At 38.3% G+C, this 144,179-nt stretch overlaps 1 protein-coding gene across 6 annotated transcripts; it reads left to right on the forward strand.

Annotated features, from left to right (window-relative positions):
- The first annotated feature begins 1,619 nt into the window (after nt 1-1,619).
- Nucleotides 1,620-74,300, forward strand: aebp2 (AE binding protein 2). Of its 6 annotated transcripts, none has more exons than XR_016091490.1 (9): nt 1,620-2,297; nt 29,240-29,447; nt 35,920-36,027; nt 37,530-37,716; nt 41,613-41,737; nt 53,012-53,682; nt 65,660-65,773; nt 72,254-72,283; nt 73,439-74,300. XR_016091490.1 is itself a non-coding variant. In XM_088923956.1 (9 exons), exons 1-9 carry the CDS (start codon nt 1,729-1,731, stop codon nt 73,449-73,451), a joined length of 1,422 nt encoding a protein of 473 aa, XP_088780082.1. In that variant the 5' UTR covers nt 1,620-1,728; the 3' UTR covers nt 73,452-74,300. The 6 variants fall into 6 exon arrangements, 4 of the variants coding, with proteins under 4 accessions (XP_088780082.1, XP_088780085.1, XP_088780083.1 ...); XM_088923956.1 differs by having other exon boundaries at nt 53,615-53,682; XM_088923959.1 differs by having other exon boundaries at nt 53,615-53,682; nt 73,698-74,295.
- The last annotated feature ends 69,879 nt before the right edge of the window (nt 74,301-144,179 follow it).

A 144,179-nucleotide genomic window follows, 5' to 3' on the forward strand; every position in this document is an offset into this window, starting at 1 on the left:
GGTTTGATTTTCTCGTAGCCAGTCGCAAGTCGCAAGTAGGGGCGGGCTCTTGTGCCTGTGACTGTCACCGCCAATGAGCGCTCAACCGGAAGTACAACGCAGACAATGCCCACAAACAGTGAAGAACTACGCGGCTGCAGGGAAAGAAGGAAAGCGAGTGTTTTGGACTGTGCAAATGGAGGAGAGGCTCGTCAAACTCTGGAGCCAGCACCGATGTCTGTTCGATATTTCGTGTTTGTTGTTGACGTTCGTGCGGTGCTCCTCCTCTTATTCCGGTGTGCTCCACGTTGATTGGCTGCCAAAATGAGGCGGCCCCGCGGGACTTTCGTGGCGCAGTGCGAGATTTGGAAAACCATGACGAAAAGTCGTGAGGGAATCGTGTAATTAGTCACCCCCTGCGATTCCCAGTCATATAGTTTGACACCCTCTAGGACAGCAAAGGCAGCGAGATTCAGCAACTGCAGTTGTTAAATTTGACATGCTCTCCGACTAGAAGTCGTTTCGAGTTCTGCTGTGTGACATGCACTTAGCTGCTGCCATGGAGACACTGGACATTTCTGCAAGTCCTGTGCCTCCTGCACTGAGCAGGAGGCTCTTCCTGGCCACTGTCATGCTCCCCTGTAACATTATCAGGAGGGGGCACTGAGGAGCACTTCTCATGTTTTGGTGGGGAGTGTAGGAATGCCTTGAGATTGAATGACATCCAGCCTAGAGTTAGTTCTGCTTTAAACCCTGTGTTTCTGGGTTAGCCTTAAAACCGCAGCAACCCATACCGTTAATTGAAGACTTAATAAGAAAGGTACTTTTGCTCATGCCATGAGCACTGATCCTCCTGATGCTCCGTGTTGGAAGTCACTGTGGGATACTGAAACGACTATGACTCAGAGGTAGCACACTGCACTGCTGTTCAAGTACAGTAAATAGTCTTTGCCGATTCTGAATTGATACTCAGTCATTGCTGGATGTTGCTTCTAACAGGCAAATGTTACACCACAAAATTCAACATTGTTACTGACCTTTTCAACCAAACGCGGTTAACGTCTTAAAAAAATAATATATTCTGTACTTAGGTTTGAAAAGTAGGTAGAAGACACTTAAGAAAATCAACCTGAAAAGCTGTAACATTTTTAACTGGGGAATAAGTTGTTTTGATAAATTACCGTTTGATTTTTAAAAAAAAATCAAAAGCAAAGTCTCATACAAACACAACTATCGGTGAGAAGAACGGAATCATCCAAAGAAAACATTTAATCTAGTCTCATTTGAAAACTTTAAACTTTAAAAGGCAAAAAAAAAAAGCACTGGTTCCTAAAAGCCTTAATTGGAAGATTAGTCATAGCTCTGTTAAAATGAAAGCACTGGTACAATCAAGCTCTTCTGCAATCACTAAAATAACCATATAAGTAGTGGCCTTTTATGTTTTGGAATAACCTTTCAAACGCATAACGCCCAAAAGAGTTTTAAAGAAACGAAAAGCGTGCCTACAACCTGTGCAAGGTCCAGATGTCTACGCACCCTTGGTGTAAAGCGAAGCTTGTAGTACTTTCCAGAGCACGTGTTGGCGTTTTGAATGAACGTGAACATGTGTCATGACGTCACTGACCACCTCCTCCTCCTCCAGCGTCCCTGTTTCAACCTCCTGTGGATCTACTGCACTCTCTGTTATGTGTGTGTGAATAGCAGAGACAGACGCAGGGGGGGGAAAAAAAACAGACATTTCTCGCAAAGATGGCTGCCGCTTCCACCGATAGCGCCGAGCAAGATTCCCCATCACCTAGCAACGAGAACGGGGCGCCGCCGACAGGAGAGACCGAGGACCAGATGCGAGGCCTGCCGCTGCCGGGACAAGAGCCGGGTGACGGCCAGGCGGTGAAAATGGAAGAAACGAACGGCGACCGGGACAGAGAAGACGACGACGACGAAGAAGAAGAAGAAGGAGGAGGTGTGGACGTGAAACCCTCGGCTGCAGCCAGGGCAGCCGAAGCAGCAGGGGCGCCCGGGGACGAGGAGGAAGACGAGGAGGAGGATGAGGAGATGAGCAGCGAGAGCGCCGCGGGCGAGGGGAGCCCGGCGAGCAGCAGCGACCCCGGGGACGGCGCGGAGAAGGAGCTGAAGCCCGGACAAAGGGAGGAGAGCGAGTCCGGCTCCAGCGACTGCAACAAGGGCAAAGGCGAGGATGCCCCGGAGAAAAACGGCAGCGGGGAGAGGGAACACGGCGCCGCCAAGAAGCGGAGGGCCAGCGTGGAGATGTCATCGTCGGACGGGGAGCCGCTGAGCCGCATGGACTCGGAAGACAGGTCGGTGAAACTTCACGGGGGGGGGCAATAAAAAACACCCCACAAATTCAACAGGAAAGGCGAGCCCGCTACAGTTAGGTAATCTGCCCTCCCTTCGCCGGCTCGGGGGCATCGGGGGTGGTGGTGGGGGGGGGGGCATGAAGTCTCTCCAACTTGTGGAAATTGAGTTAAAACACAAAATCACAGTCTTGGATCGGCCGCCCCTCCTTCTGCCCCCGACCGGCGCTTTAGTTGTGCGAATAAGTGCCCTTTTTTTAGTTACTGATTTATAAGCAGGAGGGTGCACGGTACCATCGCCATCTGATGGGCTTTTTGGCTCGTTCTCGTGTGTGTGTGTATGTGTGTGTTTTGTACCCGTAATAACGCCACTCGTGGGTCGCTTTTCGCCCGTTTTCTGTGCGAGTTTGTCAAGTTCATTTTTTTTTTCCTCCTCCTCCTCCTGCGGGTTGAGCAGCATCGCGCTCGGTTTCGGATGGGGGGCATTTTCGGGGCATGACTTCTTAAAACAACGGGGGGGGGGAAACGTTAAAAAACCCTCGCACAACCTCCCTGCACGTGAAAGGGAATTTAAAATTAAAATATATTCTATTTATCTCTCTGTCTTTCTCTGGAGGGGGTCAGTTTGCCCCACAATGAAAGCACACGTGTAGCTGACGTGAATTTGAATGGGGTCGGGTGCAGTATGGACGGACGGTGGTCACTGGGGCTGATGACGATGCGAGAGGCTTAAAATTGAAGGAGGAAAAAAAAACTGTCCCCCCCCCCCCCTCCCAACACCGAGTTATCAATGCTCCAGTTGATCGACCCGAGTGAACTCGGCACCCGTGGGTAAGGATGGTGAAAGACGCAGCCAGCTCGCCATCCGAGTTTCTGCCCAGTTTCAGTGGCCGCATGCTTGCTGTGTTGGAGAGGGGGGGGGGGGGTATGGGTGCCATCTCAAGTTTGCTAACGATCACCGCGCCTTACTTGTCGTGTTCGTGATCTCGACAGATATTCGCAGTGGTGTGTTGTTGTCGGTATCACCGGGGGCCTTGGTCGTTAACGTGGCACAGGAGCAGGTGAACAGGGGCTGTGGAGGATGAGCGAAGGTGCTTAGGCGACCTTGGCCTCCAGATTCGGTTCGGAAAAAAACCCGAACAGGTAGTGGTGGTGGTGGTGGTCTGGTAAAAAAAAAAAAAGTATAGTATTGCTTGTAGGGAAGAGCTCGACCAGGTTAGGCTATTTAAAAAAAAAAAGGCGAACGACACGTTTTGATTTAAAGCATCGTGGACAAAAAAAAATAAAAAAAATAAAAATGAAACGCAGTGCGATATGACCTGAAGTCCGAATTTAGGTTTGCCTTTCACCTGGAGCAAATGTAACTTTATCCAGTAAAATGTACAAGATATTTCAGTACCAAGATTATCTCGCACCGAGCTGAGGTCGTGTGGAGTTCAAAAAGCTTTAAACCCGTACCCCCCCCCCCCCCCCATGTAAGATTAGCAACGTGAATCGTTCACATTTAAAGAATATTTTGGTAGCGTTTTAATATTGTTTTACACGGTTTTTTTTTAAACGTACACGCATCGTTTCTAGTCTTTATGGGCGCATACGTACATCAAGAAAAGTCGCTAAATAATTAAATATAGAGAAGGTTCGGTTGGAGTTTTTTTTAAATTACAATAAAAAGCTTTAAAAAAATCGCTGAGCTTTTGTTGTCTGTTGGCACATACGTTCTTGCTCAGGAAAGAGAGAGGGGAGATGGGGTTTCAGTCCAGAAAATAGATTTTTTCCCCCAAATGTTGCCCATTTATTTAGTTGTAACTTACTCTCCCTAACACCATAGTTTGTATAGTAATTCTCCATTTTATGACTAGCCAAACTAATGTAATTGCTGGAACGTAGTGTGTCGCCAAAGTGGTGTAAAATACTTTATTTTACGTGGTTTAACGTCGTACTCCACTGAAATAGCACAGTCTTCGCAATTCAGACTAGTTTAATACAGCGGACTCGGCCCATTTGCTAGACCTCTCTGTGGTGTCCGTTCTTGAGGAAATTTCATCCATGAATTACGATCTCAGCAGGAATATGAACGCATATCCCTTCTTTCCACTTCTCATTTTCCAGATGTCAAAAACTTCAGTTCCCCTCATTGCAAGTAGGTTTTTTTTTCGCTGTCATTATCATAAAGAAAAAAAAACCCAACGAAATGAAGACAGTGTGAGCACGTCGTGTAAAAGGATAAGCATTTTTCTGTCTTCATTATGCGATTGGGATCATTAAAGGATTTGCATTTAAGAGCTCCTCCAAATGTCGTAGGAAATGAAAAATTAAAAAAATGCGAATTAAAAACGCATTGCAACTGTTGTTGCTCTCCTGTTGACATTGTTACAACTTTGGTCGATTTAAGAACCTGTTTTGTGTTTTGCTTAACGAGAACGTCAATTCCATTACAATTTTATTCCTTAACACCCGTTCCTATTTCCTAGCTATTTGTATGCATATTTATTTTTTTTTAAAGTGTTTTTAACCCATTAGCTAATTAGGTTACAAAATAACAAATTTGACTCATTACTTCCCCTTTTTGGTTTCCACAGTGCTTAAAAGCTCCGCAGTGTCCTTAGTCAAGTCAGTAGGCAGTAAAAAAAGTCCCCTAGTTTTTCCTTATCGATAGCGACTTAACCTACAGGTCTGGGTTGCGGTTGAAAGCAGTACTTTATAGAAAACACAGAAAAGGCGTGCTGTGCAGTTATTAGGGGGGGTGATTTGATTCAACTTTACTGGGCAAAAGGGGGAGAAAAATACGTTTTAGCGGTCCAATCGCGTTCTTTCCAGTTTCCAAATCACAGCTGTTTACGAAGTGGAATCTCTGAAGGAATTGCTGGCTGCCAAGAGTAAAAAAAAATGAAATCGGAAAGGAGAAAATGCTGTTGGAAGATTTTGTGTTGTAGGTGTGACTGGAAGCCTTCTGCCTGTTTTATCTTCATCAATCATTTCTAGGTCGATTGTGAAATGCTAAGGCAAAAATTTTGCCATCTCTGTCTTTGAAGTGAACATTCCTATAAAACATCTTCCTGTAGTCATATAACGATAGGGATAGGTGGTAGTTTAGTTAATTGAAATCTCACAGACTAGTCTCATGCCTAGATTGTTTTACAAGTGTTTGTCCTCAAGGATGTGTATTTTAAAGAATGTTTTCACTTGCAATTGACAGCTATTTGAACTTGTTTGCCTACCCCCTTGAAGCAAAATAAGTGATGCACCCTGGGATGATCTTAGATTCTAAGGTCTAATTTTAGAAAAGTTTGGTAATTGTCTTTACACCCTTTAAAATACTTACTGAAAGATAACTAAATCAAACTAATCTTTGCATATATTTCGATTGTAAGATTCTTAGATAACTCTGTTGCCGTTCCTGAAAAACACTGAAAGGCAGAAAGAGACAAAATTATACATGAAAAGATGTGTCCTAACTTAAGCATCTCATTCTTTATTTTTCCTTCTCTATGTACTTTGTTTCCAAGTTCTTACAGTGTAGAAAAGTGCAAAAATGCACAAATTAAACAGGTTAAAATTATGAGAAATTCTCAGGTTAAATTCAGTGAAATTCTCTTCACTATTTTAGATCATTTGTTTTTATTGGAAAGTACATTTAAAACTGAGACCAGGAAGCACTACTGTGCTCAAAAGGTTGGGTGTGTAAAATAACCTACCCAGCCATGCGTTTGAAGATGATGTCCCAGTTTCTTTCAAGAAATGGCTAGATGAGATCCTTTGCTACCAACATAGAAAAAAAATGGGGTGAATATCTTCCTCTAATTTGTAGCCTCTCTTGTGTTCTAAAATAAAATAAGAAATGACATTATGGAAAACTACATAGTGAAAGATATAAATAATAATAAAAGTAAGATCACAAGCATTTCTTGTTACTATATCTGTCTTTGTTTGAACATGACAGTTAATTGGTTAGTATATTTTTTTTGTTGCTGAATAAGATGAGGATATTTGCCAAAGTGGCTTGAAAAGCCAATGTACATCATCTAAAGTCTATATAAATGGAATTGAATGGCTCATAAAGGAAACTCCCCAAAGCATGATTATTCTGTTAGCCGCTAGCCCATGTGGAAATCATTTTTCTGATAATTACTCAACATCACAGAAGATCTTAACAAAGCTCTTGGTACCAGCTCAGGAGTCTTGGTAATTCATGATCTCATATTTAGCATAAAGCAGCAGTTGATGTAGGTTCTTTCTTGTAGCTTTAAATCTGTTAAAGGGTGAAAGTGTTTTTATTGTTATGAAACCTGTGGAAGTTTAAGGGTTGCATGGGAGGCTAAATGGAGTACATGGCACAGTGCAAGGCAGTTTTTGAAATGATTTGCACAGACTTCCTGTGCATTCGCACACATCCCACATACCCCAGATACTCAGAATGCAACATCTTTCATTGCATTTCATTCCAGCTGTTATTGAAGGCTCATAGCCAGTGACAAGTTGTGCTGGGTTTGACTCTCCTTATACTGTGTGGTAGGATTTTCTTCTTCTTAGATGAGCCATGTGGACTCAGTCCTAGAGATCCCTAATCGAGTTAAACTTATAAGTCGCCCTGGATCACCTGCTTTTCAGTAATTGTCAGTAATTGATCACATCAGCAATACATTTGTCCTATGAAGCAAAGCCTGGTCTTTCGGGGACCAAGGGATTGTGGTTCTTGTTCCAGATGATCTTTAAATTATTTTAACAAGCAAAATGCCTGTTTAAGTGATCACAGTAAGATTGTTCTGAATCCTTAGAGAGTGATGATTGAGAGGTTGCCTTCAACTCCTACAGAATTGGTGCTCTCCAGGACCAGAGTTAAAGACTTCAGCTCTAGTTTAATTTAAAACTTAGTTTTTATTATACTCATCAAAGTATTAACACTGTTCACTAGACACTTGAGCTGGTACATACATAAAAAAAGCTGGACAGGACCAGCTGTTCATGTAGCATGTACACTGGCTTTCATGTGTTTCCCAGTGGCAAATTGAAGGTACATGAACCAACTGTTGGATGAGAGCAGAATGAACAGATTGGAAAATTCCAAATGTAACATTGGTCCATTAAGGGGGCAAAAACTGAGCCAGGAAAGTATAGACCAGTCGCTCTTTTACTGTTGCTAGAGTTATGGAAATGATGCAGAGATTTAAAATACAGGCATACTTACAAAGTACTGGCATTTTAGGAGACCGCAATCACAGATTTAGAACAGGACGATTGTTGGACGATGTAATTGACAGCACTGACACATTGATATATTTAATTCCCAGAACACTTTTGATAAGGTCCCTTATCACTTTTTATAAAGACCATTTTGAAAGGCTAATTCTTAAATTAAAATTCTAGAAATCCAAGATAGTGTATCTACATAGATTTCAGCACTATTTAAATAACAGGAAATGGTGCATTACCTTAAGGACCATAAGCTCTAATTTGGCAGATGTATGCAGTGGTGTATTGTAGGGACATGTTTTAGGCCTCTTGTACAATCTGATCTACATCAGCTGTTTAGATTCTAATTTAATCTGATTAAGTTTGAACAAGGTTTGCAAATAAGGGAGTTACGAAAAAGTGACAAGGGAATTACAGAAAGAATTGGAAAAAGTAACAGATTAGACAGATAGGTGGCAACTTAAATTTAACATTGATAAGTGCACTGTGATCTCATGCAGGAGATAAGAAAATAAACATGATTCTGACCTGCAGGAAGCTCCGCATGAAGGGCATTTTGCTGTTTACTTGTGGTTGATGCAGTGTAGGGAGGCGATTAAAAAATAAACAAAATAGTTGGGTACACTGCAATCAGTGCGGAAGTCAAAGCAAGGAAAACTCAGCTCAAGCTTTACAAAACACTGATTGGTTTGGTGATTTTGTTTTTAGTTAAGTGAACCTAGATTTTCATCCAACCGTTTCTTAAACGTGCATAAACATAATGAACAACTCGGTTTACTATGACAAATATTAGGACAGGGGGTCACCACCATGTCATACTGCTGAATGGGAAACATTCCCCTAGGTGGAACCTATTTATACTCCTTTGGATTTTGTATACTTGGATCAGATCTCCTCTCAGTCTCTCTTGTTCGAGATTGAAGAGATTTAGGTTCCTCAGTTTAATCCTATACCACGGATTAAGGAGATACCACAGATTAGAAGTTGTACTCCTTATGACGACTTACTCTTTCCTGTCCATTAACAGTCTGTAGTGCCCTGGTTCAGTTCTGTACCCATTATTTTTATTTTTTTCCATGTCATCCTTACCTAGCCCTGTTTAGCAGCCTCAGGTTCTTGCAGTGTATTCCTTGTGCTTCTAGCACATGAGATACTTGTTTTGAGTTAGTTCTTCTTGTTTCCAGGGCTTTTCTGATCCCACCAGAATTGGTCTCTTGTGTAAATGCTCCTTGAGTCTTCTACATACACCTCCTCGGTTCATCAGGTGCAGCCTATCCTTTTTGGATCGGTTCCTCCATTTCTAGAAAGTCCTCTGGTGCCCCATAAACCTAAATCCCTCCTTTCTGCACCAGTCTTCAGGCACTTGTTAAATTTCCATATTTCCTCTTGCTTCCCTGGGCTTGCATGCGTCACTAATAGAACTGCCTGCAAAGGTTATATAGAGTGAAGCTAACAAGCCAAGCTCTGGCTAGGAGTCTGCACACTCACTCAGGGAGGTCTGGGCACCAGTACTTCTAACAGTCTAGTAATACTTCTCCTCTGTCACTGGATCCCCTCAGTCCACCCAGTATCTGCCAGGCTGTTAGTGGCAGAGTTGGTCTCTAGTAAGGCTTGGAAGCAGTTGTATACCACAAGCTCTGGAGATGCTGCTCCTGAGAGGTTTTCACACCCTTCCCTGCGGAAGGGCACAGGCAAAATCTCGGGAAAGAAGACTGTCCTGTTTGTCTTACGAGTTTGGCGCAACATTTTCTTTGCAAGTTTGCACATGTCTGTGTTGAGTAGCTCAAAGGTAGTACAGTGCATCTTTCAGAATGCGTAACACTGTTGTGCTTTCATGCAGCAACTCGGTTGCGTGGTTATTTTTTAGTTAACATTTGCCAACTTTTTAGGGGAGGGAGTATAGACAAGAACATATGCTCACAATTGGAAACTGCAAGGGGAATACATTTAGGTATTTGTTTACAGATATACAAATATAAAAAAATGTAGGTATCTGAAACAGGCTTTCCAGCCACGTGGTTGAGAACACATTCTAGGTCTCTAAGAAACGGCTGGACGAAATTCACTCAGCCTCTAAACTACTGAATGCTTGAGTGTAAAGAAGCCTCCTCTCATTATCCACCTTTCTAATGTTCATATTTTCGTAATATTTATAAAGGCCAGTTTAAAATGGTATATTCTGCACTCTCCTCGCTCCAAATTGATAGGTTTTTTAATCATTGTTTGTGGATATTGTATTGTGTTCTGTTGATAGGCGTCTTCTGATGTGCATTCAGTGATGATGGGTAATATTCCTTGTCACGGTAATGATATAATAAACTGAGTAAGCTGTGGAAGCAGAACGGTGAAGGTGGTAGAACTGTAGGAGTATGTGATTCAGCATAAAGTGATGCTTTCCATATGGTCGACCACTCTTCTCCCATCGCTGAGGCATGCGTCAGAGCTAGTAAGAAACTAGTGCAGAAAGGACACATGGGGGCAGGGAGTAGCTCAGCCCTCACAGTGTCCTCTGTGAAAACCCATCTGTACGCCCACAGAAATACTGAACTTGTGAACTACTGCAGAAGCTTAAAAATGATAGTGTTTCGTAGCTTTCCTTAGTTTGCTATGAATGTTGTGCCCTAGAGGGGGCCTGTCCTTAAGTGAAGCTCTTGGATGTGAGCCACCTCAAAGTGCGAGAGGTGTGTTTTTTGTGTGTGAGTGAGAAACAATCTAAAGGTGTACTGTAACTTTGTAAGGAGCTTCTTTATAAATTGACTAGAAGCTCATTAATATAAATGGACTGGAAAGCAAGGAAAACGGTGCTTTCTGAAAAATGCCTGGTGAGATCTGAGTTTGAGCTCATTAAAATGAGGCCAGGAAGACCACCCTATTGTATTAAAATAATTAGTGGACCACACATCCATAATTAGATTTTAATTAAAGAAATTGCTTTAGAAGAATTCACATACCCCTTACACTTTTAATATAAGCTTGCCTGAAGAATACTGATATAAGCAGGTACTTAACTGTATCTTAACCGTTTTGAGCTTTCTTTGTAAAAAAAAAAAAGGGCATTTTTTGTGTGTACATTAACCGTCGTATTTTCAAAAGAAGCAGTGTTAAAAAGTAAAAGATGAAGTAAATGTAAATTTCACCCTGAAAATGTTTCAGCTCTGGTGTCTTTCAGGTGTGTTGAAAATTATAACCATGTCTAGAAGCAATGTTCTCTCTAATTAGTGTTTTGCACTGAGCACACTGATCCTCCAGATCCCCCTCAGCACTCAAAAAAGATCTGTGCAACTTCAGGCTAACGCAATTCATGTCCATTTTGATTTACCAACATAAAATAACATTTAAGCAGAGGAAAATATGCAACAAAATGTTTAATCACGTTGCTTGCAGGCTTAAGGAATTAGGGCAGCAATTTATGGTTTTCTAAAGGTACAGTAAAACTCTAATGTACCTGGGATTAACATCAATTAGGCTTCTCAGGGATTTGAGCACTTTACCTTAGAACATATTTGTGTTTCCTGTCATTTCTGATTTTGTCTGTTTTTTTAGATCAACTTATCGTCAAGAGCTTTTCCAAATGATTGATTTTGATTTATTAAACTGAAACCATGGTGAAATTTCATGCAAGAAGCATCACACCGATGAACAAATCAGCATCTTGTTGTTGCCTGTTTCTTTCTTTTAATTTACTTTCTTATCCTTTATTTTCCACTTGTCTTTTCTTTGGTTTTTATCTAAGATTCTGCTTTATCTCTGTCTTTATTTTAATTTTTTAAGTTGATATATTTCTGTGGTTTAAGGTGTGTGGGAGAGGATCTAGAGTCAGCAATTATAGGGGATGTATAACTTGGAAACTTTTTTTTCACTTGTTTATCTTCACATATTGTTCCCCTTGTAAAACTTCAATAAAAAGGCTTGAATGGAAATTTTTGTGCGAGAAGCTTAAGTGCCACATATATTAAGAAGCCGTGCCAAAACTGTCAACCCATCACTCTACAGCATGTTGGCATCTGTTTTGCACATAGTCTTTTTCTCTCACCATCCATTTGAAATCCGGGTAGCATTTGCTTAAAATTTTATTCACAGACTATCTTGATTTGTTCTTGAACGTGTGAGCAAGTCTGTGCTTTATCTGTGCTAATGTACGACACTTGCGTATCTCATACCGTGCTTCTAGGATAAAAGCAGACCGCTCAATGAGCTCTGTTTCTCGATGCATGAGGAAGTAAAGTGTCTTGATGCTTGAGAACTTTGTAGTATTTTCAGTTTTCACTCTGGCAAGGCAGTGGCCATCAATAACCATAAGGTTGCATCTCACAGCTGGAATCGCAATAGCCAGTGTACCTCGTCTAAAGTCCTGAAAGATAGTGTCTGTATTCCTGGAATGTTTACAAAGTCTTTGAATCTGCTTTTCTTCATAGATGACCAGCTGAACAATGTGTCAGTCATCTCCAGTAATGTTTCAATTTCTTTCATCAGCCTCATTTCCAAGCATGGTCAATTCCTGGGCCTTCCCAGTGTGCAGCACATTGTTCTGCTGGGTGTGGTATAATCTGAGTATTGTCGCAAATCTGGCCAAGCATAATGGATGTGCCACTCGAGCATGACCATTTTCTGAAATTCCCGTCTGTGATCTGCCTAGATTTGCTTGCACCTGCAATATTCTGATTCAGTTGGCTGCATGTTGCCAGTTGAATAATGCCAGCAAACAGGGTCCTGTAACCAGTGTCATTATGTTAAGTTTCAACAGGAGAAAACATTCTGTACATGGCTGTCGTCACTCATCAGTATCGTGGTATGCACATCTGCATTTCGCACAATTTTCATGGGTTCTGATTAAACCACCTTGTTAACTTGTATAATCAGAAGCTTAGTGTTCACCAAATGTAAATCTGTTGCACGGATAGCATTGACAAATGTAAGTTTTATTGCAGGAACAACATTTTCATTATTTTAATTTCTTAAATTTGGCTGCTGTGCATTACTGATTTCTATTTGTTTCTGTCTATCTGCTCTAGAATCCATGAGTTAACAGTTAATGCCCATTTATTGCTTTGTTGCATATAGTCTTTAACTGCATCCATGTGGGTTTTTTTTAGTAGGTGGAGTGTGAGGTAGTCAGGTTGTCATAATGCCCACGTTTTACCAGTTGTAATATCTCCCTTAGTCACTGAGCAAAATTATCCAAGAGCCTGTTATGAGGTTAGTATAAGCAAACTTTGCTGTGGCTTATGATATCTCTGTATTATCATCAATTTCCCTACGGGATTAATAAAGTATTATCTATCTATCTATTAAAGATATTAATTCTATCAATCAAGTAAATGTTTTTGGTAGTATCACCATAAAATACACATAATGCAAAATACACATTCACATGAATGAGTATACTTGTGGGTGTGTGAATCAACCTGATTCATTTCTATGAACCACATTGTCCAATATAAATGGGGACCCAGACTCTTAGACAGTGAGCACACAGTGTACTCAAATCATGTTAGTTCCCATAAGCATAGAATATAAAGTTTAGCCACATCATAATGTCTCTTAGACAAACCTGAAGCCACCCATATCTGTCCCTTTCAGTGCCATTATCAGTTAATTCCTTGTTTTTAATGTCTAGCAAGGAGTGAGTCTTGTTACTTGTTAATTCTTTGGAAAGCCTAAATATTTGTTTCTTTGCCTACACCTTGGAGACGGACTCTATGAACACCATCAGTTCCATGTTCAATTTGTCTGTCTGGACGGGACATTCCTCTTTTATTGGATTACAACACAAAACCAGAATTTGAAATTATCATCAGATCCATGTGTTTGTATAAAATGAAACCCTTGCAGAATCACCCATGTGGCCAGTTTCTATAGCATTGTTTCTACTCTAATTTGTTTTTTTAAGAGATTTGTTTCTTTAAAATCTACAGAACCTGTTACATTTATGTTCAGCTTTATTTCAAAGCAATTAAGTCACATTTGTCATTTTTATGTTCATCAGGTGAATCCTTCTTTAAGCATTGGGATATCAGTTTTGGAAACACGCATATTTAAGAATTTTTTTTAGGTACTGTATGGCCTAAGCATGTTTTATGTATTGTCCGTGTATGTCTAGGGAATACGCTTAGACTCAAAACTAAAATATTTCCTGATACAATCTACCTTAGCTAACAGCAGCTTTTTTGTTGAATAATTATATTTATATACACAGTACTGGTAGTGCCTTTGCATTGTGAGGGAGCACAGTCTCCTAGTGCTTTGCAAAATTAAATTTGATATAAAAAGGCAAAGATTCATTTTTATTGAAATTTAATATGTATCTTGCTTTATGTCAAAAGCAAAATCTAGTCTCTCAAAACTATAGTATGCCAATATAAGTGAAGGCATGAGGTAAAAGCAACCAAATTGATTGTTTTATTCTTATCTAGAGGGTGCCCACTACATGAACAGGAAAATAAGCCTGAGTTTCCACAGACAGATGGTTTTTGTTTGTGCTTTGTGTCTTGTGCTGTTTGACTGCCAGTAGGTAGTGGGGTCATCTTGAGTCTCTTGTTGTGTCCTATGCCTGTACCTGAAGTGGACTGGAGCCACGGTGATATTAGTGGTTTCACCTGTCAGTGTGTGAGGTCGACTCAGAACCACTGCTCCTTGGACTTGTTTGAGGGCAGCCTTTGAGTCATGTTGTACATTTTATAAGTGTATATTGAATAAAGCTGATAGTTCCAGTTTTCATCTGTTGGATTTTTTTGTGAATTTATAAGGTATTTATCCAAGTGTCTTAATCAAATCACATAGTAAAGAAATAGCCACAATAGCATAAATACTAAAATGTAGATGACCTAAAATTAATGATAAATATCCTATGTTGTAAAATCTTTGGCACTAAAAATAGAATACGCACCCAAAATGTATTGAGCTACTTTCCAGTAAATATTAGCAAAAGTTGCAAAAAGTTTGAAAAAGTTGCAAAATCAACTAGGCGCACACTCTACTCCAGTATATTTAATGTTTAATAATTTGTCCAAATAATCTTTGGCACTAAAATGTTTTAATAGCAATACACATATACACAATTTGTGCCCTTATAATTGTTTTGTCCCTTTTTAATACGACAATTGTGTGTATTTGTAGTTTCATTTCAGACAACACAATTTAAGTGACACAATGGGCTCAAATGTTAAAGATGTAAAAAAGTTTAATATGCCGTGGGACAAAACACAGATCTGCACCTTGTAAAAAACTATTTTTAAGCTTTGTCAATCTGTCTTTAGTCAAATGTAAACATTGCTTGAATCCTTTACCGAAAATGTAAAATATCAGTCTGCAGAAGGAATTGGGGATTGTTTTTAATAATGCCACATGGTGCACCTGGCACTAGCTGCAGACCACATACTAGTTAGCTTAGCGCTAGAAATAACTGTACCTCATCTGCTTGGGGCGTTGTGGTAACAGTAAAAAGGAAAGATGAAGTGAATAAAGAAGATATTTTAGTGAAGACATCAGGGCAGCAAATAAAGGTTAATACAAGTTCTGTTTTTAATTAACATAAGTGGTATGTAGAGTTTAGGATGGTTCTTAGAAGTGGTGGAAGGAATGCAAGCTAAGCTTGTTTTCTTATGGTGAAATGTGCCGCAGCATTGCTGTGTGTTAAGAGTTATACACCCTCTGCTCATGACTGGTTTAAAAGTGGTCGTGCTCAAAGGGGTGGGCAGGACAGAAACATGAAACATGTCTGCCGTGAACCTCAGGTGATTCGCACTTCGCCATTCATGCGAAGCCGAGATCTAAGGAAACCCCTGGGTTTAAAATGAAAAATACAAAATTATTTCATGCAGCCTACTTCCTGAGCCTCGTCAGTTTAATTTAGCAATCATTTATATCTCTCTCAGACAAAGCCACACTGTTCCATGATCTGCAGTAAAAGAGTCAAAGACAGCCTAGTTGGACTTTTATTCTGTGCTCTCTTTTTTTGTTTTTCTTTGATCTAAGTCTTTCATCAGTCCAATGATGAAAATAGCCTGTGCTTTGGTATTTTGTTGAGTACCTATCCTTTTAACTAGTCTTCTCAAAAAGTGTTGGAAGTTATTTAAATACTGCAACATTAAAGGCAGCAAAGGTAAAAGCAGTTGCTATTAATTGCTGTTCTGTTAGAAGTCTACTTTTGCTACCTGCCTGAGTGACTGTGGACGATTGCCAAACAAATATAAAAATCTGAAACTTTCAACATCTGCTTAGAGCACCTGGACGCTTCTGAATCCGACAGTGTTATTTTGACATGTCTTACTCCGGCAGCTGTCTAAATATCATTACTTTGGCAGGTTTGTTTTGGGTGGTTTCATTGGTGTAATGCTGGATATTGCAGGTTAGTTGTACCTTTGCGAAACAATAGATTTTCATCAATCCCGTGAGACCCACACATGGGCCACAGCTCGGGCACCATCCGGACGTGTGGGGAGGAGAATAGGATAGTTTGGTCAGAACAGATGTATCTACCTGGTGGGCCAACATAGAGGCACACAATGGCATGTACAGCAGCACCAGCAGCCATGGTTGCAGCAGGCTATAATGTAAGGTGTGAGTAGGCGAGGCTGAAGTAATAGGTCTTGCTGGCAGACTATTCCATAAACTAGGAGCACTGCAGCCAAAGGCTTTACCGCCAGCTGTTTTTTTTTATTAATATGTGGAATAAGAAGACCTGTGTTCTGTGATCTAAGTGGGCAACTTGTATTGTATACATTAATCAGCTCCATTAAATAGACAGGTGCGTGACCTCTGAGAGCCTTATTACTAAATAAAATAATTTTGAAGTCTGCTCTGTACCTAACAGGAAGCCAATGGAAAGAGCTATATTATATATAGTGTCTGCATTTTTTATTGTAATATTTTAATTGTGCTCCAGTCACAGCTGTTTAGGCATGTTTCAAGATGTCATCTACTTTACAAGGTTACTGATGATTGGTAGTGTGTGGGGGTTTCCTTTTACAAGTCTGCGTGTTGGAGTGACTGCAGATCTTTTTGTCAAGCTAAATCTAGTACTTGCCCCAGAAAGAGCGCTTGAAACTAACAGACTTCAAGCAGAAAGATGCGCACTAGTAAAATACCCCTTCATTGCTAATAAAATTAGATTTCTTCACTGCATGATAAGCATAGTCGCTGTCATATTCAGAAGAGGCCCCTGGCGCAGTTAAATGCTGTTGGTAATCTGAACGACAATTCATTCTGCACAGTGATCAGCAGTTGCCTCTTCTTGTCAAATGGTGAAGAAAAATGTGGTTTCTTTCTTTCCTGGGGTTTTAATACGTCTGTATACAGCTAGTTGATTGTGAGAAATGGGATTAAACTTTCACTGGTACTGGTTAACCCTCGTCATACCTGCTCCCCAATAGTTGTGAAGAAAAAAAACAGTTTCTATGCAGTCATATTTGTAATATGACAATGGGACCAATAACCAAGGATTAATTATTATCCTCTATCCTGTATGACCTATCTAAAATCAAAGACTTTTGTTTCAGTCTATGTATAGTAATTTGCCAGATGTGTGTAATATAGTAAGTTAAATGTTAAATGAGAAGATTACTTAAGGTATCATTGATGCCCTTGTGCCTGTAATGCAATCTGTCATCTTCTGAAAAATGAATAGGGCTGAGAATTGGGCAAACAGGTTAAGATTTCAGATAAGGTTAAGATAGGTTAAGTGAGGCAACAGTGTTACAAAGATCATATTTTGTCTTCACATCACTATCAGTGAATTATTGTGTAATTACCCAAGCTAAATTATTCTTTTAGTGTCTTGGCTCTTAAAATGAACATTTAGTAAAAAAGGCTACTCACTAGTGTTTGTGTGTCAATTTGTTTTCAGAAGCAAGACAAGCAGTGAGACTTTCAGTCATAGGTGAACTGTCGATCAATCAGCCTTGAAGGATTTGGGGAAGTCCAGTCTTGCATTTATTTTCACTTCAGAAAATGTTCAGAAAAAGGAAAGAAAAAAAACATTAATGTACAGTTTCTTAACACTACAGCTAACAGCCCATGGAAATGGCATTTATGAGTCATACAAAGGTACAATTCCAGTTTATTCATTTGAATAGCTGCAAGGGGGAGCTTTTTTTAAAAAGCAGACTTTCACGCATATGTGAATACACACCTGTGTATTTGTGAGTATCCTGTTTCTACATACATTAACAATACCCATGGCTTATTGAACAGTACCACATCTAATGTGAGCAAGACCTGTTTGCAAACGCAGATTCAGGTTTAGAGATTCCTCGTTTACTCTAGATACTGTATACAGTACTCCACGTTCATTCCCTTATTTCTAGCTAGCCTGCTTTTCTCTTAATGTATATGATGTTCCCCAGTTAATCTGCATTCTTTATCAACCAGATAACTGAGTCTGTAACTTTATTTTTGAAGTGCTTGTTTGATAAATGTGAAAAGTATAGAGGTTCCCTTCTATTTATAAATACAACATACCAGAAGAAGGGCCATGCTTCAGTTGGGAAATGAAAGAGAGAGGCTTAGTTTTAATCGGACACTATTGTAGATAACTTATGGCTTTATCACCAGTTTGGTTTGTTCCACCTGTAGTGGCCATTTGGTAATAATATCAATAATAGAGTTTGCTTATTCTTAGAATAAAAGTCTGCATCTCAAAAATGATGTTAAAAGAAAAAAAAAACAGTTCTTGTCATATTATACCATGACTATATTACGATGATTAACCTTTTTCATAATGCTAATATTAAAATAATTGTCTTAGAGAGAATTAAAAAGTGTTTGAAAAAATAATCAGCCTGAAGAAACATCCAGAGGTAATTTTCTGATTACGTTGACAGTGTCTTCAGTTCTTAAACGAGTTCTGGTGGTAAAATTGTAATAGGTTTTATTCTTGCAAACCCTTTATTTAGACATTTGACAAGCACATTTAATAAACTATTGATCGCTCTGAGGCGGTGTATAGTATGCAGAAATGTTCAATTTTGTGTAATAGTTAACATGCATTAATGTATTTCAGAAATAAAAAAATGAATTAATATAAAATTAAAATTCCAGGGAAACTACTCTTTTATTACTTCATGTGCATCCAGACGTTAGGATTTTTGTTTAGTGTTTTTCCTCTTTAGTACTGTATCCTTTCATTGTGACTAACAGGTTAAATCTGTGGAACATAATGATGTTTTGTAGCAGGTAATACTTAAAGCTGCCCCTTATTTCAGTTTAAGATCTACAATTAATGAATTGAATGACTGTTCAAGAACAGTAGGCATGTTTAAAGCTGTTGTAAGTTAAGCAGATATCCTTTTCCAAGTAACGTCTGCTAACTGTACCCAAAGCGCTCAGGAAAGGTAGGTTAATTCCTTGCTAAAAAATATTGTTGATGCATTGTATGAATCATTGTAAACCATGAACATCTGTGACCTTGTCAGTTCTTCGTTTATTTTTTTAAAGGAAAGGCACTTTTCACCTGGCTTTGTTCCTATATTTTAATATACTCCAGACTAGGACTATCTGCACTGTACCATGCACATTTTTTCTTGACTGACAAATCACATGACAGTGTATAGAAGTAGAAATGAGTTTTCAAATCCTTCACTTTGTCTTAGAAGCTGTATTTGCATTCATAATGCGGTTTATTTTATTATTTATCATTGTATTAATAATGCAATTTGTTTTCCTGCTACCAAACTGCCTCCAGGATTTCACTAGTGAGTGCACATAGCATTGTAAAGGTAGTGGACAGAATATGGAAAGATCTAGGGAGATGAGACCTCAAACGCATAGAAAACAAGGACTTCCACACAGGCAAATAATATCCCACAGTTGCAAATGAGAGGAGGCCTTTCTAGCCCATTTGGCAGTTAGTAGTTAATCTATCCAAAGATCTAATCCAGCTGTTTCTTGAAATAAGAGGGTATTGGCTTGAACAGCATGGCTTGGCCAACCCATACTCCCACCAGGTGCCCCCTGGTCTCAGTTTTGAATGCACTTCCAATTTAGTTACCATTTGTAACCTTTGTGTTGCGTTTCAGTGTTCATTTGGAAGAAGTCTGCTGGACTGCCTGTTTCAGTGCCTTTGAGGATGATGAATACCGATGAAAGTCCCCTTGTAGTCTTCTGTTCTGTTCAAGACTAAAAAGGTTCAGTTCCCTCACCTTGTCAGTGTAGGACATTCCCTGAAGCCCTGAAACATATGTGGTTGTTCTTTGGACAGATTCCAGAGCAGAAATATTATATTTTTTAGTTGTATGCAACATTCTAAATGAGCCATTGATAGTGCATTATACATTAATGTGACATGCAAGGCAAAACAGGCAATCAGCTTCAGATCATTTGACTGCTGATTTCATCCTGTGGTTTGAACAAAACTGGTCTGCTGACAACTCCACAGAGCAGGATATTATAGTGGGGGGTTGAGTGCACAAACCGCTCATTACACCTGGCACTGCACGTTTGAATGTCCAGTGGTGCAAAGCGCACAGGCAGTGGTTTACCAGAGGAAATAACTGAGATGATAAGAGGAATCATCGTTGGCCATGTTCTCAGTAACGGGAGCAATACATATGTGGTGCCAGCCTAAGGAACACTAGAGCCCTGAGATCTAGGTTTCAAGAATAAAGGGTTCTGGATATTCTGTTATTTTGTGAGGCACATTTGCCTGCCATGGTTTGTGTGCATTTATTCTTTTAGAAGGCAAGGCCAGTAGTAATTGCTACTTAGTGAGTAAACATCTTTACCCCATGCTACACGTCTTTCCAGCCTGGAGGAATGTATTCCAGGATGACACAGATCCCATCAACCGAGCACATGTGATTACCCAGTGGCTTGATGAGCACAACACTGAGGCTGTCTATATCCAGAGAGCATTTGTGGGATGTTCTGAAACAGTGCCTGTGACAGTTTCTACTTCCATTGCCTAGGAGCGAGATGATTGACTTTCTTGTGGAAGAGTGGTGCCACATGCCTCCTGTAGAATTACACATGCTGGTAGACTATGCTACAGTGCATACAGGCTGCAGTGGCAGCACCTGTTGACCTAAAATCATATTAAGTGAGTGTTGCCATTTTTTATTCTATACTTGTAGATTGTACAGGTGTTTGAGCTTGTTAATGGCTTGTGCTCAGGGGAAAAAAATGTTTCCTGATTTTTAGGCATTATAACTCAACCATGTCCATTTCAATTTAGCATTAAGTGCTTGAATGCTTAAAAATCTTAAGTGTTTCCATGACTGTCAGTCAGGAGTATGGCTTCTTCTTTGCTTACTAAATGAGAAACCATGCACAATTAAATCATGATTTAACACTGCAGCTGAGAAAAATGAGCTTCTAGCTGCTTGGCTTCTAAGTAAGTGTAATTGTTTTTCACATTCTCAGAGCATTATTTGATGCTTAAAATAGTAAACAATCAGTCTTAGTGTTTTCTCAATATGGCAGATCTTTGTCTTCAGAAGAGATTTCGTACATGATGCTAAGTTAAGGTTCTTTAGGAAAAAGGAAAGCCTATTTTTTTGGATTTATAAGTTGTCATGAAGTGTTGAAAACTTAAAACTGTATGAATTATGTCAAGTTCTTCAGTTACTTTGAACATTTATAGTTGCATGACAATTAGATGGAAAGGTCAGGAAAACTGACCAGTATGGTGACTAATTTCTTCAGCTTTTCAAGTTTCAAAATGAATAACTTTGTTAGCTTAGCATTAGCTACTTTGAAGTCCTGTGCTCATTTTGCTGCAAACGATCTCTGAAAAAGCAGTGTTCTCTTCAAATGCCCCAATCCTAGAGCTTTGTCTCATGGAGCAACTGCAGTTTTGATTTCCTCATAGCTCATAGTTAAATCTGGCAGTAGAGATGTCTCTGACATTTTGTAAGCCAGTTTTATAACTGGCTATATTAAAACATTTGCAGCAGGTACTTTCTGTCTGTTCTTGTGAGATTGAAAGTCTGTTTTATTTTTTGACATCGCCATTATCTTTAAAGCAACTCTGACTGCAGCATCTTAGCCTGAACTAGGGAAGAGATAAAATGAAGAAATGCTTAAATGAACTGACATGATTTAATAATTCATTATTTCTGAAAGCAGATGGTTTGGGCCACGGAGCGCTTTTTTTCAGCTAAGTGTTATCTTGAGTTTCAGCCACAGTTTCAATGACGGCAACCTCAGTTAAAAATAAGTTGCACTGTTTAATGACAGGAATCTAAAAACATGTCAGGGCTGTTGAATTTTTCACTTTTTCTTACTGCAGCAAAAGCACTTGTCTGATGTTAAAGGGTCAACAACATGACCACAATTCTTCAGTTGCTTCACATGCTTGGAGTGCTTGAATAGTGTGCAGGAAGAAAAGCAAAGATTGTACATTGCATCTAACAGCAGTTATATCACTCTGCAACTCACAACTGGCAGCCCCCTGAAGTAAACAAGTTTTAGACACCAGGGAAAGCTAAGGTTGCTGGAAGAGGTATTAGTGGGACCAGGAGCACTCACCCTCTGGTCTGTGTGGGTTGCCCCAGTATAGTAATGGGGACACAATGCTATAAACAAATGTGTGTTCCTTAGGATATGTAAAAATGAGGTTCTGACTCTCCATGATCATTAAAAATCCCAGGGAGATTCTTGAAAAGAGTAGGGGTGTCAACCCTGGTGTCCTGGCTAAATTTCACCCTCGTATTTATCAATCATGACCTTCTAATAATCCCCATCTGTGAACTGGCTTCACTGCTGTTCTCCTCCCCACTGATACCGGTGCACGCTGGCTTCTGTCACGCCATCCAGGAAGGCTACACATTGGTGATGATGGGGGGGGGGGGGAGTCCCCATGGAACTGTAAAGTGCTTTGTGTAGAGAGTCTGCAAATGAGCTATTTAATGGTAAGGATTATTATTATTAGCAGCAGTAGTGTTAACAACATGTATAGGCAACATTATGAAAGAGCTGGTTGTTTTTTTTCATTGCTGTCATGCAGATTAAAAAGAAAAAAAACCTGATCATCTAAATTTTGCATATGAAGTGAACAGTGTCAGGGTGTATACTTTTTTGATTTGTTTTAGCTATTGTTTGCTTGAGAATTTGTGAAACAAATATTAATTCTGATGTTCCTGGTGCTCCAGTAAGAGTCAAGGAAACAGTGTTGACTTTGTTGTATTAACATACTACTTCTAGTGATTCTGACTTTACTTTGCCAGTTGTATGAGTACAAAGATGGCAAAGCTCAAAGGCAGGCCATGGAACAGGCCTTTTTCTTGTCAGCTGAACTATGTGGTTTGCATTGTTAACCTTGACAAAAGTGATTGAGAAGAGGAAATTAATGCACACAGTGACACTGTGTGACACTCTCCACAGAGACCCACCATTGGCAATATTTTGATGTCTGTTAAAATTCTGAGCTCTGTTCTAAAGTGTCTTGGGAAATGGTTTGCTTTGAAGTGCCATTGTAGTCAAGCTGATTCTTCACTGGAAGGCTGAACATGGTGTGACTGTTTATTGCATTTTTTAGGGTAACCCTTTGTGGATATGGTTGCTGTTTGTGCTTTTGCTCCTGACCAAAAGAAAAAGTCCACTAGATGCACCATTGTTATCAGTTATTGCTGCTAAGAGCTGTAGCCGAATGCATCAGTATGTTTCATCTGTTCACCAGCACCTCTGTCTTGTTCTGGTTTTAAGTAGCAGTTTGCCTTTTGTTTCTGTCAGAAGGGCAAGCTTTAAAAAAGAATTGATCCCTGCTGTTAAGGAAATGGCACAGATTGAATGCAACTTTTGTGCCTCTCCTACTGATTAACAACACTTTATGAAAGAGTGAAGGAATAAAAACCCAGCAGCTCATTACATGCGGTTTGACAGAGGCAGAAAAAAGGCAGTGCTAGTGCTGTTTTATCTCCGTTGAGGTTCCTTAGTGAAGAGTTTGGACCAGCTGTAGTTTTCCCTGCATTTCATTCAATAAAACCTTTAAAAGAGAAAACAATGCTTATTTTCCTGGTTAGGTTCCTGGTATGTTGTTGCTTTTATATACTTGCTGTGAAATATTCACACTATTATAGATTCTTCCAGCATGCTGAGCAAGGCACTTCACATCTGTAAAATGCCCGGCTGTTTAAATGTGTGCAACAAGATGCTTTTAACCAAAGTTACTTCAGGCACATAAATAAGGTTCTGCTAAAAACTGTATGAAATTGCAAGTGAAAACAAATCTTATCTCATTAACACTATTCCAACACACCAATAAGTAATGATAACTGGTCTTCTACATTATCTATTGCCAGTTAGCATAATAAAGAGCTTGTGTGTGTCACTTTTGAAATACATTAAAGTTTATCTTTCTGTACCCGAGACTGCTGTAAGGTATCTTCTTAGATAAGTGTACGTTAGTTTGCATTTAGCATGTCATGCTGTTTCTGAAATATTAGACAGCTGTTTAAACTTAACTCATGCTGGAAAAACAGCAGCCTTTACATGTTCAATGTGTTACTCCCTGTGTTGTGTTGTAGCGCAGTAAGTGTTTTTGGTGTGCATTATAGCACACAGTTGTAGCTAGTTAATCTAAACAAATTGTTTTCGAATGTTTTTATGAATTCATCCACTACTTGTTTTACTGCAAATGTGATTTGCAATAAGCTTGTGAGAAAACTGGCCCTGCTGTGAGTATGTGCACAGTTGTGTCTGTGTGCCCTGGGATGGGCGGGGATCCCTTCCAGGGTGTATCCTGCTTTGCGCCTGGTGCTTGCCGGGATAGGCTTCAGCTCCTTCACTCCCCTGTATTGGGTAAAGCAGTTAGAAAATGGATAGATGAAGTGAAATGTTCCCTTTATCTAACCTCTCTGTTTACTGCTCTCAGTGTGTTCTTTTGTACTGATTAACATTTTGAATACCTACTTTCTTGGGTGCTACGCTCTGCCTTCTGATTGTAATTGCATGGACATACCATGATAACTGATGCCAAGGAGTCTCTGGAGGTAAAGATAGCAGATTCCTGCCTGAGGTTGGCCATCTAAATTGTAATCGTTGTTATTATTGCTGAATGGGAATGTGTCTGTCTAAAATCCAGTGTGCACACTAGAACATCCTGTCATGGAAAATTCCACTTCAAAGGGACAAGTTTATGTAAAGCAGTTTGAATGCTGGACAGCTGTCCAAGTGCTGTCCAGCTCCAGATCTGCCTAGCTGTGTAGTTAAAGACGAAAGGCTGAATCTCTGGTTTTATGGGCTAGACAGCTGTAATTGTCTTCTCAGACCACTGTCTGACCTTCTGACCTGCAGAAGCAGAGGACTCCCTTCTCTGTATCATGCAGACTGTCAGACCTCATTGAATGTATTCAGTTTCATTTTACAAGCTGTCTGTGCCATATCTGTAAAACATTTCAACTAATTCAGGAAATAATGCCCTGCTAATTTTTGTCAGCTGCTGTTGTAAAGAATTTGGAAGGGATCTTTTTTTCTTTAACTGCTTTCCGTTTCCTAATTGAATCCATAAATTGAGTCAAAGCTGTTATGCTACAAGAGCAGATGCGAAGCTAGGCCTGTGTTTACATCCTGTTGGTAATTGTCAGCAGACAATTTAAGCTAAGCTCTGGGAAAGTCATTGATAGGGCACTATGTCAGCATTTCACCCTCTTGTTTAGGAGCTCCAAGAATGAACTCTGTGTTCTGCTCAAGATTCTCACTGCCCGTTGTGACTTCCTTTCACATGGAGTGTGAGAAGCGCCCTGGAAACATAAAACAAGACTGAGCTCTTTTTAACTTTAGGGGTATGCAGCTTAATTTTCGTTCAAGTCATAAAAATATTTGGTGAAAACGGAGACGGATACTATTTGTATACCGTTGGCCTACAGTCGGAACAGTCAAAACTCCCAAAGTTGCATGAAAGTCTGAACAAGTATAGATAGCATTATTTAGGTCATGTAGATCATGAAATGAGATCATTTATCTTAATCTCTAACTTGCATCAAGGCCTTATTTCAGCCTGATTTCTTGAGTTGCTGAGAATGAGAAATAAGTCCTTATGTTTTGCTTCTGTAACCTCTGGGTGTGTTATTTTATGACTGAACTGTATTGTTGGATGAACACCTTTTCCTTTTATTTTGACCAATGTCACAGGTTTTAGACCCGTTATGTTTTTTTGTAATTTTGTGTGAAATTGATGAGCATAATTGGCCAGCAGAAAGTGAAGGTGGATTCATGATAAGTATTCTGATATTTTGAAGAAGATTCCTTGAACAGATGGCTTCAGCTGAGCACACATTGTTCGAGTGTGAGACCATAAGAAATGTATGATAGATGTGCACTTAAATCGTTTTAGCTTTAAATTCAGTTCTTATTTCATAATTTGCTTTTTGTAAGGAAGCTGGCAAATGATTGTTTATTTTACATGCAGCATAACATCACTTCTGGCAAGGAAAAAAGGTCTAGACCTGTCTATTTTAAATAGAGATGAACACAAGGTTGAAGATTTAATTGCAATTGGACTAGTATAAGCAAAATACTTGTGGCTCTCAGAATTTTCACTCAGTTTTGACTGAAGCTATTTCTGTATGAGCATGAGCACAGTCCTATCACTTTGTGTTGAAGGGGGTGTATTGTAACACTGTATTGGCAGAAACTCATTTCTAGAACTGTTTTACCCTCTGGCATGCATCTGGCAAGACAATATTTAACAGTCTTTTTGTAGTGTTTGTCCTTAAAAACAGTGATTTTTCTTTCATTTTCAAGTTTACCCAAGAAAAGATTCAGATCAGTGCCTTTCCTTTTTTCTGGAATGTGGCTAGAAGACCTTGGCCTGCATCTTTTAAAAAATGTGAGCGGAATTAAAAATAGGGCTATTGTTGGCGTAAGGGCATTTAGAGGTACAGAGCGTATTCAATAAAATCTTAAATCTTTGACCTCAGTAACGGTTTTGTTTTTACAGTATAACAAATTCTAATTGAAATCTTTTTGTTAATAGCATACCTATCAGTATATGAACTGTATTTTATAGCTTTTAGTCCATAATTGTAAGAAAACACGATAATGTTGCTGTTGCACTACTAATTACTTCTACATAGCATGCCATATTAATTAATCAGAATATAACGTTGGGCTGTGTTAAGTCTCGGGCTGTCCCCTCATTGCGGCATGGCCTTTCAGTTTCATCTTCACAGCATCTCTGGGGTTTTCAAGTGTCCTCAGTGCACATAATAGTTTTTCAGTCAGTTGTCAGACTTGTGAAATTTGACAGAATGGTGTCTGTGAAAATTATGACATCATGTCACATGCTTTGGCTGTCGTATAGTATTTTCGCCTTCCATACCCCGGTTAGAAATATCAGACAAGGTCACATATAGCACCTTGCCAACAACATCATTGCCTTTACTTTTTTCTACAATCGCTATTTCTTTTTGTTTTACTCCCCCAGTTTGGAACAGCCGGTTGTGTGGGGTTCATGTCCCGGTGGGCAACTCTGAACCCCATGGCCACACCCGGCAGAACATGAAGGGATTTGATATTAGAAAATGAAATTTGTCTGCACACGTGACAGGAAAATTCCTGAAACACGCTGACTTGTCTTTGCTAGAGTACGTATCCATAGGTTTGATCCATAGCATCTTTTTTTTAGTTTGAAAAGATACTTTAGATGAGATCCAGAGTACGCAAGCTAACTGTATTCTGACAACAGAGCTCATGTCAGGCTGGACACCATAAATGTAGTTATAGTAGTTTCAACAGATAATGGAACTGTAGACACGAAAATGTGGAAGGATGCAAGTAACTGTTATTTCAAACATAGATCAAGCCATATAATATGGAGATATTAAGTGAACATATGTGAAATTATTCTTGGAACTGATATGATTATTTTTTGTTTTTAGAAAGAGAAAATACTTGAGACTCTTTACCTTGCCTCGCTAAGTAGTAATAAGTGCTGTCTGAAAGCTAGTAAACTAGATTATATATTAGAGAATCAATTTTTAATTTAGCCAGAGCATCTCATTTGTACCTTTTCGTGTAACTTGGCATTTTACTGAAGAAACTCCTTGTGGCATAACATGCTTGTGGATACAGCAATAGTGTCATGCCTTGGATTTGAACCCACACCTTTCAGTTACCAGTTCAGATCCCAGTGCACTAATCCAGCCTGCTGCCTCTGATGTACGTGAGCAGCTGTTGACCTAACAGCGTCTTCCTGCTCTAGACTCTACACAAGGGAATTAGTGCCTTTGCAACAATTCCTGCCTTGTTCTGCAAGTAATTTCTGCCCATTTGCTTGGGCCACCTCTGATCTAAGCGTCTGACCTCGCGGAACAGGCCCAACCTGGCAGGCCGCCTGACACCTGTCTTGGGTGTATTCTCAATTGGTGGTACTTTGTCTCGGAGAGGAGAACCAACCCCTGTTTACTCTTTTCTTTACGTCTTAATCTCAAGCCGCTTCAAACCTGTTGCAAATGTTAAACGTGCACAATTGAAATTCGCAATGTTATAGATGCATGACTACCCTTAAATATCTTGAATCCAGGTAACTTTCTTTCGTGTGCTATGAATGGTGAATTAGCATTGGTATCTTCTCTTTGCCTTTCATACAGTGTATAATATTTCAAAGGAAAGCAGCTTAAACAGTTGTTAGCTGATATTTAACCTAGGATTGCTTTTTGGCATCACACACCCATTAACCATGAAAGCTAGAAAAGCCTTTTGTTATGCTTTCAACATTGCATGTGTAATCCTGTGATTATACATCCAACAGCTGTGTGAGCTGAAGTTTTTTAACTTGATCCTTGTCAAAGAGAAGGGGCGTGTTCTTTAGAATACAGTGTGGAGTTCATTATGTGAACTAGCACTTACTACCTCTAGGAAATGTGCATTTGGCGAATAGACACTCTTGTAAGAATGGCACAGGTATGAAATGCGTGAGAAGGAGCATGCTATTGGTCCTCTGTAGATCTCTTTCACGCGCTGTTTAGTGGCATGGCAAAGTCTGGGCCTTTCATACCCATCTTGATACCTTTTGCTTTTCTTTTGAGGTCTGTTGGTTTTCTGGAAAATTAAAGTTTTAACCATCAAATCAGTAGAATACTGTTTAACACTTTTATCTATAAAACAAAAGCATTTATTAATTCCCCATTTTCTCTGTTTCCTATCCCCAGGTAGTGGATTATAAAGAATAGTCTGGTCATTTGAAACTTTTTTCATAAAACTAGAATTATTGTATGATTATTTTTATTGTCATATTATTTTGTCATGTACTGCCATTGAGTCACGAATTAAGTTAATTTGTAGTGTGTTGTCTCCCGCTTAAAGCTTTCTGCTCTCTGCATGAATAGAAATACATTAAATGTCTGAAACACCAGCTGGATAGAGTTCAGTCCATTTTTCACACATCAGCTTCTTCAATGCTAATATACCACTGAAAAAGCACCTACTGAGACCGGTCCAGTTTGTATTCTAAATGATTCAAGACAACAGGTCTCCAGAATATAACATGGCACACAAGTGATGGAAGACATTAAATATTATGAGTCACAGTATTTAAATTTAACACAAGTGAATGTTTTTCACATTCATGGTAGGGTGGTCCATGTTGGGTTTTGTGATTTGACAACACTTGTGCTGATGGAGCAAAAAAGAATCTACGCTTTGGTATTTTTTGTACCTCATTTGCCTTAATTCAGATATTCAAATAGAAGGTAACAAGCGTAATGGAGGCAGAGCCAGGCTGCAGCTAATCAGCTTTGTTGCCACCCCCGTGGTGAAGTCCGTGAGCCCGCCGTCCGCTTCAGCTTGCAGTTAGTGACTCGCCTCTCTCCTCTCAACAGCATCAGCAGCACCCTGATGGACATGGAGAGCACGGTGTCCAGCGGCCGCTCCACTCCTGCCATGATGAATGGACAGGGCAGCACCACTCCCTCCTCCAAGAGCATTGCCTATACCTGCTGCTGGGACCAGTGCCATACCTGCTTCAACTCGAGCCCCGACCTGGCTGAGCACATCCGCTCCAGCCATGTGGACAGACAGAGAGGGGGGGTCAGTCTCTCTCTTGCTTTCTGTTTTTGTCTCCTGTACTCATTCCATGTTCCCAGCCTCTACAGCACAGTCACCAAGCACTGCAGGACTGGTGAAACATGCTTTAGTTTAGGAAAGTGCTGTTTTTGGGGAGAACGCCTATATACATCACCACTGACATAGACAAATGCATTTTTCCTTTAGGAGAAAAATAAGTTTGAAAGCAAAATATCAGAATGCAGATTGCAGATACATCTTTTAAACCCTTTTCCCATTATGAATTTCCAGCTTAACTGTGAAGTGGCTGACTCTGTTCTGCCATCTTCTCAACACTATTTCCATCTTAAGTATTTTAGCATTCCAGTTCAGGCCAAATTATTGAAACCGGCTGTTTCACTAAAGCAGTCCGCTTTGAGTGAAGTTCTGACACTGAATTTCTGTGTTCTATTTTTGTGAATGCCATGAGAATAATGAATTTTTTTTTAACTTTGTTTCATATAATTATTAGATATTTCCTCTAACAAATTTCTGTTTTGCTTCAGCTGATTATGGACACATAACACTCATCTGTGCCTGCCATTTCATTGAAAGCACGTTAATTAGTTCTGCAGGCTTGGAGCATTCTCCATTTTGCTATGTATTGTTTCAGTGTGTAGGTGCAAAAACATCTAAAATAGTCAAATGTTTATACTGCATTAAGAGAGTAATACGAAATGAGGGTAAATATGTATCTAACTCAACCTTTTTCCTTTCACAAGCACATAAAGCTAAGATCCTATTTGCCAAGTGTGCTTTCTCTTGGGACTGTGTTTTTCTCCCTTTTTCTGAGCTCTGCTTTTGGTGTCTTTAACTTATACATATTTTCTAAGCCTTACATGAAAGTTAAAACTACCCCTATATATTATGTGGCTGTAAAGTTAGTCACTATAACTCCTGTGGCAATAATTATGTGTATTGAATATCAGATTTTTCACTCTTCAAAAACTTAAAATATTAAAGTGTACCATTGCTAAGCCTCTACCCTTTTATATGTGGTTTGGATAGAAAAATACAATTATGCAAATTGGAGAATAATATCCCTCATTTCTTTTGGCTATTTCTGTTCTGCCCACAAATCTAATCGTATATGACAAAAAGCTAGAAATTGGCAATACATATAAGTTAACATCTTACTTCTTGGTGGATTGAGGTTAAAGCTTAATTAAAGGGAAAAGTTGGTTGGTTTGTACCAGAAAAGTCTCCAAATTGTACATTTGGAGACTTTGGTAAATCCTTCAAGGTTACCAAAATACTAGAGTATTTTTGTTTCAGGTTTAGCAGAAACTACTTTCAAATCCTTACAGATGGTATGCATCTCTTACTTACACATTTGTAAATGTATAAAATTGCACACTTTAGGACCTATTATATATTCATATTGAAAAAAATGTTTTTCATTTTTGTGGGTTAAGCTTATTAATAAGAATATGCTATGTATGTTATACAGTATGCTTCAAAGTTCAGACCACATTCAGACTGCCATCACAGGCACAGTCCCCTAAGCACTGACCTGCAAGCCTGGTGACCTGTTGTAAGGTTGGAATGCCTTTCATGTTTTGTCATGGCACTGTAAGAGGCTCACTTTAATCTACATTGATCGCAAAGGTGTGGTGATGGGAAATGCAAAATCTAAGTGGTGAAAATACAGAAAAAATGCCTTGGGGAACTTGGGCAGTTTCACTGTGTTGACTTTGTGTGCTTAATATGGGGCTAGTTATGTCTGTAGCTCGGATGACACAAAGTTTTTGAGTGGTATAAGCATTGAAGGAATAATAAGCAGCGAAGAAAAAACAAAGTACTTTGAATCTCTAAACTATGCTACCTAATGAAAACTCTTGGTCTTTAGCTTGGCTCTTTGACGTAGAAACAAAACAGCTGTATTGGTTATTTACTGAATTCCTTTTAGTGGCACCGGCCTATCTTTCACAGGAAAGCTTGTGATGTGTGCCGCTGATCACGTTTTTCACTCTTGAGTGGAGAGTCAAATGTTTTTGACAAAATGGTGGTTAATAAAAAAGCCCAAATTAGATGTTCATTAATTACAGCTAATTAATTAATTTAATTTCTGGAGAGAAAAACGCATATCTGTTTAACAAAACGACGTTTGTGGTCTGTGTTGTGAGAGCATTATGTCGCACATCAAGCTTCCAGTGACATTTTCATTCAGTGCACAAGAAACACTTCAAGGGTGAGTTGGACGAGGTTGAGTCAATTGAGTGGACTATAGCAACGTTTGGAAAAGAGAAGCACTGTCTTGACTGACTACAAAATCGCACAAAGTTTTACAGAACATGGAAACCCATTTACAGACAATAAATATATAAAAGAGATATTTCTCGGTTGTTCAGGTGTTTTGTTTAATGGTTTGCCCAATAACACAATATTCACCAGAACAATATTTATCAAGCTTAAACAGAATGGCTGAATAACAGATGGTAGCATTAAAAGATGCAGTGATGCTAAGAATATGCTGTGGATATACATCATGTACCGCAGTTAGCAATGCTGACCTGGAATACGAGAAGAGCTATTTTGCCTAAAATTCATGCACTGTACTGCAGCAGCGGTAGATGTAGCACAGAAACGTATGAATCGTTTTGAGGGAATAGATACTGGCATCAGGAAAATATTTTCTGTTGCTACTTACAGCACCCCTGCTATCATCAGAAAATCCGAAGGGTTTTTGGAAGATCAAATTGGCCGGCCCGCAATGAATTTTAATATTATTTCATGTATTGCCAAGATTTCTAATTCTGTGATGTCCATTGTGGTAAACGTAATTGTTGCTCAATCTGCCTTGCGATACAGGCAGCTTCAAGCTCTGCTTCAGGAGATGGACAGTGTATATACTGTACAAGGACATTCCACATTGTATCAGTGCTCGTTGGATAAGCTGTGGGGAGGTTTTGACATGCTTGTGGATTATCTCAAGCAGTCAAGCTCTTTTTGACAGATACAGGCAAAAACGACATCAAATAAGATGATGACAAGTGGGTTGTCGATGTTGTAGCTGAAATAACCACACTTCTCAATGAACTCAGCCTCTCTTTGCTGGGTGAAGACCAAATTGTTATGGGACTATTATGAAACATGGAAGGCATTTTTTACAAAACGGGCCATTTTTTCTCCAGACATTGACACCTTGACATTCTGCAATTTCTGGCATCTTAGAAAACTATCTAGAAAACTAGAAAACTGGTGATCACACCATCAGGGTTGCTGAGATTGGAATGTACATGCAAAAACTCCCACAGGAGTTTTCTGTCGGATTTCAGCATTTTCAACATTTGGGCATTATGTTTTCCTTTCTGATCAAGCCACACAACTTTTATACCAGGAACATTGATTTGACAGTTTCAATGGATAAGTGTGAAGGAATTTTGAAATGCAATTTAATAAATCTGAGCATTTTAATGGGCCTTGACGTTTAGGCAGCTGCGACACACATTTGAGGCTATTGAGCCAGATTGCAGGGTTGGAAATTTAAACGTTTGAAGAAAGTGGCATTTTCACTGCTCTCGCAGCATTTGGAACTACATACCACTTTGTCCCTCTCAGAGCTAGTAAACAGCTGAACACTCATTGGAGTATTCAGCATGAAAAGGCAAGGGCAAGAAACACACTGAACTGTAAGATCTGTATCTTAATGCAGATTATTACATTTTATTAATTATATATCCTGTTATAATATTGGATCATTTTAGTCAACATCTATGTAGGGAGCATATAGATGTTAATGTGTCAGTGGCACTCGGATCTGGCATATAAGTGGATGAGAACTCCTAACACGCCCCTTCCACAGGTTTGCAGACGCCTGGTCTGTCTAAAGCAAGGCTACTTCGTGCAGCATGCCGTGATCTCATAAAGTGCAAGTGATGGATCAATGCCATTAACATATGAAACTTTCAATTCATTGTATCCTCTAATAGTCTTGTGTAGTCATGACACTTTGAATACTAGACTTATTCTCTTTTGATTCCCTGAGTGATAGCTATTACAGTGCTTTAAGATGATTGGAGTGTCACCTGTCTTTTGTAATAAGTCAAATCTTTTTTTATTGACATATGAGCAGAAAGATGCTTATAAATGCAAAATGTGGATTTGCAGGTTTAAACTTGTTTGCCAATCGACGGAGAAATTACTAATCCCCCTCAGGGTGTCTTTAGTTTTATAACAAATACCGCTTAAAGTATTTGGATAAAGGACATTATTATATATATATGTAATATTCTGTATGTTTAGTCATTATGGAGCTTTAAATCAATATTTACTGTAATGAGCCTCTTTTAATGCTGGCTGTCTGGTATTCTTTCATTAGTGTGAAGAATTATATCATCCGTGAGACTAACTCGGCTTCAGAAGACATTGTCGCTAGGGCAGGGTGCATTTTTTATAATCCATCTGTCCAATCGTTGCTTTGCCTACAGTGTCGTGTGAGATTATGATGTGACTTACAAATCAAACTGAAGTACAGCAAATAAAGAAAGTATACAGTTGATTTGTGTGAGCATTTATTAATTAAAAAAGATGCATCCAAGGACGTTTTCCTGACATTGCTGGTGTTTCCAGCCATTAGGGAGTCTTAAGAAATGTATTCACTGAAAAAATTGCCTTTTGTTATACAAGGACTTCTTAGTTTAAAAAAAATGTGGAGTTCACTTATGCATATCAATTATATTTGCCTTGCATTTACTCTAAGCACCACGGTCACTTTTGCATTGTTCATTTGTTGTTTCTGAGATTGAAAATCCAGTAGTCGGCAAGGACTCGCAGATCTCAGTCAAGTGTGTGAGTCCAATGTCCACGTCTGCTGTTGCAAAACAGACTGCCTGCAGGACCTGCATGCTCCCCAAGGCCAGTGCGGAGCAGGAGATCCTGTGCATCAAAACAATGAAACAGAAGCACACTGCTGCCTGGCTGAGCAAGTCCCTTTCCCATCCCACAGCAACAGCAGAGTCCTTTCCTGCCAGCTCTTTATTTTTTTATTGGAAAAGGGTTCGAAAACCTCTAGTGTGGATGTGCATGACAGAGATGTGTCCTGTTGCTCTGCAGGATGGTTCTAACAATAAGACCTGAAATACTAAACATTGCAACTGGTAATTAAAAACAGCTCTTACGTATACCATTTGATCATTTTGGCTCATTTTAACCGGCTTCGATTCTGCTGTTGCTAGGTAGTACTGTGGGTTCAGATTTTAGAATTATAAATAGTTGATTTTCATGTCTCTTTCTGCAGTTAATATTATAGGCATATTTGTATTTTGTTAAAACATCATGTGGAAAAAATGACAAACTCATTTGTGAGATCTTTGTACATACTGTACAGACTTAAATATTTTGTCGTCTTCCTTCCATGGTAGGAGCTGTGACATCTGGTCTCTTAGTGTCTGTGTTTAAAGGAGCCAGGGGCTTTGCCTTATAATTGCCCTCTCCTTGATTTCAGACCTATTCTCTCTTGTTTTTAAAGCAGTTTTCCATCTACAACATAATCGTGTGTAATATTGTCATGTGAATAAGTGGTGTCTGGAGTTTTTAGAACATTAAAACATATGTAAGTCAACATGGATATTACTGTAAATGCAGGCGTAAATGAGGACAGTGCTCCCTTCAGAGAAAGATTACAAGGTGGTCTTGCAATTTGTATGCATGTCTAGTTAATAGCCTTGTACATTTGTTTATAAGCAAATCCTCAATGAATGAATTAGCATTTGCTTTTTCTAAAATTTATATATAAACAATAGTTATTTGCTCTTCAAAGAAAATGTGCAAATAATGAAAAATCTGGAAAAATGTTATACGTTTTTTATATTAATGTAAGTCATCTTGGATAAAACTGCAAGTAAAGTAGGTCAATAAGGATGCCCAGAAAAATATTTATTTTCTACCGCAATAAGTACATATTTCCTCTAAAATTTACAGCATTTTGAAAATTCCCTCTAGATGATAATTTTTTTTACAACATTTTGTTAGTTCATTAATTACTCTGTGGACTAACAGATACACTTCTGACCCTGTAGTAGCTAAAATATCATCTGTATGAGGGGATGAGATATACAGTACCAGCAAAAATGTTGCAGATGTTTGTAGTTGAATCTACAGTAAATTACCTGCATCCCTCAATATACAGTATATTCATCAATTGCTATTTTGTATTCAACTTAAAATTAATCAATTTAACTGTATTGTCTAGCACAGTGTTAATTACTTCTCAAAATCATTGGCTTGTTTTTATGAGAACTATAGAAAACAGTTGTGGTTGTTCTCTTTGAGGCATGAGAGTTTTGAGGCTTGCAGACATCTGTTTTCTTAGTATTAACTTTAAACAAAGAACTTGTGTTTTCCACTTCAGAATTCCGACACTGAAATAGCAATAATAATAGGAAATAGTTGGCTGACTGGCACAAAGGTTGATGTGGTATTTGTTTTTCTTCATTCATTTTTTCTGTTCTTGCAGGTTTTCGTCTGTTTATGGAAAGGCTGCAAAGTATACAAAACGCCATCCACAAGTCAGAGCTGGTTACAAAGGCACATGCTGACACACAGCGGAGACAAGCCTTTCAAGGTAGGAAGACAAGCTTGGAGCATTGAGAGTTTTAAACATTTTCATGTAGTACTGGGTTTCCTCACTGCAGTTAAAAATAATGAAATTAGCAGTACTGTGCTTATTAGTTTGAAGGAGCCTGGGTTTGCAGACACAGATTTCTTTAAAGGCAGTTATCAGTTCAGTATTCCCAACCTTGCAAATAGTTCAGACCTTGCCAGTGCGATGCTCAAAGGCAGTATGTTCTATGTGAGAGGTGTTCAGGAGGAGGCGGTACTAGACACAACTAGACACAACTTGCGACCCTGCAAGCCAAAAACATGTCAGGGGAGTTGATTTCAGCCAGGTAGGTAGGAATCTGTTTTAATGCTGCTTTAGTTCTCATTTTTAACAGTCTGAAGAACGACAACATAACCTTTTTTTTCCTTACGAGTTCTTTAATTGTGACCATTTCAAATTTTTAGTGGATGATGTACTTTATTTTGTGTAGGGTTTGCCAAGTTTTATTATATAAGAAATCGTCTTTGTGAAGGAACTATGATAAAGATCTGTTCAGTGACTTCTCCTGTCTCCTGTAAGAAGAATATGGTAATGGTGTGCGGATTGAATAGGATTGAATTCTTGTAGGTATGCATTCACTCAGATAACACCAGATACTATTTTACCTTCAGACTTTACTGCAGAGAAGATTTTAACGACTGTGTATATAAGCCTGGCCTATAATGATACCCCACTTATAATACACACATTTTCAGGGTTGCATTTTAATCTATTGATATTGAATCCCCATAAAGTGATAGTTTAAAGTGATTAGCATCTTCATTTCCAATTATTGTGTATTGTCACATAATGACCAGGTTAAAAATCCTCCAGCTGGTATAACGGAGAGAAGCCAGTGAATGGATACTTACAATTCTGGCAATGGTCATGATGAATCAGAACCCTCTCAACCTCCACATGCTACACAAAATTAATAATCATATCATTAATCACATGTAGCATCTTTAAAATAGTTTTCTAACTGTCCTGTTTTAAAACATTTTTAGTTAAATGGATTAATGTCAAGTGATTTCATTAGAGAGCCCACATTGTGAGATTATATGCAAACGTTTTGCCAGATGATGATTCTCTACTTGGAGCAAATACGTGCACTCACCCATGCAGCCGTTACTAAGCATACAAAATCATAATCATACATGTTATAGTTAAGTTGCACAGCTTATGTTTTGTGTTCTTAACAATAAAAATTATGGTTTGAATACTTTCCTATGAGTTTTATGTTTCTTTATGTGTCCTGTTGCAAAATGTGGTCAAATCTTTTACATCCAGAACATCTAAGTAGCAAACTTTTTCCTATGTTCTTAATTAGTTGATCACAAAGAGGTCTGACTACATAGAAAGCACAGATGCTTTAAGATTTTCCACAGTAGGCTTTCTGTATGGTGCAGTGCCTAGCAGTTGTGTCCTGGTGCCGTTAATCTTATGTCTTGAAAGTCATTTGGTTTTCCTTTCGCTCTCCGCAGTGCGTGGTAGGTGGCTGCAATGCCAGTTTTGCCTCTCAGGGGGGTCTGGCCCGGCATGTTCCAACTCACTTCAGCCAGCAGAACTCTTCCAAAGTGTCCAGCCAACCCAAGGTGAAGGAAGAGTCGCCCTCTAAAGCTGGCATGAACAAGAGGAGGAAATTGAAGAACAAGCGCAGAAGATCATTACGTATGTATTTCTTGTGTTGTTTCTGCTGATCTTTGTGCGTGAATATTCTTTGCTCAATGGAGTATCTTCTCTCGCTCTCTGACTAATCCTACAGATCTACCTATACCCGTTAGCAGAGGTGTGGAGATATTTTTGCTTATAATTAGCACTTTTTTATTTTTAAGTCGAGGTTTGTCCGTTGGATTGGCAGCACCACTAGATGTCCTTTTGGAAGAAAAATGTCATGTTTTTCCCCCTTATAAATAGCTTGTAGTCAAAAGGTTCACAACTCACTTAACCTTGATTTTTATCTTAGTATTCAGTACATTTGTAAAAAAAAAATATTGAATGGTCCTAAACTTAATGACACTGCATTCTTTTAACATTGTTTAGTTTGTCCACTGGATTGACTTTTACTAACTTTTAGGATTTGATCATTTAAATATCTACATCATGTTTACACGTATTCTTCTCCCTTCTAAGCTAAATAAGCCCAGTAATAGCAATAACCCTCTTGAAATATGGTGATCAAAATTGGTCGTGATTCCAAACATGGTAAAACAAGGACATTTTACGATTTGTGCTTTACTTCTGCTGATTTAAATTCTACTTTTTTAAGTATATCCGAGCAATCTTGTACTTTGTGCGTCACAGCACTCTATAGATGATGAATGAAATGAATTAAAACAGGTTTAGGTCTTCCCTATAGATTGCTTCTTCTAGTCCACTCCCTGCATTTATATTTAAAATACATCTTCTTCCTACTAGCATGTAATACCATGTCTTTGTTTGTGCTACATGTATACTCTTTGTCTAGATCTGAGCTGTGGTTACTTAAAGATGATTAATGATTTTTAGTGGTGTGAAGAAAAACGTGTGAAGTATTTTTGTAAAATAAAATGCTTATAGTCATAGATCTATGTCACTGAAAACCAGTCATACAACATCAAAATTGTTGAACTTTTGCCTAAAAAAAACTGGATGGATATTAAATTAAAAATGTGAATTATATTATCAGGGCCCTCATTGTGTTTAGTACAGAGCTGTTAACCATCCTGCAAAATACCCAGGTGAGTGGATGCAGAGTGATTATAAATGAAAGTACTCTGTCTCTTCCTGGGCTGAGCAACCTGTAGAGAGGCTTTTTATATTAGTTCTCTTTGAATACCAGTGCACTTTAACTTTATTTGGGCACAGGATGTCAGTTTCAGTCTGGAAAAGCAGACTTCTATCTCACATCTTTCCATATATCCACATCTATATGTAACTCCTGCCACCCCCTGTATCATTATCAATTCCATATCAAAGTGAAATTGTTAGAAATAACTGCTTTCATGTAGTATATAAATAAGCCACTTAATAAATAAAGGATCTGCATCTTGATGTCTATTAATTGTACGTGCAAGAAAAGCTTAATCTCATCTTCATTGACAGAAAAACAAAAGCTAAGATCTAACCAGAATGTTGTACAAGGGTCCAGATTATGGTAGTGCTCGAGAAATGCAAAGCATGTCGTATTGCAGGATTTGTTTTTAAAATGATGTCCTGAAACTTAATCATCCCGCACAACAGGAAACAGAATAGCTTCAGGGTTTTATTATTACAGGCACAGCATGAAAACAGAATTGACAGTTTGTTTTCTGGGCATTTTAAATGACGGTTTCTCAAAATCATCGCTAACTGTCATCTTAAATTTCTGTCTGGGATCCACATACAGGTAACTTTTCTGTTGGTGATACAAGAAAATGGAAAATGTAGCTACACAGATCAAAAACGTAGTTCATTCACAGTCTGCCCCTTAGAAACTAGAGCCCTACGAGTAACAATGGGCTGCAGTTCCTGAAACTTAGTATCCATCTTTGAAATGGGTAGGGCTTTGCTAATTGAAATTTTAAACGAAACACAGAAATTATGATTGAAGAATTAAGAATTTGATGTGCTGTATTTATTTGAAAACATCTTTTAGCTAAAGCCGAGTTTCTACATAAAATAGATTTTAAACTTGAAAATTTGTGATTTCTCAAATTTAGTATTAAAGAACCATGTGGGTCCTCAGTAGTCACCTTAAAACAAATTTGACTGTGAATGTCAGACATAAACTTGAATAATGCTTTATGACAAAGCATCCAGCCTTCAGCCTTTATTGCTATTTACTCTGGTTCTAATTTTGTACTAGTAAAGTAAATTAAAACAGTGGCAAGATCTGAATTTTACATTAGGCCACCTTATTGAGTTTTCTTCACTAGGATGAGCAAGTTTGATTGGTACTGTCTGTCCCTTGATTATAATGTGTGCATAAACAAACCATGAAGCTTACTCCTAATACTAATTAAGATCATTATGTGGGGGAATTAATCTGTGCGGGGGTTTTAGGGTAGTGTGCATTGAGATTGTGAGATTTACAAAGTGGCATCATTCCAGCAAGTGAAATAAAGTAAATGGTAAACGTAGTTCAAGTAGGTAGCTGCGTCAGCATGCGTAATAATAATAATAATAATTACTTACACTTATATAGCACTTTTCTGGACACTCTACTCAAAGCGCTTTACAGGTAATAGGGACTCCCCTCCACCACCACCAATGTGCAGCCCCCACCTGGATAATGTGACAGCAGCCACAGTGCGCCAGAACGCTTCCCACACACCAGCTATCAGTGGGGAGGAGAGCAGAGTAATGAAGCCAGTTCAGAGATGGGGGTTATTAGGAGGCCATGATTGGTAAGGGCCAATGGGAAATTTGGCCAGGACGCCGGGGTTACACCCCTACTCTTTTCGAGAAACGCCCTGGGATTTTTAATGACCACAGAGAGTCAGGACCTCAGTTTTACGTCTCATCCGAAGGACAGCGCCTGTTTACAGTATAGTGTCCCCGTCACTATACAGGGGCATTAGGATCCACACAGACCGCAGGGTGAGCGCCCCCTGCTGGCCTCACTAACACCTCTTCCAGCAGCAACCTTAGTTTTTCCCAGGAGGTCTCTCATCCAGGTACTGACCAGGCTCACACCTGCTGAGCTTCAGTGGGTTGCCAGTTGTGAGTTGCAGAGTGATATGGCTGCTGGCATGTGGCATGGCTGTGTAGACTGCAAAGGAACAAGTAAAGGTTTATTCCATGCTGAAAAGAGAAGAAAAGAAATGCAACATTTCGGCTGTAGAGCCTTCTTCAAGTGTGAATGGTAAACACTGCACATGTACTTGTACAAGATATTTGAACTTTACTTTTTAGAAAGGAAAGAATAGACTTGCATGTTTTAGAACATTACCTTTAAAAAAAAGTTTTTCCAGTGTCAGCATTCCATTTATCAAATGAAGGACCACTCTTTTACTTATCCATTCTTAGACAAACGTAATAAATGGAACAATTAACTTGTGCATGCTTCATTGACCCTAAACACGGTGTCCTGTCACTATAAGGTCTTTCTTCCTTATATGGTTGCTAGTAGCTTATTGATTGAATGAATTTGTCCGTCTTTTTCTTGAAGGATCATAGATAGTGTCGGATACTAAAGAAGGAGGGGGTTAAATTGTGATTTTCAGTTTAGTAGTTTGAAAGTTTAAGACTAAGTTTGTGTCCAGCTAGCGGTTACCATTTACATACATCATATGGTCAAAACTAATTATACCTGGGGTTGTTTTAAAAAAAAAATCCAGGAAGCAAATATTTGTAGCTGTTTCATATATCAGTAGTTTTTCAAGACAAATTCCACTCGGAAAGGTCCGTTTGAATCATCACTGGTTGCAGGGTGTCTGACTGCCTTATTTTGCTAGCAGTGAGTAGCTATCAAATGAGGCCACCTTAGAGCAGACTTGCATGATTTCCTCAAGATTCTTTGCGGTGGGTATTTTAACACTTTTGTGCTGTAAGTTTGTCTTGCTCTTTTTTCCCAGGTTTACAACTTTTCTGTTTTTCTTTTCCAGCAAGGCCACATGATTTCTTTGATGCACAGACGATGGATGCTATACGGCACAGGGCTATTTGCTTGAACCTTGCAACACATATAGAGAGCCTGGGGAATGGTCACAGTGTTGTTTTCCATAGCACAGTAAGTTAATGTTTTTTTTATCATGGGGTGTATTTTGGGTGTCTAATATATCGTAAGTAAGGGGGCACTTAAATTTGAAGTTGTTAAAATTCAAATTTCTTTGAATTCAATATTTTTAAAAACTGTTTTTCTTATAGTCTCCCTTGTAGAAGACTTAGTGTTTTGGCAACATTTTGATAAAGGCTACTGGTATTGAAAACCTAGTCTTTTTTGCATTTTAAAATGCCATTTTCAGCATAAAAAGAGAATAACATTGTAAAAATTAAACTTTGAGCGTGTCTGCTTGCCTTAGAGGTATGTAATTAAAGTGGGACTTGTCACACTGCCTTGGACTATAGGCAGATTTGCTCTCGTGTCTTCCTTCTGTTCATCACTACAAACCAGTCACTTTATCTGGAAACCAGTTTTGTTTTAATTTCATTTTTATTTATTTATTCGTTAGTAAAATTCTGAAGCTTCTCTGGGCTGGTATAATTAAGTACACAAGTAATTTATGGTGAAGACTATCTCCAAAGCTGTATGTAATAAGCAGCACTGTAAATTTTAAATGATGATAAACTATAGATACGTCGTCAATGGCAGGTACTGTAAGCGTATGAACCTCATAGACTTCAACTGGAAGATAACACTACATGTGTCTTATTGTCTGCAATTGTTTTCTTAATAGAAAAGCATTTTGCTGTTCATACTATGAGAACCTTTTGCTTTACAACTTGTTTCACGAAAGATAAAGTTGGTATAACCAGCTTTGTTGCATGAAATCTGGTAGATATAAATTCAAAAACATATAGCTGGGTGCTTATCTGTCTGTTCATTTATAGGTAACACCAATAATACTGTACAAATACACTAACTGGTTGCTAGGACAACGATTTGGGAAGCTGGTAGAGTAGTAATTGTGGAACCCTATATTCTCCATATGTCATCATCCCTTAAATGCAATTTATAACACCACCCAAAAGACCTGACTGATTTTCATTTTTTTTTCAATCTAAAATTATTAGATTGTCTTGTGAGTCTTATTTTCATAGTTCATGTACTCCCAAGATTAGCAGAGTTCCATGTAGCCTCTCCTCATGATGTATCCGAAATAGTTTGCATAGTTTCGAGAGAACATACTGGACCATGAATAAGTAGCTCCCAGAGATGTCAAGGACCTCAAATCATGAAAAGCTTTGTATGTTAATATCACCATTTGAAGTCTATTGGATGGTTTTTAGACAATCTATGTAATGTTTTTATAGCAGGTTATTTAAACTGATCGGTCCTTCCTCAATATAGTTGTATTTGATGTATCATTGGGATCTATTCTTGGTTGTATTCTTATTAGTATCTATGGATTTCCATGGAGTTACATTCTTCTTAGGTATGGTATTCATTTGCATTTCTATGTTGATGATGCTCAACTTTCTGTTTGCACAAAGCCTAACATTTATCAAGCATTATTTGTCTTGTCATACAGCTTAAATCTTAGAAGATGGAAGAACTTTTTTTACCAAAATAAGCTGTGAACTTTGGGAGATCAAGCTGTAGAGTACACACACCTCACACGAGATAATGTAATTCTTTTAGCTGTATTAAATCCTGCCTTCATTTGTCTGCTTATTGTCATAGTTTGTATTTAACCTTTGTTTTTGCTTTGATTTTGTATGGTAAGTTCCTTTGAGGTACTGTAAAGAAAAGTATTAATAGCAGTAGTTCCTGATAATATCATACCATGTAGTTTACCATGTAGATAAATATGATACCATCTCTTTTTCTCGCTCTGCCCCCTGGTACACCGACCATCTGTGATCAATGAAGGCAGTCTCCTGAAAATTTGAACGTAGGTGGCGTCTTTCTGGCCTAAACTTACATTACCAGGCTTGGAAAGATTGCATATCTGAATATAAGGATACAATACAGTCTGCTAGATCCACCTATGTCTCTCACATTGAAAATTACCATAACAACCCCAGACACCTCTTCTCCACTATCGACAGACTGCTCCACCACATTACCTGCCTCATTGCATCTTTGCAATTTTTAGATTTCTTTAGCTCCAAGACAGAAAACATCCGGCATCACATTCTTTCCGCAACGCATGGCACCTCCACACCTCTTTCCTGCTTGCCTAACTTTACTGGTTCCCTTCTCTCTTCTTGACTCTGCATCCGTCAGTAAACTGGTTTCACATATGAAACCCACCACCTGTATATTAGATCATGTTCACACCTTTTTATTTCAGTTCTGATTCACTTCACTGCCCCATTGTCCTCAATAAAATAAATGAGTCCTTTAGCACTGGTGTTGCAACAACGGTCCTCAAAACTGCTGCCATTACTCCTGTGCCAAAAAAGCCTAACATGGCTCTGGGCAATCTAAACAATTTTTGCTCCATCTCTAACTTGCCCTTTCTTACAAAAATTCTAGAATGGAATTTCTGAAATTTTTCACATAGTTCAAGTCCTACCTCAGTGATTGCTGTCATTTGTCTCTCTTGGCTGATTAAGGTCTGAAATTGGACTCGTCAAGTCTGGTGTTCCTCAGGGCTCGATACTAGGCCCCTTACTTTTCTGCATTTACATGTTTCCACTTGGTCAGCTCTTCAGATCACATGGCCTCGACTATTATTTTTATGCTGACGATACTCAAATCAACATCCGCACCAAACCCGACACTGATGTGGCTGTCTCTATTCTGATTGCATTTCTGACATAAAATAATGGATGACTCAAAATGTCCTTAATCTAAACTGTGACAAAGCTGAAGTCATGTTTATTGGCACCCCCCCCCCCATCAACTTTGTAAAGCCAACGCTGTAACTCTATTTGTGAATGGCACTGTTCTTGAACTTCATTTTTGAAAAACTTGGGGGTGATATTTGATGCAGGCTTGACATTCGACCCACATGTGCAACATATTGTCAAAACATCTTTCTTTGACCTAAAAAATATGGCTAGACTACGTCCTAAGTTATCTCTAACTGTTGCTGAAAAGCTGATCAACACATTGGTCTTCTCGTGTATTAACTATTGTAGCGCTCTACTCTCTGGGGTTTCTAAATCCGCATTGAACAAACTCCAGTATGTCCAAAATTCGGCAGCCATAATCCTGACCAGGTCTAGTGCAAGTGATCACATCCCTCCTACCCTGGAGTCTATGTGTGACCGTGCCCAACACTTGCACTAGCTTCCTATCAAGTTTCGTGTCGACTTCAGAATCTTCACGTTCACCTATAAGGCTCTGCATGGCTTGGCACCTTAGTACGTGAGTAGTCTGAGCTACTGCTGTCCAACTCCCCACCTCGCAACCTTCACTCTTCTAATTCTGGTCTCCTATCTGTCCCCCCAAGCCTGTCTGCACTCTATGGATGTTATAGGGCCTTCTTCTGTTATGCTCTAAAGCTCAGAGACTCTATCCCCAAGGATATCAGAGAGTCACCTTCTCTAAACTCATTTAAATCTAGACTCAAAGCTTTCTTTAGAAGATCTTTTACTTAACTGCATCTGTTCTTTACCCTTCTGTTCCTACTGTATTTGGTACCCCCATCTCTGACCCTTCTCATTGTGCATGTGTCCTATTTTTATTTTATTGTTGTCTTCGGTCTGTACAGCGCTTTGAGAAGCCACCTTTAAAGGCACTATATTAAATAAAGTTGATTATTAAAGATAATTTTGTTTCCGTACTGAGCCCCAAGTTAAAAAAAAAACACCTTCAAGGGTGCCGTTTCCTACATCTTTAGTACACAGAATTTTAAACATCCTCTTCCTGATATTTATCAATTAGCTTTTGATGAAAAACTCAGCTGGTTTAAAATCGTAGGAGATGGCGGTTTCTCAAAGCCTAGGGACTTGCGCCAGTGTTTGTCAGTTCTTTCATTGAACACCAGATGGCAACAGAGACTTTCTCCAGAAAACTAGTTTAAAGGAAGGTGCATCAGTAAGTCCTTTTGTATTTAGAGTGGGAACTTGGTCAGCAGGAAAAAACTACATTGTTCTACAATAACTGCCCCCAGTAGTTTCTTTAATATGATTGAATTCTATCATCTGTCAGTGTTTAATGATAAATGCTTCGGGATTATTGCTTTTGAAGGCAATAGATAAAATTATACAAAATGTGCAATTGATTACTTCATGGCTTTATGAAAGAATTTAAAGAAGAAAATGATTAATCAGTTGAATGAAGGTATTTTGATATGGTTTTAGGAATAGGACAACGATTGTCTATACAAGGTGCTTTTTCATTTTTTTTAATTCAGAAAGTCAACATAGCATTTTGTTTTAACTCCAACGTTACTCTCAGGTGAAGTCTCATAAAAAGAAACTTTAGTGTTAGTTTTTGATGTTGAGGTAATGTTGTGCAAACAAATGATTATAAAGTTACCATATTTTATAAAGTTGCCCTGTTTATTTTTAAACCAACAACATAAAAACAAAAAGCTTGAAATAAAACTAAGCAATAAAAGCTGTGTCTTATTAACTTATTTGTTAGACCTGGTGATGGACCTCTGCCAGTCTCAAAGAAATGTAAAGAACCTGTTACAGACGCAGAAGATAGTAGTGTGGCTCCAATATATCTTTTTTTAGTTAGACCTACACCTGCCTACATTCTATTCTTTGTTTTTGTTTTTTCTTTTACTTACTATTGTACTTTTTTTTCTTTATCGCAATGTAGTGGGTCCTTGCGTTTGGAAAAGCACTTTAGCAATAAGAATTATTATTAGTTATCATTAGTTTATTCATTCATATTATGATATGAAATCTTTTTTTTTCTCATTATCTGGCAAGGGTATTGAAATCAAACCTGTACTACACTATTATCTGGGACTGTTCAAGTTCTCTAATATAATTCACTTGCCACTCTTCTGTTTATCCAACAGAGAGCAGTGTTGTTCTTTGATAAATTGTGTATGACAATTTTAGCACAAGAAAGCTTTTTGTTGAACAAAAATCATTGAAGCAGCACACAATTAAGATCTTATACTCCATACCAGTCCTTCCCATTATATAGTTTAACTGTTCTTTACAGAAATTACAGATGACCAAGATTAATTTTAGAACATAATGCACTGTTGATTATTCACTCATATATTTTCAGTGTCCTTTATTTGTATTTCTATTGTATTTGCACCCCATTTTCTAGTTGTGATCCGACATTCTTTCCATTACACATGCACATTTTAATGATAGGAGCCAAAGGCAATCCTAAAATAAGATGTTTACATAGCCGCATTGACTTTTCCAACAGTTCTGTGGTAGAACTGTCTCATTGCTGTAAGCCAACTTGATACACATTGAAATATGGAAGATCAGGTGAACTCAAGGGAAAATTGTGATCAGAGTCAAAATCTTCACCTTGAAAATCATTTGGATCAAGGGAAACATTTATTAATTCTATTTCATACTGGATCTTATGCACTCTTGCATTTGAACTCTGTCTATACTTATAGGTATTGTGATACTCTACAATTTCAATGCTGATCAGTGCTGGCTTGATTTAGCTGTCATTTTCAGTGCAAACTCCTGAAAACTGGCTCTTCATTAACCCAGTTATGCAATTTCCATTCTCACAATGAATGTTTCTTTTTCTCAGTTTTTAGCGCTAATCCATATCTGCATGATATGGTTTGGTGCCAGGACAAATCCTAAAGGTGGCTGCATTTTTGAAAAGGTCACAAACCCATGTAAAATTTCAGATGTCAATAAGACACAGCATTAAGGGGTTATTGTATGCTGCTTCCATAAAGCACTACATACTTTATGTATACAGTAAAGCACTATGGATGATTTAGTGCTGAGACATTTCCCTATTTCGAAAGGTGTGCATTGGTGTTGACGGCACTGACAATCTTTTAGTACCTTTCTGCTGTCCTGGCAGAAGATGCGCATTCTTTGACCGTAAGTTTTGAGCACCCAGTAGAAACACCAGAAAGTTACCAAAGGGGTGCAGGCTGTTCAGCCCCTTTAGCTCGTTTGCTTGGTAGTCATTTGATCAGAGTGTCTCATCCAGTTGTTTCTTGAAAGAATCAAGGGTATCAGCTTGAAGCTGGTCGGTCCACATGAACCCTGCTGATCTTATATGGGCTCTGTCTGGTTAACCCCCATTTTACTATTCTCTGGAAATAGCAAAATGACAAAGTGTGATGGAACTTGTGACTCTATCCATATTCTGCCAGTGTTCAAAAGTGTCCAAAACTAATTTCTCATGCTTAATTTGGTCATCCACTATCTTATTGTAACCTGTATATATTGTTTAAGCATGAGACTCGGTTTGTGTTTTTTTGCATTTTTGTAAGCTGTGGAAATAGAGAAAAAGCTTTTGTGTTTTACTTTCTCTGTTGGTGTGTAGAAGAATCAAGAAAGCAGATAGTTATTTGGCCTAGGGAATACATGAAATCCAGCAGCTTGCCCACCCTCCCTGTTATTTGTCTATAATAACGTACTGTACATAGTCTTTGTATTGCACTTCGTGTAGCATTTTTGTTTTTAGGATGGGAACAACGTTTCCTCCTGAGAGATGGTGCAATGAAAAATACAGTGCTAGTCCCATATCCAGCGCTAAGGCTCTTTGCCCTGTGACTTATACGCTTCAAGTCGATATGCGGTTGTGTCTTCCTGCCCTGTGTAACCCTGTTAATGATGAGATCAAAAAGGGCAGTCTGTTTATTACTGACCGTGGACACTATATGGATGAGTGAGTCATATCACAGAATGTGCCATGCAGTTTCAGAAAACACTATTGTACACATTTAGTTTCAGAATATTCTTTGTACAACACTAGCCTTTTAAACATACTAAAGCATACAGTCCACAATTCCTAGGCTGTTATTTTTACCTTTTCATCCATGCTTAATTTATGAAAACAACATTTTCCTGTGAAGGTTCTGAAGTAGTCCGTTATGTTTATTGCAATGCTTTATCACACCAAGTCACTGTGCAGCTTGAGACAATTAACAAACGTTGACAATTTTATGCAGGATTGAATGGCTGAAAATACGTTTACTGGAGAGCGTTTGCTTTATTTGCAAGCTTATCACTTTATTTCTCTTTCTGGTTGATCTGTGATCTGATACATTGCCAGCCAGCAGCATTCTGTCCAGTAGTTCAGAAAAAAGTTAACATAAATCTGATAAAGCTAGGGTCATGCAAAGTAGGAGAGTAAATATTTTAGCATTGCCAAAAAAGCTGGACAGGGAGTAGATGAAAAAGTGAGTAAATCAGGACGTTTGAAAGGGAATATGTTCTGCTGTACTTAAGCAAGAGGCACATTATGCATAGCAAAGTGTGCATTCATCTTTCAGTGTTACTAATCTAATATTGTTATTATCTTAATGTTCCATCAGGGATCTTGAATGTAGTTTGATTGTTCCACGAGTGTGCTTACTGACAATTAAAAAGAGGGTGGGAGAATTGGATTTTCCAAAAAAGAAGTTTAATAAAAGTAAAGGAGTGCTTATCTTGAAATCTGGTGTCAGATGTTTGAAGGTTGAGAAAGCACGGTGACAGCTTCTTTGTGCTGGGCTAAATTTAGTTTTGGTGAAATGTTTTTGTTTTCCACCAGACTGCGTCATTGGTAAGATTTCTTAGCAATTGTAATGGCTGATGTGCAGCTAAGAAGTGCTGCTACCGTGTGCATCTGTTTCTGCTGGAGATGTTTGCCCAGAATCAACAACTTTTGCTTTTTAATGTTTTTCCTTCTGAATGTTCTGTAATCCATACAGTTCTGCTTCACTGTAATGCTGTGTACACTTCAGATAGATGGTTTTGTTCTTTCTTTTTAAAAAAAAAACTAGATTTCCTTATCCTAACACTCTTTTTATGGGTACTAAATCATGCTAAGTTCTGCTGAGATCTTACACAGCTATTTTAAGTGGCGTTCTTTCTCAATGCATACATATTCTTTCAAAACCGGCCCTTCGAATAGCATTTATAACGCTGTTTTCAAAAGCAGCTATGAGCAAAATTAACTCCCATGCTTCTTTAATTAAAAGACCAATTAAACAGCTGCCAGCTTGCAAGGGCTCAGATGCGCTCCTCTGACGTACATGGAGGGATGCAGCACAGTGAAAGCTGTTGTCTTTGGAACACTGTTAAATAGGTCTCCTCTCCTCCCTTCTGCTCATAATTGGAGTTTTTCAGCCAGCAGTGTATTTAAAGAAGCTGGAAGACAAATAATAAGATCACAAAATACAGAAACTCCCTAACATGGAGGTGGTGTGAGGTAGGGATGATTGCCCTAATTAAAGAAAAGGACAAAAAGGTTGTTGATTTCAGAAACTGTGCCTTTTATGTCTTTACTTTGCTTTCATCTATGCAATCTAAATTACTGTTTCACATAATGTGGAGATACCTAGATACATAAAATCCATCCAGTTATATTTCTTTTATTTTTAAGATGTTTTGACAGCAGTGGGCTTTGCATGTCTTGCTCTTAAAATATATATGAGCATGCTGAGCTGGTGTCAGTAATTTTTCAAATCTAGCTCTTACACAGCAAGACCGGGATCTAGGTATGGACTAAAGATTTTTTTAATTAGAGACATTAGACAGGAAGTATTAAAAGTAGACATTGTATCAAATTATAATTTTCAGGAAGTATTTAATATATTAAAGCCAATTTGAAATAAACTACCACTCTGTTTCACTCAGGCACAACAACATTTGTGTTCTTGTTTTGGTGCAGAATAATTCATGCTGATTGGTACATGACAGTGGCATTTGACAGTATTGTGATAAAGTGTCCAGCAGTGGACTACCTTGACAGGACATAGGCTGGTGAAAAATAAGGATTTATTTATATATTTATTAGCTGAAAACAAAAAGGCTTGCCATTTAAGTAGCTACTGAAGAAAAACATCCCTCTGCCAATCTTGCATAGCTCTTGGTTTACGGTTGAATTGAAGGAAACCGCAGTTCCAACTTACTGGAAGAGTTTTCGTCTCAGAAGAGATGACTTTTATTGCCCTTCAACCAATTTTCATGAATGCATACTCAATTCTCCAGAGTCAAAAGTATTATTTTTATAATCCATGTGCGTAATAAATGTGCTTAACAACTGTTGGCTCGTTGAGATCCTTATAAATAGATATCCTTTAAAAGGCCTCTGTTTTTTTTTACTTTCTTGAATGTTGAAACTGATTGCTTCTGCTTTATAAGTTCACTATCGGAATTTGTGTTCACCTCAATGTTTTTTTTGGGAGATTCAGGTATAATCACATCTTAAGTTGTTTGAAAACACATTAACCAAATCTGTCTTAAGACGTATAATCGGAACAAAGCGATATTTTGATGCAAAAATGTTTGCAGCTCAGTTGGAAATGTTACGTGTTAAATGTTTACAGTGCAAGAATACAGATTTAAGACTTGGTTCAGATGGTGAAAATCAGGGCAGTTAATATTTCAACCTTTCATTGGAAATTAGTTCTCTTATTTTGAAAGGTTTTGCGGGGTTGGAGTAATAACTAGAACAAAGCTGCATTGAGGTTAGGGTGACCTTACTGTGGGGTAGCAAGGAAGTAAATGAGAGACATTAGGAGAAGAACATAGATCTGTACCTGTTAGCGAATATGATATTTTGGATAAGTGGTGATACGCTTGCTTACAGTGTTGGAGAATGGAGTTTGATTGGCTTTTCGCAATCTGGAGTGACTCAACTTCACCTCAGATCATCCCATTTAGATGTTTTTCTGTAGTTCTACCACTGTTTTTGTAGAAATGTGTTACAAGCTTTAGTTCAAGCTATGTAGAAAAAAAAAGATTTTTAAGATCTTTTCTTATCATCTTCTGTTATTTACTGTCAGGTGAATAGTTTTCTTTGAGGATTCTACTGTTAATGGCCATGGCAAGCTGAGCAGTGGGTGCTAAAATTTGTTTAAGAGGTAAAAACATGGTCTTGGTTAATGTGTAATGTGTATTATGTGAAATATTTGGCTCCACCAACCACGACTTTGTAGATTGAGTGCTCTGTGTGATGCGCTGTGAACTAATGCTATTCTTGTGCCATTAAGGAATACCAAGTAGGTTTCTCATAATTGCTCATGAGTCTTATGCATGTAAGTTGGGAGTGCATCAGAGGTTATGTATACTGCAAATTATAGTAAAATGTGTACATAGGAATTTCAGAAAGGTGCTTCAAGGACACAGCCCTTCTTATTGCGTGTCTTTCCTTGGTTACTGTTGGGCATTTTTAAATCCAGGACAAGTTTTGGATGGAAATAGGTTGAAAAATTGATGGCACGGCTCACAGAGGCAGGAATCGGTTAGTAAAACTCTTGTAGATCCTGCTGCTTGGCCGGTTTTCAAAATCATCACATTAAACCTAAAACCGTGATAAAAGATTTTTAATAAAATTGGTTTTACGTCATTCTGTGGTACAGGCAAGTTGGCAATAGCATAAAGGGCACATTGTATTTTTTTTTTAGAAAATAAATGTGTTGTAAGGTCTAAATTGAAGACTCAGTAAATTACAATGTAGGCCGTGCATCATGTGCAATGTTGTTGTACATACACATTTGTATGTACATGCGTTTTTTTAGATCAAAAACCGTTATTGTGACTTCTGTTTTTATTGAGCTTTTTTTTAATCATCACTCAGAATTTATTGGTCTAAGTCTGCCGCACTTAGACACTGTGTATGTTCATCATGTTATATGTTTGACAACCAGAAAGCAAGAAATCTTCATCGAAAGCCTTGTTGAAATAATGAAGATGCAACAAAAGGTGTGATTTTTTTGCTCATTAAATTTGAAAATTATGATTTTGTAATATTTAACTTAATTTAATTAAACTTCATACACTTGTGAGACTGATGAAATTAATCTTGCTGTATTTGGCAATGGTTTTAACTTGTACTGTGACAGAGAGAGGGGGCTGCATCTTCTCTGTCAGTAGGAAATTGAGTGTATAGAAATTGAGGAGATGTACATTTAGGACTAGGGACTAGGGCCATACTTTTACACTGTGTATTGTGGTTGATGGGTTCTTTGTGGAGGATGTTAATTTGCTAGTGTCTGCCTTGAAGTATTTTTTGCTTGGCATTTGCAAAGAAAAAATACACTACAAAATTCTGCACTGCACTGTGCTTTTAGTTATTTTTTGGTATTTATCAAGCTGTATTGTGTTTTCTGAGATTTGATTTCTGTTAGTTTCTTTTTCTCCTTAACTGTTCAGAACCCTATGTGGGAGCACTCGGGACATACACTGTTTTTTTTGTTAATCTTGTTGTTGTTAGTGAACAGTGGCCTGTCTCTTTCTTGTAGGTCTTTTCCCATGTGTTTTTCTTCTTTTTCTTCAGCTGGAGTATCTAGATGGAGATAAGAACACGAGAGCTTCTGCCTCAGCTGTTCTGAACCACTCTTTGTATCAAAATTTGCTTCCCTCAAAAGACAAAAAGATGTTCAACAGAAAGCTGCCTTCCTAGAATGAACTAGAATGAACACCTGAGTATTGATTTCTTTCAATTAATGTGAATGATGAGTTGCCACACACTGGGTAGAAATTGCAAATTTTATTTAAAAATACAAATACCACATTAGTGCTCTTCCAGATCTGATTCTACAGACATAATCAGCGTATTTTATTATTTTGCATACTTATTCACCTTTACCTCAGAATGATCAAATCCCTGATCTATAAAGTCCTGGTTTACATTGCAGGAAAACAAGATAGGTTTTGTTTTGGAGTGATTACCAACTTGTTATTTTGTAATTGTGACAGGATTTTCTATGGCATGCTTATATACTGTAACATCATTTTCAGATGACAGAGGTGCACCACTAAGTTAAGATACCCTTGGGACTGCTTCTCTTATTGTTTAACATTTCAATGAATGTTACAATGCATTGTATCCTTGTGTTATTAGCATGATCAAAATGTTGAAACTTTGGTTTCTTTCTAGGTAATAGCAAGGCGGAAGGAAGACTCTGGGAAGGTTAAGGTTCTTCTACACTGGACACCGGAGGACATGTGAGTACTGCTGACATCCTCTTGCTGAGAGAGAGGCCAGAAAATTGACCTTACTGTGTTTAAAATGTCACTGGTGTTTACCACTCGTTAGGCACAGGACTTGCTTGGCTCGGGGGCCTTCAGGAGTTAGGTTGCTGAGTTGGAAATTATTTTGCAGGCATTATGATGAACACTGTGTAACTGACATTAATGTATTTTATGAACTGAGCTGACCTACACTGTCTGAATCTGATCCCAGCAGTTTTTCCTCTTTGTCAAGGAAATTAGTGAGAGTCAGCTCAATAGAGGTTAGAATTCGTAATCCCCACACCATGGTCCTGTTTCACAATAAATCTAAAACCGTCTGATTCGGTTTTAGGTTTAATATGGCTTAAAGTTTGGGTTTAATTGTTTAATTCTGATACACACTGTATTACCTCTATCATTGTAAAGTAGACACTTAAACCCTGTACAAAATGGTGGTAGTGCCTTGATTTATATACAGGAATGTTGCTACTTTGATGTAATCTCTAAAGTTTAAAGCATATGTCAACCCAATGTAGTTCTTCAGATGTGAAACCCCGAGCCATAAATCATATTTGCTTTTTGCAAAACGTCTGTCAATGTAAATAGACTTATTATGGACAGCAATGAATATTCCATTACTGTAGGTCAATGTCAATATTGACAAAACCTTTTATCCTAAATTAAACCAGAAAGAAGATCAAAATCTGAGGGAAATTGTATTAAATAGGTAGATATAAGTCAAATCAGATTAATGTTTCCATTGATATTATGGAAGTTATTCTCTTTGTAATCCTGGGTCTATCTAAGGTCAGTGGTTATATCTTGGTGCTTATCCAGTGTATCGGGGAGTAGCTCTCAGCACAACATGGGCAAGCTTAGAGTCTTGCTCATGGTTGAGCCTAGGTTGTTGTAATTTGTAATTTGTAGAGACATAAAAATATGCCATGGCATAAGGTTAAAGCATCCTATACACCAAAACTGTTAAAACAGGTCAATGCTTAACTGTCTGGACTGATTGCCTTTCATTGTCAAGGGAAGAGAGAACGTGCATTGAAACATTTAAGAAATGTTAGTGTTTCTCAGGATAAGTGTTTCAGTAAGAATACGGTATTTTTTCACCAAGGAAACTTTGACAGACTTTCTATTTCTAAGTTGGATTCTGATAACCAAGTTCGGAAATCCTGGATGAAATAGGTCAAGTGTTATATTCAAGACACCCTTCCATGGGTAACTGGTCAGTGCCTGATGTCCCTCCATTTAATGTAAGCAAAGTAAGCAGCCTTAAATGTAAATCAATATTTCTTGAATGTTGACACTAATGTGCTTGTCTAGCCAGGTTGCCCCAGAAGGAGCTCATTTTAGTTGAGGACCAGTAATACAGTGGGCCATTGCATGACTTTAGTAGCAGATTAAAACTGTAAATTGATGACCCTTGCAGGTGTGGGCCACAAGCGTTAGTGTGCCGAAAGATATAGAAGATGCAGTGACAATAGTGTTGTTGTAAAATGAGTCTGCAGTTGAATTGCCAGTAACAACAAACTGCCTTCAGAATTTATAAATTAATGGCTTCATGATACCATGATACTACTGTCACCCCAGTTGAGGCCAAAACAGAGACATTAGCGACCCTTTAGTGGTTTTGCATATAGGCTTGTACTCCACTGTCAACAAACAAATAAAAAACGTTTAAGGATCTGCAAAGATCTGCGAATAAAAGATCTGCAGTTCATTTAAAAACACCTAATGTTAAGAGGTTGTCATCTGAAATTAATGTACGGACTGCATTGTGCAGCATCATTGGTGCCTAATGACTTTTAATTGGTACCATAGTTATTAATGCTCTCTAATGTATTAGCAGTAGGGCGACTTCCTCATGTATAGATGCATCACTTTGCTTATAGTGGTGTAAAAGATGAATGCCATTCTTAGACTGTGCATTGCTTTACAGCAACAATATTAAGTCTGAAAGGACTTATATGCCCTATGTGTTAAAGTAAAAATATTATTTCCTCACTGATTTAATACCATTTCTTCTTTGTAATAGCCAATCTGTGCATTGAGGCCAAACCTCCAGAACTACCCAAATAGACAGAAGACTTCAATGAAAGGAATCTCAGAAGGTTTTCTTTCTCTTATTTAAAGGATTCCAGCTAGTACTATAGCTTGATTTCAAACCAAAGGCTGTACTATCTTATTTTGTTTTTAAAGAGACATTTAATTTTTCTGACATTTTCTCCTAAATGCCATCTGATTAAGAATCAATTATTCCTTTTTCTCCCTGATACTGGATGAGGAAGACAACCCTCAGAATAAGAATCAAATTTTAGCGGAAGAGAGGAGAAAGAATTATAGTAGTTTAAAGATGTGTGGACCTCTCTGTGAATCAGCAATGAAAAAACAATTATTGGGGAAATAATTTGAGTATGTGATATTCATATTTTTCTAAAGAAACAAATAGAACAGTGTTTGGACATTTATATAGTTAACAAATACCATTAATCTTAGGCAAGCCTCTCGTTTCTAAATACATTTTATACATTTCTTAAGCTCTTACTAATAACACCTTGACATATGCTATAAAAGCAATCCTATAAATAACAATCCTGTTGGTGTTACAGTAGTTTTGCAAAACACTCAAGACATTCTTCTGAACTGGTCTTAATATTAGAGAAAGATCAGTGGATGAAAATACCGGGATTGTCAGAAAGTCCAAAATATTTGTATAAGGACACTTGAAATGCAAAATGTTTGGCATACCTTATGACAGGTTTAATAAAGATACATAAAATGTTGCTTATACAGAAAAACATGGTAGTATTGGTAAAAAAAATATTTTTAGATCACTGTACAGGCATTAGAATATGCTGGCAGGGACAACTGCTAGCCTGGGTGTTAAACTGTTTATTTGTTGTGACTCCTGTATGAAATAGGCAGTTAAATTTAATGGTATCTATATCCTCCAATGAAGCAAGAAGAGGTAAAAAGACTAAATAGGCATTTAAGAAATATCTGAAAGTGAGGGTTGAGAAGCAGCACAGAGTGATGCAGCAAGAGAAAGGTTGTTTGGTGACATTTACAGAGTGAAGCCCTCCAAACAAACAGAGCCCACTGAGTGAAGGGGGAGGCAAAGAGTGCAATGAAGGAGATCATGTGCAATGAGTAGGAACATTCAGGCATTAATCCCAGTTGCACAGAGCAGCATCCAGTGAAATGAACCAGAAACCAATGATAGCGTATTTAGTCGTCATGAAAGAATACGATTAAAGAGGTCTATCTTAAGATGAATTTCAAGGTTGTAGAAGATGGGATTCAAATTGCTCGCCTGTGGCTTCAGCTTGAAAGGTGATGTAAGGGAAATGGGACCAGAAACTGCAGCAAAGCTTTTTGCTGTTATTTCAATAAAAATCACACTCTGGCAACAGTGCATGAACTACGGTAGTTCAGTTATTACTAAATGGATTACTACACCTGTCATTGAGATATAGTTTTAAGTCTTTTGTTTTGGTTTGAGACCTGCACGCCCTGCTGTCCTGAATATTTGGATGTCAAAAATTTGTTTAGTAGTATGTCCCTTATAAATGGTTTTCTGATTGTTTACTGTACTCTGCAGCTGCAGGGGGATCTTTCACTTAGGCATGTCCTTAGCAGACTTGGCATCAAAACACACATCACTTTTAACCTCTACAATTTCATGAAGTTATCAGGTTAATAACATTTTTATTGTGGTAGGTTCAGTGATGTTTATCGTTTGTCATCAAGGTGGGTAAGAATCATGATAAACTTTATTTTATATAGCGCCTGTAAAGGTGGCTTTTCAAAGCGCTTTAAATCAGTGATGATCAACAAGCTCGTAGTATGTGGCCACCTTTGATAGCAGTGCAAGCTATAAATCTGGGACCAGGATACAGATGCTGTTTTGTGGGATTTTGTCCCATTACTCTCATAGAGACTGGACACGCACGTGCCTGTTCTTTGGTCCCTAAGTTTCAAATGCCATGTCAACCCAGCTCAGCTCACCACAGTGGTTGAACAGAGGTCATGTTTGGCTGGCAAGTAAGACATCCAAAGCATAACTCGAATTCTCGTCAGTGTGTCATGGTCAGTTAAGAATGAACAATCAGATTGACACCAGAAGCAATTTAATCAAGGTCTACAGTCAATATTCTTTGTGTACTCTGAAAACATGCATAAATAGAGGTCTAAGATTTTGATACTCATTATGTTAAGATTTGGGTTGACTAACATAATGCTCCCTAAATCATTATTGAAGGCAATAGCAGCTTAGGAATATATATTTACCTATTTACCAAAAAAACGAAGTGTGAAAGCTCCTGCAATTGGATGGTATTTACCAAAAAACGAAGTGTGCAAGCTCCTGCAATTGGATGGTATATTCGTCATTATTATGAACATTTGATAATGGTTAAACAAGAAATGTATTAATTTATAAGTATGAACTACAGGCATATAACGTTATAGTTGTTTTCCTGAAAAATGCTGCATTATAGAAACTATTGGTTCAATGGGAATTAAGGAGTTAGTAGGTACAAAGTTCAGATTAACAAGTAACTGGCCATGCTATTATTTTGAACGTATTACTTCACAATCACAATCAATGTTTTTGTGACCATTTTAAACAGAAAACAGAAAGTCATAATGTGCAGCTATATTTACATTTCTAAGCAGTACAATACTATCATTTTTTAACTTACCATAAAAAACCAAATTAGTTTGTAAATAAAATTATTGTACAAAGATATAATTGCAGAGAGAACAGTGAAAAATAAAACAAGGCATAATATGCATTAGTATTTACTTAGGAACAAGTAAGAGGTTTATTCCATGCTGAAAAAAAGAAGAGAGAAAACACAACGTTTCGGCCGTGGAGCCTTCTTCAGGTGTGAGTATTTATGACACCTGAAGAAGGCTCTACAGCCGAAACGTTGTTTCCTTTCTTCTCTTTTCAGCATGGAATAAACCTATTACTTGTTCCTTTGCAGCCTACGCATGCTGACGCAGCTCCCCACCTGAACTACTTTAGTATTTACAGCTCTAAGCGGTAAGTAATTCTGCAGTGAAGGAGAGTGAGACAACATTTTCTTAGGAGACTTTAAAAAAAAATACACACTACTTTAAGCCCACTAGCTCAAATGATATCAAGCTCTATCGTTTCTCCTATACTGCTTCATAACAAGCTTCTGTTCCAGAGTAATAGCTTTCCATTTTTCACTTGTACCACATGCATGAACTGAATGCCCTGGCCACTCATTGTAACAGCAGTATTTATAACTGTTTTTCCAAAGAAAGAAACTACAGTAGCTGAGCACAGCACAACTCCGCTGTGTGTATGCAGGTTGGACAAAGACTGAGGCCCATCCCAAGTGTGTGATGCTGTGCTGAGGCTGCCGTGCAACTGTTCTTACTTTATGTGTGTGATTCGTTCCGGTACACTTGAATCACATTATAGCCAACAGGCACCTGCATTGTGGAAAAGCGTCCCCTTATGTATGAATCTTGTTATAGCCAGTTTGCTTTATGGCATCGTGTTATAGTTTTATGGAACCACATGTTATTGTACAGTAATTACTAACTGGATTTCTGTGCCTGACATTGAGACATAGTTTTAAGTCTTGATTCTTGTGTCTGAGGTCCCTATGCTATTGATAAGTTTCACTTCCCAGGTTTTACTCCCTTGTACAGGGCTGTCGTGAGAGTTGTTAAGACTTCATGTAGCATGGTACAACCTTTGGAAAGCAGTGTTTTATGGATGGCTCTGCATCAATTCATAGTATGGGGGACAGGCTAGTTAATGAGTGAGGTGACCCTGCACATACCCCTGTACCAGGTTCAGGGGCTGCAGTAACAAAAGCCAGCTCCGTACATGCACATAGTTTGTACAAAGCTTTCTAACATGAAAAGTTCTATTTCAGAATTTTTGTGCTATTATTCCCTTTTTTAAAAGAAACTTTTAAGGTGCTGTTTCTGAGACACACACGGCAAGTCCATTTTTAATATTGTAATGTAACTCTTATTCAGATGTGACTTGTCAACAGTTTAGTTTGCAGATGTTATTTCATGATCTTTTGCAAAATGTTTTGTATATGTCCCTTAGAACGTGATCTTGAAAAGCAATATTTATTTTAGTTTTGGTTTAAGACGTATTATTAATCTTTGTGGTATTTACTGCATGGTTTTTACTCTAAAATGTGTTTATTTAATTTGCCAAGAGTATTTAAATCTCATATTGTAAAATCTAATTGCTACTATTTAGAGGAATTCAGTATATTTAAACTTTTTTATGATTCTGAATTTCCACTAATTTAGAAGATAACTCTTATCCTTTGTTTAGCACTTATTATAAAATATTTATTTGACTAATACAGACGTGTCTGGTGGAAAGTGTTACAACATTTGCCATAAATATTTTGATATGTCTTGGTGCATTACATTGTCCCCGTGAACATGAACATGTGATTCTTGTAATGATGAACTCAACATAACCCCTTTTTCTGGTCAATATTTCCATACTATTTCAGTTCAGGATGACACTAAAATCTGAAGTCAGGGTCACCTCAGGGCAGTATGTGAACCAAAAATACATAAAAAGGTGAGATAGACAGAGAACTCTTCATCTGTGAAGGCTTCCTTCAGTTGAGCTCGGTCCAGAACAGAAGACATTTGAACCCTGCTTTTCATGTATGTGTGCTACTCCATGTAAGGTGGTGGAATGAATACCTCTTGAAGTTGGGAGGTTTATCTGTACAAGCAATATGAATGTTTTTAGTGTAGTTGCCACTGTTCTTTCCCCTCCAAATGCTACCCTGGGGAAATGACCACACACGTCAGAGGTGACACAAGAAACGTTTGCACCACATCAGTCTGTTGTCGCTAAATAATTTGCTCATTATATAATATAACCTTCCTCTTGAGATGTAGGCCTGCAAAGCTGCAAAAACAAAGGAATTGTGACATCTGTACTTGCTTTTTAACATATATTTTCTGGCTTTTTTTGTGTTTACATTGGATCAAGTAACATATTGAATCCTTTCTCAATGTTTATCAGAACTGTAGTTTAAATCCTTAAGCCTTGAAGGAACACCCTTCATTTTCTCAGCCAAGTTTTTTTTTTAATAGTCTGACCTACTTTTGATTAAAGTCTATTAATTTTAACATGGTAAATAGAATAAAAGTTAAATAAACTTTTAAAATAAGAATTAATGTTGTGGGTTTCATAATTGGACTGTAATTTGTTCCATTCATATATACAAGTTTTCACATTTCTGAAGTTTGAGTGTTTGTTTTAGGTATAGTTGCAAACTAATCCCGCACTAATAGTGTTGCTGTTTTGTCTGGTTCATACAGAAGTTTGACTTCATGAAGCACATGGCTTCTGTATAAACCAGACAAAAAGGCTAAGGCATTGAACTATTCTAAACAAACATTAAATTGCTTCCTGAAGGTCTTGTACATGCTGTAGAATGAATGTACATTTTCTCATAAGAAGTCACAATGCTCTGTTGTAAAGTGCAGTAATGAGCTTCATGGACTGACTGGTGTGTAAAACTAATCCGTCGTCCTGCCATAACTGTCCATCACTGTTGGATCCCACCTAACTTTTTGGCCTAGTTTCATGTAATTACAATTGATTGATTCAAATAAAGATGTTTGTTTTATTCTGTGAAAACCTTTTTGTTGTTTTTGTGCGAGTTGTTCACAGGATCAGGCCATTAATATTCAGTATGATTCTCAGGGGGGCTTTTATTTTGGTGCCAGCCATCAATTCTCCGAAAGAATGTGTGTCAGGTTGGTGGTAATGTGGAAAAGTTCCTTTCTCCTGAGACTTTATTTGGAATATAAATTTCTGGGTCATGAAAAACGAAAGCTAAACAACTCTCCCTTGTTGAAAATTTCTCAATGTTTTTTGGAGGGGGTGGTTAGGGAGGAACTTGAGCAGTGTCGAATCTGAAAATGCTGAAGCGCGGAAGAATGCAATCTGTTTTGAAAAACTCAGTCCAGTCGAACTGTTTTTAAAGGACGATTTTGGCATGAACTTGCTAAATATTTGAAATGATTATATATTTGAATTTCATGTAAATATAGTACTGCTTTGTCTATATTATTTAACAAACCGTTTGTATTTTTTGTGCACGAGTGTAATCCTAGTTTGTTATAATTTCATATTTACTATATATACTGTAGATATTTCTAATATATACACTGTATTAAAAAAAGTATTGTATTATATAACAGCATTACTTTTATGTGGTTGACCTTCCCTCTGGAACACTTGCTTAATGTAAAGCTTTGCAGGTTCAGACACTGCCTTTTCTGTTTGTGGACAAAGCTCAGCAAAGCCCCATGGTTCCATTGACCAGATTTTAAGATTTAAGATTTTTCCTCCCTTTAGTGGAAGACATTTTCTGTTTCAGTCTTATGCACTGGCCAGCTGTGTTGCCAAATCCTGTCCCAGAAGTGTTTGATTGGATAAAGTGAGGCAGATGTGTATTAAAAACAGGTGTTTAGACACCTACCCCTGTACCTGGTTGCAGAGGATTATATTTTTAAAAATCTTTCAAGCTTTTCACCAGATTTTACAGTCATATTGGCATAGCATGAAATATTGTCCTAAATGTGCCTTACCTTGACTCTTTTATACATTCACTGTATGTATTCTGTAAATGCAACACCAACACAAGACATTCTTCCATTGAGCAGATATCGTTTCTTCAGGCATTGCTAGAGAATTAGTTAGATAAATTTGTATTCATTTTATCCCCTTTTGTGTATGTGTTGTTAAACTTCAATGAGAAGTGAAACAATGCCTCTGTGAAAAATAATAGAATATATTTTAGCTCTTCAATTTTTATATTAGTTCTGTAGTTACATTTAAGAAGCATTTTGGTATACCAAAAGGCAAAAACAATTTAATAAATTTACAGTTTTGTAAATTGTTCCAAAAACGTATTTTACTTAACACTACCGGAGTGTGTGACGCAGTAACGGAATGTATTTTTTACTAAAAGCTGCTGCTGTTTTCACGTAAAAGCATTTTACTTTTTAAATTGAAAAATTCTTCCTCCAAATGTTGGCCAGCCATGTAAAAAAAAAACTCAGGCCTGCGCAGCCTTCATGAAATGTACAGTACCATCTCTGCCATGGTATGATTCATAGCTGCAACATGGCCGATTGCGGTTGGTTTATATAGGACGTATGTGTGTGCATGCGTGCAAGCATTGAATTTTCTTTTTAGTAACTTACAAGAAGTTGTTAGAATGGCAGACCTGTTGAGCACTGTTTTTAATTGTTGTTTATAACAACACCGCTGCTTTGAGCGATTCCTTTACTCTCGCATAACGATTCTTTTCGTTTTTTTTCCATCACACAAAACTGTAATGCTCTTTGGGAGAATTGGCACTGCCTCATGGTTCAGCAGGCGGCTAAAGGGTTAGGCATTGCTAGAGATGCGGAATTTGCACTCCTAGAACCTGCAGTTGTTAATGAGCTGGCAGAAGGCTCCCTCAACAGATAAAACAGGCTTTCTGTTTAATTGGGAAGGGGGCTGGTCTGGCGCCGGCTACATCTCTCACTCCCTCCTCTGTGGTATTTTCTCACTTCGATTTGCACTCGAAGCTGTCCGCCGGCCAACGTCAGCCAAGCCCTACGTGTGATCCGTAGCCAGCCGCTCTGTTGGTGACGAACGATCTGCGATAATTTAGTGTTTCTCCCTCCCTAACTCCTCTCACTATCTTTATTTTTGTTCACCTCCTTTCTTTAACCCGTTAGTTGCAGAGAGTGTCCTTCTCTTAACCCCCCGCCCTTTCATTTAGTCATAGTTGCATCCTCCTCTTCATTCTTCTGAACATTATTGAGTAGCACAGCGTCATGGTCATTACCTCTGCTGCCTCGCAGCTCTTGGAATCCGGACTGTGGTGCCTTATGGAACTTGCACTTTCTTCCCATGTCCTGCTAGGTTTTCACTGGGTGCTTTGGTTTCCTCAGACTTCCCAAAGACATGCCATCTAGGTTAATGCGTGTCTCAGAACTGTCCAGGTGTGTGCCCCCGGTATAGACGGGGTTTAGGTCCACCTTGAGCACTACACTTCAGAATATGGGTTTGACTGGAATAAGAAGCTTTCTGATTATAGATGGAAGATCATTATTGTCAAAAATACATTTTTCATGTAATGCAAGGTTACAGGCAAAGTTGTAAACTTGTTATAATACTTTTGTAATGTAGGTTGAACATTAAAAAATGTACTGAGCGGCATTGAAAACAAATAATGCTCTTGGCTCCAGTATGTATTTGTTGCATTTTTAATACTCCTCGGTATATGTGAAGATTACCTAATGCTATCAAACTGATAAACATAAACGTGTGCTGCACAATGGGCACTTGAATGTGTGGGTTGATCTTGAAACAGGCGCAGGTTTATCATTAGAACCTGAGTGAAAAGGATTGTTTTTAGTTTTCTTAAACATCTTTACAAAACATAGCTTGCAGTGTGTGAATCTCCACGATTCCACGTGTGATGCATAAGATCAAACAGGTACTAGTGTGATTTCCTGCTGTACCTTGTTCTTGGTTTTTTTGTAACAGTATTCTCTGTGTTAGAGCCGTTTATCTCTTTTCACAAAAAAATCTTAAAAAGAAATCCTGTATGTATTTATGAGTGGGGAAAAAATATACATCTTTGGGGTGTTATAAAAAAAACATACGTTTCGTTTCTGAAATGCATTGGGAAAGGAAAACTTTATCCCTTTATCCTAGCTTCCTTTATTTATTTTATTTTTTAAATTTAATTTAAACTTATTTTAATTTAATCATGGGGGTGGGGAGATCTGTAATTTTAATTACATTTACTATTCTGTTATGAAATACTTTTTTAATTTGAATACAAGTTGCAAAGTGTTTTGACTCTCAAAATGTAGTAGTGCATCTTGAAGCTCATACATTGCATTTTTTCAATAACTAAGTGTGTTTATGGACCTTTCTCTTGATTTTTTCAGCAGTAAATAGTATAATCTAAAAACATAATGTCTTTTCATAATGTGATAGTTATGGATTTATTTGCATAATGTTTGAAGGCATCTAATTTCCAACCTTCATAAGTTCATCAAGACAAGGATGCAAGTTTAAATGCTCTTGTTTGGATTGGAGCTTTAGCCATTTGAATTCTGGGCTCAAGGAGCACTAAGAGGAATTACTGCAGAGAAATTGTCAGCAGATGTCTCTACAATACAGTTGGCATTTTGGGACATCACATGCTCTGGATGTGATTGCTGCCCTCCTATATTATGCGTTACTTTTATTTCAGCAGAAGATAATTTCACCATTATATGTACAGTGTTAGCTTACAATATCTTCACAGAGTTCACTGCTTATGTGGCATTGTTAACCTGCTGAGATGTAAATGTCATTAGCTCAAGTATATATTCTGGGGTTTAAACAATTATCAAATAATCTATTGTTTTAACTGCCTTTTAAGTACAGATGAACAGAACTGTAAGCTTATTAGTAAGTTGGTTATTTAGTATGTTGAATTGGTAGATATTTAAATAGAAGAATGTTCATCACATGGAAAATATCATTTTTATATCACTTGAAGCCATTCATGCATATATGATTCTGTCAAAAATGTTATCCAGCGCTTGGAAAATATCAATGCACATCCTTAACAGAATGTCACTAGCTTTTTCTTCTCTCCTATGTTTTTCTTTCTGAAATTCTTACAGAAGACACTTGTCTCCATACTTGTTATATGGTTTTTAGTTATTCAAGAAATATCGTGGACAGTTGTGATGAGCACTCTGGGAGTACTTGTTCTGTCATGTTGTGTAACCCTGCGCATCAGAGGCTATCAAATTAACTGAGCTGATGCTTCACCTTATGAATATACAAACATAAATTGGATGACAATTTAATTAAGGTGAAGCCGTGTTCCTAATCAAATGTTTAATTTGCTTTTTCCAGCCTGCCAGATGTCTGGGTGAATGAAAATGATCGACCTCAGCTAAAGACTAAAGTTGTACATTTATCAAAACTACCACAAGACACTGCAGTTTTGTTAGATCCTAATATATACAGGTAAGTAAGAGGCATCTACCTGCGACAGCCAGGTGCTTTACTTAAGAGGAAAGGTTGAGAGAAAGATGGTTCAAACTGTTTGCATTTAGAACACAGTCTTTCTGGTGGGTTTACCTTGAGGATTCCAGAAGGAGGAAAACAAAAACGCACAACAATAAAGCTATAAATGGGCACTTTAAATTCAAATGAATGTTCTACCAGCCCGAAAAACCCTTCCTTCTGAATTTACAATGCTTTTGCAAAATTAATGCAAAGCTGAGCAGATTGTGAGAAAGTACTGGCACTTGACATTGTTTTGCTACATCAGCCCGTCACTGGAATTGTTGTTAATCTGAGGCCGAGATGCTTGTGAATCCACTCCAGTGCTTCGGATCCCTTTCCACATGTTTATCTTTAGGGCTGCTGATCAAATGAAGTTACCACAAGTTCCTTTCCCAGCCCTTTTCCCTGTTATTTTCGCCCCCATATGTGATCTGAGGCTGACCTTGTATGTTTTGCAAACCAGCGTTTGTGCTGTGCATTTACAGTCTTTAGCCGAAATCCATCCCAACTGTGTAGCAGCCTGCACCAAGGCTTCTCGTTTATGAGGGTCCCAGATTTGATCCAATAGCTCTTGGGATCATTTATGCTGTCAGAGGTCTTTGCACTTTCGATAGCCTGGTCAATAGCCCAGAAACAACTTATCAAAGTATAGTGGCAGAAGGGCATTCAGCTGCAGAGAAACCTGTGGACTGGAATGTGGCAGCGTCTCTGTGCAAGCAAACAAAAATAAAAAGGTTGTGCTATGAGAACAATTCGGGAGAGAGTAGGACACTGTTCATTTCTCAGCACTCCAGCCGGTTTAACCATAAGCTGTAACTTTAGGGCAAAGTTAAATTACAATCTTCATTAATTACATAGCTGTGGAACAAAGTACTCAATGCAAATAAAGGATTATGTGTATGAGAAGCTATAAATTGAAGCAAGGATGCAATAAGCAATATTTCAAATTGATACATGCAGTTGTTTTGTGAACAAATTTTATCCTCATGAGATAAAAAGCTTTTTTGTTCCCCGCCTCACACAAAGCCCCCTCACCCACCCCCTCTGTCACTCCCCTTCAAATTCAAATTTAAAATATGGTAAAATACTTCAGTGGGACCTCTGTGCTCTCAGTGCACCAGTAGCAGCACGCCAAGTCTCCACCTTCCCCCTGCTGCAACCATGGATCCCAGCAGTCAAAATAATAAGATCAGGATGTGCCAGGAGAGGGAATGTGGCACAGCACACACAACCTTGTAGCTGCAGTGGGAGCTGCTAAACATACATTTGTGCTGTCATAAAAGGCCCAGATTAGAGTTCAGTCTTGTCCAGTGAAAGTACTAAATGTGAATAGGAAGTATTCCTATTTAGAGTAAAGTACAAACAGGAAGAGAGACCTGTTCCCAGAACTTAACCTCTGGACACTCCCAAAATATATGTAAATATGTGACCACAGTGGTCCCTTGACAGAGTGTACACAGGGGACTAGAAAACATTCATATGATACTCTCTACAAGTTCAGATACTCTTTGAGAAGGAAGTTTAAATGGATTGTGTGTTAGTTAGGACTTTGGCAGGAAGAATTTGTGTTATCCCAAATACTGTATTGTCTAGATATACGTACTGGTTTAATGAAGGATAGCGGAGACCATCCTACCAAGAAGTACAAGGAGTTTCACTGTAGGAATTCAACATGACTATAGGAGCATCTCCCAAGATATTAATGTCTGAATCTGTTAGCAACATAATAGAACCGCAGGTCAGGAGAGTAATATGGACCTTTGATTCGATGGGTGTGGTGGGCAAGGCAGCTTTGACTCCTGTTTAAAGCGTGGTAAACCTAATAATGTTCCCTGATCCTTGGTACCAGTTAGAAGTCTGCCTTGTGCATTGTGTCTCTGAGTTCACTTGGACACTATAATAGGAGTCAATACCGTTACCTAGGAGAAATAAAGACAGAAGAAGTAGAGGACATATCTGTGCAGTGTTTCAGAAGATGATCTCAGAGGTGGGATGTTAATGTAAAGAATACAAGGTTACATGTGAGGGGAAGCTGTTCAACCCATCTAGTCTATTTTGTAATTAATAGTGAATTGATTTGAGGATCCCATTCTGTTGTTTCTTGAAAGAACCCAGGATGACGGTTCAGGCTCCCAGTCCAAAAGAAAAGTCAGGGTTGTTTTGTAGGTAAGAGGATTATTCAGTGATATTTGTCGAGAAAGCGGAGTATTTCTTAAAGTAGAATCCATTAAGGAGGAATGAAAAAGATTGTGGTCATTCAAGTGAGAAAACCTTTTACAAACACAAAAAAACACCCAGTCATAACTTTATCTGGGTGTCATGAGTTTAGGAAAATCGTAGAATGCTTAACACCTCATTATTCTGGGGTATATAGTTTATTAAGCTGAAAAAGCCCCCTGTCAAAAAATACTTCAGTGCAGTACTATTCAAAGGAAATACAGCATCATATGCAGACATGAGTGTCTTGCTGTTTTTAAAATATAATGAGAGATTTAAAAAACATTTTTAAAAAAGTAAATTGAAATGACATGGACTGGGAGGAAGTTGTTTTACAAAGAAGAGGTTGATCAAATAGTAGGATTCTGTTTCTGTTGTTATGAAAATCAGCTCAAGAATCTGGCAACCGATACAGCCTTTTTTAAAAATAACATTTAATAAATCTGGCTTTAATAAATGGTAACCAGTTCTTTCCACTAGATGGCACCAAATCTCAAATATTTCAGCTTGAACACAGATGGCGTTTCTATTGTAATATCATATAAGATTTTGCAAAAGGTCTTTCATAATCAATGTCAAATCACTATATAATAAAAAGCTGGTGAAAAAATGAGACAAAATGCATCAGTATGTAGTGGACCGTAACAATCTAAAGGACATGTAAACTCCAGTTTTTAGGGGAGATTTTGAAACTTTTATTTTAAAATAAATTTAATTTTTTTTTAAATAAATGTAATATTATAAATTTAACATTTTAAATTAAACCTGCAAATATTTTTATTACCATGCATATTTGTTTCAAATGTTGAATTCTTGATATTGAAATTTTGAAAACGTAACATTGTTAGAGGGAAAAAAAAAAGAAGCATAGCTTTAGAGCACTATGAATGAATACTGTGCATTACGCTGCAGCACATCAGAGCTGCTGATATTGAAGCTGAATGTTCTCCCTCTACAGTGCTTCCCGTTGACTGCCTGCCATGAGTTAGCTTTCCAGAGGCATTGCCAATAGGTCGCCGAAGGAGTCGGCAGCCTAGTTCTGCAATGACGTCAAGGGACGGGGTGCTGTTAGCAGGCCTAAGCAAACAGTTTGAATTAGGCTTTTTGTCACCTGGAATTCCTTCATGAAACAGTTCTGGTTGGGAAAGATAATTGGGGCAGGCATAGCAAAACATAACCTCAATCAACTGAAATGGCTTGTTAGCCAAGGTCTCGAGTTTGCTATGTTCAGTCTGTGAAGCCCCACAAGGGAAAAACGTTGCCGCCTTGACAACTAATTATATTTCAAGGGCTGATCTAACTCATTGCATAATTTAGAAATGTATGATGGTAAATGTTGCATCTCTTTTGTTTGTGATGTTTAATACAGTTGTTTTTATTTTCTGTTATTGTCTTTCTTCTGATCTTTGATTTCGTGCTTGGTTGAGAGCTAATGAAACGATGAACTACACACCAATCAAGATTAATTTCTTTATTGGACCAGTTTCCTGTAGTTCTCAATCAACATATCTGACTGTTAATTACTGGGGAAAAAATGTCTGTGTATATTTAACATAAAATGGAGCCGGACTTGCTAAGCTTTTTTCCCAGTGCAAAACTTTTTTTTCCCCAACGCTGAATGTCTCATAAAATAAAAGATAAGGTTTTACAAGTGTGTATTCTCTGATCTTAGGTGTATGCCTCTTTTGTAAAATTGTTGCTAGGGAGAAATGCTGAGTTCAGTCTGGTTCCAAGTTGAATTACTGTACCTGAATTAGGAGAGCAAGGGAACTTTTGGGTTTTCACGGGCTGAAGTCACCTAGCTTGGTGGTATTTCTTATTTTATTTTATTTGTTGAACCATGTTTTTACCAGTGAAATACATACATACGTAGTTTCAACACATAAAGATACGTTTTTGAAGGTTGGAAGAATTGTCTTAACATGACACTTTCAGCTATGTCTATGTTTCTCCCCTACTCTAAACCTCTTAAACCAATATTTTCAAACCACAATCCAAAGATACCTCTCAAGATTAAATGTAATAACATATGAAAAATATGAGCTGAGTGACTATAACCTTCATTGCATTGATTTGTTCTAAGTTAATGAATTAAGTTTAAGATGGAAGAACATACTTGTTGTATGAGGTGAGCGCATGGGGGGAGAGCAACAAAATAAGATTGATTTATTTTTTGTGCGTCTTCCCATCCATCAGTGGTATCCTAATCGGACAACAGCATAATGACTGTTTCCCACATGCTGTTGCTCTAGTACAGGGGTGGCCAATGTTTTTGATGCTCATGTGATGGTACTTCTAACAGATAGCTGCTAGATGTATTGCTGGGTTGTGTTAATCTCCATCAGCCATTAAAAACATTTTTTAAATGGGCTTTGTTGGTGTGTAACACATGCACTCCTCTTCTCTTTGAGCTCCATTAGTCACAGTAATGCAAGAGAGTTCAGGTTACAGTCCCTGATGTGTGTTCTGATGGGCAGTTGCTGAAAACTTAACATGATGTAAACAGTCTTAATGTGCGGACCTCTGGCAGCTCCATCGCTTCCTCAGTTTCAGCTGCGGAGAAAGTCTGCTCTTTTGTCATGGAGAGGTGCCAGACGTTTTATAGCTTTTTTTATCGGCGGTGAAGACTTCTAGTTCATGGTCAGAAACAGCCAACCCCTCCTTCATAATAGTTTGAAGTGGGGAAATACAGCAGGCAGTGGAGGAGCTGTATTTATTGGCTGATATGAAAGAAAAAAGATATTGTACCTCCAGTGTAAAAAGAAGGTTAGGTTTAAATATTAAATCGTTGTATGTCATTTCAGATTTCAGACTCCAGGAAATGCAGAACAATGTATGTATTCTGAAATCTTTCAGACACCTTTCTGGGTAGCATCCGATTGAAAAGGAATATTGCCTTTTCTGCGTTTTATACCTCCTAGGCAGGGAATGAAGATGTTACTGCAGTGTGCTGTGCGCATCCCTGTAGTATCTTCCTCTTTGATTTTCCTTTGCCATTTAACTTCCCATATGCTCAGTCATTATTTATCCAAGAATGCGTATTCTAAATACTTTTTCTACACATTTGGTAAAGCTTAGGCAATCCTAAGGAGCTGTTCTTTAAAAGGCTCAGATGGAATGCTTCCACTTGAGGTGGTATTTGCCCTATTTTTGTAGATATTTGCACTGATTTTCTTTATAAAAAAATCCTGGGAAACTGCCCTCTAGGTTTAAACAAATAAAAGAATAAACAGGAAATGTGTGCAGTTTATGGGAGCTACTTATTTTCTTTTAGAGGAAAATGTTTCTGCATGTCTTGACTTTGATGTTCCTGGTGAACACAACTGGTAGCTTTCTGACTAAAAGACATAAAAGTGCTGTTCTTCAGAAACGTGTTTTGGTAATTTTGTAATTTTGTTGGGACACCTCAAGTTGAGTGTGCGAGTCTGTGACCCGTCTAGAGAATTTGAGAGATCTGAAGAGCAGACGTACGTTCAGTGGTATATTTACTAATACCATTGGGACATTTAATAAGAAATGTGAACAATTTAAAAATGACGATTTTAAAAATGGTTCTAATGTAGAAGACGGAACAGATTGGAAGCTTTCAGTAGAGACATGGATATTCCTGTTCTAAAATGAAGCGGACCCTAATATACGATTCAAAACTGCTGCCTCGGAAAACAAAAACACCAGCTTCGGTAAAAACGCAGACACATTTCATTTTAATATAGAAAACCCACTTTTGCAGCGTCACGAATCCGATTTTCCGGGTACGTTTTTTCCTGCGGAGGCATGCTGGCCGGCAGCCCCACCACGTCATATACCAAAGCCAGGCTGAGAGAGACTGGGTGTGTGCCCTCAGTGTCATGCCCATGCACCAGTAAGAGATCCTTCATCCCTGGAGTGCTCCAGCGTGTCTAAGTGCCATGTGCTTGAGGCTGTTTTTCCTTTGCAAGAGGTTTTGCGGTGCCGCGATTCATAAAATCGCCGGCAGGTAGTCATTCCCGTTATTGTTTGAGAAGTTGTTGTTGTTGTTGTTGTTGTTGTTTTTGTGTTGGCACCCGATGAAAAGCCAAGGCTCTGGAGCTTGAGGCTTCGTGCGGCCTTACCCCCCATCCCCCACCCCCTTTCCCCCCTGCTTCTCAGTCACCAGTCCCTGGCAGGTGCACTCTGAAGCAGGCCAGCTCTCCCAGTCTTCACACGGTCCTTTTACAGACGGTCTTTGTTGTTTCTCCCCAGAACAATGCCAAGGAAGAGGCTGAAGCGGAGGTAAGCTACTGCTCAGCGAGTGGAGTGCTCTCCCTGTTAGGAACCCGACACTGGCCTTGTGCACACCACTCAAAGACATACAAGCATACATACATACACAGCTTTATTCACGGCTTTCTAAAAGAGCGTTTTGTCCACCTCTGGCTATCATATACCTTTGAAGTGACCTGAAAACCTGATTTTCTCTTCTGCAGTCTCTGATGTTCATATTATTTTAAGCACCTCTTTTAAAATGCTCTCAGGTCACTGGAATAACGTACAAGGAAAGAGCCCCTTAATGGTATCCTTCGCATGTTCACGTTTATTTTTGCAACAGTTGTTCTTTTTTGTGTTCACCAAAATCGGGATACTGTGCTGTGCAAAGATGTGACAGATCATTTGTTGGACCAAGTATTCATTTGTTAATGACAAATAACAGATCCTAGTAGATGGTGTTCCTGTGATTTAGTTTTTAAAACTTTTTTTAAAATGATATCTCTGACCTTTACGTGTGATAATATTAATGGGAAACACGTTTTTCAGACATCATTAAGAGTGAATTTCTTTAGCTGTAAGAATCTTATACTAGTATTTCAGGTGTATATTAGGAGTTTTAACCACAATTAGTGGTTTGAGAAGTGTATTTTATTTTCCAAAATATGTAAAAATACTCTAGGATATAACTGGCAGTAGTGACAATGTAATTATTAATGTGCCCCTGGGACTGCCTTCAGAACAACACCACAAGCTTTCACAATAATGTGAAATATTTTAATCTATCAAAAATCCAAGTTTGTATATACTGTAACATTATGTTGATAGCATATTTGTTAGAAAAGCTTAAATATGAACTTTGTAACAAATGTTTTACAGATGAGTAGAATTCCAAAATGAAAAAAGCACTTGTAGACTTTTTTGCAATACAGATAATATATTGTGGTTTTAAAAGTTGAAATATGAAAGCATTTAAAAAGAAAATAGGCTGTGGCTGTTTTAAGAAGTTAGTCATTTCAGGTATCAAAGAAGAAAAATGAAACTTCATAATTCGCCCTGTGACAATCTAAAAGTTCCCTTGAGGTCAGTGAAAACCTGCAGGTTACGTTTTTCAAGGAAAAAGAGCTAAGAAATTCGCAACTAATAAGGATCTAAATTGAAAACCATCCTCTCTGCTTTTAGGATGTTTTTCTAGCACAAGAAGAAGCTGCGTTATCATTCCCTGCTGCCATTCCTGGGTTTAAGGAGACAAACATAATGGACTGGAAAGTGCAAGAAACAAGAGACTTTTATTACTTTATTGCACCAAAGTATGCAGCAAATTTCTAAGTGACTTTAAAATTATTTTTAGCAATTTCCATAAACCTTGCAACCTTGTGTTGCAGCTTAAAAAAATACACACTGAAATATGTTAAATTGTTTTAAACTTTCTTCCTTGTAGATTGGAAGACAAAAGTCCCCATGTGTATGTTGGTCATAGGAGGAAAGAAGCATATACAGAAAAAAAGTGCTTGTAAATATTTCTGCAGATTTGTAATATATTTTTATACCGTGAAATGTACTGTAGATTTTTTTTCTTCAGCCTTTTTAGAAGCATGAAAATGAAATGTATATAATTTTGCTAGAAATAATTTTGAAGGATAATGTAATTCGTTAGTTCTGCCAGAATATAACATTTAAAGAGAAAAATAAGCAAGCACCTTTCTTTTCTAACAGTACGATATGTAATTAGCGGATCTTTTGTGGTTTGTGCGCTGCTGCTGCTGCTGCTATGACGTCTGTGTGTCAGGCTTGTATCTTTTAATTGCCGTGCTGGAATTAGGCCAGGACAGTATTAATTTAAAATCTGCCTAAGAAAATGTTTTGCTAATCTGTGAGGCTTCATGGCAATGCTTAGTTTGTAAAGGTATGAAATAAACCAATGTACTCAAATAGGCACTTCATCTCTGTGTAGTGATCCGTTGTACCTTGGGGGTGGGGGTGGTGTCTTGCTTTAACTTGGCTTCTCAGCTACATCTTTGTAATAAAACACTGAAATCTGAAATGTTGTCTGATCATTTGCTGTCCAGTTTGCCTGCATGGGGATTACAGGGTGGAGTGCTTGTTGGTTTTGGCATCAGTCTGAAACATGCTATAATAGTGTGCTGTTTATGAGTGTCTATTTGATCATTTTTTCTAAATCTGCAAATGCTATTCAGTTAACAGGGAAATTAAAGTCTATAGAAGGACTAAAAACAATATCAAGTCACAGTCTGCGTGGGATGTTTATAGGATATGATTTGACTGGTCTTAAATGTAACGGTTCCTTTTCTTAGTCTTATCTTAAACTGAATTTTAGTATGTTTTTTTTTTTATAGGATCCAGACTCAAAGTTCAGCAAATTTTTCTCACCAGCTAATTGTTTAAAGCATCTGAGTTTAGGACACTTAATCAAATGGCTTGTGGTAACACCTCTGCAATTACAATCGAGGGGAAGCAATTCAGACAGTACAACCGTATTCCGGACAATACGTCGAGTTTGCATTTGTGTGATTTGTTTTCATTCCTCTTCAGTTCTCCTCGGCAAAACTGATCAAGATTAAGCTATTGTTGGTTCTTTATTTTAGTGCTGAGTGTGTATTTGATTTAAACAGGTAGTTTTATTGTCGCCAGTGAAAACAGAAACGGTAACATAGCTAGTTAGAATAAATCCATTATACAAACATCTTTGTACTGTGTCATAGGCTGCTTCTATTTTGACTGTAACCCAAAGGGAAAAAAAGCTTTGAGTACAAATATATAGGGCTAGTACAAGCAAAGTGTATTTGGATATGTATATTAAAATTATCCAACTTTTCAATCAGGATAATAGGCATGATTTTGTCTTTTACTTTTTGGGAACCAGAATATCTAATGTAAATGATGGTGTTAAGAACGAGAAATACTTAAACTAATTTCTCAGTACAAACCTTTCAGTTAGTAGTAGTTAATCATGTTCTTAATGGGGAGTACGCAAATTTGGCAAAACTATAGAAAAATGTGTGGCCAAGCAGTGCTGTGTTTGGACAAAGGGAAAAAAATCTGACTTTGAAACGACCACTTTACATTTTATTCTCAATCAGTTGCTGAAGGTTTGGGTATCATAACACGGTGATCACTTTCCTCCTCATCTTCAAACTTAGAATTATATTGAACATTTTTTTATATTGTTTTATATATAGATATTATATTGTATATAAGTACACCCCTCTCTGACTTCTGTTAGTACAGTAGATTTTTCATATTCAAGATACATGCTAAGAATATGTACTGTGTATTTCCTATACGCTAAGTGTATGACATGAATTTAATTGATTAAAACTCCAATCAGGAAACAAAGGAAACATGCTGTTTTATATGGCATATACTGTATGCAAGGTAAGTAATACGTCATCTCTTATCGCTTCTGATGATTTAGCTCTTATTGAAGATGTGTGTGGTGTGCAGTCGCCTTTTTTTTCCCCCTTCTATGTTCAGTTCAAGGTGTTGATGTGTGTTTATGACAAATCTTTTTTTTTTATCATCTGTGCTTGGAGTAGCACCTGAAAGCGTCATTGCTGAGCGGGGTCTGCAGTCAGGTGGACGTGGTTCTATAGGTCTTGCTAACGTCACGGCTGCTCTCTGCTGGTGCTGCTGAGGTCACAGCCTGCAGGTAATTGCTGGGCTCCTCTTTCATCTCCCGCCTACAAAGAGAATGAACAGGCTGCTTAAAGAGCCATTACAGGCTCGGCAATGAGGGCTGAATAAAAAGTGGTGAGCATGCAATTAATAACCTTGTTCTTTGATGCGAAGTAGCAAGAGACGTGAAATCCAATGTGATCAGTTGCAAGTAGAATGAGTTTTGCAATTCATGCACCATTCCTTGGGAAATTCAAACAGGCAGGATCTGGCCATTATCCCACTTACATGGTAGTACTCTCATGCAGGGAAATAGGCTTGTCAGTATGAAACAGTGATTTTACTGTGAGTGTCACGCGTCAGCTTTGGTTTGTGGGCTTGTGTCTGGCATACTAAATGAAGATTATTACAGAGGCAATAATTCCTTTAATTTATATGGAGTATTTCATCCCAAGGGCTTTATATACCATATAGGAGGGAGAGTCACCACTGAAATGTTGCACCCATTTTGGTGACACACAGCAGCCATCACACACCATCAGCCCCAGATCAAGGCTAGGAGCCAAAACTGACTTCCCCAGTTAAATAAAGGGTGTGCTTTAAGAAGGCCGGCTTATGCAATACAGAGAGGGCTTCAGGCGGGACACTGGGATTCCCTTAAATTCCCTTAGGGGCAATAACGGTTAATAAACATTCAGTTCTTAATAGTGGAAATGGAGTGAGGGACTCAAAAGTACTGTAAGTTGGGAGACCATTCCTGATCAGTGTGGGTCACAGTATGTGACCAGGTGATGGACTTCAGGACTTCAGATGAAGTATGTAAAGACAAACTGTAAAACAAAAGTGCTGGCCAGTCCTTTGGGCCCAAAGTTCCTTTCTCTAAAAATTAGCATTTCTGTGTAATTTTGTAGAGTGTTGAGGAAATTATTTTGGAAGAGAAAGAACCGTGTTTGTGGAAATTTAAAAACAGGATTTAAAAAGAAACCCACATAATTCAAAAGACTTTTATTTTCATTTATTATCCCCCCATCTTTTTTTATATATTCTGTCACCGTCAGCAATACCATTTTAATGAATAAATCCCATAGTGCATCAACAGTGACGTAAAAGAAACAGCATTGAGCAGGCAAACAAGATAATTTTGTGCATGTTCTCTTTTTGGGGTAGGCATATTGCTTGTCCCAGCATAAATGCTAAATAACATTAGAACAATTGCAGTTAATGATAACTTTGCAAATGGCAGCTTGCAAGATATCGTACAGATTCAGTAATAAAATAAAACCATGTGGTACTCTAAATCCTTTGAATGCATTAGTATGCAGTTTCTTTAGATTTTGCCATGTATCAACAGTGAGGAAATCCCAGACTCGCAAACTAAATCTGTTCATAAGGAATGTGCCATCACAGCCTTCTGTTGTTTTATGTGACTGACACTATTATGCAAAGCAGCTTACGTTCATACACATTTGTAATGTGGGTGTTTCACTAGAACAACCTGAGTGAAAGACCACACTCAAGAGTAGAACAGCAGTGCCATAAGCTGTCACATCTTTATTAAATACACCTTCACCAAACTGATAAAAACGTGTGTGATGTGTTTAAAGATGGACTTTATAATCAGTAAACAGTTCCAGGATAAGAATACTTTGCTGAGACAGAGTTATTTAGGTTTTTGCATTATTTTTTTTCCATAATGTTTTCCCCATTTTCCCACTTATGTGGGGTCTGCTTGTTTGCACCGATTTTTCCACTTCGTACGGTCTGCGGCATCTCGGCGGGTGACTTTTACGAGGTGCATGTCGTCTTTCAGCCGATCCAGCCAGCGCGTAGAACATAGAAACCTATGAACTTTAAAACATTAAACACAGGAGGAGTGTTCAGACAAGGTATTATTAAGGTATTATCATCATGGTTTACTGATGGTCTGCTGCCTGCCAAGTTCAAAACATGTCACATAACCTACAGAGTATAGATACAAAGTGCAGTATTTAATACAATTTAGAGAAACATTATTAAAATATTTGCATCCCAGAAAGCACGATTATGGCCTGTACATATGTTTGGGCTCCTCTTCATTTCCCTCCTCACCAGAGGCTATTCAGGAATCAGAAAATGTTCATTTACAAAGGATCTTGAATGCATCCTTCTTCTTTTTGGTGCCTTCCTACTTGGGAGACGTCTATTAGCCTGGTGCATCCCTGAAGCCCAGTGAGACAGGGATCAGTGTTGACAGCTCCATCAGTGTTTAATCTTGACAGTTTCCCAGGGTCCATATGTCAGCGTCCTGTGAGCAATAGATGCTTGAGTAAACACTGCTTCTGAATTGGGCCAAACGCATCACTTAGAATGTTAAAAAAAGACAGATTTTCTTTTAAGCTTTTTCTAATCGTGCCGTACACTCACTGACAGATGTCCTTTGAAGTCCGTTGTATTGTGCACTTACCCAATAAGAAATAAAAAAAACTGTACATGTTGAATCTTGTATCTTGTTTACCATGTACAGCTTAGTAGTGTATTTAAAGGAAGATGATTAGATTTGTCAAGACAATTCAGAATACTGCTGCTTGCTGTTAAGGGTTTGAAAGGTCTGGCTCTTGACTACATCACTGAACTGCTAACTCCCCACACACCATCAATGCACTTGAGCACTTTGGATGCTGCCATTCTCTTAATTCACAATGTGAGGCTGCAAGCCCTGTGACATGCAGGAAAACCCTTCCTTGTTATGTTGTTCCAAGACTGTGGAATGATCCTCCAGCCCTCATCAGAACCTGCAAACAGGGCCGGCTCTAGGTTTTTGGTGGCCCTGGGCAAGATCTTGGAAAGGGGCCCCTCCAGACCACAATTTGCACAGACACTATCAATTAAATAAATGAATTATATAACTGATTTTTTTTTTTAATTAACCAGCTTTGAAGAACACATAACTTACAAACAAGGACAAGAAGCACACATTAAACAAAGCTAAACATGTATTTAACGTTGAAAGTAATAAGATGATATGTGAATCTGTGAACTTCTAGTAGTCTAACGTGTCTAGCTAGAAAATGCAGCTTGTCTACTGGTCTCTAAGTTACATGGATCTGATCAATTCAAAACTAAATGAAATGGAAATGTATTTTCTCAGTGCCCAATATTCTGCCTTTTGGAGGACGATGTGCGTTTACTAGTTGCAACTGCACGATTTGAATTTTAAACGTGGTTTGCAACACAAGTGAAAGGCCACTTGTAATCTCAACACAACAATTTACTACTTTCCCAATTTAAAAAACAGTACTCGCTGTAGCAGCATCTGAAACCACACTGATACGGTCATCTTAATGAGATGATGTGAGTCATTGATTACATTGACAATGAGGTAAACCGCTACATTTACATTCACAACTGATAATTTATAACTCACAAACGGCCTAGATTAGTGCAATCCGCAACCAAAAGGGCCGTTGGAGGCGATTTTTCGGCTAGCGTTGGAATGTGCTGATTAAAAAAGTCTGTTGTGTGGCACATTGAGGGGGCCCTATACAGTAGCCCAGTTCGCCTAAGCCAAGGGCCAGCCCTACCTGCAAGTCAGTCAGCACTTTCAATTTCTGTTTTCAAGTCCACTTTTTATACTCTCTTAATTCTGTTTAATTTGCTGTAAAATTTGATTCCCAACTATTTTGATTGTTTTATTGTACGTCACTTTGAGATATTTACAATGAAAGGCGATGTACAGTGCAAAATTAATATTATTATATTTCATACAAGAAAAAAAATGGCAATAGATATTTGTTTTGTTGACAATTTTATCTAGAGCAACCTACATTTGTACCCATCCATACAGCTGGGCATTTTATTACCAACATCTGAGTGAAATCCCTTCCACGTGCCTCTGATTTAGGATGTTTGTGATTGTGGAACAGCAGACCGTGGCTGCCATCATACTGAAGCATGAGTTCTCAGTTAGCCCAGCATTTTTTTTTGTTACCCCAAGATGACATTGCATGAATCTGATTCACTCACTCAGATGTCTTGGGAGTTCTTACATGAGCAGAAACAGTCACGAAGCATTCATTTTCAGTACAGCACATTTTTCTGATTATCCAAAGTGGAAATACTGTCTAAAATGTTCACTGAAGTGCAAAAAAGAAAACCGCTGTTTTTATAAGGGGCAAAGATTTAGTGGGCAAATTTTGTAAATTGGGAACATTTCATATTTCGCTTTTGCAAATTGATATGTCAAGAGGTGATCTCTGGACTGTCAGCTTTGCAGGTGATGAGGATGTCTGTCCTTTTCAAGGCTTGAGGTACTGTAAGCTGATCACTGTCTTTAGGTTTCGCTGAAATAAATGTAGAGAAGAAGCCGGGGGCGAGTCTTCAATTTAAAAAAAAATGTAGCTTTTAACAAGTAATGTAGAATCTGGCTTCATACTATTTCTTTATGCCCCATATACTTTATATCTTTAGAATGGCCTGTGGATTGGAGTGTTGATAGCCCTGACCCAATGCAGAAATATAGCATGTACGTTTCACTGTAAGCAGCAGGTGGTAAACACACTAGCATTAGTGCTGTATTTTGAAGACCACAGTATTACTGTCTGGAGAGAATGCAGGGCAGTTCAGAGGGTAAAGAGTTCAAGCCTGAAGATCATGGCCCGTTGCAAAGAGCAATAATAAAGGGAAAGGATGCATTATGTTGGAGGATATCAGCCCCCTTTATAAAAAAGTGTTCAGTTTAGAACATTTTCCATCTGGAAAGCTGTGTTTAAAATATCCCGTTTTCACTGACGACTGTTTATGTGACTTCCAGAGTTCGTTGCATATGGGAGCCATTTGCTGAACAGATTTGTGAACATGCCATGAAAGAGCTCATAACAAATGCCTGTGAAAGCAGGCGAAGAGAGACAGAGTATGCATTTAAAGTCAGCTGTTTTTAAATAAACATATAGACTTGGGAGGCTTTAATGAGGTGGTGTGCTGAAATGCAGAAATGTAAACAGGACATCATATAAGGAAACGCTAAAAATGAAAAATGTGACAAATTGTCTCCTTAACACTAATATAAAAGGTGGTGGTGGCTGGAAATACACAGCATAAAAACTACAAACTTGATTTAGGACATTCTCAATCAATCTGAAGTGTCTTGCTCACTTCGTTAAAGGTTTTAATTTTTATGTTGCAATGTAAGAATTGAATACTTGTGGTTAAAAACCAAGAATGCTGCATGGCAAATAAAGCCATATTCACATGTGTTCAGTGATGTGATTTTCACTTGCAAAGCACACCATACTGGTTTGAAGTCATCAGGAACTCGGGAAGATGCACGAACCCCTTGCCATTTTACAGAAACTGATGATGGGTACGAAGTCTTAGATAACCACAGGATGAGCATTCAAGATTACCAGTGACCAGGCTATCCAAGCACCTCCTCCCTCAGCAGAAGAGAGTATTTCCAGCACCGTGTACAACATCATCTCTGGGTACTGTAGTTGGATTATTGCGAAGTGTGCATCGTGCTGGACAACAAAGACATTCACAGATGTTCACAAACCCAAACAGATGGGACTGCACTTGAAATGACAATTCCAGGTCACACCGTAGCGACAGCAATACAGTCCTAACCTGGCACTCATTTCTTCAGTCCCTTAAAGAAACTCCTTTCCAGCAATGGAAGCAGGCACCAGGCTTGGCTCCAGGAGTTGTACACAGATGTCTGTTTTGCCAGATTCAATGCCTTGATGATGCCGTGGCTTTGAGATTTTATGGAAAGTGTATCATGGCCTTGTTGGTCATATCTGTAGCTACTGTTTGCACAAATCGACAGTACAACAGTGCCCTAGGTACTTTTTTTAAACACCCTCGCGGGTCTAGTTGTTTCACAGTGCTAGAAAGTAGAAGTTTCAAAATGGACTACTGCTATTTGTTCTCCAAATAAGAAGTACAAGTTAGCAGCTACAGACAGCTACTGCTGTCCTTATTATTGGATTATTGGAATGACATAGTTAACTCTGAATGGCATAACAGGCATATGTACTGTATATATGTCTTGACAAGAAATAACCTTTCACTTTATATTGTTGCTATGAATTCTCTTCTTAGGAAACACCATAAACCTGGTCCTAATGGACCAATGCAAACCTGTAAATGTCCATTTCAAGTCCATAAAACATTGAATGTCTGACCCTCACAATAATAATAATAATAATACTTTCTGGATACTCCACTCAAAGCGCTTTACAGGTAATGGGGAATCCCCTCCACCACCACCAATGTACACCACCATAGTGCACCAGATCAGCTACTAGTGGGGAGGAGAGCAGAGTAATGAAGCCAATTCATAGATGGGGATTATTAGGAGGCCATGATTGGTAAGGGCAAATATGAAATTTGGCCAGGACACCAGGGTTACACACCTTCTCTTTTCGAGGAGCAGGATTTTTATTAACCACAGGGAGTCAGGACCTCAGTTTTATGTCTCATCCAAAGGACTGTTTACAGTAAAGTGTCCCCATTACTATACTGGGGCATTAGGACCCACACAGACCACAGGGTGAGTGCCCCCTGCTGACCCCACTAACACCTCTTCCAGCAGCAACCTTAGTGTTTCCCAGGAGGTCTCCCATCCAGGTACTGACCAGGATCACACCTGCTTAGCTTCAGTGGGCTGCCAGTTGTGAGTTGCAGGGTGATATGGCTGCTGGCTATCACGCAATGAATCCACCATTTCATATAATGTAATGCACAGGTACCCTGCATGCTTTTGTTTTCTGCACTGGATTAAACATCTGTTTTAGAGTGGAAAATATATGCATTGTGCAAAACCCCTAAAACATATGTTCAATAATGAACAAAAAATGTGGTACATGCACACACAATTGTTTGGTGAATTTAATAAGAAGTCTAAGTGCACTAAATTAAATTCTTCTTGCTAAATAAATCTTATGTGGTTATTTTCCATGAGAAGAAGAATAAAATCAAATAATACATATAACACGGAATACTGAGCTTGTGTGTGCAGAAAAACCGCAGGGTTTTCTTTTTTTAGCCCACATTTAATAAAACATTTGCCCATATTCTGCATAAAGGCGTTTTTTCAAGAAAGAAAAAATCCCAATCTTTCTCATTGCACATTTATTGTGTCTGCTTTAGATCTGTGGCTCCTCCTTCGTGTTTCCACATTGAGCAAAGCAGCAGCTCGCTGTTGCATGTGAGAAAGTTACAGTAGGACCTCATAAACATACTGCCGCCTGTGATGGTACCTGTACACCTACCAAAATGAGATCCCAGTGCCCACCACCATGCTCCTCTTGATGATGACTTTTCTACTCAATTTGTTGAGAGCACCTACTAGAAGGAATGCTTGTATGATTCAGTCTTGTCAAACAATCAAGACAGAGTAAGGAAAGCAGAGGTGAGAGAACTGTCGGGAGAATGTAACAGTACTGTGGCATGCTTTGAAGTATCTTTTGACATTGTACAGATGGAGTCCGAAACAAAGGTTTAAAAAAAGGCTTATGATTTTAGAAGAGCCTAAAGTAACAAGACAGAGCTTAAGATGAGTAAAATGACATGGAATCAATAGAGAATGGATTGCAATAGTTTGAAGATTATTAGAACAGAATCATCACAAGATCAAGTACTGTACAGTACGCTGCAGGCTAGCAGTGGCCTAAATGGTTTCATAAATCAATTAAGATTATAAGGAGAAAGAAAGCATTTTTAAAAAAATGATAAAATCACAGGACCAGGTTAAAGACAAGAAATGTAATGAATTACAAACCCTCGATAAGAAAAGACAGGTCAAGAGACTGATAGAAAGAAATACTGCAATGGAGGCTAAAATATTTATTTTCAGTTAAAGTGCATAAATAAGTCGTGTGTCAGGGATAATAATGGGAAGCTTCTAGATGATGAAAGGGAAATGAATATTTTTATCAGCTGCCTACCAAGAAAGAAATGGACAACGTGACGTAGCCTGAGAAAAGTTATCAATTGAGTAATACTAGCAAATTGGAGTGGTTAGAACCACTGAATATACTGTATATGATCTAGATTCTGGTGTATTTCATGAACTAGTCATGTTTATACAGTAGATGATACCAAACAGCAAGAGGAGAAAACACTGAACAAAAGGAAAAACTGTAAAATTCAGCACTGGGCAAACACCTGGCAGATTTCATTTAATGTAGAAAAGTGGAGGGTCTTGCATGCATGTAGCAAAAACAAACTACAAATACAAAATAGAAAATATTGAGCTTTAGAAATCTGCTTACAAAAATTGAATTTTTTATGTGGAAACAGCATTTACATCTAAACACCGTGGAGAAACAATTAAAGCAGGAAACAGAATATCAGGATGTATAAAAATGTAGAATTTAGGGTTTCGAGGTCTGGTTACTATGAAGTAAGCTGATCATCTTCCAATACTTTGAAATTATTAAGCAAAATACGAAAAAACAGGTTTCTAATTTGGATCCCAACCATCCTGGTCACAATGTCTTCTCCCCCCTGTGCTCTGACAGGCGTTACCACATAACGCATGGACCTCTAGGCTTAACAATGCCTTCTATCTACAGCAGTGTGCATCATTAACAGCTGTGCAATGCCTCAGAATGCAATGCACCTCTGCACCCTGCTCTTTCTACGGTGCTACCATATCTATTGTCCTGTGTATTGTTCCGTTGTTTGCTGTTGTGCTATTTTGTGCATGATGGTCGCCTGTGACTATTATTATTTCACTGTTTTGTAAAGTGCTGAGCACATTGTGAAGTGTTGTCTTTCACACTGTGCACGTCCCAGGAGAATGACGTGAATATGTACATACCGTATGTACATATGGCAAAGTATATGTACATATGGCAAATAATTTAGGTTATGTTATTCTCGCTATGTTATTTTACTCACACTATGAGCAGCTGAAGAGCAAGAGATCTCCACTGAATGAACAGACTTTACAGATTTCCTATCAAGTGTTTTTACATTGGTGTTTCCAGTTTTTTTCCACTATCAGTATCTCATCTGCAAAAGCATATACTGTGAATATTGCAGGTTGTCAAGAGACTGAGTTACTGCAAGAGACCCTGGACCACTCAATTACATAGAAGCTGCGTGGAGCAGCTCTTTAACTCCAAACTTTATTCCAAATCCTGGGACACTGCTCTTTTTGAACAGGAACATGCTCCTTTTATAGGATTTCAACCCTCGTGGTCAATATGGTAAGTTTTTTACTATCACGCCTACTCTAAGTAATTCATATGGTCCCTAATGCAATGACAGTCAATTTACAGTGTCTTGCAAAACTATACAGTTCCTTGCAAAGATTTCACATTTGGCAGTTTTAAGCCTGTAGTCATTACACTTGGAAGCAGCAATTTATATTTGTTATATAAACCACCTACAACACACTCAAAGGAGAAAAAAGACAAACCATATGAAAAACCGTAAAAGTCACGATTGCATTTGTATTCTTTTCAATGGTAAAACTAATTTAATTTAGGTGCACAAAATTACCTTAAGAAGCCACACAATATACTGCAAAAGACCAAGTAACGGGTTTATTCCATGCTGAAAAGAAAAAGGAAACGACATGTCGGCCGTGGAGCCTTCTTCAGGTGTGTAACCCTAACCCCCACACCTGAAGAAGGCTCCACAGCCGAAAAGTTGTTTCCTTTCTTCTCTTTTCAGCATGGAATAAACCTGTTACTTGTTCCTTTGCAGCCTACGCATGCTCCCTACTTGAACTACACAATATAATGGTTTGACATAATTTCAAAACAAATGGACCTGTCTCTGTAAAGGTAGTGAATTTCCAGAAAATATTCAACCCTGAACACCAAGGTGCTTTCGAAACAACTCAACATGGGGCTGAAGTCCAAAAACCGTGAAGTTGAAGAAAAATCTATTTTTTTCCTCATGGGGTGTGCAACAAAGCACTAAAGTTATACTGAAAACATGTGGCAAAAAGGTTGTGTGGCCAGACAAGCTGAAAATTGAAACTAATCTGTATATAAAGCGTTACATCTGACGCAAGCCCAACATAGAGCAACACCACCCACACTGTCAAGCATGGTAGTGCCAGCATTATGTTATAGTTCTGCTTCTCATCAGCAGGGACAGGAAAGCTGGTAATGACTTAAATGACTGATGGGAACATAATGTAGATGGAGCAAAGTATTGATAAATTCTAGAGAATAACCAGCTCTAGACCTAAAATGTGGACAAAAATTCACTTTTTAGCAGGAATATGATCCAAAGCACAAGAAGCTACACTGGAGTGAGTCAAGAAGAAAGAATGTCTTTCGGTTGCACAATCAAAGTCTTTGACTCTAATCTTATTAGGAATATGTGTAAAACTGCTGTTAATGCAGTAAGTGATCCACAAGCAGCTTGAGAGAGCTTGAGCAAATCTGCCAAGAAGAGTGGGCAAAATTTGCACCAGGCCAGAGTGCAAAGTTGGTAGAGACTTGACCAAAAAGACTTGCGGCTGTAATTACTTCCACAGGTGCTTCCCGCAGATATTGAAATCATGCGTCTGATTGACGTAATGCAATCAACCTAATGTATTTCAGAGTTTTTCTCTGTAGGTTTTGCTGACATTTACTGAAATTCACCCTACCCTTTGAAGTCTTCAGTCTGAGCATTCAGGTCTCGAATAAAATATGAAGTTTAAAAAAATGTGTATGCATCATTTTATAATTTCACAAAATTAAACACCATTAGAAGAGTCGGAATACCTTTGTAAAACCCTGTATTAAGGACATTTTGCTCTCCCTACCCAAGCTGAATTTGCACTAATTTTAGGAAAGGGCTTTCGATGTGTTCTACTTCCAAATCTGAACTATAATAAACTATATTCATTTTCCAAATCAGGCCTATACATACTGATTTTATTCCTCAGCACGTCACATTTTCTCTCAGAAGGAGTGTTTTCTTCTTGATACTAAGTTACTTCTGACATTCAGGAGCTATACCTATGACCTTTCCTAATTGTGGCTTATGAGTCCATCTGTGGTATCTCAATATTGCCTTATGCTTTAGAAAAGACTTTGTGGAGGTTATGAATACAGAGACTAAGTTTTCTTAGACATTAATAACTTCCACGATGCTTCCCACTTCACAGTGTAGGAGTCTTGAGAGGTTTAACACTGGAGCTCAGATTAATAGGCAGCACACACAAGTGCCTCCCTAAATTCACTGACCTTATACAAAATAGACTATACAGTATGAACACGAAGGGCTCTAGCTTATCAACTTCAGCAGCTCTATCCCTGATAATTAACAGAACTATTAACTATTAACAAGAGATCAATGATGAATTTATTCATCTCTTTACTCCTCTGAATTATACTATTAGATAATTGTTGTGAAATCTTAGCTATGCCTTCCATCACTGCACCGTCAAAGGCAAGTTTAGAGGATCCTCCTTAACTTCAGGAACTCACCCATACAATCCGATCTATGTAGAGCACCTGGACCTGGTGTATTCACAATAGAATACAACAGACATCCTAGCTACAACTTTTTCCCTTGTAAATTTCTTCAATCATTTCACTACATTTCTCTCCCCTCCACATTCTATCAAGCACCAGTGTGTTTTGTGATGCCAAGGGGGTTGTGGTCACCGACAGGCTTGTCCCATGCCCAGACACGCCCCTTTTAGCCCACTGAGGAAACTTCGCTCTTATTCCATGGACTCTCCTCTGAGAGGGGTGTTGACATTGCCCCCGCCCCTCTTCAGGGTAACCTGGGCAAGTGGCGTCACATTCTCTGAGAACTCCGGTCCCTTTGTTCATGGATTAATATCGGCACAGTGAACTCAAAATGGCCAGTTTTTCTGTATACTCAAGCAAGTGGAATTTGGGATGAAAAAATGAATTTGAGACAAATGTAAGGAATGTCGCCTTTTATTTCTTAGTATGTCTGTGCTTATATGGTGTATCATTTTAGAATAATAGCACTTTTTGTTTTCAATCCAACCATTTCAGATGAGCAGATGTATTGGAACAATTGGCTGCCAGGTGTTTCTTATAGGTGTCTGCCTTTGGAGTCAGTAGACCTAAACCAACACAAAGACTAGAGAACTGTCAACGCAAGAAAAGCAAGAAATTTGGTTTTTATTCTGACTTCATTGTCCCAGTTGTTAATGAGGGCACTGTACAGTATATCCATATAGCCGAAGATCACAATTTTCAACGTTCGGACATAAAACCCGCTTAAGGCAGGACCTAAAATGAGCTATTCTTGTGAGGACACCCTGAAGTTCTCTTGAAGCAGTTCTGTGAGAGGGAATGGGCAAAAAAATCATAAAAGCCTATGTGGCAAGGCCATTAAAGAGTTACAGAAAATATCTAGTTGAAGTCATTGCTGGACAAAGAGGTGCCCCCAGTTATTGAATCTAAGGCTTCACACACTCATTTACTGGAGAATGAATCCAACAGAGTCATTTTGTTAGTCAATTAAAATGTCTTATATCTTTGAGCAATATGTTCAATCAGGTTACCGTCATCATTTATTAAGACTTTTGTAACAGTTTTGGTCCGCAATATTTGAGAATACAGACGAAACCAAGGGGTACACAAATGTTTTCTTTACACACAAAAACGATCAGGTCATGAAGGGTTAAATCAGAGACTCCAAACTTCCAGTGACTCAACTCTGCATCATGTCTAACTCTTCTGCCTCCTTTCTTCTCCCTTTCTCTTTTTCCCTGCCCTTTATAGTTAACTGTAAATGATGTAGCTGCTATAAACAAATTATTGTTAAAATGCACTACTTATTTAACACTGATATGATTGCAATTTTCTTCTATTCTTTTCAAAATCTAATAAACAGACCTACAAACATTTTGCAGAAATGTATGGCTTGTGTAGAATTCCAAACAAGGCATGCTATGCTAAAATTGTACACTGTAATAGGATGACCTCATATAAGATTTTATGTCACCAAAATTCTATAAAGGAATATTATTGCTCTGGAATCAGTCCAGAGATGAGCAACTAGATACTGTACATTCTCAGGCTGAAAGGAATGTATTCAGTAAGAGCACCGAACCTTTGCAGTCTTGAACTGCAAGAAGAAAATATTTAAACTCCTCAAATGCATTGACACAGAGACCACAGTGCACTTCATTAGCCATAACTGTTTACAATGAACTAGAGAACACAAGTGGAAATAAATTGGAAGTGCATTTAAAACAATGAGGAATTTCTTTAGCCAATGGATTGTGAGAGCCTGGAGTACGCTACCCTGCCATGTTAGTGAAGCTAATACCCTGGCTTCTTTAAATCCAGCTGGAGGAGATGCTCAGGTCAGCTAAAACACAAGGAGCAAGACTGTCTATATGACCTCCTCTCATTTGTAACCTTTCTCATGTTCTTATGCATTCTTTGAATTTCCAGACATTATCAATGAATATATAACTTATATACCCAAAAACATCAAAGATCTAAATTCAGAATTAGCTCTTGGCACAATTGCAGTTGAAATACAGTAGATAAATATTATGCTTTATCTCCTAAAAAATAATATATGAAGCATATAATCTGTTGTTCAGAGATGACTGAAACAAAGCAATGTACTGCATGTGCTGTTTCCGAGATTTCATGGAGATTATCAGAACACTGATATTTAGTCAGAACCTTGATTTTTAAAAAAATGATAGAAACACTGACGTGACTAACCTCACACTGGTGTAAATGTAATACGCTGAGTCTTCTTACAGATACGATATATTTCAGCAACAAAAAATCATATACAATTAACGATGGTTCCATAAAGAATTTAATTATACATTTTGAATGGATTCCAAATTGGCATTTTAATGTAATAAGTTATTCAATAAAAATTCTGAACTCACAGTTTATCTTAAGTATCCTCTCAATGGTAAAAAAATAAAGCTCTGGAAATCTTTGCTGAGGGGTTTAAATGGTTTCCACAAGAGCTTTTTAAAAGTGCTAATAAACAGGAATACTCTCTTTGTTGCAAAGGCTGTCAATAGCAGAGGCAATTGCACAATATATCCAGTATTCAGTGCTCACAAAAAATTGAGTGCTAGTGACAAAATGTCGAAAGTGATGTCAAGTAGGCTGGTGATCAACCATTGAAAATGTCAGTTCCTCTAGAAGTAGGCAAAATTAAGGTTTAAGTGCTGTTATTAAGAGTTTAATTCGCCAGTGCCCCACCTCCATTCTCAAGAGACAAATGCTACTGTATACACTTTTTTTTGTTTAACAATGGTAAGGTGTGAAATTATGGGTAGTGATGTTAGTAGAATGAAAGGTGTTTAGTTGCTCTGGGTAAATGACAGCCACACCTTCTAGACTTGACTTCTCTTCCAGATTGTCTCAGGTTTCAAGCAGTATACTCTGGCTGGGGGAGATGTTAATTCAGCTGTTCTTTGAAAGCTACTTGGATGTATTCCAGCTCAGAAGCATATTTGCACAGGATTTGTGATTTGCCTTTCTCATTGAAGGCCTTGCTGCTGAGTTAGGGTTAGTAACTGGGATGCAGTGTGTCTGCCAGGTGTGGAATAATTTCCTCAATACAACCCAAATATTATGGATAATCTAATATTAATATTAGATATAATATTATAAGCAGTAATGTAACAAGATGAAGAAATGACAAGCATTCACCTTGCTTTTAATTCAATTTTTAATTTGAAATAGCTTTACCTTTTAATTTGTGCCTTAGAATTGGATGTCTAAGCAATTAACCTGAATAGGTAGTCCAAAATTAGTTCCCAAACAAAGCTTTAAAATTTTGATTAAGAGCAGAGGTTGGACAATTCATGTGCACCCAGGAGCAAAAGCCAAGGACAGCATCTGAAGCGATTATGGAATTCTAAGCAGATGTGAGCCTGCTCAGTATCTGGGAGACCTCCTGGGAAAAACTAAGGTTCCTGCTGGAAGAGGTGTTAGTGGAGCCAGCAGGGGGTGCTTACCCTGCAGTCCATGTGGGTCCTAATGCCCCAGTATAGTGATGGGGAATGACTATACTGTAAACAGGCGCCATCCTTCAGATGAGACGTAAAAACCGAGATCCTGACTCTCTGTGGTCATTAAAAATCCCAGGGCATTTCTCGAAAAGAGTAGGGGTGTTACCCCGGTGTCCTGGCCAAATTTCCCATTGGCCCTTACCAATCATGGCCTCCTAATAATCCCCATCTATGAACTGGCTTCATCACTCTGTTCCCCTCCCCACTGATAGTTGGTGTGTGGTGAGCGTACCAGGGCACTATATCTGCTGTCACATCATCCAGGTGGGGCTGCACACTGGTGGTGGTGGAGGGGAGTCCCCATTACCTGTAAAACGCTTTGAGTGGAGTGTCCAGAAAAGCGCTATATAAGTGTAAGCAATTATTATTATTATTATCATGTTCACAGTCTTTTATGATAATGAATACAGCATTAACAGAGGTAATAGTTTTTATATCCAGGAAGATCATCTGCACTGCTATGGGTTGGTGTCTCATCTAGGGTCTATCCTTCCTTGTACACCCCATGATGGATGAAGGGGTTAGAAAGTGGATGGATGAATGGAAGAAATTCACTTAAAAAAGAGATGTGAAATATAGAAGCAAGACAAGATGGGAGAATAGAGACTAAAGATCAAAAACAAGATTAGAGCATGATATACACAAAGTTCAGAAACACAGGAACAGGATTTAAAATGTAAAAAAAGCAAGTCTTTTGTTGTTCTAATGCGAGGATCCAGCATTTCTAGAAGTGTTTTTTATCACTTAGAGTTCTACCCTTAAGCCTTTAAGCGAAGCTGAGCTGAACTATCCAGAGATCCCTTTTTGCAATTCATGTATAGGAACTGTCAGTCAAATGTATACAGACCCATGCTGAATCATCAGCCACAATTTCTCCAAAAATAAACAGACTTATTATGCTGATCTTTCAAGCATTTGAAATCCACTGGCAACACATACATGCCATATGCATTCGCAATGGTGGTACTCAAATTGTAGGCCATAATTTACTCAATATTAAAATTGAAATGGAAATTTGACCTCTTGCTTTCAAGTATTCAATTATACATGAACATTGCTTTGCAAAAATATTCATCCCATTCCAGTGATGTCTTGTTTCCAGCTTATTTTAGTTTTTCATATTTCTTTGCAGTTTTACTGGGGAGGGGGGGGGTACTTTTGACCTGTTACATAACACTGACTTTAAAGAGACAGGAGCAAAACTGGGCTTGAGTCTCATTGTGGTCTTTTTGTCTTTTTCTTGGATGAGACATTATGAGACTGAGAAATTGTAGGAAAAATGTATTGAAAACACAGGGCAGTAATCCCATCCAAACTGACTCAGTGTACTTTGTCTGGACAGCATTAAGACATCTGTTTCATTATGAGACATTTTCCTAAATCAAAAGTACACAAACTCATATTTCACAGCCTCCTTTTTTACAGTTCCCTGCTTTCACCTTTTGTATGATACAACTCACAGAATATCCAGTTGTGCGATCTTCAGGGGAGTTTTGTAGAATGGAAGCTGGTTTCGGTTTGCTGCGTTGTTTCTCCCAAATCAAGCTATTATTCAGGCTTCAGCCTCATTTCTCATAATGATTTAATATGATTAATTTAATGTGAACTGGGTGTACTATAGTCATCCTCATGCTTTCCTCTAGACTGCTTAACGTTTGAATGCAATGTGTTAAACAGTATTGCTCTGTCAATGTTATCTAGGCTCATTTTTATCTGTCAATAAGATCACTGAGATCACAAACTGCAACAAGCTCCCAACTATATTGCTATTGTCCCTGTAAGAATTATCCTTTGAAGCACCAAACCGTAAACCTTCTGCAGTTAGAAACCAGTGAAATAGTTTATAGAGGTCTGGACACACATCATAATGCTGCTCATATAGGCCCAGACCTTTATAGAGATAAACCCAATGAAAAGAGCATAAGAATGGTTACAAACGAGAGGAGGTCCTTCGGCCCACCTACTGCAGGCCTTTGGGTCATCAGTAGTTAATTGATCCAATGATCTCATCCAGCTGTGTCCTGGGTGAAACAAATGGTATTTGCTGCAACAACATGACCAGCTAGTTTGCTCCACACTCCCACAACCTTTGGTTAAAGAAATCTTTCCTGTTGCTGGTTTTAAAACCACTTTCATATCAACCAATACAGGAACTGCAACATGGATATTTCTGCACCGTGTATGATAGTGAGGGACATAGCAATCCCCAGAGCAACATAAAGACATACATACTGTACAAGTGCAGGATATACAGTAGTCTTATGCCCCATTCATCTGGGATAGCCTCCTGTTGCTTTTACAACCCTTACTTTGCTCCAGCATTCCCTACACAATTATCTTACAATTGATTGATTGTCTATTTAAATCCTTGTCCCCAGAAATGGCCCGTGCAGAGCCCCAGACTTGCATTACTCTGTAGCTGGAAGGATCTCGCATGGTGTTGTTGAGAACGTGTATATACTGTATGAAGAGGTACACAGTGGTTCAGTGTTTAAGCTGTCTTGAAGTCTCCCAGTTTACTTCTCTCTTCCACTGATTTGAGTTTTCCTATCCACATCCATGTGTGTTTTTGGTGTAAATACCTTTCATTTGTATTTCCTGTGTCTTGTCTTCATTGCAGTTTAAAGGTTAAGCTATGCATGGTGTACGCAAAAGGAAACATCTTTGGAAAACCACAATGTCATTATGATGCTTTTCAGACAGCATATTTTTTAATTCTAACTTGATCTGTACTGGAATTTAATAATATATATTAGGTGTTAGTTTTTGTCTCTGCTGTCTTTTCTTTATCAGATTTACCCATTTTTCCCAAAGACCCAACAAATGGTACTGTTTGTTCAAACACTGTGCCACAAAGAGCAAATGAAAGTTACAGTTCAGCCAAGCTGAACCCACCAGATGGGGGTCCTGGGAACTGCATGTGGACTCCATCAATCAGTTTCTCATAGGAATCTTTTAATAAAACATTTAAACCGTGTGGAGGGATCTTGTGTTTGTGTGAGGCACATCTTACATCGAGCTGATATTTTCAAGACAAAAGCATCTTCACCTGATGATTAAATTACAGACCACAAAATTAAATTTAAATGCCTTATTAATACAGCTATTGCTTTGAGACCATCTATACTATATCTGTATCTTTTTAATAAAGCTACTGCTTTGTACATTGATCAAGTATAAGCACTGTCACAGTAGATCCACTGTGTGAGAATGTTGATTTGTTTGCAAAACTGTGCTTTTTGTTTTGAGCAAACTGACTCAAAACAGGTCATATGGGCTGAATGGTCTCATCCTTTTTGTTACTGTTCTTATGTTCTTATGAGCAGGTACTGTATAATATATAAAATGTACCTGATTGGATATTACCCCTTGCAGAATGCTTGCCCTGCACATTTTGGTTTTGGATTTCACAATTAAAAAAATCTGTCTCCAGTTTTGAAACCAAAGGCAAGGGATAAAAGACCACATACGTAAGAACATCACCTATGCAATTTTGAAATTTAGAAAAGGTATGTTGAGATATTTCAGTTGGCAGCCTTCCCAGCTCCCCTCACAATCCACTGAAACAAGGGATCATTTTGTTGCTTTCCTTTTTGTCTCATGGTCACCAACACAGTATTCCAAATGCAGTGTTATTAGTGTTTAGTAAAGATCAAATACTTCTCTGGATTTAAATTCCAATTTTTTTCTATACATCCAAATACTCTGTTTGCCCCAAATTGTCTTGATGAAGACATCGAGCAATCTATATCACCATTCTTTTTGCTTTTCTTCTTGCTCTTATCAAAGTTAAATGTCATGTACCATATGTCTGCCCACTGCATATATTTGCTGTTCCTTTAGTTCTATTTCTATTGTGTGTCATCTGCAATCTTGAATTTACTTATCTTTACACTAGTTTGTTACTCATGTCAGAGTTAAATCTTGTCTGAGACTCAGAAACAGCAATGGGACCAAAACGGATCCCTGTGGCACACCACTGCTTACATCTGCCCAATCAGACATTGTGCTAATTTTCTGTTTGGTACTACTACACAAACAGCCAAAAATCCTACTCAAACGCTTGTACTGGTTTGGTACATGGACTGTGTCTAAACATTAATCAAGTTCTTCACGTGCTGCCCTTATTGCTGGCTCATCCTGATGTGACAAGTTCCCAGAAGGATAATGTATGTCCTCATGTTTCTTGTGTAGCAACAGCTTTTTTTGCAAAGTGAGAGTGGGACAGTTATGCCATGAATACTCTACCTGCCAAACTTGAGCCCCATTGAACATTTGTAGGAAGAGCTGAAACAACACGTTACATCTAGGACTCAGAGACCAGTGACAGGCACATGATCCGTCCAGGTTCTTAAAGAGGAACAGGACAGAATCCCACATGATGCTGTCTGCAACCTGCTGCAAAAATGTGTCTTAGATGTGTAGTTAGTACAGTGGATACCCATTACTAGCCTGTAACTTTTAATAGTTGACAGACCTCTTGATCAATTTTGCTGACAAGTGTTAATCATCATAATGAATTAACCTGTGTCATGCCTGTTCAATAAAATGTCAGTTGCCCTCATACAAAAATATTTTTTTCCGAATTGGTTGCAATTATAAAGTGATTTTCTTTTCATTCCCGGTAAAGATATTTATTCTTTTTCACTTGAGTTCAGAAAATGTTTTTGACCTTGAATCCTTCTTCTAAAAAACAGCTCTGTGCTTTAAAAGAAAGTGCTGTATTGTATTTAAAGACATTTAAGGGGAGTGGACAGCTTGTTGCTAAAAAATACTTGATTTTGGCACAACAGAATGACAAACAGTATTTGACAAATGTTCTGTTCTCCATGTTTATTATGAGCAGGTTCCAATTCGCAATACAGTTCATGTTGTTTGTTCATCTTGATGGAAAAGAAAACCAAAATACAGCTAATACCTCTCTCTGTGTTGTTATCTTGGGCAAACATAGAACTAAGAACCCAGTTCGTAGTATAAACATTGTTTAAAATATTATAGAGTGACACTTGCAGCAGCTTACTGGAAATTGAATTCCTGAGCTAAAAGAAAAGCAGCCTAATGCAAACACTCACTGGCCACTGTCTCTTGTGGTTGTTTTTGAACAGAAAGAAGTGGAAACTCCTACACCAGATTCTTTCAGGAATGTCCAAGACAAATAAGCTCACTTGCTTACACACATTGGACAAATAAATAAGAAGGCAGTAGATCACCTCCTGGTTGCCATGCACTTGTGTGGCTATTCTCAGCTTGAGTGGGTGAACTATTTTACATTCCTGCATTTCTTTCATTACTTCATCGCTGTTTCGTGCAAGCTTTCTGGTCCCCTTTGAGAAAATTGCTTTGACCTTTGATCTTACAGTCCGCAACACTTTGGTCATAGCGTATCGGTTGGTGTGTTTAAAGTCTAACCTGCTCTTCCCAGGAGGAAAAAGGAGGAGTTTTTGGGGAATAGGTTAATTTACTTTTATGCTACAGTGGTGTGAAAAAGTGTTTGCCCCCTTCCTGATTTCTTATTTTTTTGCATATTTGTCACACTGAAATGTTTCAGATCATCAAACAAATTGAAATATTAGACAATGATAACATAAGTAAACACAAAATGCAGTTTTTAAATGGAGGTTTTTATTATTAAGGGAAAAAAAATCCAAACCTATATGGCCCTGTGTGAAAAAGTGATTGCCCCCCCTGTTAAAACATAAATCAACAGTGGTTTATCACATCTTTGGAAAGCTGAGTTCAATTTCTCTAGCCACACCCAGGCCTGATTACTGCCACACCTGTTCTCAATCAAGAAATCACTTAAATAGGACCTGCCTGACAAAGTGAAGTAGACCAAAAGATCCTCAAAAGCTAGACATCATGCTGCGATCCAAAGAAATTCAGGAACAAATGAGAAACAGAGTAATTGAGATTTATCAGTCTGGAAAAGGTTATAAAGCCATTTCTAAAGCTTTGGGACTCCAGCGAACCACAGTGAGAGCCATTATCCACAAATGGCGAAAACATGGAACAGTGGTGAACCTTCCCAGGAGTGGCCGGCCGACCAAAATTACCCCAAGAGCGCAGCGACGACTCATCCAAGAGGTCACAAAAAACCCCACAACAACATTCAAAGAACTGCAGGCTTCACTTGCCTCAGTTAAGGTCAGTGTTCATGATTCCACCATAAGAAAGAGACTGGGCAAAAATGGCCTGCATGGCAGAGTTCCAAGACAAAAACCACTGCTGAGTAAAGGCTCGTCTCAGTTTTGCCAGAAAACATCTTGATGATCCCCAAGACTTTTGGGAAAATACTCTGTGGACTGATGAGACAAAAGTTGAACTTTTTGGAAGGTGTGTGTTCCATTACATCTGGCGTAAAAGTAACACAGCATTTAAAAAAGGAACATCATACCAACAGTAAAATATGGTGATGGTAGTGTGATGGTCTGGGGCTGTTTTGCTGCTTCAGGACCTGGAAGACTTGCTGTGGTAAATGGAACCATGAATTCTGCTGTCTACCAAAAAATCCTGAAGGAGAATGTCCGGCCATCTGTTCGTGACCTCAAGCTGAAGCGCACTTGGGTTCTGCAGCAGGACAATGATCCAAAACACACCAGCAAGTCCACCTCTGAATGGCTTAAGAAAATTAAAATGAAGACTTTGGAGTGGCCTAGTCAAAGTCCTGACCTGAATCCGATTGAGATGTTGTGGCATGACCTTAAAAAAGCGGTTAAGGCTCGAAAACCCTCCAATGTGGCTGAATTACAACAATTCTGCAAAGATGAGTGGGCCAAAATTCCTCCACAGCGCTGTAAAAGACTCATTGCCAGTTATCACAAACGCTTGATTGCAGTTGTTGCTGCTAAGGGTGGCCCAACCAGTTATTAGGTTTAGGGGGCAATCACTTTTTCACACAGGGCCATGTAGGTTTGGATTTTTTTTTTTCCTTAAAAATAAAAACCTTCATTTAAAAACTGCATTTTGTGTTTACTTGTGTTATCTTTGTCTAATATTTCAATTTGTTTGATGATCTGAAACATTTCAGTGTGACAAACATGCAAAAAAATAAGAAATCAGGAAGGGGGCAAACACTTTTTCACACCACTGTATATACATAGGAATTTATTTGAACTTGTGAAGTGTGTCTTGGGTGAAATCAAGACACCCTGCATTCACAGGATCTGAACTTCTACACCGACATAAACTGTCACATTGCAGCCACTTTTATAAAGTAGGGCTTCATTTTAGTCTGGTAAATATTGCAGCATTCCACCCGTATAGTGGTCTGTCTGAGAGCCTCATAACCCTGAGCTGTTTCCCCTCTTGTTGCCAGCTCACTTCTCTTCTCTCGGCCTCTATAAAAGGGGGCCCCAGACCCTTGCTCTTTTCGTGCCACTCCTAGCTGTGCAGCAGCAGCCGTTACCTCTCTCTTAAAAGACCAGCATGCCCCTGTGCTAAGAAAGGTTAATATAGTTGATAGTTGATGTGTGGTGAGCATTCCGGCACACTATGGCTGCTGTCGCATCATCCAGGTGGATGCTGCACATTGGTGGCGATGGAGGGGAGTCCCCATTACCTGTAAAGTGCTTTGAGTGGAGTGTCCAGAAAAGCGCTATATAAGTGTTAGCAATTATTATTATTATTAAAGTCAGTAAGCCACAGTTGCCATCTCCTGCCTCTCTTCTTACACCTTCCTAAGCCGTTGTGGGAGCATATTGCGTCCAGTCTTGGTCTTGCAGAGCCTCAAGCCAGCATGTTTTATAGGTCACCATACATCAAGAATTTCTAGACTGAGAACACATGTATGTTTCTGATCAATTCATCACGAGATGATTTCTTAATTCTTAATTTGATCAGTTAAGGGAACTATGATCCCAATGATTCTTTAGACCTAGAAATTTTTTGGCCAATTTATCTATAAATTACTTAACACATCACTTGCAATTGATCACAAGTATTTTATTTTGCAAGCCATTATAGGTTAGTGATTTTATGGTTAATTGTGGGCCTACTTATGGTTAATTCGGACCTAATTAAGGCCCTGGATTGAGGCTCTCCAAGATCATAGTTGGAGATGTCCAGGCTAAGCAGAAATTCACTTGAACAAATTACAGTCTGGGTGGGGCTTGATAAAGATTGGGTGTCCAGTATAGTCCTCCAATGGAACTCAAACAAAGCCAAAGTGAGGGGAAGCAAGAAGAACATGGGAAAGGACCATTTCTATCCACGAGGAACCAGAATAAAGGAGCTAAAGGCTAGGGCAGCCAATAGACAGGGGTGTTGAATGTGGGTGGCCTGAGTAAATGACTGATTGATATAAATCAGTCAGTCAACCAAATATATAATTGACATCAATAAACCAGTCATGAACATGCAAGTTTCATTTTATAATTCAATGTCCAAAATAAATAATACAGGTACATCAGTATAGTAGTACTGTATAGTGCAGTATAAATGCTAGAGCTGCTGTGAGGCTTTCACGGTCGTCATCCCTCCTCTAGAGGGCGCTCCGACCTTTTTGTATTTTAGTTTCATTATTACGTGCACCTGTCTCCTATTTTCCTGTCACTACTTATGTTTGGCGTCTCCGAGCTTCAGGGTTCAGTATTGGAAGATGGACGCCACAAGGCCTGCCTTTCCCCCAGTCTCGCAGGTAGCCCAAGGGCAGGTCTTATTCCCCGGCGTCCTGACCATCTGGGTCCGGGGCTTGGAGTAGCCGGCTCCGTTATGATTTTAACTTCCTTGTTCCTGATTCCTCGTCCCCATTCCTGTGTCTGTTTGGATGGAGCTCCCGGCAATGGACTTTGGACTGCTTCCTGGTTTCTCCTTCAGGATTGTTTTGGACATGTTTGCCCTGCCAGTCATCCCGTCCTGATCCTACTGTGTTTCCCTGTTGTCCTTCTCCAGTCTCTTCCGGATTTTACCGTCTGCCTAGGGTCCTAAATACGCACTACACAGGAGTCTGAACTGGCTCCGTTACAGAGGCCTTTTTGATTAAATTGGTCCACAGTGGATAATAGGAGATGTAATGTTTCTGAAAGAATGACAGCTATGATGAGGACACTAGCAACATTTTGCTCCACTGCAATATTTGATCTCTTTTTATAATTTTATAAAAGAACACAGCTCATTTTTCAGGACTACATTTAGAAGATTCCTTTTTAGGTCCTTTCCAGTATTTTAAAATATATAGGGAGCAAAATTTCATTGGAAACCAATCATATGAATTTTTAAGTTAATAACAGTTTAGAGGTTGAACTTCGAGGCGGTTAAATAGTGATGGGAAAATAAAGATAGACTGATGAATGTGGTATGATTTCACAAATCTGTTTGTTTCCTAACTATAATATTTTATAACAGGCAACGAATTTTCCGCTAAATCATTCTCAAACACATTTTAAAACAACAGTAACAACATGACACTTTACTGGAATGTGAAAGGTATTTGTTATTTGTAATAATAAATGCTGGTAATGATTCCCCTGAATTTCACATACCCTGGGATAAGTCATCCTGTGCAAGGTAAGAATTGTGAAAAAATACTGAAAATGTCTGTTCTGCAATGAAGACTGGGAAAAGTGGTTTTGAATGGGGGTTTCCGGGATTACGGTACAGTATATAGACATCACTCTCAGAGGCCAGTTTAATTATAAATGTACCCCTTAATCAGAAAAAGAAGTGGGATCTCTGGAGAGGAGTACAAACTGATTTGCAGCACTGATTAGCAGGCATTGTGACATCATCCACAGCAACCACAATGCTGTTTTTCTCACAACTCCCTTAGGCAGTAGAGCAGGGGGCTGTGAGAATTTCCTTTAAGAGCTACAGTGTGTACCCTGAACAGCTCTCTCAGAGCTTTCACTAAAATAGATACTGTGTATATAGAACTGATAGTGCTGGACCATGCATGCATTTCTCAAGAACTATATTTATTACCCCCTGCGCCTGAAGGAACCATAAATATTTCAACTAATATAATTAAATTCCTCCTACAGGAATAAACTAATATGCCTCTGTACAGTATAACAGAAAAATAGAAAGGTAATCTAAGGCAGACAAAATAAGTTAAACCACCAAGGTGAAGACAAATTTGGCACCACCACTTAGTTTAAGCATTAAAAAGTAAACATTTCCTTCCACAGTGTGAATTTTGGTTTTAATAATTCGGATTTCTTTTTCTTTCCTTGCATTTTGTTTTTAAAATGTTAATTTTCTTTGATCCCAAGTACTTTACTTGATGAACACTGATTCCAGATAGAAAACTTTTTTTCGAACCTCAAATTACTCTCTCTGAAAAAGTTCCAGTGTTTACTTCTCACACCATGTTTTCACAGGCATCTGTGATGCATCTTGAAAAACAGCAAAGGTTAAAAGTGGCAATGCACTCTGTCTTGTAAAACGTTAATGGCAGTAACAGAGTAGAAAGTACTGTGGTACACTCTGTGTGGTCTCCTCATCAACCTGCTTCTGTGTCTGGATTTGTTAGACATGATTGAACCATATGTGACCTCTTTATCTGCAAACCTGTTACATCTTAAAGAATTGTGTGTAGGTGACTCTGAATAATATCCTAGTCTTCAATGAAATGAAAAGGATCTATGTGAGCTTTATGTAGCAAATACAATTCAGATGTTGGAAAGACAGAACCAGTTCTATAAGGCATCACCTAATAAGTCGCAATTCAATAAAAAGTAAATTAAACCCACATTAGGAACAGCATTTTAAATAATTTAAATAAGATGGAACCCCTAAAACACCTGCATCTTCCTTCACACCTGGATTTTGCTTAGCTATTGAGCTCTGCCTGGAATTTAAAGAGATTGCACTGTGGTATTCAAAGTCAATTTCTTATGACGGTCACTATAGACATGCCTATATCACATTGTTTCTCTTGGGGTTTTTAATTCTGAAGTTGGGTTTGTTTAGTCTGGTGTTCCCCAAGGGTTGTTACTGGGCCCCCTACATTTCAGCATTTACATATTTCCACATGGTCTTTCTATGCTGATGACATTCAAATCTATGTCCATACTAAACCTGACACTGAAGTAGCTCTCTTCGCACTTTCTAATTGCATCTCTGATATATAGTAAAAACCTGAATGATTCAAAATTCCCTTAATTTAAACTGCGGCAAGACTGAGGTCATGTTGCTTGGCACCTCCCATCACCCATGTGAATCCAGTGCAGTAACACTATCTGTGGATGGCACTGCGCTTGAATTTCAATCAAAATTGAAGAATGTAGGGGTGATATTCGATCCTGGCTTGACTTTTGACCCTCATGTCCAGAATATTGTAAAAACATCATTATGCCATCTCAAAAACATCTCCAGACTGTGTCCTGTGTTGTCTTTGACTGTTGCAGAAAAGCTGGTCAACACATTTGTTTTTTCTAGAATTTGTTACAGCAGTGCTCTGTTCACTAGGGTAACTAAATCCATGCTGAAAAAAACTACAAAATGTTTAGATTTCGGCAGCCCGAATCCTGACCAGGTTGTGTGCAAGTGATTACATTATGCTTGTCTTGGAGTCCTTGCACTGGCTTTTGAAGCTTCAACTTCAAAATCCTTACGCTCACCCAAAAGGAGTGCCTATCTGTCCGCTCCTCAACTGGCGACCTTCGTTCATCTGACTCTGGTCTTCTAGATGTCTCTCAAGCTCGTTTACGTTCTATGGGAGCCAGGGCCTTCTCTTGCTACACCCCGAGTGCGAACTCAAATCCTTTCTGTTCAGAAAGGGTTTGACTTCATTAGTGTTACTTAATAGAGTGGGTGCGCCATTTTCTAACTATGCTGCGCTTCTAACCGATTGTCTTAAAGGTACTTTGTGTTTTATTGTTCTTATAATAACGATGCTGCTTTTAAAGGGGCTATATAAAAGTTTTATTATTATTATTATTGTTATTATTATTATCATCAAGCAGATTATCAACACAATGTAACTACCTACAGTATCTAATCCAATACAGAAGAGAGCTATTTCAAAGTTTATTTGTTACTTGCTGCTCTGATAAATGTTAAGCTTGCAAACGGCAATCATGTAAATCCCTCATTAACTTAACCAATCTGTCAATATTGTTTTTAATGCAGGTACACCAGCACAACAAATGGGGAAGCTTGTACAAATCAGGTAATTTAATCTCTAGGGCTTTTCCGATCTCCAGTCTGGACAAAACTTTACAGAATGTTAACCCCAGCTTTTATCTGTCATTACTCCAATCAATTTTCTATTAGAACCTGTACTGAAACTAGTTCTGAACAACAGGGTCAGAAATGATAATCGTTTCTAAATTCAGGTCCCATTGTCATTCTTACCTTCAATGTGTCAATTCACTGAACACGAAGTAAGATCACAAAAATACAGTGTAAATAAACATTAAGGAAAGTGAAAAACAGGAACTTTTTCCAACATGTAAGAGGAAGGGAAAATATATGGAATTCTTAACTAAAGTTTGGGCAGGATGATGACAACCAAGTCACCCCTCAGTCCAACTGTTCTAAATAATAATAATTCCCAACACTGTTTTTCAGAAACCAACTATATTATATTTGGTCTATGTGTGATTCGTCTTTTACTGCTCTCAAAAAGGAAGTTTTCTTTTCCTTCTGGACCCATCCCTGGTGTTCAACACGACTCCAAATCAATACATTTTATGCCTTTGATTCTGGTTTTCTCTGTATCAGTTTCTGCTGCCACTTCTTCAACAGTGAGTACATCTGGTGTCTTACTTGTTGCTGAGCCCGCAAGCATCCAAACATCATCAATTGTTTTCCTGCACTTAGCACGACCTACTGATCACTACCACCCAACATATGTTTTCTACTCATAACAATCATAACAATCAAGCTCTGACAAACTCCAAACCCAATGATTTTCCAGCTGCAGGTCTATCCTCCATTTCTTTCTCATTTTAAAACTTTATTTCTGTTCTCTCTTCCAGCTACCCTTGTACCTCTCTCACTGACCTGCTACATCACTCAAATAGTGGTTAGGCAAAACCTATCGTTTAGAAGTCCGTGTTGACTATTTTTTGGGATATTATTTTCACAGAGGTAATTATTTACTTTAGTTCACATAAATGTTTCCCTAACTTTATGTGTAATAGAAGTCAGACTGGTTGGTCTGTAATGACTTGATCCCTTTTTCTTAGCATTTGTATGGATGGCTGCTACATTAGCAAGATATGTATAAATCATTGGAAATAAAAAATAAAATGGGTTATTATTGAAGGGGGGGGGGAATACTTTCTCAAGGCACTGTATGTTAAAATATACACACCCAAAATGCAGAAAAAACATAGAAGATTTAACATTGTGCTTCTCACCTAGTTGTAATGAGAATACACTATACACAATATTGTCTCTAATAACCTGCTTTATTCAGTTGCTGTTACCACTTAACACACCCAACTACGGAAACCCAGGAGGATCATTTATGTTAATACATATCCTTACACTAGTGACCTGATGTAATAGTCTTACAAGATAAAGAGGCAGAGAGAAAAACCTTGTTTATAGCATTAAGCAGCACATGCTTTATAAAAAAGGGACTTCAACAAAATAGCAATTCATATGTGTTATGTCAAAAATAATGCAGATGTTCAACTGGTTGGGTGGCATGGTAGCATTGTAGTTATCATTGCTACCTGGCAGCACTGGGCCTCTGTGTTCAGTTCTGGAGTTCTGGAGCTATCAGCATGGGGTCTTTATGTTCACCCCATGTTTGTATGAGTTTCCTCTAGATGTTCGAGTTTCCTCCCACAGTACAAAGACATATTGGTAGGTTAATTGGCTTCTGGGAAAACTAGTCCTGAGCATGTGCATGTCTGTGCCTGTGTCCATATGTGCTCTGTGATGGACTGGCGTCCCATCCAGGGTGTGTCCCACTTTGTGGCCTGCTGCTTGCCAGAATAGGTACCAGCTCCCCATGGCCCTGAATTAAATGGAGTGGCTACAAAATAGATACATGTTCTGCCGCAAAGAGTTGTGAAAAGATTTACAAACCATCTGTAACCTTTCTTTTTTCGCCAACAGTGACCAATATTCTGTGCAGATTACCATAAGATATTACAACACTTAAAAGAACAAGAAATACAGTTTTAATTTACACAGAAGTGAGATACCCATCTGAACGACCTGAAGGCAGACAAATCACCCCTGCTTTATCATCCTAAAAACAATTCTCACAACAAACTCCCCACCTACAGTATGTCACTCAGGTAACTGCTCACTGCCAGAACCACCCATCCCTCCATAAAGCACTAGTATCTGGTCCATGGGAGGGTGATGGTTCCTCTCGTGGCAAGAGGAGGGAGACCTAAATGGTCTAAATGGGAGATGAATTATGGGGGAGAAACAACAACACACAGACAATGCACATGCATACAACATCACTGTTGGTTCTTTCCCAGCAGCCTCTTGGCATTCACTGTCCTCACGTACGTACAATAGCACCCTGAGACACCCAAGTGTCACATTATTTTGGGATGATTATGTTGCTAATTGTTTTGCTAAATGGGTGTCACCCCTCCTATGAACTCTGAAGCAAACCAGTCAGATGGTTGCACTCTAATTAGACATCTGTCATGGGACATTCTGTCCTTTAAGAAAGGGGCATCACTGTCTCACTGGGATTCTTTTTTTTCAACTTTCCCCTCTCTCAGCCAGCTATAGCTGCACTTAGGAAAATTTGTTTAAATAAGTCCAAAAAACAAAGTCCTCCCATGAAAATTCTTTTGGTACCTTGCCCTATTACATTGATTATTACAAAGTTCATAAAGTGCAGCAGAAAAAGAAAAGAACATATTCTATTAACTTTGCTTTTATTCTGTGGCTGCTGATTCTACCGTCTTGTACTGTAAATCTATGCTGAGGGAGTGGATGTTTCAGATGTGTGTGAAATGTTAACACAGCCCCAGGCCATTCACGTGCAGCTGATTAGAAAAGAGCTCTCATTTCCCCTTGCTTTCTGGGAGCTATTTTTTGGTCAGAGTTGGGCTGTGGGGCAGTCAGCTCTCACAGCAGGACTCCTCTGAGTCACGGAAAACTTCTACTCTTAGTCCAGGCCTGAAGAGGAACATGCTGAGCAAAGAGAGTCGACGTTTAAAGAGCGTCCTATTAGTACAGGTGGAGTTCAAACTCACAGCCAATAGTGGATACAATACAGCTTTCAGCTGTCCAAACCAAAGGGCATTAAGTGTAACCAGTGGGATGCTAAATACCCAGAATCATCTAGTTGAGTAATTTAATGTTAATAGCTACGGCATATTCTGTGTAACAAAATTTTGTTTTCTGTAGGAACATGTAGGAAACCCTAACAGCATCGTGTGAGCTTAAAAGCACCACGCTGATTGTATTTTTTTTTTAAATGTGACAAAAAAGAAAGTGCTTTAGTGATACAGTTTTCAGTGGACACCAGTATTTTTTAGTCTCTTTTCTGATGAAGGTTGAAACATTGATGGCTACCTAAGGCAGCCCTGTTGTTGGGAAATTACTTTATCTTTTAAGAGAGATCAATAAGCATTAATCTGTGTTAATGTATGAAGTGTATACATTTATTTGAAGGAAAATTAAGGCTCATTTGAAAACTCTAAAAGCTCTTTGAGCTGTGAATTGATTGAGAAACATGGATCAGCTGGACCAGTTGTTTGGTGGCTTCTTTGCATCTGTAGATGTAGCACATACAGTACAGTGCTGTGGATACACTGTGAAGTGTAGTGAAAGCTAAGGCAAAAAAACTTGAGAGGTGTCCATTCAGAAATGCAAATATACAAGAGGTCATCCAGAATGTAAGCTCAGAGTCATGCTGCTCTATGTCCTACACTATTGCACACACAATGTTACCTTTGTTCTTACCTCTGAGATTATATGGTGAAGAAAACTCTCAGAGGTCAGTGTTTTGGCGATTACAATTATTTTACTACAAGGCCACCCATAACCAGGTGCAATTGTGTTTCTGTGCAAAGGAACCGTGCTGGAAAAATGAAACAATTTTTATTTGCATTTGTAAGTTGCATCTGGTATATAAATCCCAGATTTTCTTTACATATTTCCTATCCTCGTGTTTTCCCTATAGCATCATTTTAAGTTGTTTATTGTTACACCCACTGAATCAAAATATTCAGTTAAAAGTTTAACATCAACAATGAATCCAGAGTGCACATCATACAATTTCCTTTTTGTGCACCAGTTGTTCTAAAAATTCAGCGTTTTATTACCAAAGCTTTTGAAACTCATTCCCTTTGATTCTCCATTTCACTAATGGATTTAAAAAGGCTCCCTTGAATCCTAAGAATAAATTGATTTGGAGTTTGAGTGTTTTCTAAATATAGTTTCTCTGATCACAAAAATAAAAAAATAGGGTGTAGATGTCTATAAAAAGCTCTCCTTGTTTTTATGCACGTGGGTAGAGAACGGTCTAGCTGATCTGAAGAAGACAAACACAGCAGTTTCTACATTTGTGTTATAGTCAATGCGGTCAGTGGAGAGGCATCCTAAATCTATACAGTATTTTGCCTATTGTTGTATCTTAGATTTATATGTTCTTCATTTCATGACATGGGTGTCGTATACTGTATATGATTTTAGTTGTTTGGAAAAATTCTAATAATGTTGGAACGAACTGATGAATGCAAAAGGCTTAATACTTTGGCTTTAACTTACCTGGCAGAGAAAACAACAGTGCTGGAATAGCCAGGGAGAAAATTAAAGTTCAGGATGATGGAGGGTTACTAGAGAGCATCAGGATGTGATGCTGATGGAGCAGTGTTGTCACATCCACCCCAAAAATCAAGATTTCAAACACTGAGCAAAGAATGAGTTGGATTGGCTGCAGTTTCACCGGAGCCAAACAGAATGTGTGCTTGGCATGGAATGAATGAGAAGCGTGTATGATGCAGGTTTCGGGTGGTTTGAATGAATAGCAGTACATGAGAAGAGTATGTGATATGGTTGATGGAACACAAACTAGTGAACAAGTGGCAGCACCAGCAGAGCCTAGCTTGAGATCTGAACTCCGTGGTGGGCAATGGAAGATGTTGCAGCGACCCGGAAGATTCACAAGCTCGACGGAGAAGCAGGAAGAGAGCAGCTTGCAGTACAGGCCAGCTTTGAAATTGGATCTCTGTGATAGGCAGCAGAAAGCACTGCGGCGACCTGAAAGATTGGCCTGACGTGGCAGCAGGAAAAGACCCCCCTCTTGCTGAGGTCTGCCAGGTGAAATGAATAAAAACGTCTTCCAAACTGAACCCCCAAAAGAAGAAAGAATATGAGCTACATATGAGGCTGGAAGTTGAAATGACCAGTTGGACTCCAACCAAAAGAGAGGTAAATGGGGCAGGGCACCAGGTACAGGGTGGGGGTGAAAGAGGGTCTCTAGATCCACTGCATGTGTTTGCTCTCACCTCGCACATTAGGAGTCAGCAATATGTGGTTTCTACACATCCTACCTAGGATGAGGCTGTAGGTGTGTTGGGTTAAATACTAGACCAGAAACAGAAGGAAAAAAGAGAAAAGGAGGAAGAATGGAGTGAGCTGAAGATAAGATAATAAGATAAGATAAGAATCTCTTTATTGGCCATATACAATTTCTTGCATTAGGAATTTGTCTTTTTGCGTAGCCCAGCTTGCTCTCTGTGAGACACACAGGGACACAGACAGGGAGAGAAGCTTGGGGTCAGAGCGCAGGGTCAGCCATTTATACGGTGCCCCTGGAGCAGCTGGGGTTAAGGGCCTTGCTCAGGGGCCCAACAGAGCAAATACAGAAGTGATTAAGAAATAAAAATGAATCCCATTTCATAGCAGTCTGCTGATTACGCGGGTAAGCCTGTGGTTTTACAGTATAAGCAACCTCAATCGGTGAAATCGGCCACACGAAATCTTGTCATGAGCAGAGATGTAAAGAAAGAAAAAAATGAAAAGCTACAGTACTAAAGACTGTCACTGTTGTCCTCCAAGTGTGATCTAGTCTATCACTGTACACACAACTTCCAGTACTGCAAAGACAGACTTACCACCCATAGTTTACATCTTTTATTTCCTAATATTGTTTGAGATACATCTGGATACTTTTGCACAATCTCCCTGGTTAACAGGATTATAAAGCCTTTACAAGCATCTCACAGACAGGCGTTTTAGGTATTTAGAATTAATTAAAAGATACTCTTTTTTGCCATGACACTAATCCGATGTTTTTGCCAGCTCGGCTCAAAAGGACTTGGTTCAACTTGGGCATTTTCTAAGGGAGTTCTGCCGCCCTGCAGGGCATTACCCTTTTGGTTATGGTATTCTCCTTGAAAAACCTGCACCCAGAAGGATGTCAGAGCCTCATGCAGTTATTCAGCCATGCACTTATTGAGTGCAGACAAAAGAGATGCCCATCAATAATGATATTTGTACAAGTGAAGTGAACAGACCGGATGGATGATATTTTGTATTTTAATGCCTCTGGTTGTATAAAGGTAAAGCCGTAATAATCATACATGACAATCATATTTTCGACATAATAAAATTGTTTCATTTTTCCAGATTTCATATAGGTGAGATTAGTACAGTAAATCTAAGAACTATATCTCTAAAACTTAAAGAAAGACATAACCAGCTTTCCTTTTCTCATTCAAATAGCTGATGGAATAAATTTTAAACTGCGAATTGATGAACGCCTGAAAGGTTTTTTTATATATCTCTTCCTTTCCTGGAAGAATAATTTGTTTTTATTTTATGACATACCTATGGGCAATTGTGCTTCACATGTGCATAAGGAGACGTGTGTCTGGAATGACGTCCGTAGCATTGCTCTTTCTTGTCTCTGAACAGATTCAAATTTAATTTCTAGCGAGCTCGATCAAAGCAGGACTGGAACTGCGTCACTGAGTCACATGGAGGCTTGAGCTCCACTTTCCTGCAGCTTGCACGTTTCTGGCTGTTGTTTAAATTATGAGATCGGTAAATAAAAAATGAACTGCCCTTGAGTCTAACTGGTGATTGTCAGTTTCAGTAATGTGGGAGGACGGGACCTCATGTTTGGGCTCCTGATGTGTTTGATGAGGGCTGCAGTCCTCTTCCTCAACCTGGGCACACAGTCAGCTTCTGCTGTTAGGGGCAGAGAAGAGGTCATCGAGGCCAACGATGAGTCTCTACCTTGGTTTATCAAGCACCACGTTCGAATTAGTGTAACGCAAAACTCCTGATTCACCAGATACTCCTTTGCATAGAGGCATCTCACCATCAGTCCAATCCATCTGCCACCATTCGTCTCAGTGTAACGTACTACTTTTACCGTTTAAAAAGATTTCACTGACTTCCTATTTCACATTTCATAGCAGAATAAACAGAAAAAGGGGGTTACAACTGAGAGAAGAAAAAAATGAATGAAACATTTGGAAAAAGATCCTCACCAGTGAAGACGTGGAATGTTAAGTTTAGCTTCAAAGTCTTTGCACCATGTACTGTATTTGAAATCTACTCACAAGAGAAGGCCAATAGCCATTCCAGACAAGCAGTGTAGAAAAAGGCAAGAACACAATCATTGCCAGACCACCAGACCTGATGTTCAACCTGCGCCTTAAAGATTGCCCTTCCTTTGAATACGGTAATCCCTCACTGTATGGGAACCACTTTATGAGATGTTGTCCGTTAACACCTACCTGTTTTTTCAATTAATGAGCAGATTTGTACTTTTACAGGCTGGGCTCTCGTAAAGCACTGTTGAGATTCTTCTTTTCTCACATCCTCTTGGATGAAAAATTTACTTTTTGTTGTTTAATTCATTTGAACTTTTATAAATAATAAAGGCTTGTCTGTGAAAAGTGCATATAGTACAGGATAATACATAATGTCTATGATTTTCTTACAACTAACAATGTAATACTGTACCCTCCTACCAATTAGCCATAGTGTTATTGTTTCTGCTACCTTTTTTTGTGCATTGACTAATGACTTTAAGCATGTTGCTCCAATAATTAACCGGGAATGTTATGGTTTACATACTTGGGTACCACTTGGTGCTGTTTTAACATGAAGATTGGGTTTTTGCGGAAACTTTTATGAGTTCTGAAACCAATCACAGATTATAACACATATAATGAACAATTACTGTACAGTATATAGTGCAATATATTTTGGGGTACTTCTGTTTAATATACTGTAATAATTCATGTACCTGTACATGCATAATGATCTCCTTGATATCATATACTGTACCATGAAAGATGCTATATAAAATAAGGGTTGTTGTTATTATTATAGGTAATGCATTAAAGCAAAAATAATTTTTAAGTAGAACTTTTCTGTTTTCAAACGTTTTTGTCTTACCAAATGAGGACTATTTCTTACACTGCTGCCTGCGTCTTTCACCAAATTCCTCCAGATACACACTCCTGAGCAACTACGTAGTATAGCCACACACCCTGTCTTTACCAAATTGTGGTTTGTGCTTTACAGATGAATGCCATTAGCACTGGAATGATTCATGATTCCTTTACTTCCGTAACCCAAGAAGTATATTTTGTGGAAATGTAATAAATATCTGTTTGGAAAAAAATTATATTTATTGTAATGAAAGCGCTATGGGAAATGTCTGTTTTTGTGATGTGTATTTGATTGTGTGTTTAATTGATCAGTTGGGAGCTTGGTAGAATGCCAGCTTTATCTGGAACACGAAGTCCTACCTTAAAGGAGGCAATGCGTTTTCTGTTCTCTCTTCCCAGCCTTTCAACCCGATCACATGTGCAGAGATTGATGTATTCAGCTACGTCAGCACACTTGCAGGCCCTCGAGAGAGGCCAGCCATGAGCAGAAAGACGTCATCTCCTGAATCCGCAATCTGCACTACAATCGGTCCCTGCTGGAGCAGTCTCCCTTCATCACAGGCACTTCAGATCACCAGAGCATCCCAGAGCTTATCACATCAAACACTCTGTAGCACATTCTTTAAGACAAATCGACACATTTCCCAGAAGGGGAAGGTAGTAAGACTCAATTCTTCATTCTGTTATTTTATACCAATAAAACACAAAGTGCTGAGACATGAATAGTTAACTGATTTCAGAATTCATAATTTCCCATTTAATTAGTAGCAAGAAAAACATGCTCCTTTCTTTAAGGGGACCAGGTTATCTCCATATGGAGGTTACGAGACAAGGACTAGGAGTTCTTTTGTTTTAATTGGAGTGATAAGGAGACCTAGGTGAAGCCACATGTAGTTTTCAATGCTGGCTACAGTGATGAGTGTGTATATTGTGCCTTTCACAGTTCACCTGTGTCTCAGCACAAGGAAAACAACGACCTCTACCTTACGCTTGTGTCTGCAGCCATGCTGGGCTGTTTATCAATATGCAGAAGGACTTCTTTTTCTCAGCATTTAAGTTAACAGATACATAGATATCTATAGAAAGATGTGAAACAAAAAATGCCCTAACTAGAAGGTACAGTAGCCTTTTTTAAAGGATATTGGGGAGGTACAGTACTGTTCTCACATTCATGCTCAAATTCATGTTCCATATTTGTGAAGCCTTGTATTATTTCAGAAAAAAACAGCAGGGCGGCCATGATACTTATTTTAAGCACCTTCACACAATGAAAAAGATGAAAAAGAGATGAAGATGTGGAGAAGTCACTTACAATGCGCAAAGAATTGGAACATGTCTAAAAATTCTACCACCCATGTTTAGCGGAGCCCAGGCCCAAGAAGTTTGCATTCCCTAATGTGCTTAAAATGTGACTTCTGTGTCACAAATGGCTGCCTCAGCCTCTACCATTGTATTTCTCTTCAAAAGTGTGAACTGTGACTTGGTCTGCTTCCAGACATAATTTCTCAAGTAAATATTGATAGTAACACAAAATCTAGCTGGTGGGCAGAGGAAACATAGCTGTTGGTAACTGCATATCCTGAAGTAAACTTAAAACCTTACTTTGAAATTGGCAGCATTGTGTTTTCTGTCAATTTCCTACAGCTATTAGAGTCTGCTGTCACTGCAAAAATGAATAAGTGAACTATAACTGAATAACAATTAGCTGCTACAAAATATGAAAGTCCTGTAGCCTGCTATTGCTTTGATGTCGCCAAGCCTGCGATGAATAAGATTAAAGAGTGTCAATATCAATGATGACAACCACTTACTGTATGCTAAGACTAAAAATGCCGACACTTCAGTTTGGCGCTTTGCTGCTTTGTGATATTTTAGTGTATGTCCGTGTATTTCATTATTGATTTCTACTCCTATGCTATACTACCAATGGGTCTATCTGCCAAAAGGTGAAACATGAGATTCTTGGCCCCTTTAGAAATATCCCGATAAAGCTAGATCATAAGAAAGATTACAAATGAGAGGAGGCCAGTTTGGTAGTTAGTCTTGACTTCTTCCTTGGTTCTTTGACTTCATCAGCCATTTCCCTCTCATTGTCTGAAAGTTTGTACTTTTAGTTCTGAATACATGGTACTTCATCCTTTATAGTACTTCTGCAGTTGTGATCCTAAAACAAACTTTATTTTTGATTCCATTATTCCTCTCTCTTCAAGATCTTTAACACTTGGCAACTGGGTTAGTCCCTTTTTAAACCCTTTCAGCAGGTGTGTGAAGTACCGGCATATCATTTTCTCCTATTTCTCTGTTTTGAAATTGAACTGTCCCTTTTATTTTTTTGTAGGCCAGTCTAGTCTCCCCAGATCCTATTTGAGTTTTGAAGAGCAAAAATATATCCTATTAATTACAGTAGACTAAGAGATCCCTGTATATCCATGTCATGATATTATTAAAAATGTGCCCCAGATATTTAGGGGGTAGTCAGCATTGGTATGGTATTGTGATGCCCTGACGAGCTCCAGTGCACCTGCACCAAATTCCGTTCAACATTCCACACGTGGAAGGAGCTTGTCAGGGTCATCCCAATTAAGAACAGGCCGGGCTTATCCACTAATTAGGAACTGCTAATGTAAGCTATTTAAGCTCTGACATTGAGCTACACTAAGGAGAGTATAGTGGTTTGTGCTCAAGGGACTTCTTCCCAGGACTCTCCAAGACACTCCCAGAACTCCTCCCATTCTGATGATAAACTCATTTAGACTTCTCTGCTGAACCTACTCCGACAGGTATTAATTTGCAGTGCCCTATTTTACATTTACGGGCGTGGCATAACAGGTATAAAATGAATTGGTATTGGCCACGTAGGACAGTCCTATCGGTATATCATCCACAGACAGATGGGTTAATGGAACAATTTAATATTTCGTACAGTGAGGATACATCTCGGACCATCTTCCATTTACAAAATAAAGCACTTAGAAAAATCTGGCACTTTGAGTACAGTATCTCGACATGGTACTTGTGTTATAGCTGCAAATTATTTTTCAACCTCCGTATTCTAATGAACTCCATTAGGGGCAGTGGATTTCATAAAGTCAGTGGTAGTCAAAGTCAGGGTGGTCTTCTCAGCAAACCTGGAAATAAAACAGTGATAGTACCCCACCAAACCCAAAAAGGCTCGCACCTGTTTTTTTTTATTTTGTGGCTTAGTCCTGTTTTTTAATCGTCATCACTTTGTCAACAAGGGGTTGAACTTGACCCCCTTCCACCATATAACCTCAGTATCTCATTTGTCTAAAAGTCACGCAACATTTACTAGGGTTTATCATTAACTTGGCAATGATAAACTGTTCAGGTGGGTAGCTGAGTCAGCATGCATAGCCTGCAAAGGAAAAGGTAATAGGTTTATTCCATGCTGAATAGAGAAGAGAGAAGAAAGAAGAGAAGAGAAAAGAGAAGAGAAAAAAGAAGTTTTGGCTGTGAAGCCTTGGTTCCTTGGCTCTTTGTCTATGGTTTAACTGGTCGTATTTTTTAAGGGAAACAATTGCATATAATGAGAGGACAACTAGAATATATTCATGTCTCCTGGTGGACCTGTCCAAAGCACTGATCATTGCAGGGTGTAATAGGGAAAATAATTAATGGCACATGAGACCAATATTTTGGGCTAGTTTCCTTGCATTCCTGGCAGCCAAGATGTTTGAAGCGCTATAAGCTGCTCAAAATCTTCATCGCAATCCACCACTCTAAAAAGGAAATAATTTCTGATAGTAAAGCACTGGTGTTCCTTGACCCGTCCTTCAATGACAGTCCTGACTACTCGATTCCCAAGCGTATTGTAATGAGGGATCAGTATTCTCATCTCTTCGGAAGACCTCTGATATGCTCCCTAATTCCTATTATCTGAGACTACTGATAGTTGATACAGTAGTTGTTCCTCTTCCTGTGCCATATGTTCTGCACTAGTACCTTTCTCTGGAGATATGCTCTGTGTGTCTTCTGACTCTCTGTTTTTGGACTGAATTGCCATCCCTTTTCCCCTTAGCTTACGCTGCTTCATAACACAAGACAGAGGGGGGTTTCCCACTCTATTTGTCTACCTTCTTTGACTATGGGTTTTCTTAACCTTTCTGCAAGAAGGATCAAATATTTCATTAGCCAAGGAATACAAGCCCTCAACCTCTTTTTGCCAAGTTACTATTTGATTGCTCTCTCAAACTATTTGTTTGAAGAATCCCAGAAAATGCCAGAACATGTACTGGTGTGGTTACGAACAAGGTACTGTATATCTCACATCTCCATGCACACAAGTAACCCCTAGCTCTGGGACTGATGGCATTTGCTGTCAATCTATAACTGTGGCAGCAAATAAGGTTATAGCATTGCCCGAGTCAATGAGGGCCTGGATCATCTTCCTATTAGCCCTGGCTGTGACTTCATATACCCAAGTGTACAAGTTACTTTGCACTACAGCTTTAGACTAGTGCAACTAGAGCCTGAATTAGGGTGACACTACAGTCCATATGTTCCAGAGTGGCAGCCCCCTGAGCGCGTGTTGCCGATATCTATCCCTATTTTCCATTCTCCATATTTATAACATCAGTATTCCTTTTCCTGTCAGGAACACTTGTTTGGGAGAATACAGACTTCTACACCCTGCATATTTTACTCCTGAATTAGATGTGTCCTGATAGCTGGCCACATCTGCCTTCCTGGCAAGCTCTTGTGCCACATTGTGTCTTCCTACCATTGAAATAAAATCATTGATGTTCTGTGGGACACCTTGTCCTACGCTGTATCTGAGGTCAACTGGAAGACTAGCAAGATATGCATCCAATACCAGCAAATCCATAACTTTTTGTTGAGTTAATTTTGTGTTGGAGCCATTTTGTAGCTAGGTGAATCAAATATCTGAGAGCAGGGTGAGACACTGACTCTGATACTTCCAGGCAGGAACTTGTTGTGTCCTTACGTGATTAGTGACTCCTGTTCTAGCCATGATTTCAAAGGGTCATACTGGGATGCATCAGAACCTTCAAGGTCAAAATCCGCTTTCAGAGCTTCACCAATCAAATATAGGATGACAATATTTGCCCACTGATCTTCTTCTCAGCCCTGTCTCTCCGGAATATGTTCAAAAGCCACTAGATTTGAACTCTCTTTTGCTCCAAGACTCTGGGCTAACTGAGCATCTAATCTGTTCTGGAGGACACTGGTACTGTAGCTTCTCTGGGCTGTTGATTTTTATGAGTCCCTAGCTGGATCGCATTGCACAGCAACAGCTTAAATTAGTGCTGTTATAGTTGGGTCCATCATTTTAACCAGAAAGGTAATATCTGGGAACCGAATGTCGAATTGAGCAGCATCCCACTGCTAACACCAGATGAAACAGCTGCCCCTTTGATGATTGCCTAGCAATCAACCCTAATACGGGAGATTAAACGGCCAAGGAAACAACATAGTGTTACACTTCCTTCCCCACCATGTAGTCAACCCTAAAGTGCACGTTTAACTCCACGTCAGAGCACAGAAGCAGTGGGAATGCCTCACCTAGTCAATCCCGTCTGGGCTAGTTTGGTCTCATCCATCTTCTTTCTTACTGACAGGGCTGCATGGCAACAATCGAGATTGCTTCTGAATAAGGCTTTTACCCCCAGCAAAAAAGTATTGTTTAACCTGAGCATTTTTCTCACCCTGAGATCGTATAATCTCACTGCCCCAAAGTGACTGTGACAACCTCTGTCTCCTCAATAAGTGCTTTTATAGAGAACTGCCATCTTAAAGTGCAGCCAGTTCCCTAATTACCCCCAATTATGAGAATGTGAGCAATGCGTTACTGGAACTGTCTCGAAGCCGCCCTCTGGCAGTTAAACCCCATTTCTATAGTTCCATACTGTTACACTGCCCTTGTATAACATCAACCTGCAAGAGATTCTTCTGTGATTTTCTCTGCTTTGAGGAGGAAATTAGATTAACACAGGTAAGCCTTATACACTACCCTTTTCTTGTCATTGTCATTAAGTGTCAGAGGAGCTTAATAATGCAATTAACATCTGGGTTTTCCTGTGTTACACAGGAAATTTCAAACATGACTCTCTACAAACTTGGAAAGGACCATGAAAACACATGCCTGAAAGTCAGCCCTAACCATCCAGATTTCAGTTTGTGACATATTTTTGACAAACTGGGGGTCTTTAAGTCTGTATTAATGTGAAATTAACAGTTAATACTGAATACTTTCAATACCTAAGGGACTACTGGCATGGTTTGAAGTCAGTGAAGGGAATAAATCCAGGCCTGTGAGAGAATAGTACCAGGCGAAGCTGAGACAAGCAACAGTCAACACAACATTACTTCACTTTTACTTTCACTATCATCAAAACAGCTTGTATATGTGAATATACAGTATACTGTATTCCCAGTTCTCAAACTATTGACTGTCTTCTGCTGCAGTAATGTGTTTACAGAAGATTGTCAATATGCCCAATCAAAACCCTTCACTGTTTCCCCAAGACCTTTATTGGGAATGGGGAGAAAATGGATTGGTGGGAAAAATATGTTACACAAATAAGCATTTAGTATAGGTTTTAAAGATTTATTAAATTATCCATATTATCATTTTAAAAATATGGTGGTAGTTTCCCCTTTAAGGCTATTAACCTCTGTTGTCCTTTCTTATTATCATTTCCTTCTGCTGAGCCAAATGTCAGCCCTGTGGTAATTAGGCTGTGTTTTATGCTAATCCATCACATTGGACCTCAGGGTGGTGAAGGTTTCAGAAAAAAACAATGCATCCACTCAGACACCTACTATGCCATTTTCCCATTATGACTTACACACCTTACACAGAAATGGTCTTTTTTGACCATTTTTATCAATGACGATGAGTAGCAGCTTGTGCTTACTCGTTCTTATCACATCTTATCACGTTTCAGTTTACGTACTAAGCTGTTCTCTGTTAATTTTTCCATAGTGTATAAAATGGAAATAAAAGGGTTAAGCATAGGGAAACCTGTTATGTAAAATGTATGCATTGTTAATGAAAAACAACTTATGTAAAACTATAAGAAAAACAGCAGCTTCGTGTGCTTGGCAGAGGTGGGAAAATGCTGTGAAATAAATTAATATTTTGTGATTGAATAAAAAAGGAAGTATGCAGAGAGCACTTGATCTCCCAAATTGGATTTTATTATTCATTTGCTGCAGTTGAAAGTACAGTAAGTCTTTGGTTACTCTGTCATTTATTATTATTGATTTCTGCTAAAAATTATCTGAACAAAACCAGCTCTTGATCACATTACTGTAGGATGATAATGAAGGAATACAGTCTAGGAAAGTTGTAATATTTATGCATATTGTAGCATGTTTATTATGTACACACAGCTCGTGGTATAACAAATTATTTATTTTTGTATGAAACCTAAAGAGAGAGTACACTTTAATATGCTTTATATTATATTATTGGTATAGGTCAGGGGTATATTAATTACACTAATTCAGATTATTGCACAGCGACTGAACATGTTGTACCATTTTTCAGTAATTTTTAAGTTAATAACTGGCCTGTACATACAGTACTTTAGTAAGCCAAATCGTCTCTAACCAACAAACAAGACCTCCTCTTAATAACCTAATACCAACAACCACCTCAATGGCCTCCAGTGACAGATCAGCTGAACCTACAATCCTCACCACAGCTGGCCTGCAACAGTGGGCTTCACCTACCTTTGCTGTCCAAACTCCTGGTGGGACCATCCAACAGAAAAAAAACGTTGTATCCCATCCTACTGCATCTCATCATGCAGTCCCACTTGACTTGGCTTTTTATTTTATAGGCTTCAATATTGAAATAAATACAATGCTTGCTGGTGTATTTAGACATGTTCTTATCCACCTGCAGCATTATCTTTATTCAGCTGCTCTGTTTTTAACAAAATATAAATATATAAACACCCGAAGAAGGCTCCATAGTCGAAACTTTGTGTTTCTTTTCTTCTCTTTTCAGCATGACATAAACCTTTACTTGTTCCTTTGCAGCCTACACATGCTGATGCAGCTACCTACTTGAAAAACTACAATATATCACCTTACACTGGCTGCCTATGAATATTATTATACCTGTAGGTTTATTTCAACATTTAAAAAAGTTTGAGCAAAAACTTGATTTTATCCCAAATCCTGATTGTGAAACTCCAGCACAGCTGCAAATGGACTTTTCTGCAGGTAATGACTTGAAGCACACCTCCACATCTACTGCCAAAGATTGTCTGCTGACTTTATCAGTGATCTGTAAACCCCTGTTACAGTACAGTACATCTGCACATCCTTTGTGCTCTTTGGATTTTGGACTTCTGTTCTCTTCCCATTCCGAAGTAATGCTCCATATTCTGGAAAAGTATGCTTTCTGTTCTGTTTCTCTAAGACTGTGGAATGACCTCCTAGACCTTTCAAGCTCTGTCTTAAAACTCACTTTTATAATTGAGCATTTAATTCTGTATAATTTACTGTTTTGATTTGTGTATGCATATCTCTTGTGTTTGGTTTCTTGTACAGTGTATTGAGAATAATTATTATTGTTTTTGTTTTTATGGATCTTTGCTTATGAGATCAACCTCAAAACAGGAAATAGGAAAAAGGAACATGGACTGTAAATCATAAATAACAAAATTCAAGGGTTTGAATTTTGAAGTCTGGTCTTTGTCATTGTCACAACATAAATGTAATTTACTGCCTAATGGATAAGAGAATATTCTGAATCTTGAGTCCTCCTTCTAAATTTTTAAACTGCTCCGTATTTGATGGAATAACTTTTACATAAAAAATAACACAGGAAGGGAGAGTGAAAACCTTCTAACCTGGCAAAATCTGTTTTCATTTTCTTTCTGCCCCAAGAAAAGTGTGCGTGAGGTATTTATAATAGAAAAGGCTCCGGCATCCGTTAAAAGCCACATTACATTACATGGGGAAAAGATGCGTTTCCACAGAAGTGCGTCTTGTGTTTCCTTGTCAGCCACAAATCCCAGGGGATTTTAGGGCAAACTGAAGCCTCATTCAGAGACACGTGTGCAAGCATCAAGAGGTGGAAGCATTTTGGTGCTTCAGTTCTGCCACACTGAGAAATGTCCTGTGCAATTTTTTCTCCCACTTTCACTGAATAAAATAAAGAATTTTTAGAGACCAAAAGCAATTCTATGTCACTGTTGTAAATGTGAGTGTTAGGGGAGGGGGTGGATAGCTTCTTTGAGATTAAACCAAATATGAAAGGCTTGCCAAGGTTTAACATGTATGGTAATGGTACACCTTTAGCATGTTATTCCTCTAATATTTTACACTTATGTACTTTGTTTTGGTACCTTGTGCAGAACCACATTAGGCTAAGATAGGCTCGACTAAGATTATTCTAATAATATGTAACAGAAACGGCTTATATTCAACATTGTTTCATATAATATAATTTAATGCTAAAACATTGTACAGTAAAAGTGTTTGAAGGTATAGTGAATGTAAGGAAGATCAGTGCAACATTCATAAGCACATCAGTGTAAAAACAATTTTACCATAAGCTTTCAAAGGAGTGTGCCTTAGACTCTCAGACTTGGTGTCTGGCACTATGAAGATGAAAAAAAAAACATACAGTATTAGGAAACTACTGTAACATGGAACTCAAAATGAAACCTTTTGTCACTGAACAGTAAACATACTGTACAGGAAGTTCATGACAAACTTTTATTTTGTTTTACTGCTTATATGTTGTCTGTGAAATTTCACAGTACCAAGCGAAGGGACTAAGGGATGTTGTTTAATAGCAAATACAAAATAATCGTTGTTCACATGTATATTTTTTGCACACCAAGATTGGTGTTTTGCATTCGGCATTGTGTTTTTGGCCTCCAAAACAATGTTGCTGTTGAACTGTGGGGTCAGATTGTTAAAACAGAGCAGACTGTTTGTTGACAAAAACAATGGGGTTCCAGGAATGAATATCTGGTCTGGAATCCAGCAGCTCCTGTGAGCCACCCAGCGAGAGACCCCATGCTTGAAAAGTTAAATGGACTTACAGACAGTAGCCATATTAGCTCACGTATACAATTTAACGATAGCATCTACTGATAGCCATTTCTATTTGTATTTTAAAATCAAAAGAAAATTTTGGTCAAAGCTATAGCCAGAGGATAATCTGATTAAGCCAAAAACTACAGTATGACTTCATACTGGTAATGTATGATGAAAGTTTATCATTCCCCTTTATGAATCGCAAAGACAGGTTACTTACCTGATGTTCTGTTTCTGTGTTGCCTTTGGGAATGGTCTTACGGTGCTTTCAGGCAACTGCTTGTGAAATCTGTTTATCTTGATAATATTGGCCTGACAATTTTCATTTTTAGCTGGGCTTCCCACAAACTTTTGTAGCCCTAATTTGGGACAGCACCAGGCTGTCATGCGGGGAGGGGAGAAGTAGAGTTGGCCTGGGGATTTGTTCAATTTACTCAGCTCTAGTATTTGCCTGTTTTCTGTTAGACCTATTTTTTGTGAACTTTTTTTAAACCCAATTTTGAATTCCAATTTCTCCCACCCCTAAGGACAAGGAACCAGTAAACGTAGTTGCAAAACCTTCTAAAAGATACAAAGCAGAGAAAAAAAACATCACAACATACTGTACAATGAAGCACTGAATATAGTGAAGGGCATGATACCAACACTTTACAGAACATTACATAAGAGTGCTACATCAATTGCAGTGTCCCTGGCTGACATGAAGGCAGCAGATTCTGAGCGTAACTGATCTTTTCTAGAAGCACACTGTAAAAATAGCCTAGCCAAACAAATGAAAAAGATCAAGTAATAGGTTTATTCCATGCTGAAAAAAGAGGAAAGAAAACACAACATTTCATATGCATTACACTCTCCCCCACTTAATTCGCCATCTTCAGCGAAGGGCTATCCCACCCCACTGCTGACACCAATGTAGCACTCTCAGGTTCACATGGGTATGCGCCCTCATCACTGCCACCTCAGGTCGGCCCCCCACCATCGGGGACTCTAACCCAGGCCTCCGGCATCACTCAACAGGGACCCAGCCACTTGAGCTAAAGGGAGATCTCCCATCAGCTTGACGGCTGCGGTCCCTGCTATTCACAGGGAAGGGCTGTGACGTCACTGCGCTGGTAAGCCAGCTCACACAACCTGTAACGGCGGCCATATGCGTTACAATACTATGAAAGGGAACCTTGTACGGGAGGCCTGTTCTGGCAAATCCAGGAATGAATGAAGGCCCGATTAATCAAAGATTTCTTTTAAAATATAAATATTACACGTTGACCAAGAGGATACACATGTGAGATCCTGTTAATAAGGCAGAGTTGGACCAGATAGGAGAGTGTTTCTCCAAGTGACTAGGTTTGAAACGATTGTGAAACTATTAGTTGACTTAATTCCTTTCGGTATTATCAGATTCTGTTTCTTTGGTGCACGGAGTGAGTGTGTTCCATGTTGAATTATTTGTGCTGTTTGTGAGTCTAAATGTTTCCCATTTTTATCTCTAATCATCTTAGTTCATTCTTTGCTGTTATTCTATTGTTTTAATACCAAAAATAACAAATTCATAAAACCATTTAATCTATTACATTATTCTTTTCACTGTACACTTTTTTTCCCTTGTATTTTCTTGATTGACTTAGTAAACTATTTGAGCCAGTGCTTTGATGTGCTTTGCCATTGGATGAATCTATTTTGTTCTCTGAGCAGAATATCTTAAAACCGTTGTCATTCTCTAGTGACATCTATTCTCTAGTGATTTTAACTGAAATCCTGTAAATTCGTATAGATAATGAATGTAGGCTAAATTCTGGCATTGAATGCAAAGCTGGTTTGTGAGCTGACACTTGTGTGACAACCCACTAAGTATCATTGCGGTGTGTCAGGCATGTGCAGTCGAAGACTGGTCATACAGTTTGGTACTATGTGCTCAGTTAGTGGTATAAACCAAGTGTGTGTGTCAGTGACCAGAAGTGACTGGGGCTTTCTTGCCTTTTCCTAATTTTAGCCTAAAACTAGTTACAGGCACCTCCTCACATGCTTAAGGAGAAATGCAGTGTTTCATATTTATATTATGCTGTTTTGCAGATGTCTGCCTTTTCCTCTTTGTTCTATACTGTATGCACTGTTGAATATAAACACATTAGCGTCTGCATTAACCAACTGCAAATAAAATATACTGTAGCCTATCCATTTTGTCAGTCCTGCCATTAATGTACATTGCTGTATAGAAGATAATAACAATTATCCTGAGCATAGTATAAATGCAGGAAGCGTTTCTGGGGCTAGACACTAATTCACTTTAACTGTATAAAATATTATTTACAAGCTCTGAAACTCTTATAAGCCAGTTCTTGTCAATGGAGGACATTAATTTAAATTGTATTGTTTTCTCCTAATTGCTTCTTAATGGCTCTGAAAGTTGTTAACTTACAACCTTTAAGCAGACAGTCTAACTTGTGGAGTATTTCATGCAGCCAAAAAAAAAAAAAAAAACAGCTGCTGTGCCATGAAAAATTATTCAGCCCCTGTCAATAATATCACATTTAGCTGATACGCTTTGAGTATATATTAAAATCTTAAAAGAAAACAATGAACACTGTACTACTTCAGTGTGGGTTTGGGTTGGGGTTTATGCTTCAGGTTATTGTTGTGCTGAAATGTGAATCTGTGACTTAGTTCCCAATTCTTGGGTGACTCAAGCACCCTGTAAGGTTTTCCTGTACTTTTCATTTTTCCCTTAATCCTGACAAGACTCCAAGTCAATGTTTATGACAGTCAGCCCCATACCATAATGCTGCCACCACCATCCTTACCAGTTGTGTGATGTGCTGTGTTGGGCTATATCAGGCACAACACATGTAGACGAAACTATACAGTTTTTGTCTTGTTCAGCAATACAACCTTTTGCAACACATCTGTGGTCTATATCACATGAGATTTAGGATGAGTGTTTGTCAGTAAAGGCTTCTTTCCTGCCACTCATCCTGTACTGGATTTGTGCTGGAGTTCGCTGGAGTTTGCCGGAGGTCACCTCAAGCACCCCTTATTTTTGACTCCCATTGAGAATCTGTGATCTGTGACCTACAGTATAAGCACACAATCACCATCTACAGTACTTGTCACATAAAAAAATATAAACTCGTGTTTATAATTTCAAAGTATTTTAAAAATATACTTGGAGCATAAAAAACCCAACAGAATGCAAAGGGGGAAGTACACAGACATGGCATACAGACATCACACAAGCATTAAGAGAAACTTGAAAATGCGTTGTTTTTTTAAAATTCTTTAAATGAACATTTTGAATTTTGTCCGTCCACACACCCACAAATAACTGGAGAGACGATGTGTCCAAAGGTACGCTCCCGGGTAAAACCTCAGGCATGAAACTCACTAAAGAGCGGGTGAAATACACTGTGACCTGCCCTGCTCCATCTGTGAAAAAAACAACAAAGTTTGGAAAAAGGTTCTGGAACACATCTGAATTCTCTCTATTCAGTCATTTAGCTTTGGCACAGACTATCATCAACAGTCACAAATATCTACGACAGTCAGCTTCCCCACTCAGCTTACAATTGTAAAACGCTGCACTTGCTTTAAGTGTAGCACTCCAGGGCTGAGGACTGATCGAACGGCAGGCGAGTAACAAGCCACAGTGTGAAGCAAGCAGGCCGAGTGAGTCAGCACAAGCCGAGAGAGCCATCGGGAGACGGCCAGAGTTCAAGTCCACGAAAACACGAACAAAGGGCCTGAAGGAGATCTGAGGACAAAAACTGGGGCACAGGCAAATGTGGAAAAAAAAAGACCTGAGCAAGAAGCCAAAGGGAAATATCAAAAAAGAAGAAAAGAAAAAAAGCAAAAGTCAAAAACCAGGAACCACACAAGGAAAGGAAAACATCGAGACTAGGTAAGACACACTAAGACTGAGCGCCATAATGTTACAAAGGCAGGTGTTACAGTAAATAACCAAATAAAATGCATTCGGGTGGGATTGATTGCTTAACACATCTTGTTGTCACGGCAACGGCGTGATTGGCAGATCTGACACAGGTTGTGTTTTTTGAGGTTGATTGTGGCAATATTATGGCAATATTATGTGGTGATATTATGGCATGAGCAGGGAGGTTGATGAGGCTAAACTCCATATGGATTAGAATACATAATTTTGAGGAATTGAAGGGGTTTGATATGGGACATATTTTACATTCCAACATTGCTTTGCTTGAATATTTGAAGAACACATTTTCTCAGAAATGAGGGGGGAAATGTATGATAAGACAGTACTGGGTGCTCCTAAATTGTAGCTAACCATAGAAGAAACTACCAGTTTGAACATAAAACTGCCTAATTACAGATTTATAACAGAGACACACAGCGCTACTACCCAGACAGTGGTAAAGATCACTGTTCCAAAAAACTGTCTCTTCTGCTTCTTCAGAGCTCATTACTGCTTAGGTTTCAAGGGGATGATGTCACTTCTGTAACATGCATATACCAAGCCCTGTCACACATACAGTCTAAGCAAGTGGGAGATCATACAATTACACAATCTGAAACACTGCAAACCTCGACACATTCATCTAAGTCTAAAATGGAGAAAGCCTAATAGCATAAGATCATAGTAAAGTTACTACTTACAAAATGTTTTTTATTTTATCTGGTTAGCATGTTATTTACGACAGTAGCTTAAAAATGCTTTATTTTAAAGTTCTGCACTCTTTCCTATTCACATGGAGAGTTGACGCCTTGTGATGTACAAATTAAGCACTGCACTCACCCATAAAATCCAGGTTTGTTTATAGCAGGATAGCGTCAATGTGTGAATAGTGACTCCCAAGTCAGACAAGAACTGCACATATCTTTCAAAGTCACTCTTGGTGTCACAGTGGCATCCCTGACCAGTGTCCTGCTTGTTTAGATGGGCAGATTGATGTAAGTAGTGCCTGTCAGGTATGATGCACATTCCATTTCTTAACAATGGACATCACCGTTCTCAAAGGAAGTCATAATTTTCTCCTGTTCTGTGCCTACCAATTCATCATTGACTTGTTTCAAAAGTTACATGGGCTTCATTTATTTTGTCTTATCACTATGTGACTAATGAATTGAATATTTATACGAGAGCTTAGGAGTGAAGATGTTTGCTCCTTAAAGTCAAGATATTGCTTACATATAGAGATCGCTTCACACTACACTTACCTTGTGACATTTCAAACATTTCAAATGTGTTGTACCTGAACACATTTAGGGTTGCTACTGTATAGTAAAGGGGTGGACTACTTATGTAATTTTTTGTAACTTTAAAATCTTCTAATAATCTTTAAAAATCTTTTTTTTTAAATAATTTTCACCTTATTCATTTGGAGTAAATGTAATATCCAAAGACAAGAATCGTTTGAAATGTTTTGTGTCTTTGATAGCATTTGACAGTTCCCCATGTAATTTTAAATGGCTTATTACACTATTAGCAAATATGATAACCAGGTACAAACCTACTATTAGTCACAAAGATGTAAAAACAGCTATTGTGTACAGTATAAGAAAGGCTGTTTAATATTTTCAGGATTATAAATGGCATTATTCAATAAAGCAGTTCTCCGAAGTGACACATTCTTGGTAAGTGTTACTTGATTTCTAATGGAAAAAGGTTTGGAAAAGCTATAACTGTCACCAAAAAGAATAGCTTCGGTCAAATATTTGCAAATTCCTTATGTATTACAATGACATCCTTAAAATTGCCTGCTAATATTATTTTAAATAAAGTTAAAAACCAACTGTTCCAATTGAAAAAACCTTTTAAACAATTCATGACTGTGGCTTTATTATGAAAATGGTCTTAGAAGGCATAAAACATAGAATTATTTCTGGTATTGACGGTAAATTGTTTTCTGAAATTTGATTAATGAGTTTGTATTCCTCTAGTACAGAGGTTCCCAACTGGGTACTGCAGGGGGTTTGTGGGATTGTGATGGAAACGTCAATGTCAAATTAAATAGTCCTATTAATAAATAACAATGTAATGATAAGAATAAGAAAAACAACAGTAGTAATATGAATACTTTACAGAGTGAAAAGAAACTTGTTAAAAGGGCTTCTGTAGCATTTATTGAAAAGTTTTATTTAGTTAAAATCTCAAGGGGGTACTTGAGGCAAATAATTTACAGTAAGTTGAAGGGGTTCAGCTGACAAAAACCATTGGGACCCCCTGCTTTAGCAGATTCATGGGATCCAGCATTTTACCGGTATTTATATATTTTTTATAATCTCGTGAAACATATTATCGTAGTCAGATTGTTTTCTATACTTCACATTAATTTGAAACGTATTTGCTTTTAAACACTGTGGAAATGTCCAGCCTGACCTGGAGAAAGCCGAGCTGGTTTAACGGGGTAAGGAATCCAGTCTGAAGGCGGTCTGACAGGGGAAAGCGGGAGATGCGCTGGGCTGACTAACAGAACAGGGGATGAGGCGGCCAGGCAGGATGGAAGGTGACACAACAGTAGGTTGTAGCTGGGCAGTAGAGTGGAACAGGGAAATTGTGGCCTTCTCTTCCGCTTTGAAATTAAGATGCACTCGAACTCTATATTGATTTTAACTTTATCTTTGGGAAAAGGAAACCCCCAGACCACAACATTTCAGGTACTGTCTATCAATAGGATAGATAAACCAATATGAATCAGTTGGATAAATTAAGCAATGTTTTAAGACACAAAGAAGCTGATGTTTAATGATACCAATACTAGTATTACACACTCTGGACACTCAGATCAATGCGCTTTAAAGGTAGTGGGGACTCCCCTGCAGCGCCACCAATGCGTAGCGCCCATCCCGATAATGTGACACAGCCAAATGTTCCAGTAGGCTCACCAGTGGGGGGTAGAACAGAGAAATGAAGCCAATGCAGAGATGGGGATTATTAGGAGGCCATGATCGATAAACACCAGGGGAAAATTTGGCAAGGACATCAGGGTTAAATGGGAACAGCAATGCCATTTTTATATTTCAGGTTTAGAAAGAATCAGCCCTGAAGAATGCTTTTCAAACTACAATGAAAGTAAAACGTACACAGTAACGTGTAAAACCTCTGATTTATATCACAAAATAGATAAAATTTCCAGGTGTGCGTATCCTTCATTTTGCCTTCACTGTCTGCAATTCAGAACAAGGTAACAAAACATCCATTGGCGTAAAGCAACAGTATTACATTGTAAACAAGCAATGTTCACATTAGAACATTTCTGTGGTGAAATGTTTGCTCCACAACCTGAACTTATTCGCTCGTACCTCACATTACATTAGTCACTATAGTGACTAGTGAGCAGAAAGGGCCACTTCACATAGCCATTCTCATTAACTCTCGCTCTTGGTCATGGTGAGACCATGGTGAGATTAATAGGGCGACTATATGGTACTTTCACAAAGTTCTTCCTCTGTCTGCTTTGGCCAAGGGCCATAATCTCCCAAAAGTTGGTATTAATGTTACATTTCTCCATATGAACATAGTTACTTGAACCGGCAACCTTCCAGTCACAGGTGCAGATCCTTAGCCACAGAGCCACCCTACCCTGTCAGATATCACGCTATATCATCTATTGTCCAGGTTCCAGATTAAGAGAAAGAGGAGAAATGACCTAAAATGCCTATCAGCTTCTTTTACCAAGGGAAGAAATTGCAATTTCATTTTAGCCTCCAAATCTACTACACAGTCTTAGTTATCACTGTAAGAGATGAAATGTTACCAAAACTTGATGCTTTTAGGGGATGAATACCACTAGATTACCATATAAATACAGTTTTGTGACCTTCTTCAAGGGACTTATGGAATCTCTAATACAAGAAAGAGACAGTAATAAATGATAGACTTTTGTACAATTTCATGACAAATAAAGGGAAAATTTATGTTTTACTGTAAAAAATGGTCTGCTGGAACTAGGATGGAAACAGAAAGGTATTGGGAAAGCTAGAAGGATGTGGTAAGAACAAAATCTATACAATGTTGAAATGACAAGGTGACCCAGGCTATCTAATGTCCATTTTCATTTTCTACTTTCCTGCTCTGAAATGACCTCTCTGAAAACGGACAGATGAAACTGTCAGGTCTTGACAAGTTGCAGGTAAAGCACTTCTAAATTATATATATATCTTTCATCAATGTTAAATTATACAGGATAACATCTATAATGGAAAAAAATCACCCATGGTATACAGTATGTCCACTATATAATATACAAATACTTGTTTATTTTATGACTTAATATATTATTTGTTTGTACAGCTCAATGTTGGACTTTAACCTCATCCATACTCTCGTTCATTTGTCAATTTTGTCAATGAACAGTGGAAGGATTCCCATGAAACAATCAATATTTTTAAAATAATGTCATTGTTGAATCAAAATTCCACCAAAATGAAATAACATGTCTTTCACCATAACCTGAACATAAAATATTCTCTTTTTAATTTCTAAAACCAAATATTTGCTGGTGCATAGGTTATTTAATATTAGTGTTTTAAATATTATTGTTTAAAATGCATAAGAAGCTTTTGGAATTACCACTACTAGAACAGAATGAAATGTAAGAAACAATTAAACAAAAAATACTGTAGTCATTTAGATTTGCCAGAATTGTATTCTTGAAGTATAATATATATATATATTACATGTTTCTCACCAGGACTATTGGATTGAAAGTGGCTATACAACTGAAGGGATATACAGAATTCTTGTGAATAATTTTTATTGATCAGTTGGGGATAAGATGAGAGCAATAATTGAAATATTTATTGAAAAGACTGAACTTGACTTTTAATCTGTGCTAGATGGTAAAAATGTGGTATCAGGTGGACAGCTGATGGGGAAAGATTAATCCCTGAACTGGACCACAGTTGATACAGCTGAGCCTCATAGCTCGCGTATCTCCTCCTATCTTTTGTGTATTTACATGTAGAAGGCCGGTAGGATTCAAGGAGGTTAGCTATTGGTCACACAGTGTGAAAGGTGTTCGCTTTTGAAGCATTGCATGTAAATTTACTCTCATGCTACTACTAATTTCTCGTGGGTGTATTTGTTTGTTTTTTGCATGTCCTTCAATAATAATAAGTTGCACTATTATAGGATCCCGAATTGCTTTAGACGTGTTTAGTGAACCCACCTCATTCACCACTGGCAGGGAGCACGCACCTGGACAGCAGCCATTCTGTGCCAACAGCCTCCGGACAGAGCAGACCAGTCAGTTATTACTTCACCAATTAAACGAAGGGGAAATTTTAGAGAGGCCATATTGCACATAATTTCCACTACAGATTCCTACTTCCACATCACTAAGTAAAGCTGACTCCAGTGCAGGTAGCCTCAGTAGTACTCCAGAGCAGCATCTTCTCAGCCACTGAACTCCAACCTGATGTGAAAAGTGGAGAGTGTCCGTGATTTATTATAATGTACCCCATACAGCCTGGAGGGAGAGAAGTCACTTGGCCTTCACCACTATGGGTTTATTTTTCTCCTGTAAGGAGTTTTCGTTTTTCTCTCCTTTGTCCCCACATGGTCAACAACTGGTACATACCTGCTATATAATTCTATAATGTGCTCTGTGGCATTACAGAACCCCTGGGAAACTACTGAGTTTGGTTTGCTCTTACTGACCCCAACCCTCGTTTGCTTGCAGCTCTCCCAGAAGATGAATCTGCCTGCACATCTCTAAGAGAGCCATGCTGGTCTGACCTCCATGCTCAAGTATAGTCAGCCAGCCACATGTAGACGTGTTGTGCCTCACCATCACTTAAGATGTAAAATTAAATTAACATCCTACAGTCGTTCTGCTTTTCCGCGCCCCTACCATACCTGTTCAAATCAACAGGACGAAACATTTGCACTCATGCACTTAAATCCATGCCTAGTGTCCGGCAGAAAAGTCATGGGGGCGTGCCAGCTTGATAAACATTATTTCCCCATCTGATTTTCGACTGATGAAACAGAAAAAAGCTTGTACTACATCTTCCTCCACTGACAGGTTCCACTCCGTGAATGACTCTCTCATTATCACTTCCCTGCTAGAGCTTTTTCAGTCTTGACTGAGTTTTTTTAATATCCCCCGTTGCACAGAAAAAAATATTTTTTATAATTTGGATCTCTATTCATTATCCTTGATCCTACCCTTTGCGCCTCATTGCCACATGCCAAGTTTGCTGCTTGTCAGAATTCTGTATTAATCTTAATACGATTCGTACGCAGTCATTTTACAGTCTCTAAACTAACATTACCTTTTGTAACCTCAAGTAGAAAAAAAGCCTGCTTCCACATGAATGAGGATTTTTTTGCTCTCATTATTCACTGTCTATTCACAAGTCTGTGATTACCTCTGATTTGCCTTTTGTAAAGTCTGTGCTGTGAATTATGTCTTGTTTATAAAGTAAAAAAAAAAGAACCACATCCACAACTTCCTAGCGTAGACATTTGTATTGTGAGAAATACCGATGTCTCCAGCAATAATGTACTCATCCACCTTTTCAAGATTTTGATAACATCACAGACCCTTACTGTGCAAGGGCAATGTCTTCTGGTTAAGTTAATGAGCATTGAAATTAAGCTGGAAAAAGGAAATAGAAATGGAGGAATGGAAAGGAAATGAACTCTATTGCTTTGTGAAATTAAACAGATGGCAATGACAAGAATATACCTTTTCTTTTCAGAAGTATTTGGTTTAGTTTAAACACCCACTTGTCTTTTCCTAACTTCCCGAAGATCTGTGCCTTGTGTGTTGCTTGCAATACTGTATGTATCTGCCGAGTGATGACAAGCAGCATTTCATATATTTAAAAACAAACGTGCAGATATTTTTTGCAGGTGAGTCTGGTTTGGGGTCTTACATCACACAATGTACCAAAATTCATCTGGCACAGCACCGTAATACAGACCATAAAATACGCTTTCTCTTTAGAGGAAAAACATCCCTTTTACACTTGCTAATTCATGCTACAAGTGCATTTGTTATGATGTAACTTTGTGAATGAGAAGGGGAAGCAGGTTTATGGAAAAATATTCTTGCAATCTTTACTCGGCTTCTATTCAATTTATGTTTGAATTCACTGCCTTTAAAGGGATTGTATGGTGAATATTAATGACGTTTCCCCAAAGTTTTTCACGTTTTGAAGAAATCTAAATGACATGCTTTGACAAACGTCATCTCTGGCACACACCAAAATCCTCACTCTACTAACTGTCCCCTTAATTCTTCTCTTTAAAAGTGATGACTTGTCTCCAACGTTCTCTTTCCACATCATCTAGCCTAGACACTGGATATTCAAACGCTATTCCTTCTGTGACACCAGGCTGTGGGTGTTTTGTCAGGTGGAACGCCTCTATATCACAAGTACATGCACCCCTGAAACAGCAACAACTTGCTTCCTTATTCTTTCTCAGGGACTACCCCGTCTGCCTGCTGATGCACAAGGAGTGCTCCAGGCACAGTCTGAGCTATCTAGACTTGTCCTTCTCTGCTATCTTGCCAGATGATGCCCCAGTCATCCAAGTACGGGAGGCCTCTAGTCAGTCCTGGTTCAGCTGGCAAACCTTCTTTCTCGGCAACATGCCTCAGACCCTAGCAAACAGACGACCTCACAGCCTGCCTGCCCAGAACCTAAGGCACCCCTCAGCACACCCTGAGCTCTTTGTGCTCAAGCCTGTACACCAGAGCACTCCTTAACCCTCCTCCCGGGATGGAGTCTATAGACAGAAGGAAAGCCTTTTCCTCACAGCTAGTCTTTAGTCCTTAATTAGCCCAGGGGAGTGGCAATTCCTGCCACATTCTGTAAATTCCCCCAGTTCTGTGAATTCCCCCATGGCCAGCAGCATTATCCCCCTGCAACTCACACTGAACTTAAGCAGGTGTGAGCCTGGCCAGTACCAGGATGGGAGACCTCCTGGGAAAAACTAAGGTTGCTGCTGCAAGAGGTGTTTGTGGGGCCAACAGGAGGTGCTCATCCTGCTGTTTGTGTGGCCCAGTTTAGTGATGGGTACACTATACCATAAAAAGGTGCTGTCCTTTGGATGAGATGTAAAACTGAGGTCCTGACTCTCTGTGGTCTTTTAAAGACCTAGGGTGTGGTTATTGTAAAGAGTGGGGGGGTTACCCCAGCATCCTGGCCAAATTTTACATAGGCCTTAACCAATAATGGCCTCCTACTGATCCCCATCAATGAATTAGCTTTATCAATCTGTTCTTCTCCCAACTGATAGCTGATGTGTGGGGAGTGTACTGGTGCATTTTGGCTGTGTCACATTATTGGACATTATGTGCACTATGGTTGCCGTCGCATCATCTAGGTTGATGCTGCACACTGGTGGTGGTGGAGGGGAGTCCCCATTACCTGTAAAGTGCTTTGAGTGGAGTGTCCAGAAAAGCTCTATGTACTGTAAGTGTAAGGAATGATTATTAGTTAACAGGTAGCTTTTTGGCTCAAAGTTGCACCATAGGATCCTAGTTTTGAGCCAGGATAGTGGATCTCTCTACCTCACATACATATATAAGTATTTAAAAGAATGTTGTCTGAAATGTGCTGTGTACTACTTATGCATAAATAAAATACTATATATATGTAGTTATTAAAGAGATCAGCTTTACATAAGTACAGTATTGTCCAGTGTTAAGTCAACAACAATTCAATTAATAATAAAGGAAAGCTTCCAACACCATTTTTTAAGTATTTCTAAAAGGCTTTAGAGATTCCTAGAACATTGCTCCCAGTAAAGTATTTTTAATGAACTTTAAGTGCATGTAAATTAGGAAAAAGAAGCTTTTTGACTTATTTTCTTAAATCATGGAAATACAGCTACTGAGCCACTGAACATTATTTATGAACCAGAAAGCACAAGATGGTAAGACTGTAGGTTTTATGAATAACTCTCAAGAAATGCTGTTTTACAATATTCACATGGAAAAAATATCTATCAAAAACATGAGTCAGATTCTACCAGCGGGGCAAAACATCAGCAGCCAGAGTTAGAGACTGCTCAGTTGTACTTAATGATCTGTAATATTTAGTGTTTTCTTATTTTTTATAATCTCATGAAATGTTATAAAATTACTAAATGCACTTCTTATGAATATTTTCAATAAATTGTTCATTTATAACCAAGGAAAATTAATCTGTCATTCATAAAATGATTCATAATACTTGGGTTTATTGTGCTCTTCTGTCATGAATGTTACTTGAAAACATCTGTAAATACATTTTTAAAATAAACGTTTAGGTGAAGATATTTTAAAACAATTTTCTGATGTATTTTCTACAGGCAAACTGTTAGCTTGTGCCTGTGGGGTTATTTGGCAGCTCTAGCTTCCAAATGATATTTATTGTGGATTTTCTGCCATGGATGTTTTTTAATCAGACCTGTCTGAATCATTTTCTGTTGTTTCAGTGACCGAAGCTGGTCCAGTCTCACTTCAATATTCCCATTTATATGATTAATTTTTTTTTATACAGCAGGTGCCTCTAATTTAGGGACTGCATAAATCATGAGAATCTATTTAAACAGCTGAATTAGATGGTGAAGCAGTTCTAATTAGATAGGAGCCTAAAGGGAATGGAAAACCAGGGGTTTCTCTGGCCCTAAAAAGATTAAGTTTTGTACTGCTAAACACATTCCTTTAGAACCGGTTACTTTAGAAATCAAATTCTTTTGCCATGGAAATTGAATTTCGAGCAGACAAGGTGCCTATCCATACTGTATTCCGTTTGGGGCTGCCTGGTTTTTCCACTACTCTCTATCTAAGGCAGATATACACTCTCTTTTACACATCACTAAAAAAGAAGGAAACAACATTTTGTAAACATTGTGTTCATATTAAAATTGTGCATACCACTGTTCACATCTGTTAATTCCACAAATGAAATAACCACATGCACGTGTAGGTAAACATATTTGACTATAATTTCATTACATACTGTTAATTAAAATTGATGATGACTAGCAGCAGAATTTAGGGGAGGCATTCAGTTACTTGCATTTACATCTCTCTGTTCTGCCTACAAACCATGTTATGTACAGTATAATTGATATAATTGTATCCACATTTCAGTTCAAGACTGGTATTCTCTTAATTGACTTACAGCAAAAGTGGCTGCTGAAAAGCATAAAGACTGAGAAATAAACGTTCTGAAGTAATTCACCAGTGTTATACAGACTTACATGCTAATTCTTTACACTTTCTTTACAGCATTGAATGCATGCTGCAATCTGTACACACAATATTATCCTTACCTAAATAAAATTAAAATTAAAACCATGGTTAGGTAAAAGAAAATGAACTTGGGGTTAATATGGAATTTATAAGAGAAATTTGGAAGGAAGGTTCGATCTTAATCTTGCCCACTTCCACACTCCTAAGTATACAGATGCAGCCATTCAAAATGCGTGCGTTATTTTGCGGCATACCCCGGTGGGCGTGGCGCGGCATCTCGCAGTGTCACGCAGTGTGACGTGTTAATCGCGCGTCATTTGACGCTCTGCCGGAAACTATCCGGCGTCACCTTGTAAAACCGCCAGGGGGAGCTTAACCTCTCATGTACAGCATTTGAGCCTTTAATTTTGAACAGTGTATTACAGCATGTTAATCTTCAGTCATTAAAATGTTGGTATATTTTATGAAAGCAAGATTGCTCAGTTGGACAAAAGTACACAACCTACCTTTATCAGAAATATTTATGCATCAAAGCCTTTACCGGAGATATTACTAATAGTATTAATAATGGATGACTTTGGACAAGCTGTATACTCAAAGTATAATTTCTTTAGCACATTTGTACAAGCACTTGGAATCTGTCCAAGCCATACTTTGTCAGGCATTTTGTTTTACTTCAACGGGCATAAAAACTTCCTTGCTTTTAACAGGGCGTTTCATAATTTCTAACTACGAAAATGATTTAAAATGCGACACCTATCATTCAACTAGAGCTTAAAATATCACAAGGAAAAATACACACCGGTATTCCATTTCTCCCTAAACATTGTAAGCTTCGAAGTCTTTAACTAACGTGATACCGGAGTCAACAAGCATACTTTTAGAATTTGATTAAAAGGGAATATAATATGGAATCGCGTATCTCAAGAATTTAATAACGGTATGATTATATCCATGTACTGCGGCAGGGCTGTGTAGGGCTGTTTCGCCTGCCTGCTCATGCGAGCTGACTGTAGCCGACTGGTCTAGGTGCGTGCCTGCCAACGGGCAGGGTGTGTGCTCGAATCCAGCTGGTGCTGAACCTTCCAGTTTTATTTATTTATTTTTTAATCGCGTAACATATTACCGTATGCAAACTGTACTGTATACAGTATGTATATGTATATTTAATGTCTTAATTGTGCCCGTTTAATTGAATTTTAAAAAATTATTTAACACGAACATTAAGCTGTTTACATCTTCCGCCTGAGAACAGTCACCCGTTGCTACCCAACGCAGAATGGTGATTGGCTGACACCATCTGACACCCCTCTGATTGGAGAAAAAAGACGTGCTAGTTTGCTATACATACTGTAACAGGAAGAGGATTTCTTTCTATTCAAAACGTGTACTTTAAAAGTTTAAGAAGTAAAAACCTTACAGCGTACACAGATTTCTAAACTGATCAGGATCGTTATCTTTGTCTTATGCATAACAATATTCACCGCTCTGTGCAGCAAATTAATAATAAACTTTATTTTATATAGCGTTTTAAACGAATAAGTAATTAGATTGCTCATAAACCTAATCACTTGCTTTTTCTTTTTATTTAGGCTCAGATTTCAACTATAGATCGTATTATTAATACCCTTGGTGATACCCCTTGGTGTTTCTCTCGCTCTCTCTCGGGTCACCTGATCATTAGCTCGAAAGATTTGAGTGCTTTGTGTATATTCTAATGGTAGTGGGGGCAGGGTGTGTGGGAACAGGTTTGGTTGAAATTGCATTGGAGATCTATGTTCTTCACACCTGAAACATTTTCTCTGAAAGCATTTTCTTCGCTGTTTAACCGATCTTGTTACAGCATGTTACAGTTTACTATTATTAACCATATTAATTTTAAGTGCTTAATGTAAAATCTTGTAAAAATATATTTTCATTGTTCAAATATACATTAAGTCTGACTATCATATAATAAGTTAAATACAAAACTAAAGAAAAAATAGGGTTAAATATAATTCAAAATATTTTGCTAACAATGTTAACTGTTTATGAATAATAAAATGTATTAGCTAAGGCGTAGGATGGCACAGTTGTTAGTATGTTTTTTGTTTTGTTTCTTTTTCATAAATACAACAGTAGTACCTGATGTCTCAGTGGCTTTCAAAATTAAATTATGCATGCAAACCTGTGAACTAGAAAGATAACTAAGATATCCATCCATTTATAATGGTGGCAAAGTGGTTAGCATTGCTATCTTGCAGCACTGGGGTCCTAGGTTCAATTCCTGCCATCCTGTGTGTGTGGGGTTTACATGTTCTCTCTGGGTTACATGGTTTTTCTCCATATGTGTGATATGACTCCCTCTCGCACTCCAAAACATACTGGTAAGTTAATTAGTTTATGGGAAACCTGGCCCTGGTCTGTGTGTGTTTGTGTCTGTCTGTCCTGTGATGGACTGGCGCTATGTCCAGGGTGTATTCTGCCTTGTGTCCGTTGCTTACTGGGATAGGCTCCAAATCCTCTGTACTGGATAAAGAGATTAGAAATGGAAGTAAAGGCACTGTGTGGATGGAACTATACACAGTGTTAGAAACCCACTATGAAATGGCAGCATCTCACTGAGAATAAAATATTTTTTACTGCTGGCTTAAGGAAACAGCCTTTCCACCTCTCTTGCACATCAGTATCCATACCTAGTTATTTAAACAAATTGCCTCTAATTATAAACATCTTAATATGCTGGCTCTGTGGATCCGCATCAGCTATGTTTGCCCATTCCTTCAATTCATGTGCATCCAACACACAGTTCAATGCCAGCAACTACACATAATCTAAAATACAATCCTTATTTCAGTATCTATGTAAACATATAGTCTGTTAACTTCATCATCTTCATCAAAAGTATGCCTAACCCCATTAGGAAGTGTTCTTGTTATAAGTGTATTCCTCAGCTTTCCCCAAACTATCTTCTTCTTGCCAACATCTCTAGTCTTTTATCCTGCAATAACTCAGCCAACACTTAAATCTCCAAAAGCTGCTTGTGTTAATTTCTTTAAATCACAAATATCATGTGTAAATACTGGCCATGTAATACTCTGCATTGTGGAATAATAGTTTATTTTAAAGGGAACTAGAGAAACTAAGAACTAGAGAAATCAAGAAAGGCTTTTTTTCTAGAATTAATAAATGCACATCCTGTTCACTGGGGAAATTAAATCCACACTGAGCAATCTTCAATATGTTCAGAATATGACAGCAAGAATCCTATCAGGGATGCATTACACCTGTTTTCAAGTCCTTGCACTGGTTACCTATCAGATTTCGAGTCAACTTCAAAATCCTTATCCTCCTTATATACTGTCCTACAACTGGTATTATTGTTCTCCGAATTATTGTACTTGACATGACTTCATTCAGCCTTTCCTGAACGTCTATGACAGGCAGAGTGAGTGCTGTTTCTGGTGCGATCTTTTACAGCTGACATTTCACTGTTTTAAACGAACAAGAAATTAGATTGCTCATAAATCACTTATTCTATATAAACACAGCGTAATTGCCCTCCGAAAATCTTCTTTTTCTTGTTCGTTTTAGAGACCTTGATCGAAACTGATTTTAGATGTCAGAAAGAATTTATTTTCTCTGTATTTCCTACATTGCTTTGTCAAGATTTTAACTTTATATCTAACTTTATATCTAGGCTCAGATTTCAACTATAAATCGTACAGTAATTAATAGCAGTAAATACTGATGTTTATACATAAAAAAGTCATGCCTTGGAGTATAGACCCCCAAAGGAATGCCATAGACTCAAACTGCAAAATAAACACATACAGAAAGAAAGTATTTGTATTGTAATTGCAAATCCTGGTACTGTATGAGTGATTGGTATGACTTTCCTCATTACAAATCTCTTATTAGAATTTAAATTTCTCTGTAACTCCAGGTCAGAACAGAGAAAATGTAACTGCCTTAAGGAGTTTACGATTATGAAAAATAGAAGGATAAGCATGATACGCATGTCTTCTGTCATTTTCTAAGTCATGTTACTGAGCACCAAATCTTATTGAGAATATGAATCCATTTAAGGTTTATACCATTAAAGTAACAGTTTATTCCATGCTGAAAATGTTTGTACCAGACTTTTTTGAGGCCTGTTTAATTGTGTCTGAAGTCTGATGTTGTAAATTTTATTGTTAAAAAGATCCATGAAAATGTCACTACTAAAGTTAGCTGGTACTGTTGGTACTGTAAGTGGCAAGTAGAGCTCATATTTTAGATTTTGTGTAGTTGCTAGCGTTGAACTGTGTGTTGGATGCACATGAATGAAGCGACGGACACAAGGCAGAATACACCCTGGACATAGCGCCAGTCCATCACAGGACAGACACAAACACACACACACCAGGGCCACTTTAAATCTAACCTCAGAACCTTTCTTTTCAGAAGACTTAGTGTCTGTATCTGCTTCATTTTCTAATTTTGGTAGCACCTCTACCTGCTTGTCTTTCTTATATGCATTTACTTTGTAATCTGTGGTCCTTTTATCTGTTTTTACATCTACTGTATTGCTTTGAGATGCCACCTTTAATGGTGATATATCAAATAAAGTTTTTTATTATTGTTATAGGGAAACATGATCAGATTGTCCCTGGTTCAGAAAAAAAAGATCTAAAGTATACTAGTTTGTCACTCTTCTAATTCCCTTTGCTAAATGACTTTTCATACTAATCTGATCAATCTAACTGCCAGTTTTCTGTGCTTTCTCTATCCTGCTAGATTTGCAATTATTCTGAAAATTTTCATCTTGAAATAACTAATTTCTAAATACCTTTTTCACTGTTAACATCTTGCAGCAACTCTGCGACAAAATATACACTCTGACAGTTCATCCTGCTACCAAGATTAAATAAAACAAATCTTAAGATTTCTATATTTATGTCTTTATTTAGTGGTTTCATTAGTGACAAAGGCTAAACTTTCTTGGAAAAATGTCTTTTATGTGTTGCGGAAAAAACTGACTTGCTTTAACAAAATATGTTTACAAATCCTTTCACTTGGCATTTTCGTAGTTAGAAATTATGGAGCGCTCTATTAAAAGCAAGGGAGTTTTTATGTCCGTTGCAGTTCTTTTGCAACATGAATATAATTATATCGTTATTAATTTCTTGAGATACGCGATTCCATATTATATTCCCTTTTAATCAAATTCTAAAAGTATGCTTGTTGACTCCGGTATCGCGGTAGTTAAAGACTTCGATGCTTAAAATGTTTAGGGAGAAATGGAATACTGGTGTGTATGTTTTCTTTAAAGTACCGATACCAGCCATATACTGTATGTTTAAGTTCCAAAATTAATATCGTTTATGGACTTCACACGCGTTGCAGTATGCTCCTATTCTTTTTATGCTCAGGCACAAAGTAAAAGGGGATGCTTCATATTGCTTGACTAATTTTAAAAACTAAGTTAGAAATGCAGACGCTCCCTCGGTGCGCTGCTCTGGTGCGCCGGCTCTTACACAGTGCCTGTCTGCCGTAAGCGTTACAATATACATACCCAACACTGCTTGTACCCATCTGTCATGCAAATAAAACACCTTGAATTGAATTGAATTGAGGGGAGAGGGGGGGAATACTAAAGCCAATACTGGCTCAATACCCTCGATGGGCTTTGACGTGCTAATGCGTTGGTTTAAGAGTCCGGGTGTGGCAGGCTTCCAATGTCAACTCGACTCGATTGGAAGACAATGAACATATTTTGTGATATTTAGAAATATAAATTTGTTTGGTGCGAGTGAGGTTTTATTTAATCTCTGACCAAGGGAAACGTTTCATTTTTTCAAAGAAATGTTTGTTAAAAAAATAAGTCATAGTTCTATGGGATTCAATCACAGACCATGTGACATGGGAGTCACGAAACTACTGTAACACACAGCGCCACCAGATTTAATAACGCAATAAAAACGCTATAAAATAATGTGACTAGGCACAGAAAAAGTTTACAGCACAGTACGATAATAAATGCTGACCATGACTTTAGAAGCATAAATTACCTTACACTCAATTTAAACACAAGCTGTCTTTCTGTATGAACCTCTAAGCTGGTTCATACAGAAAATGTAGGAATGCATTAGCCTGATTATGATTAAAAAACACATAATTAAACACGCGTTTGCGATTTAAATCAGAACACGATTTAAATCAATATAAATGTTTATATTGTAACGCATACTGTCCAGCCTCCATTTCTCTATAAAAAATTACTCTGTTGCACACACACACACAATAGAAGGAGGAACCGCTGTCAGAAGGGAAGATATGTTCAAAATATCGCAAATATCGATCATGTTGCGATATTTTGAAATATAAAAGTCAATTGATTGTCCATAATATCGCTATTCTATTTTTTCGAAGAAATGTTTGTTAAAAGAAAAGTCCGGTACCAGCTGGATTTGAACACACAACCTACCAGTTGCTAGGCACGCACCTAGACCAGTCGGCTACAACACAGCTCGCATGACCAGGCAGGCGAAACAGCCCTACACAGCCCTGTCGCAGCACACGAATACCATTATTAAATTCCTTAGATACGCGATTCCATATTATATTCCCTTTTAATCAAATTCTAAAAGTATGCTTGTTGACTCCGGTATCACATTAGTTAAAGACTTCAAAGCTTAAAATGTTTAGGGAGAAATGGAATACTGGTGTGTATTTTTTTCTTTAAAGTACCAAGACCAGCTATATACTGTATGTTTATGTTCCAAAATTAATATCGTTTATGGCCTTCACACGCGTTACAGTATGCTCCTATTCTTTTTATGCTCAGCTACTAAGATTTCCCTTCATTGGTAAATTCAATATCTACAACGGGCACAGCAAAGACGTTTTTACTGTAAGTCTTTCTACGACAGACCAACGGACCACGAGTGCCCCTGTCGGTCAACCAATCACTTACTGCGGTGCCGCGCGTCATCTTGCGTCATACTGAGCGACGTCACCTGCGGTACGTGTCTGTGACGCACACTTTGAATGGCTGCATCTGTATATATACTGTATACTGTATATCTTGGCCGATGGACTTCCTTTAGCTCAATTCTCTCACACTCCTCCCACCAGCCCATCTACACCCTTATAGCAGCTCCCCAGCTCATTCCTTGAAGTCAGCTTCATTGCATTACTCTTGAGCACAATGTGAATTACTATGTCTGCAAGTGTGTCTTTACCATGGGATTTGGCACTAATAGCACATTTTTAATGCATTAATAAATGATCATATTCAGTCCCCAAGATAAACTGTGTTAATTTACAGGAAAAGAAAAGCAGATTTTACTTTTTCTGGTATATACAGAAAAAGGCTGTGATAAAATTAAAGAAAACATATTTTTTTTACATCTAAAGTAATACGTTTTTTATCTGATAAAGAATCTGTCGTAGCAAAATGTGATGTACAAATGTAAGCAATACTAACTATGGCATACAAATGAAATAAACAAACGTGTCTGATTCACCAGCTCAGTGTCTTCTGTGAGCTCAGAGTTTTTTTTGTTCTAAAGGTGTTAGTTGGATAGGAAACAGGCGGCAGACCAGGAGAGCCCAGAGTTAAGCTGAGTCCAGTGCTTTCTTAGTCAGCCTGATGGCTCCCAGATGTTCAATAAAACAGTACAGAGCCTGATTACTGCCAGACTGCAGTCATGAGTGGTTTCTCCTTGTGTTTCCAGAGTTCACGCCCCAGAGTACTGCTGATTCACTCCTTCTTATTGCTGTCACTGCTCTTCAAATAAACAGACAATGTTTTCTTGTCATTATTTATCTTTAAAACATGAAAATTCCGAGTTAAACCTCCGGTATTGGGAAAGAAAGAATAAAAATAAACATTAGACATTATTTACAAAGGCCTTAAACCCCAAATCATTAATTGATTCTTATTATGCACAGCAGTCTCAATGTGCAGTAGTAAAACCACAGACTGACTAAATGTCTAAACTGGTTTATGACCATAGTAAAAAATGTCTGGCTATTTATGGACAAAATATTGCAAATTATGAATAAGAAAACATCCCATTATCATCCCTTTGGGATGGGAATTTTATTATTAAACAGAATTGGGGTGGATATCACTGTCACCAGCTACTTGCTAATTATTATAACATTTCGTTTAAGCTCGTAAAATTCAATTGTTTTTTTCTCAATATATCCAGAATGTGCAGTAGGGAAACATTGAGAAAGCACATGACAATGTTTGAACTTGAAGAATAAACTTAATTAAGAATGAACTCAAAATGAAATACAAAAAAGTAAAAACGAATACACAATTTTGACAATTCATTTCCTATTTATTGTGTGAATATGAACTTAATGTCAGTTTACTTTAATTGGTAAAGTGATTTGTCGCTTCCTGAAGTGGTGTGTATTGGGGCTGCTGCCATATAATGGCTACCCCTTGTCACCCAGATTCCTGCCACACTGCAGTAGTGGAAGTCAGTCCCCTCATACAGTACTGTACAGTATATAATTGCCATATTGAGATCGTCTGAAATGCAGAGTGTTAGATAGATAGATAATACTTTATTAATCCCGTAGGGAAATTGGTGTTATATATATATATGCAAGGAATTATTATTATTAATGTCTGTTATGAGTGAGGGAATGGGACAAACATTATTGAGGTCAACAGGATAAACAGGTTCATATGCTGTATTTTAGAGGATTTCAAGAATATTCTGAATGAAATTTCTCACTTGAATCTTCTGCAGTGTTTTTTCCCACTCTTATCGCTTAAAGCTGTCCTATCTTTGAATGCTAGTTAAAAACAGGAAATTTATTTTCTGTTTTTT

This window comes from Atractosteus spatula, chromosome 8, assembly GCF_055471065.1.
Source record: "Atractosteus spatula isolate fAtrSpa1 chromosome 8, fAtrSpa1.hap1, whole genome shotgun sequence".
In the NCBI taxonomy this organism is placed as follows: domain Eukaryota; kingdom Metazoa; phylum Chordata; class Actinopteri; order Semionotiformes; family Lepisosteidae; genus Atractosteus; species Atractosteus spatula.

What these genes read in the sequence shown, in the direction of transcription:
- aebp2 (XM_088923959.1), top strand. Translation starts at nt 1,729, where the DNA reads ATGGCTGCCGCTTCCACCGATAGCGCCGAGCAAGATTCCCCATCACCT. An exon ending in TGGACAGACAGAGAGGGGGG is followed by an intron (nt 29,448 to 35,919) that starts GTCAGTCTCTCT and finishes CTGTTCTTGCAG; the next exon opens with GTTTTCGTCTGTTTATGGAA. An exon ending in GCGGAGACAAGCCTTTCAAG is followed by an intron (nt 36,028 to 37,529) that starts GTAGGAAGACAA and finishes CGCTCTCCGCAG; the next exon opens with TGCGTGGTAGGTGGCTGCAA.